At 44.7% G+C, this 144,179-nt stretch overlaps 1 protein-coding gene and 2 pseudogenes across 4 annotated transcripts; all 3 read right to left on the bottom strand.

Annotated features, from left to right (window-relative positions):
• Positions 1–22,690: 22,690 nt before the first annotated feature.
• On the bottom strand, positions 22,691–23,388 carry Gm8009 (predicted gene 8009; annotated as a pseudogene).
• On the bottom strand, positions 62,809–113,512 carry Gm19430 (annotated as a pseudogene).
• A 354-nt stretch (positions 113,513–113,866) lies between these two features.
• Plekhb2 (pleckstrin homology domain containing, family B (evectins) member 2) lies at positions 113,867–143,493 on the bottom strand. Of its 4 annotated transcripts, NM_001357425.1 has the most exons (9): positions 143,389–143,463; positions 141,116–141,227; positions 131,535–131,579; positions 130,294–130,446; positions 129,879–129,981; positions 128,940–128,979; positions 127,222–127,311; positions 124,047–124,152; positions 113,898–116,541 (listed from the first exon to the last, which is right to left on the bottom strand). In NM_001357425.1, the coding sequence occupies exons 3-9, from the start codon at positions 131,569–131,571 to the stop codon at positions 116,405–116,407; spliced, it is 666 nt and encodes a 221-aa protein (NP_001344354.1). In that variant the 5' UTR covers positions 131,572–131,579; positions 141,116–141,227; positions 143,389–143,463; the 3' UTR covers positions 113,898–116,404. The 4 variants fall into 4 exon arrangements, with proteins under 4 accessions (NP_663491.1, XP_006495961.1, NP_001344354.1 ...); NM_145516.2 differs by lacking the exon at positions 141,116–141,227 and having other exon boundaries at positions 113,867–116,541; positions 143,389–143,493; XM_006495898.3 differs by lacking the exons at positions 141,116–141,227; positions 143,389–143,463 and adding an exon at positions 141,475–142,375 and having other exon boundaries at positions 113,867–116,541.
• Between the last annotated feature and the right edge of the window lie 686 nt (positions 143,494–144,179).

The raw sequence follows: 144,179 nt of genomic DNA, 5'->3' as shown, positions 1-144,179 counted from the left end.
CAGCTGCAGGTGACCTCAGGTAGGCTCCGGAACAGCTAGGCAGCAGGTAGCAGCAGCAATGGCAGAACAATAGAGTGATCCAGGGAGGCAGGCTCCACCCCAGGTGATCTCCTTAGTGGCAACAAAGTCAAGCCTGGCTCAGCCTGCTTCAGGCTTATGGGAGGCTACAAGGCACATTAGACCATGCTCAGCTGCTTTCTTGTCTTCATTTTTATACCTGAGGCTATCATAAACATGGAGGTATAGATGCTTCTTCAACATAGTGATTCCAGCTCCTTCAAATATAGAACCAGAAGTGCATTCCTGGATTCCACATAGTTATTTTAGGTTTCTGAAGAGCCTCCATACTAGTTCCCAAAGTGACTGTCCCTTCTTCCAACTCTTCACTAGTACTTGTTATCTTCCATCTTTTTAACAGCAACAATTCTAATAATTCCTAATCGTCATATATTATATATAATTATACTACATACTATACAATTGTGGCATAGATGATATATAATCGTAGTTTTAATTCACATTAACTTAATGGAATGCACCTTCACATTAGTAAGAATGAGCATTTTTATAGATCTGCTCACATATCTTTCTTGAGAAGTCCTCTGCTCACTTTTTAGTTGGCTTAGCTACCATGCGTTGTGTAAGTTCCCTACAGTCCTTCCTTATGCTCAGCAGTCAAATTCTGACACAAGCCTTTTCACCAGTAGGTGCTGGAAGTGGTGAACAGCACTCAACCTTACCATTCATTTTGCTATATGTAAATAATTAGAATAACAATTTATCAAATGGCCATAAAAAGAAGTTAAACATAATTTCTAGTAATAGAAGGGAACAATCATAGCAATGTGCGGTGAGGAAAGCTTTTAAGGGCTGAAGAGAGAGATCCTTGGGTAAAGCACTTGTCCAGAGCCTATGCAGAACCAGAGAGAGCACCACATGAGATGGGAGTCCCATCATGAGAAACCCTGGAGGTTCACAGGACAGCCAGCTTGGAAGACGAAATGGCCAACAAGAGATCCTGCCTCGAGCAAGGTAGAAGGCAAGGATCAACATACATGCACACTCGCATGTGCACGTGTGCAGGGGCAGGGCAGCAGAGAAGGGGGAGGAAGAGGAAATGGAAGTAGAGGAAGAAGTTTGAATTTATTTTCTTAATCTATACAAGTATTTATACACTTTCCTTTTTAAAACTTTTTTATTTATGTTTCCAAGAACTCTTACCATGATAGGTAGGCCAGACAGCTCAGTCTCCGTACCTTTTCAGTTGGTTCTTGTGTATGGTGTGAGATCGGGGGCCAATGTCATCCTTTCACACGTGGATATTCAATATTCCCAGCAGCATTTACTGAGGATTATGTCTTTTCATTGCCTGGGTTTTTTGTTTTTGTTTTTTAGCATTTCTGTCAGAAATCAATTCACTACAAATAAGTTTTGGCTTATTACCAAACTCTATCGTGTTCCATTGATTGGTTCATGAATCTGTTTTAATGTCAGAAGCATACTGAGCTTTGAAGTTTGGTTTTTTTGGTGTGTGTGTGTGTGTGTGTGTGTGTGAAACAGGGTGCCATATAGGCCAGACTGGCCTTGAACTTTCTAGGTAGGCAAGGATGACCTTGAACAACCAACAGCCCTGTCTCCACCTCCCCAGTGTTGAGATTACAGGCATGAACTATCACACTCAGCTTTCTGTGGGGCTAGAGACTGAACCCAAGGCCTCGTGCACGCTAGGCAAAAACTTTGCCCACTGGGGCACACACATCCTTAACTGCTAAGCTGTTTTAATTACTACACTTTTGTGTGCATCTCAGAAATGAGACATTGTGAATCACCTAGATTTGTTGGTTTTGTCCAGAAATGCTTTGGCTATTCAGGGGACTTTGGTAGTTCTGTATGAATTTTAAGATTATTTTTCTATTTCTTTAGGGGGAAAAAAAGTCAATGATTTCTGACTATATCACCCTGTGCATGCTAGGTCTTACCTAAAAAGAAAATTTAAAGTATCGTTACTTTGGTATGGTTGATTGAATCTATAGATGACATCTAGTAAATATGGGCATTATACCACTACTCATTGTACAATCTATAAAAATAGCCTACATTTCTGATGTCCTTTATACCAGGTATACCAGGTCCTTAATTTTGTTCTTGTCTCTTTAATAGTCACGGTAAATATTTTTCAATGAATAAATGAATGAATTAACCAATCAACCCATCAATCTATCAAGCAACCACAGGAAGTACAGCCCACCCACCATCTGGTGAGACAGGGACAAAGCTGCACATACAGCTGTGAGCTCCCCACTCTTGACTGCAGGCTCAAACTAAGAAAAGGAAATTACCAGGACAGGAAGGGGTGCTCCTACTTAACCTTGGGCTATTTGTCTTTCCCCAAAACTTCACAAAAGCATCTCGAAAGCAGCTCATCTTCTTAGAGGATAAAGCAAAGATCATCTGGCATTCATAAAGTATCTCAGTTAATAGGTTCGTTTTAATGCCAGCTGATCTTCCTTCCACAGGGAGGCTCTTCTGCCAGCTCAGCAAGTCTCCATGAAGACATCACAGGGTGCGCTTTATGAAGACATAATAAAATACCGAGAGCAATGCTGTCCCGGCCCGAGAGCTGTGGCAAGTAATCTCATTTACTTTACAAACTCATTTTTAATGAACTTTTGGACACTGCAGAGCCACTTATGAGCATAATTCTCAGCTCACAGGGGAAGCTCTTGCCCAAGGCACAGCCCTGCAGATGCAGGTTGGGCATCCACACAGGCCCCATTCTGCAGACATCTCCACCCTCACAGACCAGGCTCAGCTTCCAGCTTTCTTGCTGTCTCAGATCACTGTGGCCTCTCTTCCTGACTGCCAGGCCCTTGACAGATTCAGTATATTTAGCTGGCTAATATGTGAGAGGCTCTAGGTTTGAGTGCTTATAGCTTCTTTCTTGTAGATTTTCCATCCTCAATTCCAACTTCTTGTGCTCTGGCCCCCAGACTTGCTGTGTCTTAACTACCCAGGGGACCTTACCTCTAAGCCATCATTCTGTCACCTACCACTCCACTATTGTCCCAACCTGAGTTCTGAGTTCTGGGATTACAGAGGAAAAAAAAAAAAAGTCTCACTGTCATGAGCAAACATAGTAAGTCAAAAACACACACCAAAAAAAAAAAAAAAAAAGTGCTTTTCCACAGCATCATAATTCATGGAATAATAAATCCATGTGGTACAGTGGTTTTGATAGCAGCAATTTGCCAGATGCTCTCACTTCCTTTGATAGGCCTAGCCAAGGTGAACAGAGATACTTTTAATCCACTTGTAATTACTACCACTAACTCTCAGATCACACACATTGAAAGGAAAACTGTCAGCTGAGGACCCCCAAGACCAAGTTCTCAGCACAAAGGAGATTTATTTGCCCCAGAAGGACAGAGGTACAAAGGACAGAGGGACAAAGACAGGAAAGAGATAGAGGCTGATGGAGAATGAGAAGGGAACAGGGGACGGGGAGGAAAGGGACAAGGGACAAGGAACGGGGTAAGGGGTATTTGTCTCAGAGTAGGACAAAGACTGTCCCTGGATAGAGACGAGACAGATGTGGCCCATAGGAAAATGGCGGTATACAAAGGTAAAAGGGAGCCGGGCATGGTGGCGCACACCTTTAATCCCAGCACTCGGGAGGCAGAGGCAGGCAGATTTCTGAGTTCAAGGCCAGCCTGGTCTACACAGTGAGTTCCAGGACAGCCAGGGCTATACAGAGAAACCCTGTCTCGAAAAGCAAAACAAAAACAAACAAACAAACAAACAAAACAAAGGTAAAAGGGGAAACCTCATGTTAGGATGAGGTGTTTAATTTTGATTGGGCATGTTAATTAGGTGGGCCTAAGGGAGCTTTTGATTGCTGGACTTCAATACTTTGGTAGCTGAACCTTGGTAGTCAGTTCAGCCTCAATAAGAGGAAGTGGCTGAATAAGAGAATAGGCCTTGCGGGCTAGATCTAAGGATGTGATGTGTTTTTAGCAAGGCAGAGGGAATGGGAGAGAGGGGCAAGGCCTGCTAGAGCCAGCATCACCATGCTTGAGCTGGCCAAGGTCCCTTCCCACATCACACAGTAAACTGTGATGCATAGATACATACATAGATAGATTAGATAGCTACCTAGATATATAATAGATATAGATGATAGATAGATTCATAGATACATTGTTATAGATGATAGATTAGATAGATACATACATACATACATACATACATACATATAGATGCATAAATATGTAGATAAAAGTAAGAGAGAGAGAGAGATAAATAAATAGATAATAGATAGATGCCATCAGTTATCCTCAAAACAGAGTCAAAAGCTTCTCATAAAATGGAGTTGTTCAAGGAAAGGTGCAGTCTAGGAAAAAAAAAAAAACAATTTTATATAATATGGCACAAGTCAGGTTAAAATAGTCTCACTTGACCACCCCCATCTTTCAGCTGAAACAATGAGTAGGGGCTACTGAGGGGCTGTGTGTGTCAGCCTCGCTCCGAGATGAACAAACCTCGAGGGAGGGTATTATTTCTGGATGTGTCAACGCGCAAAGACACACAGTGTTTAGAATATATAAAACACCAGGTGCAGCTGGCCACAAGATGGCTTTCCATGGAACTTTCCTGAGCACCCTGAGTCTCAGGGCACGTTGAACTACTCCTAGTGCCTGCCCAGGCCTCACACCAGATCCTGCCCGAAGTTTAGCTTAGTATGGGATAGTTACTAGACCTACCTGCTGCACCCAACTGCCATCAATAACAAAGACATCCCAGAGAGGCACCCAGTGCATAGGCATCCACCGTGCCAGCTCTAACACCTGGAATACACTGCCATGCTTCTGCTCTTTACCTGGTCCAGAAATCAGAAGATTCACTGGACTTCACGGGGTCCACTTGAGACCCCAGCCAGAATTGCAGAAGCAGCAATGACATAGCTCAGTATGCTTCCCCAAGTCCGGCCAGATGTAAGTTGTTCACACAAGCACATCCAGTCAGATCATCTAAATGCCCACAGCGCCCCTCACAGGTTCCATCAGGTTCAGCAGCCTCCCCAGCTCCCCAGCCCCTGGTCAGAACTCCAGCTGATGCACAGCCACTGAGATGTTGGTTGCCTTCTACCCTGCCGGGTCTAATCATTACACTTGTTATTACGGTTTATTTCTTATTTTTAGTTTTACTCCAAAAAGGGCAGACCGCTACTTGAGCCGGTCTGCAAACAAGAGTTAAATACTCAATAAATTGTAAAAAGGAATAAGTATGTTATAAAATGAATTCTAATAGGCTTCTTCTCTCCTAAAAGCAATTTAATGAAAGCAGTTGACTCTTCTGCTCCATTAATAATGTGCCCAATCACTTCTGCTTTGCAAGAAGCGACTCTGTAGCTGATATTATGGCAGGACACTTTTTTTTTTCAGGCAATTAGCCGTTTGCATTTGCTGACAGACTAATTTATGCACAAACGCTTTTTTAAAAGCAAAGGCGTTTTGCGTAAAATTGTGTTCCTTTGTAATCCATCTGCTGACAAGTTTCTGTGTTTCTCCGTCTATTTGCTAATGACTCCCTCTGCCTAGTATGACCAGGCATAGGAGTCAAAATAATTCTGGAGTGAAATGAATTCTAAAGGGTAATTAAGGACCCCGTGTGTGGCTAGTAAGGATGTCTCCATCAGGTGTGATGAATTCAGAAATCAGCTTTTGCCTGCTGCTGAGCAGAACATGAAAAATCCCCAGTACCCACATAAAATAAGCAGGGGTTGGGAGGTGGGGTGGAGAGTGGGGGTGGTGGTACTCCTGGGGGTGCTCCTGTAATTTTGACAGACATGTCTATGGGACCCACTGGGCGCCAGCCTAGCCTGCTCAGTGACAGTGAAAGACTCTCAAAAACTTCAGGGTAGCCAGGCAGTGGTGGCACACGCCTTTAATCCCAGCACTTGTGAGACAGAGGCAAGTGGATTTCTGAGTTCGAGGCCAGCCTGGTCTACAGAGTGAGTTCCTGGTCAGCCAGGGCTACACAGAGAAACCCTGTATCGAAAACAAACAAACAAAAAAACAAAAGTGATAATAATAATAACCTTCAGGGTAGACATTATTTGAGGAAACAAGCAAGCATTTTCTCCAACATCCACCTGCATGCACACATGAACGTGAACCTATGCACACAAGTGCATCTGTATAAATGCAAGCATGTACACACACATATACTGACATGTACAAGAAAGAAGGAAAACATGGTTATTAATTGCACTTCCGGATCTGCCAGTTCATGAACCATGCTTTGCACCTGGCCAGGCTGGTCTGGACTGGTCTGAGGAAGCATGCACCTGTAGTGACTCCAACTTAGCACCCCTGTAGCCTTGGGTGCCCACTAGAGAGGATCTGCAGACCCCTGTGTGGTACAAGCTGGGGCTTGCCTGGGGAGGTAGCCTAGTGCTGGCACTGTGTGGCTTTGAGGAATGCCCATTTCTGCTTGGCCAGGCGCCTTCTTTTCAGCCACCTAACTGATGTTTTTCACCATCCTCTCAGATGCCCTCACATCAACCCCAAGGTTGACCAGCATGGAACAAAAACATTCATGGAGAGTACATGCTCCTTGAAAGTCCACCATCATCCATTCCAAGTAAGATCCAGAAGGTCAGAGGTGGCAGCCCCCAGGGCTGGCTTATGCTTTCCAGGACAGCACTCTAGCTACACTTGCCACAGGAGCCAGCCCCTTGGTCCTTACAGGCTCTGGGCCAACACTATCAGCCAAACTTGGCAAGGTGAGAAACCTCCAGCCCCTCTATACTTTCTTACAAGAAAGAAAATATACAGTGCACACTCTGGGGAGTAACTGCCCACCTCTAGGACTAGTTTAATCTGTATTACCTGCATTATTTTACTATTTTTCTGTGAACTACTAAGGCTTTAAAGTTTTCCAAAATCTCAGTAGCACAGCATTTGGCTTTCTGTTCCTCTGTGTGTCTCTCTGTCTCTTTGTCTGTGTGTGTGTGTGTGTGTGTAAGAATTCACACAGCTCAACACTGATCTTGCCACATTTTCCTTGAGTAGCCCAAATAAACCAAACCTGGTGTTCTTTCCCATTCTGCCATGCCCCCCCCCCTTAATTGCTTCTGCACTTTACAAACCAAATTTACATGTCAGTCATTTAGGTTTGCCAGAGCTTCTCGTACCTTGTAAAGAACATCTCCTACCCTTGGGCTCAATGTCTTAACTTTTCTGCAAATACAGCTCTATCTGGACCAGAGGTCTGAACATCAAATGCTGCCATTTTAATACATACTGCTTTTAGAAGCCCCTGTCTTTGTTCTGTTGTCTTCCTGTCCCTGAAAACCTCAGCAGTAACCAGTGCTCCATTGGAGACTGGCTTCCCTAACATTCTCTCCGTCTATGCAACCTTTGTCTTAAGGAGGAATAGGTGGCTATCTTACTCAGTTTTTCTACCTCCACAACCCTTAGACAAATCCCACTGCCCCCATGTCCTACAGTCTGCGGGCTGTGACAGGATCTTTTTTCAGTGCATATGTTTTAGCCGTACACGCTCTGACAGCACACCTCCAACCATGCGGTAGCTCTTGCGGATCTCATCCACTTCCTTCAGTGTATTGATCACTAGGCTGTGTTCATTCAATTCCATCGCCAGCTCAGCTGCTTTGGATGCCAAGCCCCTCTGTCCTTGCTGAAGGAGATTAAAGCCAGCATTGACCAATTCGGCCAACCCTGCCCCCTTCCCAGTGCCACTCCTGCCGCCCTACCCACAGGACCACTTCAGTCCACCTTCTTTGCCACCTGCAAGTTTTCGGTTTCATTGCATATTTAAAAGTCTTTGTAAACTCAAGCCCCTTGGGTGCTGAGCATTCCCTGATTATCATGGCTTCTTGTATTGGACCGTTGCTAAGGACTCATCTGCATGTCAGATCATGGATTTTCCCTCCTCTGTTAAAGGTGGGACCTGCAAGTTGTCCTTTATCACTTCTACTGGGTTCTCTTCACTCTCCAACTCTCCTCATGAGTTTCTGGGCTCCAGAAAGGACTCATCAGCATGGATCTAATCTGTTTTCCTTTCAGTCCCCTAGGCAAGCCAACACCTCCATCTCATCCTTTCTTTAATTTGTTTTGCCCATGAAAACTGGAAGCTAAGGAGGGCACTAGCTGCAATGCTCCCCTCTCTGCCCCCTCCCTGCCCACTCCCCACATAGTTCCTCCCTTTCACAGGAAGGTTCACTGGGAGCAATCACCCTGGCCTAAGATGCGTGACACAAGCCATGCAAATGCTACAATAACTTGCTGCTGCTCCTGTCCCATGCATGCAACTTTAGGGGCAGCCATGTCTTCTCCTGTCTTTCAGCCATTATTAGCATGTTCCCAAACACACATGGCAGACCTCACTCATCAAGGAAGCACACAGCTCCATACCACATAGTTAATGACATCCATACTGGGATCTTCCAGTGGACTCTCCAATCTTCCAATGGCTCACCCTTAGTTACATAGGTCTACACATAGCACCAGCAAGAAAGTTTACCATCTCATACCACGTGGTCAAGTATGATTGTATCAAGGTTCCCCCTGCAGACACTCCATCATTACCAGAATCAACCTCAGTTGTCTCGGTGCCTACTGTAAGGCCAGTGTAACCTATTCTTCCGCATCCTCTCTCTGGTCCCATCATATCCTTCCCTGTGCAGGTGCCAAATGTGTTGTGTGACTTTTCCTGGCGAGATGTGTCTACTCACCACAGACGAGGGACTTACCAAAGAATGATTACAATGATCCTACCAAAGCTCAACTTGGAAAACCAATGCCTCTATCAGAGTGACTTACAGGAGTGCATTGCATACAGCCCACCCCAGCATGCACAAGAGTGAGCTGCAGCCATGGAACTCTCTGCATAACTTGCAGGCAGCTCATCTGCTCAGAGTCACCCACCCAACTGTTGTTCTTGCTTCTATAACACAGCACAGGGACCACAGGAACTTAGGGAGGAGCCTGGTAAACCTTTTACGTTTTGAGTGGCTTGAACCTTCCTCCAGGAGAGAAAGACTCAGTTCAGAGGAAATTGCTGTACCAGAGCTGTGTATCAGGTGCTGCCCAGAAGTGGAGACAGTTCAGTAAGTATGCATGTTGATCATTTTTAATCTGAGAGGCAGAGAGAGAGAGAGAGAATGGCTCAAGCTGTCATTGGGTCATTGGGGACACACTTGCGTCAGCTGACATAACAAGCTGTTCTATGGCTGCCTGGTGTCCTTTCTATGACAGCTCATGTGTGGTACAAAAAATTCTTGGTCCTGTCTCATAGCACAACACAGATTCGGTGCACATGTGTGTATTTACTACACCCACAGCCTTGCTGGAAGCCAAAGGCAGCAGGCAGCATTCAGAAAGAGCTGTGCTCAGCAACCTCACAGCATTGTTAGAGGAGATGCTGATGCTGGCATCAGGAGGCCCAGCATGGGCCAGATGAAGGAGGGGAGGGAGGGAATAAGCCAGTTACAGCCATAAATGACTTTCTCAGCATCATATAGGCAAGGGGATCCAGGCTCAGAAAGGCATTGCTGGACCTGGGATGATAGTTTCATCAATAAAGCATTTGCTGTGCAACATGAGGACATGAGTTCAAATCCCTGCAGAATCAAAACAAGCAAACACTAAGTGTGGTAGCATGTTCCTATAGTCCCTATGCTAGATAGGCAGAGACAGAAAAATCTCTGAGACTTTCTGACCAGCCAGCCTACTAACTAAATTAGTGAGCTCTGGGTTCAATAAAGGACCATATCAAAAGAAAGAAAGAAAGAAAGAAAGAAAGAAAGAAAGAAAGAAAGAAAGAAAGAAAGAAAGAAAGAAAGGAAGGAAGGAAGGAAGGAAGGAAGGAAGGAAGGAAGGAAGAGAGGAAAGAGAGGAAAGAGAGAAAGAAAGGAAAGAAAAGAACAATCAAAGAAGAGACCGGATACTAACCTCTCACTTCCACATATACATGTACAGAGAGAGAGAGAGGAATAAAATAGAAAATCCATGGAATTTGAATAGAAAAGGGACTGATGAAATGCAGGGGATTGTGGGCAATTCCTTCTGCAACCTCTTCAATCTCCATTGGCACCATACCCACTGCACAGAGGCAGACACTGAGGCTCTGTGGCAGAAAGTCAAGTTGGCACATATTACATAATGAGGTGTACAATTCGCCACATAATTACATAATTTGATGCACAATTAGGCATATAATCAGCCATCCGGCTGAGATTTGGCTGGTGTGTTTAAGTACAAATCCTTTAATCTTCCCATTACACCAGCTTGTCTGGACAGGTGCCAAAGGAGGTGTGCCAGGTGATCTGCTGAGCCAGGGTGGCTCAAGTCCCTGTAGATTCTGGCTCAGGCAACTGAGCCTGGGGTTAAACAAACAAACAAACAAACAAACAAAAAGCTGGAGGTTGCAGGGGTAGAAGGTCTTGTACAAGTACAAGGTCCTGAGTTTGATTCCCATGACACCACACACACACACACACACACACACAAAACTGGACACAATGACAAGTGTTTATAACCCCAGAGAAAGGGAAGACGAAACAGACAGATCATCTCTGGAGCTCACTGGACAGCCTCACTGAATTTGTAAGAAAAACAAAACAAAACGAAAACAAATGATGAACAAAAAACAAACAACAACAAAACCAACAACAACAAAAACCTAAGTGGGCAGGGCCCTAAGGAAGAGCCTACCTAAGGCCGCCACATACCTGCTTACACATTTGCCACCACATTCTCATACACATAAACATGCACACACGTTAAAGGTAGGGAGTCCTGCCACTAGAAAAGGTGCTTGTATGTATCAAGAGCCTACCTTCCATCTATCCACCTCCTCCTCCAAAAGAAAGAACAGCAACCCTCCCTAGACCTGCTCAGGAGCAGCATCTAGGGTACCAGAGCTTCTCTATCCATGCACTGATTCATCTGTTGCCTACTGAGGCAGAGACAGAGAAAAACCAGAGCTGAGCCAGCAGAAGGCCACACTGCAGTTGCAACAGGGGCTGATGCTTAGCCTACACAGAGAGGTGTCCTCTCTTCCTGGTGGAGGCATTCTAGAGCAGAAGTACAGAAAGAGCAGCTACCCACAGAGAGCTAAGAGTAATGTGACATGTCTAATACCATGTGGCCTTTTGAGGCAGACTGAGGCTCAGCAAAGGGACAGCTAATGGATGGGACAGCTGGACATTAGTCAGGCCCACTTTGGTCTGGATGCTCATGTTCCATGGCTGGGTGAACCCTGCAGACAGAGCTGGAGCTGGTCACAGTGATAACAAGAGCTGGGCTTCAGTTGTGCACCTACCATTAATCCACCCCGATACTGGGGTAGAGCAAGCCCTAGTTTCTCCACACCTAAAATAAAGCATGCTGAAACAGCTCTCTTCACACTGTATCGATAGAGCCCTGCAGCCTCACTGAGATGCCAAGGCAAAGGGATCAAGAAACAGCCCTTCTGCTGCACACCTTCAGTCACTGCTGCTTTCCACTGAGCTGCTTTTTCTTCTGCTGACATCACTGCTTGGCAAGATGAGATGCCCTGTGCATCCATGCTGGCTATTCAGATCTCCTAGAGCCCACAAGATCCACTGAACATTCTACAGACTGATGCATGCTTCTTCCCAGACAAGCCCTTCTGCTTGTCCACTCTTCTTCCCAGTCAGGCCAGGAAACTTGGGGTACCCTGATAAGGGGAACTTACTGAGAGGATCGAATATTTTGTGAATCAAATGAATATCTCTGGTATACAGTCACCCTTCAAATAACAGCTCCAGGACCTAGATCTACCCTAAACTAGACTTTGGTGTGTTCTTCAGTGAGAAACTCAAAAAAACAAGAGAGAGAGTAATTGAGGAAGGTACCTAATATGAACTTCTGGCTTCTATGTGAACATGCACACATATGCATATGTATCACATATACATGTGTACATGCATGTGCTCAAAGAACCTATGAGTTGAGCCAGGAGGTCATGGGTTCAATCCCTAGCACTTAAGGACAGTGAGGCTGTGTGGGACTCAGGAGCCTACAGACTGTGAGCTTTCCACAAGGTGCTTCTCATGCCCTCGAAGACCTTCCACCATGACCTCTGCCCAGGTACTGATGACCAACATCCCAGGGGAACACCCAGACCACAGATGGCACCTAGACAAATGGTGAGGTTTGGATACAAGTAAGGGCTGTGAGGAGAGCTGTGGGGACTGTCCAATCATTAGAACTCCAAATTCCTCAGCATTCCCCAGCCTATCAAATCCTCAGGGACAACCCTCTCCCAGAAGTGGTGCACTGTCATTGTAAGGCCACTCTGGTCTGCTCTTTCCCTGAGTCTTGAAGGTCTCTCAGATGAACATTGTTGGACATAGACTGAGAACACCTTTTCCTCAAACTCAATTGAAACTCATTGTGATCTGGCAGTTACATTTTTGAGAAATCATTACCAACTAAGATAAAGGACCAAGAACATACATAATACATACACACACACACACACACACACATAAACACATACAAACAGAGAGAGAGGGAGAGAAACACAGACACACAGAGAGGAACAAACACAAATACACAGAGACATACACACATACACACACACACACACACGCACACACATGCTAGCACTACAGCGAGTATGCCAAGGTTTGTGGCTTAGGTTTATATCTTTGCTTTGCTTTGGGTGATTATGGTTCACTTTGGTTTTGAGCCACTGAGCTGGCAACTGAAACAGAGGGGGAGATTTGGGTTGCATCTTCCTTCAAAGCAATTAGAAGCCCAAGTTCTGATGGTACAGCACTGAGCAGCCAGCATAAGGCAAGGAATTGGGTCTTCTTAGTTCTCATCAGCAAGACTAGAGTTACTGAATTGTTTGCATGAATTCACCCTTAAGCATGGCTCTTGAATCTCCCTAAATACCTTTCCTAAATACAACTGCCTTCAGAGGAACCACTGTCTGCAGAATCAGAGAGGGGGAAGAAGGAAGAGGAGGGGGGGTTATTACCAGATTGCAGATGAAGACAAAATGAGCCAGAGAATGAGAAGGAAGGAGTCAGAAGATTAGAACAAACTCCCAGAGTTAGTTTGAGGCCAACCAGAGCAATTCAGTAAGAAACTGGGAGAAGCTAGTTTGAATCAGTCAGCTTGGAGAGGAGTATGGGCTAGAACAGCTGAGCTGAACCAGCCAACCAAAGTTCAGTAAGAGCTAGAAAAGGTGAGCTTATTCAGCAGTAAACCTCTGAGATGACAATTATATCTGGTGAATAAAAGCAACATTGACACATCACCTGGTCTGCTCCACACAGCACCAACCCTCCTCACTCACCCACAGAGTTCAGCCAACCAAAAAAATCCCATGGCTAGCCAGCAGTGAACTGCCTTTGCTCACCCCAATATCTGAAAGCCATCTGCACTTGGTAAGACAAAGCTTAGAAGTCCTGAGATAAAGATAAAGGGTAAGGAGGCCGTGCAGACATAAAGCCACAGAAACAAACAGAGATGTCAAAAGAGGAAAAATAGGGGTTGTGCTTGAAGCCATTCTTAACATGTAAATGGCCCTGGGTTTGACACTCAGTAGAGGAGCAGGGAAAAGCATTAACAAGCTACTTCATCCAAACTAAAACATTCCTTCCTTTAGGGGTGAGAGAGACTAATAGACTCAGAAAGCTAACAGGAGCTAACAGAAGCACAACACTCAGATATCTCATGAATGTTAGAGACATTGGAAGCTCAGTCACTAGATTCACGTGGTTCCTGCCTAGGTTATCGGGTCAGTAAACAGCTGCTGGGAGCAGAAGGCTTTGGCAGAGCTATCTGCACGGTGGGCAGTGAACTCTCAGGATGCAGCTCTCATGAGTCATCTGTGGTGGGATGGACTTTGTGATGATGCAACTGTCCAGGAGTCACCTCTGCTCCTATGAGTAATCCCTGATTCTCTCATAAGTAACCCCCAAGGAACTTAATGAATTCACCAAGCTAGGTTTGAGTGAATCTGCCAGTGGTGTCCTATCTGCAATAAGTAAATGTTCACTCATGTTCCTGCCCCACCCCAACCCCAAAATAGTACAAACCACTGGAGCCCAAGCAAGGATCACCATCAAAGATGACTTAGGGAGAAGCAGTTGTATGGCCCATGCATCAGATGATAACACATGCAATTAAAGCCGAGACATTTGACATGGAAGAAATTGCTTGTGGATGGTCTCCATATAACCATCTGTCTCAGTCACTTCCTGTTGCTGTGATAAAATACCCTGGCAACAGTAACTTAAGCAAGGAGTGTCTCACAGTTCCAGGGTACAATCTGTCACAGTGGGGAAGCATGGCAGCAGGAACGGGAGCCACTGGTCATATTGTATCCACAGCCAGGAAGCAGAGTGTGAACATAGTTAGGCTACACAGCCTGCTCTCAGTGACCTACTTCCTTCAGTAAGCATCTACCCCTTAAAGGGGCCACAGCCTTCCAAATCAGCCCCACCAGCTGGGAACCAGGTGCTGAAACACATGAGCCTATAAAGAACATTTTATAGATAAAGCTTAATACCATTGTTTTCTATGCTCTGTAAAATGCCATGCTATAGGAACCATTGTCTGGCCTCTACTGTGGATGAGCAGATGTGTAACAATGGTAGAGCCATCTCAGAGTCGAGGATCCCTAATGGAAATGACTGGGATAACTTATCTCCCTGTATATGGTGTGAAGTGGAGTGTCTCCCTGATGAACGAGATCTACCTCAGGAGTATGGAAACTCCTCAAAGACGGTTGATGACTGAAGAATATATTGTAGTCCCTGGAAGGAGCAGGTATGGGAGAAGACAGTAATCAGGCTGTGGCATCTGTAGTATGGCCTTTACCGAGGGTGGGAAGACATGCTGTTACCCCAGAATGAACTGCCTTATGTAAGGGAGGAATTATAGAAAGAAAAAGACATGGTGGTGGCTATCCTCCATACTAGTCTGTTTTGGTGCACACTATAGGTGCACACAGAGATACTGAAAGACCACAGTGGGAAGACCCCCACTCAAGTCCCAAGATGGCGCGCACACCCAAGGAATCACGAGACACCATCTTGATGCAAACACACAACGTAGTTTAATGACGGAGCTCCAGGCCGACACGTGTCTCCTCAGGAGACAGAGAAATCGACCACGAGGTTCAGAAGCTAGGGGTTTATATACAAAAAAGTTGGGGGCAGGGGAAGAATTGGCGTGATTACACACAATTGGACAGTTTAAACATCAGCAAATTGCCTCTCCTATCTTTCTGGCTAGCCAGTTCCTGGAATGACTTAACAGCAACAGCCTTTGTTCTTTGCCCTTGGCCCAAAAAGCCCTCCTAACTAGCAAGCCGCAGGAGTCATGGACCTTGAATTTAATTTTCTTTCAATACATCCCCAAACAGAGAAATGCACACATAGAGAGACATGCAAATACATACATAGCTATAACCATATACAGGAACATGCATTCAGAGATATGAATACCAACACAGAGAGACACACAAACATATATGAAGACACAGTTATACTCATACACAGAGATGCACACACAAACAGACTCACCCACACACATTCTCACACACAGCTGTACAGGTAAAATATATTCAAGTTACTTAAGGAGCCATTCACACTAAACAAAGCATGCTATAAAATTAAAATAAGTGCTCTCACTTTGTTCTTCCTCATTTAAAAAATAGCATACTGGGAAAAAAGATTAGGTATGAAATTATGATGTTGTGTTTGTTTGTAGGAAAAATAACAGTTTCTCAGATATTATCAAGAATGAAATAACCCATGGTTGTGAACAACTTTAATCCTAGTACTCAGAACACAGAGACAGGAGGATCTCTGTGAGTTTGAGACTATTCTGGCAAACATAGTGAGTACCAAGTTAGCCAAGGCTATGAAGTAAAAACCTGTCTCAAAATTAATAATAGTAGTAATAATAATAATAATAAATGATTCTTAATTATAAACTTAATAAAACATGAGTGGGATTACATAGTAAAAATTACAAAATGCATATGGAAGAAATTAGGCTTAGATAGTTTAAAAATGTAGCATGTTCGTGGATTAAAAAGATTAATTAATTAATTTAAAGGATTAATTAATTAAGATGTCAATATTTAATGGATTTTTTTTTAGATGTTAATGCTTTCCCTATCAAAATTCTAGTAAGATATTTTTCTTGTCCAAGCACATCATCATAGTTGCAATGCATTAGGGGAAGGAGGAAATAAGGAACAGGAAGTGCGAGGAAGCTTCCTTTCAGGTGATTAGGCTTCGTACACAGCCACAGAACTCAAGGCACTGTGGGGCTGCAGGAGGAATTGTACTGTGATCAGTTACAAAAGGGGGGGAGAAGGGAGCTGGGAGATACCTCACTGACTAAAGTACTTAGTTCCCAGAAGGCACAGAGAAATTCCAGGAATGATGGAAAGAAACGGTGAGACCCACTTGTAATCCCAGCACTGGGGAAACAGAGGCAGGTAGATCCCTACGGCCCATCGGCCATCCAGTCTGGGCCTATTGGTGAGCTCCAGCTAAACAAGAGACCTGATTCCCAAAGGAGGTGATTACTCCTCCTGAGGACGATGCCTCAGCTTGTCTTCTGGCCTCTGTGTGCATGTGCACACACACCTACAGGCATGTACCCACAGGTGTATGAACATGTATACACACATGCATGTACACTACACATACATACACATACCAAAAAAAAAAAAAAAAAAACCCGCAGGCCCATGTACATAAAAGCCACACGGACACTTACCAATGGGCAAAGGCAGCAATGGGCAAAGGCAGCTTGACCATAAGGATAGTCTTTTCAGTTTACCACATGCTCAACACAGTTATGCACCCATAAATGTACATTTAAACCTGGCAATGTGCCAGGAAGATGGCTCTGCTGGTATAGTGCTTGTCTTGCAAGCATGGTGACCTAAATTTAATCTGCACAGCAGTGTAGCATTGAAAGCCTATCCATGGGGAGGGACAGACAGGTGGATCTCTGAGACTTGCTGATCAGCCCAGCACAGGAACTGTGGTAGATCATAACTGAGAACACTACCTCTGGCCTCCACATACACAGATACACATGCATGCACGCCTCCATACACACAAATATGCATATGCATGCACACACATAGCCATAAGAAATGATAATAATAAGGTAACACTATGTGCCTGTTGAGGCCCAGGAATGATGATAAAAACCAAATGCTAGGAAGGATGGCAAGAAACTGGAACATTCCTTATATAAAATGGTAAGACACTTTAAACATAGTTTAGTGGTTTCTTTTAAAGCTAAATGTGTAGTTACATATGGCTCAGAAAATTCACTTTGGGGAATTTATCCCAAAGGAATGAAAACTTGTGTTCAAGGAACAAGCCTGTCATCTCTCATTATCACAAAAGACGAAGAAAGCATGTTTTCCTCTTTGAGTGAATGGTTAATATCCAGCGTCCAAAACAGAGGCTAGAATGTGGGGGCAGGGAGTGGACAAATTAGCCATACATGGAACACATCCACACATGAGCACACATATAACACGTGTAACATGTGCACATATGCTACACATGCAATTCATGCTGTGCTGAGTGAAAAGGACACTCAAAAAAGGTCACACACTGCATGATTTCATGTATAGATTACTCTTCAAACAACAAAATTGCAGCAATAGAAACCAGGTTTAATAGTAGACAGTAGTTAAGGGTTTAGTGGATAGAAAATATAACAAGGTCTTTGCTGGGATGGCTTTGTATTAGGACAATGATGAAGATGCATGTGATGAAGTTGAATATAGCTCTGGACCATGTGCATCTACATCTGCAAGTGACCGCTTGTAACACTAGTGAGACTGGGAGGTCTGGGGGTGTGGCTCATTGGAAAAGAGCACTGGCTGCTCCTGCAGAAGACCTAGGTTCTGTTCCCAGCACCAGCACTCACATGGCAGCTCATGACTGTCTTTAACTCCAATTCCAGGAGACCTGACAGCTCTTCTGGCTTCTGCAGACACTGGGTATGCACATAGAAAAGTAGTGCAAACTGGATCAGGTCTGTGAATCATGCCTATGGTTCATGTGGAACTACACTTACACAAAACACACTCAGCCATCCTTCTGGGTTCACTGGAGGAGACCGAGGAGAAGACACACCAAGTCTCCCTACATTCCTATTTTACAAATCCCTGTGAATCTACAATTATTTTCAAATTAAAAAGTAGTTTTAATGCTGTTTTTGTCAGTGTTTGTGTATGTATGTGTGTAGTGTGTGTGTTCCCAGGAGTGCAGTTGCCCATTGTGCACTGATGTGTGTATGTGTCCCTGCAGAAGCTAGAGAAGAATCTCAGGTGTTCTTCTGCGGCTGGAGGCACCTTTTCTTTTTGAGACAGGGTCTATCGTTGGCTTGGAACTCACCACGCAGTCTAGGCTGGTTGGCTGGGAAGCCCCAGGCATCTGCCGGTCTCTGCCCCCAAGCCTTTGGGATACAACCACACACCTCCATTTCCAGAGCTTTTTATACAGGTGCTGGGGACTGAACCTGTTCTCGTGTTTTGAAGGCAAGCCTCTGCTTGCTGAGTTATCTTTGCAGACCCTCGGTATGTTATGTATGTGAGGATTTGTAAAATTTTATTCTTTGAGAATTTTGTGCATGTATACAAGTGCAGTGCAACCATACCCCTCTTTCCCCCTTCTGACTCTCTCTGGATTCCCCCAGCACATCCCGTTCCAGGATTTGTACTCTCATCTCTTTTCTTAAATAACCCAGAGCTCAATTAATTCTGTGTATGTGTGCATTAATGTGGGGACCATTCACTGGAGCATGTGCAATCTACTACTAGAAGCCACAGTCCCAGACAAGACTGATTCTCAGGCACCCAGCCACTATCAGCTACTAATAGCTGCTTGGGTAAGGGTGGGTCCTTGTCAGTTCCTTCCCCATCTGTGCTGAGATTTTGGAAGACTTGATCATGTGCAAGTAACTATAGCTGCTGTAAATTAGTGAAAGCAGCAGTTATGTCCTGGCCAGAAGACATTTGTACAATACCCCTCCCCATCTTTCAGCTCTTACAATAATAGCCCTCCCTCTCGGGGTTACGACCTACACAGCAATGAGGTTTTGACCAGTTTTACAGCACCAGACATGAATTCTCTTATATGGAACAGACCTCAGATCCAAGAAGAACATGATTGGTTACCTGGTAACAGCCCTAACACTATTGCACCTGTGGGCACATCTTGCCTGGCAGGTGGGTGTTGTATCTGGGGCTAGGCAAGTCCATTGGTATCTGTTCCCCTCCTCAGTAGCCTGCATAGCCCCTTCCATCCCGACGAAAGCTCCCGAGTAGAGGAGACATTTCTGGTCACTCTGAGATACATTTCTCCACGTCTTGCAGCTAGACTGTGTGGCGTTCTAAGCAATAGGGTCTCTGTGCTGTTATGCTAGGGAACCAAAGCAAACCGTTTGTGTTGTTTTGGAGACCTCGGCAGCCTCCCTGAATGAAAATCTTTTCCAAGAACAATTAAAAAAAATAATTGTTTTCTAAAGGCTCCATTAGCTAAATTCCAGTGTTCCTTATAGACACATCACTGAACCATTGCCGACTGGGTGAGAACAGTGCTCTGTGGCCTCACATGGGAGATGAGTCACATTGGAGTACCTGGAAGCCTGCTGTCTGGAGTCAGGATTCCTCTGACCTTTCTGATTGAATGCATGCCTCCCCTCAGTGGGCAGACTGGCCATGAGACCATGAAGCGTGCACCCAGACGCTGTTCTTTCACGCTCCTTTTCCCTTTTAGAGAGTGTCACGGGCCCTTAGGAAGGCTCTTAGCTTGTTTATTTGGTTTCCTGATTTTATTGTATTTCTTGGTGTGTGTGCATGTGTGCAAAGGTCAGAGAATAGCTTATGGGGGTCAGTACTTTCCTTCCACTATCTGGACGTGTGTCCCAGAGATTGAACTCAGGGCGTTCGTCTCGCCAGCCTTTAGCTTGTTTTAAAACATGGCCTCAAGTTTTAATGACTGAGACTGCAAAGGATGACTGTTCTTCCAGCAGCCATCTCCTGGAGGTCTGATCTGGAAGTGTGATCCCAGTTGATAGCTTCAGTAGTGACATTATTGAGGTATTACTGTGTGATCAAGCTCGAGCCAAAAAAGCTGGCTGAAAATTCACAAACTTTCTTCCAAGGATAGAAATGTCTTATCCCCTAGGGTTAGCTAATTCCATTATAATTAAACTAAGATAGAATCTTCCACACCTCCAAAAATAGAATCCAAACAGAACTGCCGGCTCCACAATGCTGCCCTGCTCTACCTACCTCCTGTGAGGTCAGGGTTCCCCACACATGCCCACTGGTCAATTCTGCCCTGCTCTACCTGCCTCCTGTGTGGTCAGAGTTCCCACACACATGCACACTGGTATGAGAGGCACCCATTAGTCCAAGAACATCAGAGCCATGTTCCTGTAGCTGAGTCTACATCTTCTTATAAACATGAATTTCAGGGGCTGGAGAGACAGCCCAGTGCTTAAGAGCACTAACTGCTCTTCCGGAGGTCCTGAGTTCAAATCCCAGCAACCACATGGTGGCTCACAACCATCTGTAATGAGATGTGGTGCCCTCTTCTGGAGTGTCTGAAGACATCTACTTACATAAAATAAATAAATACATCTTTTTTTAAAAAATCATGGATTTCAGTCCCTTTCTTCTCTAAAAATAATGATTCTCTGAATCTACTGAGATCACCTGTGTGGGGGATTCATCTTTAGTTTCCCATTGTACTAGCAAGATGCCTAGATTTAAAGGATGGTGCAATTTCCCCCAAATTACACAGAATCTAACCCAAATTAACTCAGATCTAAAGTGTGGGCTTTCTCGATCACTTCACTGCCACGCGCCTGCCACTGAGCTGGATGTAATGAAACAGAGAGAAAAACTGAATGTTTCTCCTTCAGGATGCAGCCGCTTAGATGCATGACAACATCAGAAGGGCCTTGAGCTATGCGAATACCCATTGGGTCATAAGGGCTGGAGGGGAAGAGAAGGGGGATGTGGGAGGACAGGTGCCACCATATCCTGGAAGAATGTGGTCAGTAGATAAGGTGGTTGTTATACTGTGGTAACAAAATTTGTGATTATTCATTTCATTTTATTTCTGTTTTATGTCACTTCCTAGAACAGGTATGCCTAAAGAAACAGGTTGGCAATTTAGAAAAGCTATGATTTTTATTACGTTATTTAGTATATTTTAGGAGCTGAGGAGATGGCTTAGTTCGTAAAGCCCTTGCTTTAAAAGCATGAAGAACTGAGTTTGATCTCCAGTACCCACATAAAAAGCCAGGTATAGGCACGTGGCTGTAATCTTGGCACTGAGGAGGCTGATTCAGGTGAGTTCTTGAAGCTAGCTTGACGGCCAGCCGAGGACTTGATGAACCCCAGGCTTGAGTGAGAGAACCTATTTCAAGATGCAAGGTAAACAGCCCCTAAGCAACAAAGCCTAAAGAATGACCTCTGGCCTCTGCATGCCTGTACATGTGCGCTCACACACACACACAGAGACATACACACAAATATGGACACATGAAAATGTGAACAGACACAAAATAAAATGATTATTCAGTAAATTTCACATACTTAGTGCTTGTTTGACACTGCCTGTGGAAAACATATGTACATTGGGGAAAAATCAAGGTTAGAATTTTAAATCCTGCTCCACACTTGAGTAACTGACCAGCCTGGTGCATGGCCAAGCTGTCTGTAATTACAGCAGACACGACTTACAGAAAGAATACATTTGATCTCCCACTCTTCATTTTTATCATAATTTTTTGGCTTTCGAAATTATAATTATGTCATTTTCCTCATCCCTTCCCCCCAACTACCACTTAGCCATCCTTTGCAGCCTACGCAGTCCATATAATGTTATATGGTCTCAGGGCTAACCATTTGGTATTTATTGGCTAACCACTGGTTTGCTCTTCCCTGGGGACTGATTCTTCCATTCTCAACATTCCTCAGTTGACCATAGTTCTTTGTCTAGGGTTGAGGCCTGTGAGATTTACTCCTTCCCAGTTAGCGTGTCTACTGTGTCCTTTTTGTTCAAGTCTTATTTAGGCAACCATGTTGGTGAGACTTCACCGGGGAAGCTTCTCTGACATTCCTAGGAGACAAAATCTCACAACAAACTCCCTGTTCATTTTGCTTCACAGTCTCTCCACTCCTTCCATCACAACATTCCTGAGCCTTATGTGTACAAGATGTGTTGTAGATATATCTGTCAGGACTGGGCTCCATATAGCCTCTTGTTCTTATACTTTGATTAGTTGTGTTTTGTAACAATGACCATTGTATCGTTGTAAAATGACAAATGTATCTTATAGTCATTTGTTTCCAAACAGGACTTTGGGGTGTCAGTACCCACAGTGTGTATTCTATGTCTTGTCCCTATGTCCCCAACCCCCTTGTGAGATGTGTCTTCTTCTTTTTTTAAAGCTAAAGCAGAAGTTTATTGACATCCATTAATATAGTATTTTACACATACACACCAAATATAGAGTCCTCAACATTCAATCTACTCTTCTCAAAATTGCTTCATGAAAAAATGGATTTCTTTGCTCTCTCCCAAGGAAGATACTTCTGCTATTTATGCTCCTGAAAATAATACATTTTATTCATAAAAACAATCCTTCAATCCTCTGCAGATCATGAAGATATACCAGCACAGAACCCTCTCCAAACGTAATGCTTCACAGCAGAGGTGTAGTGCAAGAGATACAGGAAATGGTGACTCCTCAGAGGCCGGATACACACCCTAGAGGAGGACACCAGAGAGTTGAGACCCCCAACTGGCTGGCCCTAGCTTCTGAGTGTGACCAGCTGTGACTGCATAGCCTCCAGGTCCTCTTCATCTTCTTCATCTTCTTCCTCTTCTCCCTCTTCTCCCTCTTCTCCCTCTTCAGAGGCAGCCATCGCTCCTGCAGGTTCAGGCTCAGGAAGGGCATCAGTTACCTTACTGGGTGCTTTGTCCAAGGCTCCTGCTGTGATTTCAAAGAGGATTCTGTTAATCTCCATCTCTGCTGCTTCTTCCATTTCTTCTTGATCATCCATGCTTTCAAATGTATCCTCTAACATCCTTTATGATTCCAACCTTCATCATCTCTTTGGACAGCTCCCACATGGTGGCCTGAATTTCTGGGATCTTCACAAGACTCTGCATTGCCTTCATCACTTCTGTGCTCTTCTGCAGAGAACCAGCTACTCTCAGGACCACAAGTTGGTTCTTCATGCCCATGAGCACAGAGTTCCTGTGTGCTTTGGATGCATAGAGCTTGCTCACAGCTTTCCTTGACCTGATCAGCCTGGTCTACAAAGTGAGTTCCAGGACAGCCAGGGCTATACAGAGAAACCCTGTCTCGAAAAACCAAAAAACAAACAAACAAACTAACAAAAAAAAACCTCAGTTACCTATTGCAGTTCCTCCCAGCCCTGCCCAGATGGCTGCCCGTGACCTACCAGGGCACAGGGAACAGAAAGTTGGAAGCGGTAAGAGGAATTCAGTTCATCATGGGACTGTTTGGAAAAACCCAGGAGAAGCCTCCCAAAGAGCTGGCTAATGAATGGTCACTGAAGATCAGAAAGGAAATGAGAGTTGTTGACAGGCAAATAAGAGATATCCAAAGAGAAGAAGAGAAAGTAAAACGGTCTGTGAAAGATGCATCCAAGAAGGGCCAAAAGGGAGTCTGTGTGGTTCTGGCCGAGATGTGTGTTCTCAAACACAGAGTTTAGCAAGCAGATCCTGGTGACCTCAATCAAAACAAAACCACTCCTCCACCTTAGTTAGAATCATTTCTACCACAGCTTGAATGTGATACCCCGCCCCCACCAAGGCCCAAGTGTTGGAACCTTAATCACTAAATGCATGCGTGGATGTGGTTAGAGGCAGCCCTTAGAAAGGTAATTTGGGTTAAATGAGCTCGTGAGGTAGGGTTCCTTTAAGGCACCTCTGTCTTCATAAGAGGGGAAAAGATGCCCAAGCAAACACATGGCTGTCTTGCTGGGTGACCACACAGCACAAAGCCTTCCTCTGTGGCAAGCCAACATTCATCCCTACTACTTGTACTTCTAGTCTCAGAGCTTCAAACCCTGTCAACTCCTCCTCTTTTCAATTAATTTTTGAGATTATGTTTTAATTACATTTCTCCCTTCCCTTTCCTCCCTCCAAACCATGCCATATATCTATCCCAGCTCTCCTTCAGATTCATGGCTGCTTCTTGTTTTCATCAATTTTTGTTATTGCATAGGTGTGTGTGTGTGTGTGTGTGTGTGTGTGTGTGTGTGTGTTCCTAAATATAACCTGTGCAGTCCATCTGGTATTACCTGTATGCATGTTATCAGGGACTGACATCTTACACTGGGCAATCAATGGCGTGCTCTTCCCTGGGTAGGACCACCTCTCCCGCTCCCAGCTTTACTCAGTTGCCTGTAGCTCTTTGTATAGGGTTGAGCTCTCATGGGCTTTCTCCACACAGTCTGTCGTGTTCTTTGGCATCCTTCTTGTTCAGCTCATGTTTGGCACCATATTGGTGAGGCCTTACAGGTATAGCTTCTGATGTTATTAGGAAACACAGTCTCACAGCAAACTCCCAGTCCTCTGGCTCTTATACTCTTTCTGCATTACTCTTTGGCAATGCTCCCTGGGCCTTAGGTGTGTGCGCGTTTTGTAGATGCATTCATTGAGACTGGATTCCATACCTGTGTTTTGATTGGTTGTGGTTTTATGTAGTGGTCTCCATCTGTTGAAAAGGAAAGTTTCTTTGATGGGCAGTGAAGTAAGACTACACTTACATCTGCAGATATGGAACTGGGAGCCTCCAATATGAAAAGGCATGTGACATTTGTCTTTCTGGGTCTGGGGTACCTCACTGGAGTTCCATCCATTTAACCTACAAAGTTGTACCATTTATAAATCACCCAGTCTGTGGTACTCAGTTACAGTAGCTGAAAATGGACAAAGATAAGCCATGTCACGTCAAATGGGCCAACATTGAGACATCATAGGCTTCTCTGAAAGTAAGAATTGTCCCCCTCAAGATGACATATATGACCAAAAAAAAAAGTCACTATCCCAAAGTCCCATCCTATGTCCTATCAATATGAAGTAGCTTTGAAGATGAGAAAACTCATCTTAACATGCATTATTCACATTTTATTAGAGTCCTGATGCCTAACTTCTCATAAGCTGTCCTCTTGATTTTGATCTTTCATTGGTTCTCTCTCTAGCTAATGACTAAAATAAGTCCTCTGAAATATATCTATATTCAAATTTAGAAAGATCTTGACTTAGCAAACCAGACATGAAGAAGCAAAGAAGCACCATGGGCTAATAAGGTCTCGTTGTCAAGTCAGGTGCTAAACTGGCAGCCAGGCAAGAGGCAAGTTGCTTCAACTCCCAGCTCTGAACCAAAATGCCGATAGAGGAGTGTGCCTGCTGTGATGTCATAGGAACTAAATGACGTGATGCACAAAGACATTTGGCTTAGTGAGTGAACCTCACACAGGGCATCTATTGCCATTCTAAGTGTTAATAATGTTATTAACGATGTCTAGAGTAGTCAGGCTACCCTTCCCTTGCTAGTAAAGACACCAGACTCAATTTTGAACTGAATAGAAGTAAATTAGGAGCCAAGGGTACTTCTGTGGGTACAGAAAACTAATTGGTAAGGTGATTAAAGTTGATGTGCAGAAAAGTGGAAGTAAAAAGCCCTAGGGTGAAAGACAGAAAGGAAGCTTCGCAAATGCCCTTAAAATGTTAAGATTTAACCTACCATATAAAATGGTGGAGGCACCAGGGCTTTGTTGAGGTCAATAAGAGAAAGCTATACCCTCCTGGTCAGATGAATGGGATCTGAGTTCAGCATCAGACACTGTGAGGAGACAGGACAACCTACCGAAGGCATTATGTACTATTGTCTCCTCCCTTCAGAGTCATCTGTGCCTGTCAATCACCTGGCCAGAAGACCACCGCTCACCTGAAGACTTACTAAGGAGAGGGAAGGAATAATTATCCACAAAACAGTCACTGCTGGTTTCTATCCTGAGAAATCTATTTTGCCTGCTAATCACCTTCCTAGAAATGGGCCACCAGAGTCTTCTGCCACTGGGGTGGGATTCTGCTGCATCAGCACCTCGCTCGGATTCATCCTTGGTGCCGTACCAGTTGTGCGTTCTTGCCTGTGCTGAGCAGTCTTCCTGCATGTGAAGGGACAGCCACCTGCTCATGTTCCACCTGGGGTGGATATTGTGGCTGTTTCTTGCTTTGAACTAGTCTGAGTAAAGCTTCTACGAGTGGACTTCTATTTTTACTTGTCTTGAGTAGGTACTTAGGACTGGAATGGCTCAAGATGAATTGCCAAGAGCATGTTGAGTGCAGAAAACAGTCAGGCTGCACCCACTGGCACTTCCTTCCCAAGGAGAAGACCATCTCTCCCCAGGGTCTGTTGCTCCTGTTTCTGTTGGAAACTTTCTCAAGAAGGAACTTACTAATGAAATCGGTTTATCCACTGAAGCAGCAGAACCACATGGTGGGGCTCAGGACAGTTTCCCTGAAGCCGAACTGTTAGAGCCAACACGAACAGGGAACTAGACAAGCAAGTGTTTCCCTATTGTCACCAGAATAGGCTATGAACACAGTTTAGTGCATTTTGATAGCATCAATTAGGAGCTTGTTAGGAGCTCTGAGAAAGGATATAATCACACCAACACAGAGATTAGCACACATTCTGGAGTAAATATTCCTTCCTAGAGGTGGAGCCCTCTCCCAGAATCAGCCCGGAGCCATAGTTTTGAGTCTTAGGGCTTCACCTGCTGGCAGATCTGTACCATCACAGGCTGTTGGTACTATCTGTGGTAGTTATAATGAAGAACACAACCCTTCAGAGAGGATCTAGTACCAGACTTTGCTCTGTTCCAAATGTCCTGCACTCAGGGTTAGGGGAACATCAGGAATCTGTCACCAGCCACCCAAAAGACACTTCCCAGAGAACTCAATAGTGGAGCTGAGCTTAAGGAAAGAAATATAGCAAAAAAGCAACCTTAGAAGTAGAAATACCTCCCACACAGACTTGTGTCCTCACAACAATGGTCCACAAACTTCCTGACAAAGTGTGACAAAGCCAGCTGAGAACAGAAATATACAGGACACGTTGGGGGGGGGGGGGGTGCAGGGCAGTCCCAAGTGGAGCCTGAGGGTCTTAGGAGGAAAAGGCCCTCATGTTGGAGATCAGACAAATATGACAGATGGGGCAAAGGAGAGTGGGATGGAGAGACTGAAAGGCAGAGACAGAGAGAAGGAGGTATTGAAATGTGTTTAACGTACAAGTCTATTAAGTGTGTATGGAAATGAATGCATACAGGGGTACACTAGATTGTGTTTCATGTCTGGAGAGACCTGTGTGAGTATAAATGTCCATGCCTAGGTGTGCATGCACAAGTCAGCTGACTCCCTGATAGAAATCATGGATAGGAGAACAGACCTTCTCCAAGTGCTGGTCTCTAACAGCTATTGGTTTCCTTCAGTGTTGCCATAGGCAGATGTGGAAGCATCCATAAGGGGCTTTCTTGTAGTGTCACTGCCCCTGTGCCAGGGTACCTTAGCAGTGGCTAGTGTGACAGCTCTCAACAAGAGGTCTCAGACTAGTGACACTGAAGTGGGCAGCTCTCTCTACTCCTCTGGCCACCAGAGCCTGCATATTCTCTCTCCCCTCTGGTTTCTCACAGGCTCTCATCAGCTCTCTGCTCTCTCGTCTTCTTTGGCTTCTGAGCTTCTTCCCACCTGCCCACTCTTGAACTCTTCAGCTGCCAGAAAGCAGGATGCTGGACTCATTGATGCTGCTGAGACACAACAGGTTACCTGCCCCTGACAGCCATGTTCAGGGACCAGCATTGCTTGAGGCACACCTGGCAGGGCCCACAGGAAATGGACTCTGTAATCATTCCCTGCTGCTAGGATTGCTGGCCATGGGATCTATCCATGGCCAGAAAAAGAGATCACAAAAGATCACTGTTCAATGGGCAACCCATTGCTGGATCTTCAGCTGTCAATCAGCAATTGCAGATGCTAAAACCTAGAACTTGGGAACCAGGTATGAGACAGAAGTCCTGAGATAAGAAACCAAGGCACAAGCCACAGGAAACCTGTCTGCTGCCACCACCACAGCTGCTACCATATTCTGTTGCCTCTGCTGCTACCTTCAGCATGAAGCTCAGTAACCACTCCCAAAGAAGGCAAGAAGAGCTGCTCAGAGGAAGCCATTATTGGATCAGATGATGAAACACCAGGAGAGAAAGCACAGGAAAGCATCTCCCAGCCTACTCGTGGTAGGTCTGAACTCCATGTTTATGTGAGCCGGGATGCTAATCCTGATTATCTACTCAACACCATCCATGAAGAAGGAACCTCAGGTGAGGAATTTCCTCTATCACACTGGTCTATAGCCATGTCTGTGAGGCATTTCTTCATGCTAATTGTTGTAAGAGGGCCCAACACATTCCTGGGGAGATAGGTCTAGGCTGTATAAGAAGAGTAAATGAGTAAGCCAGTAAGTGGTATTCTCTTATGGTCTCCTCTTTAGTTCCCACCTTGCACTCCTGCCCTGGCTTCCCTTGGTGATGGATTATAACTCTCAATGGCCTAGCAGTTGAGTTGTAATAGAAATCCTTTCCTTCCCAACTTGGCTTTTGTCAGTGTTTTATTATAGCAACAGAGAAGCAAACTAAAGCATAAGTCAATCTGTGTTCTTAGACCAATAGCAGCTATTTGTTTGAGCCAATCACAGCCTTACCTTTTAACAGCAATCACAGTCATTAAACCTTGATGTGTTTTGGGCCAATGAGAGCCTTGCCTCTTAGCACCGCTCATGGTAGTCTGTCTGTCAGGGGATGTTCTGCCTCTCTAATTTAGGTCAAAATGGTTACCAGGTCATCTAGAGTTCACTGAGGCCTGTGGTAGTAAAAACTCCGGCAGGAGCTATTCAAACAGCCCTGGCTAGGACTGTGTCTTCAGGAGCCAGAGCAAATGCTTAAGTCTGTGCACTACAGTCTCAGGGCACTGGAGAAGTCCCAGTCAAGATGGCTGAAGTAAGGCTGGAGACATGGCTCAGGGGTTAAAAGCACTTGCTACTCTTGTAGTAAATTTGAGTTTGTTTTCTAGCACCCACATTGGGCAGTTTACGACCACCTTTAACTCCAGCGGTAGGGAATCTGATACCCTATTCTGGCCTCTATGGATGCCTATGAGTGTGTAAGCACACACACATGTGCACACACACACACACACACACACACACACACACACATGCTGTAGTGGTTTGAATGAGAATGTCCCCCACAGGCTCCTATAGTTGAATACTTGAGTCCCAGTTGGTGGCACTGTTTGAGGAGGATATGGGTCGTTTAGGAGGTACAGCCTTGCTAGGAGTACATCACTGAGGTATGGGCGTTTAAGGTTTAAAAAGCCCTCTTCTTTTTCCTTCCTGTGTGATCAACCAACTTCCCGTTGCTGCTTCTGTGCCATACCTTCCCTGCCTTTGTGAACTCTTTCCCTCTAGCATAGCAGGCTAAAATAAACTTTGTCCCATTGCTTTACATCATATTTCATCACAGCAACATAAAAGTAACTAATTCACACAAATAATAAAGACAAATAATCTGTTTTGTTTTGTTTTCAGATGGCAGCTTGCTGGCTATTAGACTGTTCATTCTTCGGCTCAAGGCATCCAAAACACCAAAGAAAAGTTGGACATCTGTCAATTAAGGAGTAAAATTGCCCCATCCCACCCCCGCATCTTCTCTTTATTACAGGAAAATGAGCATTAGAAGCAGTTATAATTTTAACAGATTCTATCAATATATAACACTTGCATATTAGGAGAGGCAGCTTCCTCCAGCCTGTCTCGTGTGTGTGTGTGTGTGTGTGTGTGTGTGTGTGTGTGTGTTTCATACTGTGTGCCTGTGGTCTGAGTATGTGAGCGCACTTGGTCTATCTCCAGCTCATTGAGGACTGCCTGGCTCTTTCCCTACACATCAGGATAGCACTGGGACTTTGTACACAGCTCCCTGGGGTCATTTACACTTGTCTCATCCCCTTGTAGCCATGTAAGAGTTTTCATTTTCACCTTTCAGAGAAGGAAACGGGCGCAGGGATTGTAAAGGAAGTAAGGACAGAGAAGGAACTGTTCTCAGCTTTCCTCTCTCTCTCCAATCTCTGGCCATCGATCTGGGCTCAGTGTTTCAGGTCCAAGGTGCCCTTGGATGGGGACCTCAACCATTTTCTCAAAACTCCATGTGAAAAGATGCCACGTCCCCTTAGCCTCTCAGACTGTGTTCCCTCACATGTGCCCAGAGTATACACCCTCTGATTGAAGGGAGACAGCATACCATGGGTGCCTGACCCCCAAACCCACCATAAAGAAAACACAGCAGCCTCTGTGCTAGGTGAAGTCTCACACCCCCCCCCACACACACACACACACACCGCAGACTGAGGGAGCATGGCGCAAGGGACGCTCTTCTTAGGTACAACCCATGGGCACTGTCTGCTACTTGGGTTGCTTCTGCTTTGGAACACATCTCACCCACCGCACTCTGTGCATGTCTGATGCATTTTTGAAAGGCTTCTCACCGACCTGTCATGAATATGAAGGAGGCTTTTATCCTTCACCAACAGTGACAACTCCAGCTGATGCTACTACTATGTGAAAGACACACCACAGGAGGGGAGCAGCAGCATCAGGCCAGCCTGGAGCCGATAGAAACCTATAGACAAGACACAGCCACACCTAGCCACTAATAGTGGCAGTAAAAATAAGTAAATTTAAAAAAAAATTACCTTAAACCACTGGGAGAAAAGCGACAAGCAGATGCAAATGGCCGTTCTCCAGAAAACAAGCTTCAATTAGCATCCTGCCTCAGGGCAGACCTCTCAGCCCATTATGGAGCTCAGAGCTCAGAAGTCCAACCTCAGACTTCTGGCAGGGCTGGCAGGAAGCCTGTCTGCATCATCTTCTGTCAGATTCAGTTTCAGCCACACGGCTGGCTAGATCACAGGCTCCATCAGGGAAGTGAAAAAGCCAAAGGCCTTTCTCTTGTACCACTCGGTCCAGTGGGGACACAGATGGGGAGCCTCGTTTGTGCTCTCGTCTATGGATGAATCTTTTCAACAGATATTCGAGTGCCTGTCGTGTATCTGATTCTCTCAAAGACAAATATGCAGCGCTCGAGCAACTCACGTAGTAGTGAGAAGAGCTGCAGTAGGGAAGATGGTGATTATTAGTGAGAGATTGGCTGGGGGGGGGGGGGTTATTATATGGTGTGTCTGTCAGTCAAAAAGAACGGAATCTTATTTGCAACAATGTAAGCAAGCCTACAAGACTTTTAATATCAAATGAAATGGGCCAGTGCTGTGCTTTGAATGTGAACCGCTCCCTCGCACTCCGCCCCCACCACCACCCCCACCCCCACCCCCACCCCCAACCCCCATAGGCTCACAGGTTTGAATAATTGCTTACCAGCAGGTGGTGCTGTTTGGGGAAATTGCAGACCCTTTAGGAAGTGGAGCTTTGCTTAAGGAAGTGAGTCGCAGGCTGTGGGCCTTGAGGCTTTGTAGGCTGGCTCCATTTCCTGTTTGTTCTCTGCTTTCTCAGCGCTGATGCAGTATAACTAATGAGCATCCTGTTCCAAGCACGTGCTTTTCCCCGCTTGTATCGTGGTGAACTGCATCCCTCTGCAAATGTGACCAGAATAAACCCTTCCTCCCTTGAGTTTCTCACAGCAAGGAGAAAGCGTGAGACAACCAAACACAGAATGACAAACATCATATGGAGGTAGGACCAGAATGGAGATGGACATTGTAGGAGCTTCAGAATCAGCATATGAAAGAGAGGGGTGGCAGAGGAAGACTGGAGCTGACCCTCTTCCCCACCACAGGCCAAGTGTGCTAAAGCACAACATTGGTGAGAAAAGGCATGATAATCCCTGTTCGCGATTCCTCTAGGCCCTGCCCAACAGCTGCCTAGGAACAGCTTGCTAGCCACCTCCCAGGTGCTAACCAACCCCGCCTATAAGAAGTACTGTTTGGCGCTAGTGCGCCCCTTCTTCCCCTCCTCCTCTTCCCCTCTTCCTCCTCCTCTCTTCCTCCTCCTTCTCCTCCTTCTCTCTCTCTCTCTCTCTCTCTCTCTCCCTCCCTCCCTCCCTCCCTCCCTCCCTCCCTCCCTCCCCCTCTCCTTATTTCTCCCTCCCTCCCTTTCTCCCTTCCTCTATTTCTCCCTCCCTCTCTCCCTTTCCCTCTTTCTCTTTCTCACATGTTCCAGGCTGGCTTCATCTTCTCTTCCTCTCTCTGTCCTTTTCTGACCCCCTCCTTTCGCTGCCTCTGCCCTCTTTCCAGGATCCCTTTTTTTCCCCACTAATAAACCTTCTTCACACTAGGTCTATCACGTGGCTTAGTTGTTCAGGGAGACACTTTGGCCAGCCTACTAAAATAGTCCCTCCTGCCCCATTATACTGCTATTTTACAAAACACAGCGATTCCCAAATTACAAAGAAGGTAGGTGCTATGATGTGACCTACCACACTTGTGCCTAAGACCCATCTAACCTCAGACCTGCCCTGGTTCTCTAGCCAATGTCTGTTTTCAGGTGTGCCTTGCTCTTTCCTAATTAACGGGCTCATTTCTATCACTGTCCATGTGTCTCTAAGTCCAGTTCTTTCTTCTGGGACACAGGAACCTGGAAATGTCAGCAGGTGCCCTGTGGATGCTGCTCTATTCCTATACCATGATGGCATTCATATTGTGATCTTGTAGGAACAGAAAGTAGCATGACTGTTCCCAGAGACTTGGGGGGAGTGAGAGGGTGCTGGCTAGTGGTTACAGAGGAACTATTACTGAATAAGAATGGAGGAGGGTGCCCTTCTGCACCGCAGGATGTCTGTCCTCAACAATAATGTCTTCTGTGTTTCAAAATGGGTAGGAGATAACATTTGGAATGCTTTGCCACAAATAAGCAGTAAATGAGATGCTAGATATAACCCCATACAACCAATGCATATAAATGGCAGTGTGTTCATTTAAAGTATGCTTAAACTATAGAGAGTGGAAGTACCTCTTTCAAGGGTGCACGGAGTATGTCCTTCCAAAGTTGCTTAATGGGTTGGGGATGAAGACATCACTCCGTGGGTAGAGTGTTTACCAAGCACACACTGGACCTTAGGTTTGTTCCCAGCACCAAGTGTGATGACACGGGCCTGTAATTCCTGCACTGAGAAGGTAAAGGCAGGAGGATGGAAAGTTCAAGGTCATCCTCTCACTACATCTCAGGGTCAAGCCAGTCAGAGCTACCTGAAAGCTGCCTTTTTATGGGGCGAGGGATAAATGATGTCACTTGCCTCTAGAGGGCTCAACAAGCTGGAAAGAGCTTTGAGTTCCACTACCAGCACAAAAATGCATAGGTTTTCTTGGTACAGTGGACCCCTGAGATAGGGTGTGTGTGTCCTTTCCACACTGATGAAGTCAGACAGGCCTTTAGTCTGTTCTATCCGCAGAGTTTCCAACCCCACACCTGATGGCTCAGCCTCAGGACCCTGTTCACCACCCCTAAAAGAGAGGTCAGAATACATCGCCCAGTTGAAGCCCCAACATTGGCGGGCCTCGGGGTAAGCTATGAGATGTTCCACTTGCTAAAGTGACAGCAGACTATCCCTGCTGCTGCAAGTCCACACCCAGATGTTCTGACTGAGAAGAAGATGTGCCCAGACCATCCATAACCTGTCTCTGCTTTCCTTGTCTTTAAGTGTATTCTTTATATGATAAAATGCCACCTCCAAAGGGCTGGAGAGATGGCTCAGCAGTTAAGAACACTTGTGGCTCTTGCAAAGGACTGGAGTTTGGCTCCCAGCACTCACATAGTAGCTCACAACCATCCATGACTCCAGTTCCAGGATATCTGATGCCTTCTTCTGACCTCTGTGGGTGCCATACATACACACGGCATGCACACATATGTCCAAGTCAATCACTTGTAAAGGTAAAATAAGTGAACAATCTAAATGATAGTCTTTAAATGCTGTCCCCAAGTTTGGTGGTCACAAGTGACAGGTCACCTCCACAGCCACGTAGTTATCAGGGATGCAGCAAAAGAGAGTTTGGAGCTGAGAACACAGACACATAGGCTCCATGCTTTAGTGCAAGAAAGTGTCAATATATCCTAGTAATTCGGGTCATTCAAATGTCATGTGTAGGGCCATGATGTTCCCTGTGGTCTCCTCCATCAAGCTGCATTTCACAGTGCCTCCAGTCTGAGTGATGCCATCTGCTTATGAGCTCTCTATGGCTACAGAGTGCAAGCCTCCTCCAACAGTCAGCTGTAGGAAGAGCTGTTCTTCACACAGTCCCGTATGAGGTAAGAGGTGACCCCCCCCGACACTCTGCTAACCCACAAAACACTTTGTTCTGTCCTCCCCAGTGCTCAGGTTTACAGCATCTTCTACTCATGTTTATTTTTAAAAAGAGTTTCATGGGCCAAGGAAATGGCTCTGTCAGGAAAGGGTTTGCCATGAAAGCAAGAGACCCAGGTTTGGGCTCCCAGCACCCACATAAGAAGCTATATGTGATGGCATGTGCCTTCAGGCCAAGGTGCTGGGGATGCAGAAACAGGGGGATCCCTGAGGCTCACTGCCTGGCCAGCCTTGCTGAATCAGCAAGCTATCATGAGATGTCAGAGACCTTGTCTCAGCAGGAAGGAAGAGGTCAATAGAGAAAGACACCAAAAATTAACCTCTGACCTACACGTACATGAGCACCCATGTATGAACACACAGAAACATATACATATACCATACACATACTTTAAGTAGTCTGCAAGGAATATTGAGGTGATAATTCACTACATAAAAGCCCATTGCATCTGATAAAAGGCAGCTACCTACCTGTGTCTGTCTCCTGACAGGGCTGGCCAAGGATTCTCTAAGAAGCTTAGCAGGAGTATCCTTCTCCTAGAAGTTATGTATTATTAAATGAAAACTCAATGCCAGGCATAGGTTACCTCTCTACAAGGTAGTGGTCAAGAAGAACCCAGGAGTTCCAGGAACAACACATACTGTTGTCATTACCTTGGATTTCCCTCATAAGGCCCTATTGCTTAAGACACCAAACACTTTAGCTAGAAGACGAAGAGAAACCCATCTCAAAGTGACCAGAAAAATTCCTTCTTGATGGCTAGCTGGATGGTCTCTACAAGCAGGGTACATGCACACTCTATGACACAAAGGAAGGACCATAGAAGTCCATACCCAAGTTCCGTCTCCCCAAGTCCTTATCAGTATGTAGTCTTATCCTTTGTCTGGGTGGTGGGGAGTGATATTCAACTGAACATAAGGTAGTATCCAATTTTAACTTTTGTTTGTATTTATAGTATGTCTTCAAGAATTTCTTAGTCATTTGGACTTTCGCTCATGTGAGTTATAGCTTTCTCTTGGAGTCTTCCACTTTCTTTTTGTTTTGGAGAAGTTTGTATTAGCTTTGCTTAGTCCTGTTGACCTAGACATAAGCAGGCTCTTGGGGTTCATGAAACTCATAAGCAGCTAAAAGATCTCCCAACTACCACCCCCACCTCCACCCACAGGGTTCTAATAACAATCACTTGCAGGTTAAGCAGGGGGCTTTCCTGAGCATCAGATAATCTTGGGTAGGATTTGGGGGATACCAGCAGCCTTTGTAACCCAAATGAACTCATTGGCTCACCAACCAGGCCTTGAATGGAATTACTGCTTCACTCCATTGTTACCCTTCCTATACAATAGAGAGCAATAGATGGTGCAGGAAAAGCAACCACCACGGCACATCACCATTGACTCTCCTTGAAAAGAAAACCCTAAATACAGAGGGAACTGTGACACTGAACTCTATGTTTTAGGGTTATGGTTTCGATCACAATGTACAAGTAAATTGTTCAGTCTCCGTGGCTCCCTCTGGACTCCAGAGCAGAAACTACATTGGTCTTATACCCCAAGTGTCAATAACTTGTTATACTATTGCATGAATAAATGTTTGCAGAAATAACATGACCAGACTCCGCACGCTGTCAGAAGTCAATAAATAGAGGCTGATAATTTTAATGAGTGAATTTGTTTCCCCGGAGGGAAAGCTCAAGAGAAATGTAATGAAGCTGTCTTCTGAAAAGAGACAAAGCCAAAGACAGAGACATCAATACTGATGGAAAAGAAAGATGCCCCAGCTCTCTCATATCATACAGCTTTAGTTTTATTTTACATGGGAAGCCTTTGGGAGAGGTGTATCCAGGTGTCAGACTATGGAATGGCAATGTTTTTGTTTTAAGTATTACAGCTATGTGTGGTTGGTATGGAAACCACAGATGAGGTACCATGTCCATGAGATTCTCCCATGTGTAACACAATGAGGGCCTCTTGCTGAAATCCCTGTAGAAACTGTGGTCAGCAAAACAAAGAGTACGTGAGGAGTTATGTGAAAGCCTACAATCTGCAAGTCAAGTAGAAAGCAAAGAAAGAGTATCAGAACACGTGTAGAAAGAAAGAATGAATGGAGGTGACCAGGAATCTCTGTTGGGCATAAGACTTTAAGCAGAGGTCAGAGACAGGAGATGGGGTAAAGGTAGAACTGGTCAGCCAAAACCAGGGAAGTATGAAGAGGCTTTATGAAAATGCATTCAATTGTAAAGTAATTTTTAAAGTATTTTTTAATAAAACCGGGTTTGCATAGAGGTGTCCTGCATGGATAAACAACGCTTCTCCTAGAAGTTATGTATTATTAAATGAAAACTCAATGCCAGGCATAGGTTATCTCTCTACAAGGTAGTAGTGGTCAAGAAGAACCCAGGAGTTACCAAAACAACACCTACTATTGTCATTACCTTGGATTGCACCCATACATGATAGGGCCCTATTGCTTAAGACACCAAACACTTTAGCTAGAAAACAAAGAGAAATCCATCTCCAACTGACCAGAAAAATTCCTTCTTGATGGCTAGCTGGATGGTGCCGGACAGGTCATTCAGAGACAAAAGACATCAATGGCCTTCCCCTGCACTAGACCTTTTACACTATAATGCTGACCTTACAGGACAGATGTGCCCACTGGTACAATAAAGGCATGGCTGTTAGAGGGAACCAACTGCTTGCTGATTGGAAGATCTGCTTCATAGGAAAAAATTCATGTCTGCTGTTGTAAACCTGGTCAGAGTTCATGGCTGGAAAAGTCATAAGCCCGACTGGAAGACTTGCTGTTGTTTTGCTACGTAGTCATCTTGTCAGATTGCCTTCTAAATGTTTATGTTTATGCCCGTAGACCTGGGCTACTCTCAGCTTGGAAAGAGAAGCTCTTTACTGAAGCAAGTAGTGCGTGTTCCGTGACTCGAAGAGACTGTGAGGGTCCAGCCTCTTCCCTACCCCAACACTAACACCAAAAGGCTTAGAGGGGTAGGTAGAAAGAATGGGAGATAGAAGATAGGAAGGGGTTAAATGCTGTCTTCTGAACATGACATAGAGGTTGTACCCACAAATTCACAGCTGCTGTGGTTACTCTCACAAGATCAAGCCAGTTAAAATTCCAGCATGGGTCAGGGGAGGGACTTCCGAAGTCCCACCTCTAACTGAAGAGTTATCGACACTTGATGGCTTCTGGAAAAGGAAGAGTCATTTTTATTTGGAGGCCTAGAGCCACTGTAGGATGCCCACACTTCAGAGGTTCTATTGTTTAGGAAGGGCAGGGAATGAATAAGAATGGAATGAAGCAATAATTCAAGTCTTGGTTGGTTAACCAGTGAGTTCATTTGGGTTACAAAGGCTGCTGGTATCTCCCAAATCCTACCCAAGCCTGACTGACTGGTGAAGCTCCCTATATAACCTGCAAGTGAATGTGCGTATAGTACATGTGCGGATAAGTAGTACTGATTAGACACAGAACGTTATTGAAGAAATTAAGGATGTGATGGTGGGAGGAAAATGTGTTGGGGGAAAAAAAAGGAAGTTGAAGGGTAAAGAGTGAAATGAATATAATAAAGATACATTGTATAAATATATAAAATTGACAAAAAACAAATTAAAAATATTATTTAAGAGGAGAGTCTATGGTTATTGCTTCTGATTCAAGCAAATTATCCCATTAGCGTGCTCGTGTGTGTGTGTGTGTGTGTGTGTGTGTGTGTGTGTGTGTGTGCTCCAATCTCTGGGTTCCTTGTCATTTATGAGGTCTTAGATATTACACTTAAACTGTCTTGATGTCTAAACTACTTTAGAAGGAAGAAGAATTTGCATTTTTAACAGTTTCAGAAGGCAAGTGTCTAAATTCAAGTCTCCCTAAGCAGAAATGACAGCTTGTCACTGTCCTGGTGCTGTAAAGAGACCATGGCCAAGTCAACCCTTTGAAAAGAAAGCATTTAATCTGGAACTTGCTTATCACTTTAAGGCATTAGCCCATTATTGCTATGGTAGGGAGCATGGTGGCAGGCAAGAAGACATGGTGCTGGAGGAATAACTGAGAGCTACATTCTGATCCACAGGCAGCAAGCAGAGGGAGACACCAGGCCAAGTGTGGGCTTTAGATCCTTCAAAGCCTACCCCCTGTGTCATACTTCCTCTAACAAGGCCGTACCTCCTTGAACAAGGCTACACCTAATCCTTCTAATCCTCCTCAAAGAGTTCGCCAGCTGGTAACTAAGAATGTAAATATATGAGCACGTGAAGGAGGCTCTCATTTAAAACCCCACACCCTCCACCTTGTTATATGTAAGTTGCCCATTGCCAGGGAGAAACTTGATGTAGAAGTCATCAAAAGCCACCTTAGAAGAATGGACTCCCAACATGAGGAGCACCACTGAAGTCTAAGAAAATAGTGGGGGGGGGGGGGACCCAGATTCCAGGAACACAGACATTCAAATGTTTCTTAAACTGTTTCTAAGTGTACACAGCAAATGAGAAACACTATTCAAAAAACCTAAATGTTTTGGCCAGAAAGGCACATGAAGAAATTCCTCTTGTCTACAGTTCTGCTTGTACTTGCTGGCTAGTTTAGTTGCCCATAGTCAACAGCAGTCAAAAATAGGAAATAAAACATTCAAGAAACAGCCAGATGTGGGGGTACACACCTTTAACTGCCAGGGGCCTGCCCTGGCTTTTAGGGTTGAATGGTATTGGGTGGGTCACCGAATCAGACAAAGGCTAAAAGCTCATGGTCCCTGGCCTTACAGTCTTACTGTTTGTGCTTTAATAAGCACTGGTTTTCTTTCTCTTACTGTTTTGTGCTTTACTATTGTATGCTGGTTTCTTACTCTGTAAGTCTCTCTTACTATTGCATGCTAATAAGCACCGGTTTCTTTTCTCTCTTGCTCAAGGACCTCTCATTGGCCAGGTGAAAGGCTTGGAACTCATGGACTCTGTGAACAAGAGAGTAAAGAAAGGAAAATAATTAAAATATTTTACACAGGCAATATGCACAGACATGCACACACTCACACACACACACACACACACACGCATACACATACCCCACTGGTCAGGCCCGACCACCTGTCTCATCAACTCCACAAGTGTTCATGCAAACTTACATATACACACCTATACTTATGTGGACGGAGTAAACCCTCCATGAGCAAATTCTAATGAGTAAGAATCAATGCATAAAAATCTCACTCATTCTGGATGAAAAAGAAGCTCCAACCTTTATTGCTCAGAGAAAGAAAAAACTTCTACCTCTTTATTGCTGCTAGGAAGAGAAAACCCTGTGTCTCAATCATTCTTAGTTCTTATGCTTTCTTAAATAAATGATCACGTGGTTTCCCAAGCATCTTTACCTTCCAGAAGTTCACAGCAAATGTATGACACTAATCCAAATCATAAACTGATAAGGAGTTACAGCAGGAATGTTTATATGTGTTTCCATTAAGACTAGTATCTGACTAAATATTCATTATCTGTTACTAGCTCCATAAATTCATTAAAAGTTTAAAATAATAATTCTTAGGTCATAAGTTAGCCTGATTTTATCAAGAGCAAATCATCTCTCATGTGTCTCATTAGTTTGAAAGTTTTATATACACAGACTGTTGTGCCAGGGAAATGTTAATGATCCCCAAAAACACACCCAGGAGCTGATCTGATGCAACTCACAGCAGGGTCTTTATTCTATTCAAGCTAGCTGGGGCCCCACCAAAGCACCACCATCATGCAGGATGGTTTTTTTTGGGGGGGGGCGTGGGGGTGAATGTCTACGGGGCAAGGCTTTATAGTAAGCAGCAGCAAGCAGGGAATACATGTGCAAGCATCTAATTGGAAAGTTTCTGTGGCCTTTAACATAATTGGCTGGTGCTGGGAGTCATATCATAAACTTAACTTCTGCTCCCCTCTGCATTGGTGGTCGTTAGCCAGGGGGTGGGCTTGTAACCTATAGGTGCAGGTTTACTGGGGGAAATAACCTGATCTTGTTGGGGATTAGCCTAGAGACTGGAGCTAGGCTCAGGTTTTGTTGAGGGGTAACTTGGAAACATGCTAGATACCAGCCTGTTAGTGAGTTCAAACTTAGGTCAAGTTCTCTAAAATGGAGTCTGAATTTAAAAGCTTTGGTATCTCAAGACCAGTTAATATTTTATTTTCTGTCCTCCCACCTACAATAAATTATTCATTCCCAGTTTATGGCCTTCAGTTATCACATAGCAGTCTTAAAGCTAACCTAGGAGAGATGTTTTCCCCAATTGAGAATCTGTTCCAAGCTGGCTTTCCTATCCTAGTGCAATTAGCCCATGACACATGAAGGTTTACAGAGCCCTATTTGCAGCTTTTCAGATAACTGGAAATTACTTGCATAAATTTAGAAATTCCATAAAATCATTATCAGGAATTATAAAATCATCAATTTGTCTACACAGCATTGCTGCATGAGAGTATATCTTTATTGATCTACAGAAAATCTACCCAATAGGGTGGGCTAATGTGCAGGAATCATCTACATCTTGAGCTGAAGGCTGCTTGGAGGAGACTGGCATCCTTGAGCATCTAGGAAGAGGATCTCAAAGCCCAAACCCACAGTGACACACATCCTCCAACAAGATCATACCTTCTAATAGTTCCACTCCCTGGGCCAAGCCTATTCAAACCACCACAGTGAACCATCCCCTGTGTTATGAGACTGAGTCTCTCAGTAGCCTGGAGTTTGCCAAGTATGTTAGGATGGCTAGCCAGCATGTACCAAGGATCTGCCCATCTTCATCTTCTCCGCACTGGAATTACAAGTGTGGGTTACTACAGTCATCTTATTTTACATGAGTTCTAGAGTCCAAACTCAAGTCCTTGAGCTTGCAAAAGAAAAACAAACAAATATTTTACCAACTGAGCTATCTCTCCAAACTATGGTTTTTACATCTCAACTTCTCAGTTTCTCTCCAGAGAAATACTCTAGAATAGCTTTCTATGTTGTGTTATTTATGCATTCATCTCACTAAACTTGTTCATTAATTGAGTTATATTGTCACTGCCCTGTCTCTGAGAAAGAGAGAGAGAGAGAGAGAGACAGACAGACAGACAGACAGACAGACAGACAGTCAGAGACAGAGAGAGGTGCCTGTTTATATGTGCATACATATAGAAACGAAGGGACAACTGTACAGCTGTGGGTGTCATTCCTCCACCATTTTTGTAACAGGATCTCTAAATAATCTGGAACTCATCAAGTAGGCTAGGCTGACTAAACAGCCAGCCACAGTAATCCACCTGCCTCCATCTCTCCATTACTAGAATTATAAGTACACATCATTGCATGGGATTTAAAAAAAAAATTCTCAGACCTCTGTGTGTGTGTGTGTGTGTGTGTGTGTGTGTGTGTGTGTGTATGTGTGTGTAATACACATCATTGCATGGGATTTAAAAAAAATTCTCAGACCTGTGTGTGTGTGTGTGTGTGTGTGTGTGTGTGTAATTGAACTCAGGTTCTCCTGCTTGACAAACCAGCCATCATCATCTAAAGCCCCCAGTGAATGGTTTTCAAAGGATAAGGAAATCTTGCCTTCGTCAGATAAAGCACATAAGATAACAGTGTTACCCTTTTAATATATTACTGAGTTTATTTGGCTGAAACTGGGTTTATAATGTTTGCTTTTTTTTCTATCAAGTGATGTTGGTGAGTAGTTTCTTCATAGAACTTTTCCTAGCTGGGTGTCAGGGAAGTCCCTGTCATACTTAGGATTCTGGAGTGTACTTCCACTGCTGCTCTGCATGACTATAAACTACATATAAATTTCCCGCAAGCCTTTACTAATCTACAACCTACTAATGAAGTCATCTGAGCCAGGAGTTTCCTTTATGCCATCAATTCAGCATAGTGAAATTACACGGTTTGTCTGCCTCATCTTCAGTGATATTTTAGGAAATTTTTATGTTTAAGTGGCTGAAGGGCCAAGGACATAGGTTGGTTGGCAGAATGCTTGCCTAGCATGCATGAGGTCCTGAGATTAATTTCCAGCAACACATAGCACGGTGATACATGCCTGTCATCCCAGCACATGGGAGGTGGAGGCAGAAGGATCAGTTCAGAGTCACCCTTGATCATTTAGTAAGTTCAAGGCATGCTCAAGTTACATAAGACCCTGAATCAACAAAACCTTAAGCAGGATCTGGGCACCTTCCCTGCCAGAGGATAGGTGTCCGCCCGGCCCGGGAGGGTTTTGCCTGAGCATCTGCAGGAGACATCTTGGATCCCTGACTCCACCGAGACTAGTCTGCACAGGTGAGAGTGTGGACGACAGAAGCTAACAGCTTCTGGGACAGGTCCTGTTTTGGGCCTTCATCTTCTGCCAGGAGGCAAGTCTGAACACCAGATATCTATGCACCTTCCCTGAAAGAGGAAAGCCTGCCTGCAGAGAGTGCTCTGACCACTGAAACTCAGGAGAGAGCTAGTCTTCCCCGTCTGCTGGTAGAGAATAACAAAATCACAAGAGGAACAAGCTCTATCCAGAGACAACGATAACAAATGAGTCCAGAGTTTACCAGATGGTGAAAGGCAGATGTAAGAATCTTACTAACAAAAACCAAGACCACCCACCATCATCAGAACTCAGTACTCCCATCTCAGCCAGTCCAGGGCACCCCAACACACCCAAACACCTAGACCCAGATTAAAAGGCATATCTCATGATGATGGTAGAAGACATAAAGAAGGTCTTTAATAACTCACTTAAAGAAATACAGGAGAACACTGCTGAAGAGTTGCAAGTCCTTATAGAAAAACAAGAAAACACATCCAAACAGATGATGGAAATGAACAAAACCATACAAGACCTAAAAAGGGAAGTAGACACAATAAAGAAAACCCAAAGTGAGACAACACTGGAGATAGAAACCCTAGGAAAGAAATCTGGAAACATAGATGCGAGCATCAGCAACAGAATACAAGAGATGGAAGAGAGAATCTCAGGTGCAGAAGATTCCATAGAGAACATTGGCACAACAATCAAAGAAAATACAAAATGCAAAAAGATGCTAACTCAAAACATCCAGGAAATCCAGGACACAGTGAGAAGAACAAACCTACGGATAATAGGAGTAGATGAGAATGAAGATTTTCAATTCAAAGGGCCAGCAAATATCTTCAACAAAATTAGAGAAGAAAACTTCCCAAACCTAAAGAAAGAGATGCCCATGAACATACAAGAAGCCTAAAGAACTCCAAATACACTGGACCAGAAAAGAAATTCCTACCATCACATAATAATCAGAACAACAAATGCACTAAATAAAGATAGAACATTAAAAGCAGTAAGGGAAAAAGGTCATGTAACATAAAGGCAAGCCTATCAGAATTACACCAGACTTTTCACCAGAGACTATGAAAGCCAGAAGATCCTGGACAGATGTTATACAGACACTAAGAGAACACAAATGCCAGCTCAGGCTACTATTCCCAGCCAAACTTTCAATTACCGTAGATGGAGAAACCTAAGTATTCCACGACCGAACCAAACTCACACATTATCTTTCCACGAATCCAGCCCTTCAAAGGATAATAACAGAAAAAACCAATACAAGGACAGAAACCACGTCCTAGAAAAAGCAAGAAAGTAATCCTTGAACAAACCTAAAAAAAGACAGCCACAAGAATAGAATGCCAAAGTTAACAACAAAAATAGTAGGAAGCAACAATTACTTTTCCTTAATATTTCTTAATATCAATGGACTCAACTCCCCAATAAAAAGACATAGACTAACAAACTGGCAACACAAAGAGGACCCAACATTTTGCTGCTTACAAGGAACCCATCTCAGGGAAAAAGAGAGACACTACCTCAGAATGAAAGGCTGGAAAAAAATTTCCCAAGCAAATGGTCTGAAGAAACAACCTGGAGTAGCCATTCTAATATCTAATAAAATCGACTTCCAACCCAAAGTCATCAAAAAAGACAAGGAGGGGCACTTCATACTCATCAAAGGTAAAATCTTCCGAGAGGAACTCTCAATTCTGAATATCTATGCTCCAAATACAAGGGCAGCCACATTCATTAAAGAAACTTTAGTAAAGCTCAAAGCACACATTGCACCTCACACAATAATAGTGGGAGACTTCAACACACCACTTTTACCAATGGACAGATCATGGAAACAGAAACTAAACAGGGACACAGTGAAACTAACAAAAGTTATGAAACAAATGGATCTAACAGATACCTACAGAACATTTTATCCTAAAACAAAAGGATATACCTTCTTCTCAGCACCTCATTGTACCTTCTCCAAAATTGACCACAAAATTGGTGACAAAACAAGCCGCAACATATACAAAAATATTGAAATTGTCCCATGCATCCTATCAGATCACCATGCACTAAGGCTGATCTTCAATAACAAAATAAATAATAGAAAGCCAACATTCAAGTGGAAACGGAACAACACTCTTCTCAATGATACCTTGTTCAAGGAAGGAATAAAGAAAGAAATTAAGGACTTCTTAGAGTTCAACGAAAATGAAGCCACTTCATACCCAAACTTATGGGACACAATGAAAGCATTTCTAAGAGGAAAACTCATAGCTCTGAGTGCCTCCAAAAAGAAACTAGAGAGAGCATACATTAGCAGCTTGACAACACACCTAAAAGCTCTAGAACAAAAGGAAGCAAATTCACCAAAGAAGAGTAGACGGCAGGAAATAATCAAACTCAGGGGTGAAATCAACCAAGTGGAAACAAGAAGAACTATTCAGAGAATCAACCAATCAAGGAGCTGGTTCTTTGAGAAAATCAACAAGATAGACAAACCCTTAGCCAGACTCACTAGAGGGCACAGGGAAAGCATTCTAATTAACAAAATCAGAAATGAAAAGGGAGACATAACAACAGATCCTGAAGAAATCCAAAACACCATCAGATCCTTCTACAAAAGGCTATACTCAACAAAACTGGAGAACCTGGATGAAATGGAGAAGTTTCTAGACAGATACCAGGTACCAAAGTTGATTCAAGATCAGGTTAATGATCTAAACAGCCCGATATCCCCCAAAGAAATAGAAGCAGTCATTAATAGTCTCCCAACCAAAAAAAGCACAGGACCGGATGGGTTTAGTGCAGAGTTCTATCAGACCTTCAAAGAAGATCTAATCCCAGTTCTTCACAAACTATTCCACAAAATAGAAACAGAAGGTACTCTACCCAACTCATTCTATGAAGCCACAATTACTCTGATACCTAAACCACAAAAAGACCCCACAAAGATAGAGAACTTCAGACCAATATCCCTTATGAATATTGATGCAAAAATCCTCAATAAAGTTCTTGATAACCGAATCCAAGAACACATCAAAACAATCATCTATCCTGACCAAGTAGGTTTCATCCCAGGGTTGCAGGGATGGTTTAATATTCGAAAATCCATCAATGTAATCCATATATAAACAAACTCAAAGACAAAAACCACATGATCATCTTGTTAGATGCGTAGAAAGCATTTGACAAAATCCAACACCCATTCATGATAAAAGTCTTGGAAAGATCAGGAATTCAAGGCCCATACCTAAACATGATAAAACCAATCTACAACAAACCAGTAGCCAACATCAAAGTAAATGGTGAGAAGCTGGAAGCAATCCCACTAAAATCAGAGACTAGACAAGGCTGCCCACTTTCTCCCTACCTATTCAACACTGTACTTGAAGTCCTAGCCAGAGCAATTCCACAACAAAAGGCGATCAAGGGGATACAAATTGGAAAGGAAAAAGTCAAAATATCACTTTTTGCAGACGATATGATAGTATATATAAGTGACCCTAAAAATTCCACTAGAGAACTCCTGAGCCTGATAAACAGCTTCAATGAAGTAGCTGGATATAAAATTAACTCATACAAGTGAATGGCCTTTCTGTACACAAAGGATAAACAGGCTGAGAAAGAAATTAGGGAAACAACACCCTTCTCAATAGTCACAAATAATATAAAATACCTTGCATGACTCTAACTAAGGAAGTGAAAGATCTGTATGATAAGACCTTCAAGTCTCTGAAGAAAGAAATTAAAGAAGATCTCAGAAGATGGAAAGATCTCCCATGCTCATGGATTGGCAGGATCAATATAGAAAAAAAATGGCTATCTTGCCAAAAGCAATCTACAGATTCAATGCAATCCCCATCAAAATTCCAACTCAATTCTCCAACGAATTAGAAAGGGCAATCTGCAAATTCATCTGGAATAACAAAAAAACCCTGGATAGGAAAAACTCTTCTCAAGGATAAAAGACCCTCTGGGGGAATCACCAGGCCTGACCTAAAGCTGTGCTACAGAGCAATTGTGATAAAAACTACATGGTACTGGTATAGTGACAGACAAGTAGACCAATGGAATAGAATTGAAGACCCAGAAATGAACCCACACACCTATGGTCACTTGATCTTTGACAAGGGAGTAAAAACCATCCAGTGGAAAAAAGACAGCATTTTTTTAAAGATTTATTTATGTATTATATGTAAGTACACTGTAGTTGTCTTCAGATACACCAGAAGAGGGCATCAGATCTCATTACAGGTAGTTGTGAGCCACCTTGTGGTTGCTGGGATTTGAACTTCGGACCTTCGGAAGAGCAGTCGGGTGCCCTTACCCACTGAGCCATCTCACCAGCCCCCGACATTTTCAACAAATGGTGCTGGCACAACTGGTGGTTATCATGTAGAAGAATGCGAATTGATCCATTCCTATCTCCTTGTACTAAGGTCAAATCTAAGTAGATCATGGAACTCCACATAAAACCAGAGACACTGAAACTTATAGAGGAGAAAGTAGGGAAAAGCCTCGAAGATATGGGTACAGGGGAAAAATTCCTGAATAGAACAGCAATGGCTTGTGCTGTAAGATCAAGAATCGACAAATGGGACCTCATAAAATTGCAAAGCTTCTGCAAGGAAAATGACACCGTCAATAAGACAAAAAGGCCACCAACAGATTGGGAAAGGATCCTTAAATATCCTAAATCAGATAGGGGACTAATATCCAATATATATAAAGAACTCAAGAAGGTGGACTCCAGAAAATCAAATAGCCCCATTAAAAAATGGGGCTCAGAGCTAAACAAAGAATTCTCACCTGAGGAATACCGAATGGCTGAGAAGCACCTGAAAAAATGTTCAACATCCTTAATCATCAGGGAAATGCAAATCAAAACAACCCTGAGTTTCCACCTTACACCAGTCAGAATGGCTAAGATCAAAAATTCAGGTGACAGCAGATGCTGGTGAGGATGTGGAGAAAGAGGAACACTCCTCCATTGTTGGTGGGATTGCAAGCTTGTACAACCACTCTGGAAATCAGTCTGGCGGTTCCTCAGAAAATTGAACATAGTACTACCGGAGGATCCCACAATACCTCTCCTGGGAATGTATCCAGAAGATGCTCCAACCGGTAAGAAGGACACATGCTCCACTATGTTCATAGCAGCCTTATTTATAATAGCCAGAAGCTGGAAAGAACCCAGATGCCCCTCATGGATACAGAATGGATACAGAAAATGTGGTACATTTACACAATGGAGTACTACTCAGCTATTAAAAAGAATGAATTTATGAAATTCCTAGGCAAATGGATGGACCTGGAGGGCATCATCCTGAGTGAGGTAACCCAATCACAAAAGAACTCACACAATATGTACTCACTGATAAGTGGATATTAGCCCAGAAACTTAGAATATCCAAGATATAAGATACAATTTGCTAAATACATGAAACTCAAGAAGAATGAAAACCAAAGTGTGGACACTTTGCCCCTTCTTAGAATTGGGAACAAAACACCCATGGAAGGAATTACAGAGACACAGTTTGGAGCTGAGACGAAAGGATGGACCATCTAGAGACTGTCATATCCGGGGATCCATCCCATAATCAGCCTCCAAATGCTGACACCATTGCATATGCTAGCAAGATTTTGCTGAAAGGACCCTGATATAGCTTTCTCTTGTGAGACTATGCTGGGGCCTAGCAAACACAGAAGTGGATGCTCACAGTCAGCTATTGGATGGATCACAGGGTCCCCAATGGAGGAGCTAGAGAAAGTAACCAAGGAGCTAAAGGGATCTGCAACCCTATAGGTGGAACAACAATATGAACTACCCAGTACCCCCCAGAGCTCGTGTCTCTAGCTGCATATGTATCAGAAGATGGCCTAGTCGGCCATCAGTGGAAAGAGAGGCCCATTGGTCGTGCAAATTTTATCTGCCTCAGTACAGGGGAACACCAGGGCCAAGAATTGGGAGTGGGTGGCGAGCTGGTGGGGAACTTTTGGGATAGCATTGGAAATGTAAATGAAATAAATACCTAATAAAAAAACACAAAATTAAAAAAAAAAGAACATTGTCACCTACAGAGAGTCACCCCCTCCAAAAAGAAAGAAAGAACGAAAGAAAGAAAGAATGAATGAATGAACGAACGAACGAACGAAAGAAAGAAAGAAAGAAAGAAAGAAAGAAAGAGAGAAGGAAAAAAGAAAGGGGGAGATAATGTAATCATATACTAATCTTAAAAATAAAATAAAAAATATTATTTCAAAAAAAATTAACCTTAAGCTGGTGAATACACCCAGGTGAAGTTGCACATGGGCCCCTCTAGCTGTAGTCTGACATTGCCACTCCATTCATTTTTTTTTATTCAGGATAATTTATACTATCTTTGTCAAAAGTAGAAGCTGTAGAAACATAAGCATCACCCAAGAGTCATACAATAAGTACGGTTACACCATTTCCTACCTCCCAGAGCAGATACTGTCAGCTGACAACAGTACTGTGACAGACACATCTCTGATAGGCAGGAAATGCTTTCTCAGCTTGATGTCATCTCCCACCATGTCAGATATGAGCTTCAGGACTCCCTGGTAACTTAACTGCAGGAGGAAAATGTTCAGATCAAGTAGATGTGAGCATTCTAAGTTCACTTCTTAGAAGCCACATTCACCCCTGTGTGATGTCAAGCCCACATGGAGCTCTGTGAATCCAAGTGAACTAAGGGAGCAAATGGATGCAGACGCAGGCCTGCCCTGTGCAGGGCCGCAGGGCGTGTGGAAGGAAATTATCAGGGGAAGAGGAGCTGTCAGGACCTGCTTTACCACTGTTCCCCTTGCAATACCCCAAAGTCATCACAAGTCCTCGTGCCTCTAGCTCTTTTGGGCATTGCACATAAAAGGATTATCCAGACAGCTGGATATTCTATGCCAAAGGATCAGAACTTTATATTTCAAGCACAATAATCATAGCCGATCTCTCTCTCTCTCTCTCTCTCTCTCTCTCTCTCTCTCTCTCTCTCTCCCTCCCTCCCTCCCTCCCTCCCTCCCTCCCTCTCTCTCTCTCATCTCCAATATTTTGACAAGAGGCATAAATAAGCAACCGAAGCCACACACATTTACAAACAGAGTGAAGTATGTGATGTGTGTGGGTGCACATCACAGCCACAATGGGTGCTAGCCAAAGGAATCAGAGTGGTGCCAATAATGAAAGTCACTTCTCCTACCTCTGTAAACATGAGCTAGCCTCAGTCACTGTTAGTTGCCAGGAGCCCCCCTCCTTGTCTCTGTCCCCTGTCTGAAGGGTGACAGAAGAGTCTCTGACAACATTCACAAGGGAGCTACAGATCTAAATACAGGGACATGGGAAAGCTCTGAAAGCTTTCATCTTCACAAAATGTCACACACTTGGGGCCTTCTTGTCACAATCAGCAAAACCAGTCACTTCCTGAGTCCTGCTTCCCACCAGAGACCTCTGTCACCATCCTAGTAGACAGACCCCAGTAAATGGCACTGTATACTGACTAGAAAGACAGCCCCAGAGTGTCTTCTTTCTTGCTCTAGACAGGTCGCCCCAAAGGGATGGTCTAGAATTTCAGGAGACTCAGCAAATGCCGGCCAGGTGCTCTGAAGAGAAAGGAGCAGCTGGGAGCCTCCCGGGCATGGGTGCGTGGGAATGAGTTGGCTTTGGTGAAGACATCTCAAGAAACTTTGATGGATAGGAGAGGTCAAGAAATGGGAAGCTAGGGAGAAGGTTCAGTGGGCAGCAGTGTTTGGGGCTATCATGAGGACCCAAGTGTGAACCACAGGTGTAAGTGTAAGGTTATAGGCATGGCCACTTGCTTATAACCCCAGTGTTGGGGTTGGGCAGTAACAGGAAGACAACTGGGGCTCACTGGCTGCTAACTCAGCACCGGGTTCAGTAAGAGACCCTGTCTTGAGAGAGTGAAGGACAGAACACCATAAGTTCTGCTCTGGTCTCTGTGCATGAGTGTGCACACATGCACATATACCACACACACACACACACACACACACACACACACACACACACATAGTGAAATAAAATAATTTCGTAAGTAAAACTTAAATTTAAGTAAGTGAACTAATTTTCAAAATAAAACGGTTAGGTTGGGGAGGTGGCTCAGTGAATAAGGGGCTTACTGCCCTGGCATAAGAACCTGAGTTTGTATCCTCAGCACCCACATTAAAAGCGGCCATGGTGATGCAAGCCCAGTGCTTTAAGGAGCTGAAACAAGCAGCTCCCAGAAGTTTGCTCACTAGCCAGTTTAGCCTGATTGACCAGACCCAGGTTCAATGAGAGACTCTGTCTTAAAAAATAATGTGGAGAGCAATCAAGGACACCTGGTGGTGACCTCTGGCCTCCACACACAGATACACAGGTATACATACCTGCACACACATATATATTCCTGCATGCATATCTCTCTCTCTCTCTCTCTCTCTCTCTCTCTCTCTCTCTCTCTTTCTCTTCAGACACACACACACACATACACTGACATACACATGTTGACACACACGGATACACACACGTTAGTTCCCCTCCACCTCTCCCCATTCCAGAGATGGCCCCCATTCTCCAGGAGGAAAGGGGAATGAACCTCATATAGCCTGTTAGGAAAGGAGCCACAGAAACTTACAGATGTGACCCCATCCAGCCTTTCTCACAACTGCTCCTTACACCCCACAAATGCCACCACTGTCATCATCCCTACCTTACCATTCTAGCTTGCCTGTGTCCCTCGCCCATTCACAAGCCTATTTCCCTTAGCTAAGTGTTCCTCCCTGTCACCATTCATACCCTAATAACAGCACAATACCAGGAACACAGTGCTCCACTAAAGCAATTGAGCATGCTCAACCAGAGATGAGACATCAACCCCCAGGAACCACACCAAGGCTTGGGGAACATCCTGGAGGAAAGGGAGAATGTAGGAGCCAGGAGTTGGGGCAGAAAGAAAAGGCATATGAATTGCTGTCCTCTGGACAGTGTATCCTGTTACACACGTGATCTCACAGCAGTTATGATTAATTGCATGAGATTAAACCAGTTAAAATTTCCAGCATGGGGGGCTGGAGAGATAGCTTAGTAGTTAAGAGCACTGGCCACTCTTCCAAAGACCCTGAGTTCAATTCCCAGCAACCACATGGTGGCTCACAACCATCTGTTATAGGATCCAATGCCCTCTTCTTGTCCGTGTCTGTAGACAGTTACAGTGTACTCATATAAATAAAAATAAAAATAAATCTTTAAAATAAATTCCAGCATGGGTAGGCAAGGGGATATCAAGGTGCCACCCTTAGCAGATGAGCTATTGGTAGTTGATCCCTGCTGAGATAAGGGGTCACTTTCCTTTGGGTGACCATTGATAATTTGTCCATGTTCCAGTAGATGTCTACACACCCAATATCAATAATTAGACTCTGTGGATTAAATTCTAATTAATCAACTAATCGATTAATTCAAAAGAATCTTATTCAGGGAGACTTACTTAGCTCTCTCACCCTCACACCCAGGCTCCTGTAGTTTCCAGAGTGAGCATCTGACCGTACTATCCCTACTTCGGCCACATGTGGATCCCAGAGAACTTTGGGGATGACAAGAGCCTACTACACCTGGACTCTCCTGGATTTGCATCTTACTACCCGTTCCTTGACAGCTCAGATTTTACCATTTCAGTTCTGTAAAAATGTTCTAAAGAACATCCTGAAGATCTGGAGAAAAACAGCTGCCTGTACCATAGGTAAGAGAGTGGGGAGACACCCCAAAATCAAAAGGGATCATCCTCTCTCTTTGCCCTCACATCCATGGCACACAACTTTTTCTATGCAGCTTAGACATCAATTTGCTCTTATTGAGCACCTACGTACAACATGCAAGGATGAACCCAAGCAGGTGATCTGTAAGCTGAATCCTTGCAACTCACCATTTGAACTACAAGCTCTTGGGCAAGGGGAACTCCAGCTGGCCACAGGATAGAGTGGGGAAGGGTCCTGATGCATCCCTATGATGGGGTTTTGTGTAAGAAGAGGGCTCAGAGGACGGGGTGTCCTACAGGGACAACAGACATTTTTTCAAGGCACATAGGGAAGTATGTGTATTGATAAAAAACCAAACACTTCCTGATTCTCCTTCCTCCAAATGCTTCATGAAGTTTCTGTGATTGGAGAACCATGAATTTCTGTGATGTAAAGTTTCATTCAGGGTTTGGAGAAGAACATTCTGTCAATTTGAATCAGATACAAGCCTACAAAGAATCAGTAAATCCAAGAGCTGGTTCTTTGAAAAAAATAAACAAGATATACAGACTTTTGGCCCAATTTACCAAAATGGAGGAGCAGGAAAAGAAGGAAGAGAAAGAGGGAGGGAGGGGGGAGGGAGGGAGGGAGGGAAGAAAGAGAGAAAGAAAGAGAGAGAGAGAGAGAGAGAGAGAGAGAGAGAGAGAGAAAGAGAGAAAGAGAGAAAGTGAGAAAGCAAGCAAGCAAGCAAGAAAGAGAGAGAGAGAGAGAGAAAGGAAGGAAGGAAGGAAGGAAGGAAGGAAGGAAGGAAGGAAGGAAGGAAGGAAGGCAGGCAGGCAGGCAGGCAGGAAGGCAAAGAAAAAAAAAGAAAAAGAAAGAAAAAACCCAAATTAACAGACTCAGAGATGAACGTGGACTTAAGAAACTTAAAATAAGTAAGGAAGTACTTTAAAGATTCACACTCCATTTAGAAAACCTAAAATGAAGAATGAATTTCTGGGTTATTCTAAACCATCAAAGCTAAAGCAAGAAAAGATCAACAACTATCAAATAAGATCAAAACAGTGGTAAAAAAGTTTTCTGTCTTTAAAAAAAAAAAAAACTTGTGAACTGAATACAGTCACATATCTAAAGGCTCATCCACCATGACCAAGTTGACTTTATCTTAAACATTCAAAGATAGTTCAACATACATAAGTCAATAAATATAGCAATTCATACAAATGGACTTAAAGAAAAAAAATCCACATGATCACCTCAATAGATGCAGAAAAGCCTTTGACAGAATGTAACATGCACCCATGATACATGTTAGTGTGCAATTCTGCTAGGCAGATAGCAAACATTTTGAACGACTACTTTGTGTGCTTTTAGTTTCAACATATACAGCCAGTTTGCTAAAGACATGGAGCTAACTACATCTGCACCAGCCAGATAGCACAAGGACTCAGCTGACTCTCAAGGCTTCAGTTTTGAAGGCTGGGTGTCTTAGGGTTTCTATTGCTGAGACAGAGCACCATGGCCAACAAGCAAGTTGGGGAAAGGGGGGTTCATTCAGCTTACACATCCACATTGCTACCCATCACCAAAGGAAGTCAAGACTGGAACTCAAGCAGGGCTGGAATCTGGAGGCAGAAGCTGATGCAGAGGCCAGGGAGGGTGCTGCTTCTGGCTTGCTTCTCCTGGCTTGCTCAGACTGCTTTCTTATAGAACCCAGGACCACCAGCCCAGGAGTGGCTCCACCCACAATGGGCTGGCTCTCACCAATTGATCACTAATTGAGAGAATGCCATATAGCTGGATCTCATAGAGACATTTCCTCAACTGAGGCTCCTTCTCTGATAACTCTATCTTGAGTCAAGTTAACACACAAAACCAACCAATAAAATGGGTATTGCCAACTCACTGTGGCTTCATCTGTATTGATTGATAGTTTGTGTAGGTAAGCATCTTTTCAATTTTGGGGGGCTATTTGGATATTGCTTTGCTGGAGTTTCTAGTCAAGTTTTGTGTTTGTTTGTTTGTTTAATTGATTGCTTGCTTGTTTTGATTTCTCCCATCCCATTTTATATCTATCTTTTCTGAATGATTTTCAGGGTTTCCTTATAGGTATTAAAATATATTCACTTATTTTTATAGATGACTATTTCCTCCATTTTACTTAATTTTTTTAAAAAGTCCTTAATTTAAGAGCGTGGGGAAATGTTGTGGTCAATAAAGTGGGGACCTGAGCACCACATAAAAATCCAGGCTCAAAGGAGTGCATCAGTAACCTCAGCGCTGGGTACTCAGACAAAGGATCCCTGAGGCATACTATCTAGCCAGTCCAGCTGAATTAAACAACTCTGAGTTCAGTGAGAGACTCTGATTCAGATAGATAGATAGATAGATAGATAGATAGATAGATAGATAGATAGATAGATAGATAGATAGATATAGATACATAGATAGATAGATAGATAGATAGATAGATAGATAGATAGATAGATAGATAGATAGATAGATAATAGGAGAAACAATATAAAATGTTGACCTTGTCCTCCACTATCAAGTGCATGCACAAACATCGTCACATACCCACACACACACACACACACAAACTCACAATATTTAGGGTCTTGTTTCTGACACATAAAACTTGCACATGTTTAGGAATAGTGTAGTAGTTTCTTTCATACATGCAAACTTTGTGATAACACATGTGATTGGAATTTCCATCTCCCTTCACATTTATCATTTCTTCTTGAGTGGAGACCTCATACTCCTTTCTTCTAGTTCATTATCAAATATCCAATAAATAGCTATGAACTACAGTCTGGTTCTGCTATGCCATATACCACTGAAATTATCCTCGCTACTTGATTGTATTTATTACCCAGAATTCTACTTTCCCATTCTTCTCAATCTCTAGTGACCACTATTCTGGTCTCAACTACCCCAAAATCAACTGTTTGGGCTGTATGTATAAGTGAGAACATGCAGTATTTGTGATAAAAAGCTAAACTTTAATGTTGTCTAGTTTACCAAGCTATCCCTTTGCATCTACTACTTTGTGGGATTTTTTTTTATTTAAATAACTCTCAGGCACATCAACACACACCTGTAATCTTAGCACCCAAGATACTAAGAGGGAAAAATGACAGACTGAGCTATGTAACTAGTTCAAGCCCCCCACAGGGGCTACATCCTGAAGCCTGATCTCACAAACAAAACAAACCACAACAATAAAATAAATAGGTGGGTGGACCAAATGGCTCAGTGAATAAGGATGCTTGCCACTAAACCTGACAACCTGAGTTTAATTCCCAGGACACACATAGTAGAAGGAGAGAACCAACTCCTGCAAATTATCCTCTCAACACATAGGCCATGGCACATGTGTGCTGCCCTCCCACACCCCACCCCCACACAAATTATTAATTAATGTAATTTTAAAAGATTTTTTGATGAAAAAAATAGCCATAATTATTCTTCACTTTTCATCCCTGGTATTTATTAACCCAATGAGTTACCTGGCTATACCCAGCTTTAAGTCTATTGAGAAAAATGTCCTCTATATACCCAGAAGTATAGAGAGCTGGGTATAACAGAACAGGATTCCTGTTTAGCATACTCTGTTTCCAAGAGTCTGAAAGCTGGAAGAAGACAACAGGACTCAGAGTTTTGAGCCTCTCCAGAAAGCCAGCAAAGCCTCCCAGAGAAAGCAGCTGCTAGATGCACTGAACACCGGCCCCTACCCCACTCACTCACAAGCTTCATTGGTGGCTGCAGCAGCCAGCCCATTAGCCTCATCCTGGTCTTCCCAGACCTAGGAACACAGTATTTGTTAGAATGGAAAGTGCTTAAACTGTGTCACCACTTTCTTTTTCTTGTTTCAAAAGTTATAATTTTCCCTGGCAAAGCTTTGCAATGAGCAAGTCAGTGCTAAACTTATTACAAGAAAATTGCCCCGGTAATGATCTGGACTTTAAAAATCCATTTTCCATTTCTGAAATGAGAGCTCAATTTCTCCCACATTTTATTTGTTTCATGACCCAGATTGGAAACAGTATCAATTTTCTGCCAGCGTATTAAAACATAATTTTATTAACTAGTAATTGCAGTGAGACTTAGAAATCAGCAGCGAAATGCTTCTAGAGGATTGAAAAATATACATTTCCTACTTTCTTAATGAAAATTACAACTCTGTCTTTGCTATAGTTTCTCGTGTTCATACATTCTAATACACAGTTGCATCTTGGGAATTTTCTCATAGGCAACTTGAAGATTACACATTAGCCTCATAAACTATTAACTGGCCTTAGAATATGTATACCTGCCTACCATGTACAAGGTCTTGGTTTAACCTCCAGTACTACATAATAATAACTAATAAACAATTAGTTAAACTTGTATCAACTTATTTAAAATTTGACTTTGTATCTGGGGAGATACCAGAGCAAGAGGAGCTGAGTTTAGAATCCAAGCACTCAAGTAAAAAGCCAGAGTGATGGTGAACATACATAATCTCAACCCTGGGAGTGGAGACAGGAGGATCCCTAACACTCACTGGCCAGCCTAAACTTATGTGGACAGAGTTCAGTGAGAGATCCTGTCCACAATAAAAGGTGAAGATTGGTTAAGCAATAAGTAAAACATTTGACATCTGTAGTGAACTTTTGGGCTACTTTATTGGCTTCTTATATCTACCACCCTTCCCCACACCAATCCCTTCCAACCCCCCAACACTAGGTAGGCAAGTAAGAAGCTTAGAGGGGGAAAGGAACATCAACCTCAGTAGACTACTTCCTGCTGATTAGAGGCAAGTCCAATTCTCATTGTCAGGATATCTCCAACAAACACCAAAACTGCAAATAGCAAATGCAACAGCAGGAACCACCACCACCACCACCACCACCACCACCACCACCACCGGCATCAGCAGGAGGACCAGCAGCTGCCACCCCCTCTTGGGGATCTGGCATTTATATACTCTCTCAAAAGTCTCTAAAATTCCAAATGTAAACTATCTTCAGCTGGCAGAATCACTCCCCTGCCAGAGCACAAGACAAATCATAGTTGACTGCTGTGGACAATCTGAAACAACCTCATATCCCACAACTGGGATTAAAACAAAAACATATTCACATAACATAAGTACATATCATATAACATAACTTTAAAGAAACCAAAATTCTCACTACAGACATCAACCTCTGACCTCCACACACATGCACACATACATGAACATCTACCCACATATACACCACACACAGAAATACAATAAACAATGACTGACAGAATTTATAAACAAAATAGAGATGGCTGATGGAGACTGGTCAGAGCATCTCAGCTTGGGGAACAATGAGAAGTACAAAGTTCAAATCTACCTTGAAACATTAGATTCAAGCACCCGCCTCACAAATGTGTGAACTTGCAAAATCTCAATCTCCCTAGCCCTGTCTGCATGATCAGAGACTGAGATCTGAGTGATACATTTTTTATTTTACATGTTAAAGGGCCCAGCTCCAGAGAGTGTGTGCACATGAGTGCAGGCACCTACTAAAGCCAGAAGAGCATGCCAGAGTTATATGAGATTGTGAGCCACCTGATATGGGTTCTAGGAACCAAACTTCAGTTCTCTGCAAGAGTAGCAAATGTTCTCTCCAGCCACAGATACATTGACTTTTGACAATACAAGTGACCTGTTTGAAGAATGTTTGATAAATTCAAAGATTGATTGAAAGTACGTGAATCATAGAGATATGAAAACTAATGCCTTATAAAAAGTAGACATGCCATATAACTACATTTAGATCAGCAGTGGATGGACCAAATGATAGCAGTCAGTAAAATGCTTTCCTCTCAAGCATAGGAACCTGAGTTTGATTTTTCAGAACACATGTAAAAACATAAGAATAAAAATCCAACAGCAAAAATGAACAGACAAAACACAACAACAGCAACAACAACCAGGAATAATAGTTCACGCTTGTAATCCCAGCACCAGAGAGGTAGAGACAGTGGAGTCTGCTGGTTAGATAGTCTATAGGAATACTTGGGCCAAAGAGAGCCTGTCTCAGAAAGAAAGAAAGAAAGAAAGAAAGAAAGAAAGAGAGAGAGAGAGAGAGGGAGGGAGGGAGGGAGGGAGGGAGGGAGGGAGGGAGGGAGGGAGGGGGAGGGAGGGAGGGAGGGAGGGAGAGAGAGAGAGAGAGAGAGAGAAAGGAGAAAAGAGAGAACAATGAAGGAATGACAACCAAGGCTGTCTTCTGATTACTACATGCATACTCAAGCATACATGAATAAATTTACCTCCCACAGGCACCTACACACACACACACACACACACACGAACATACACATATGTAAAATAGTTATGTTTGTAATGGTTAATGTTTTATTATTAACTTGGCTGAACTAATATCACCTAGATTGGTAAGGCATGCTTTTGGGTGTGTCTATGACAATATTTCACAGAGGATTAAGATCTACTCTGAATGTAGGCAGTAGAAACCCATGAATGTCATCCTGAACAGGATAAAAGGGGGAAAGTGTATTATCTTTGTCTGTATGTGCACATTGCAATCATAGCAGGGTCCACATGTGGGGATGCTCACATCAGGGTGCATATGTGGGGGTGCTCCTGTTGAGATATACATGTGGGGGTGTATTTGTGGGGGAGCTCATATCAGGGTGCACATGTTGAGGTACACAAGTGAGGGTACACATGTTGGGGTGCACATGTGGGGGTGCTTATGTGGCAGTGCACATGTGGACATTCATACGTGGGGGTGCACATGAGGGAGTGCATTTATGCATACATGCATATGTACATATGGACACCGGAAGTCGCACTTGGTCATTATTCCTCAGATGCTATGCACTTTGTTTCTCATTAAGACAATATCTTTGCCAGGTGTGGTGGCACATGCCTTTAATCCCAGCTCTTGGGAGGCAGAGGCAAGTGGATTTCTGAGTTCGAGGCCAGCCTGGTCTACAGAGTGAGTTCCAGGACAGCCAGGGCTGCCCAGAGAAACCCTGTCTCAAAAGGGAAAAAGGGAAAAAAAAAAAGACAATATCCAATATCTTCGCTGGCCCAAGCACTTGCCAGTTACATTAGGCTTGCTGGGGAGCAAGCCCCAAGGGATCTACCTGTGTCCATGCCCCTTGCACTGGGATCACATGCCACCATGCCTAGATCCACTTTCACATGGATTCTGGGGGTGAATCTAGGGTCTTCCTGTTTGTGCAGTAAACATTTTAATGAATGATCCATCTTGCCAGCTTAAGAATATATATTTTCTTGAAGAAGTGTATTTGCACATCTGTGGCTTCAAATGTTTCTGACATCTACCATATTATTATCAGCTTTTGCCATTAAGCTGGCCTACCAAGATGAACAGAAAATATATAGGCTAAGAAACTTAAATTTCTATTGTCTTTCTTGCAAAAATGTCCTGAAACTTTGGGTTTATTTATTGCTTAAGTGGAATTGTAAATGTGTTTTTTAGGATTTATTTACCACTTAAAGTGGGTGTTCCAACATGATTTTGGCAATGGAGAACAGCCATCTTGTTAGGCTTTGACAAATAACAAAAATAAACACATAAGGTGTGTTGGTTTGAATATGCTTGACCCAGGGAGTGGCAGTATTAGGAGGTGTGGCCTTGTTGGAGGAAGTGTGTCACTGTAAGGGTGAGCTTTAAAGCTCCACCCAATATGGAAAAGACAGTCCTCTCCTAGCAGCCTTCAGATGAAGATGTAGAACTCTCAGCTCCTCCTGCACCATGCCTGCCTGGATGCTGCCAGGATAATGGATTGAACCTCTGAACCTGTAAGCCAGCTCCAATTAACTGTTGGCCTTATAAGAGTTGCCTTGGTCATGGTGTCTGTTCACAGCAGTAAAACCCTAACTAATATATAAGGGAACTAATTTAATTCTAAAAATTGGAGATACTGACCCCAACTGTGTGCTCCCAGGGATAGTACAGCTGAATGAAACCACTCATGAGGAAGCCCAACTTGTATATCTAGGAAATGTGAGATGTGCAAAGACTTCCTTATGAAGAAGCTCTTGTAAACCACAGAAGGATCCAAAGACTGATTTTCATCAAAAACCCTGACCCAAGACTTAGTGCTATAGAGAAGTAAGAATATACTCTGGCCACGAAGTTTTGTAGGTGTTGGTAAGTTTGGGGTTTTTTTGTTTGTTTGTTTTTTGGTTTTTTGGTTTGGTTTGTGTGTGTGTGTGTGTGTGTGTGTGTGTGTGTGTGTGTGTGTGTGTGTGTGTAATTTATTGGTCAGATTTATTACAGTAAATTCTCAACCCTCAAAACACCCTACACACAGACTGCAAACACAAATGATATCAACACAAGCTTCATGACTAGATGGGGCTAACCCACCCTACATATGATTTAATCTTCAAAGAAATGCCCACTTCGTATGGCTCCCTGGACCACACGGTTCTGATTCCTCTTCCTCTCCTATAGGTTCCATCTTGTCTACACGTCTCCATCTTCCTCTCTATCCTTGAGTGCTGGGGGCCACCCCAGCATGGGATATTCCTTCTCATGGGTTCTTATTGAGGCAGCGGCAGGGGAAGAGCTTAGTTGGAGGGTAGGTCTTTGTGGAGATATTTAGGGTTGCTGTATAATAAAACATTTACTTATCTAAGCCCAAGTTACTAAGCTGTTGTAGCTGAAATGCTTTCTGTGATCCTCTGAGGCCAGAAACTGCAGTTTCTGGCACCTAGTGCCACTTCTTCAAGCCACAAAGGATTAAGTAAATAGCCTTTGTTCTATCTCAGCAGGAACTGCTGGGCTCTAACTTTCAGCCTGCTAGTTAGAAGTCTCAGGAAGAGAAGACACTTAGAGAAGTGATTATAGAGTTTATTACTAAGTTGTAAAAAGTTCCCCATGAAAGCAAAAAGAAAGAAGAAAAAGCAAAAAATCCTGTGTGGGGAAAAGGAAAAATTCTCTAAGTGGGAAAAGGGAAAAGATTCTAGTCTAAGTGAGGAAAGGCAAAAAAGTCTCCTCTGTTGATCTTAGCTCACTCACCTCCTTGTCCTCAGTACTTATACATCTTTCAGAATACATGGACACATGTTACAAAATCACAAGTTCACACAAAAAATCAAATCATACATTGAAATAGAAGTTTACAACAGTGAATGTTTCCATGCATATCCATTAAGAGTAATTATCTGGCATCCATCACCTGTCTCAGCTCCACAGGGTCACTGAAGGTTTAAAACCATAACGAAGTTATTAGTGAAGTTTTGTATAGGTAAACCCAGTTGATACTTTATCTTCTGTCCCAACACCTATAATAAATCGTTAGTTCCCTTTTAACGACCTTTGGTTAATTTTTTTTTTCTTTGAGACTGGGTTTCTCTGTGCAGTCCTGGAACTCACTCTGTAGACCAGGCTGGCCTCGAACTCAGAAATCCGCCTGCCTCTGCCTCCCAAGTGCTGGGATTACAGGCGTGCACCACCATTGCCCGGCCTAGTTAATTGTTTTATAACCTCTTGGAATGTGCTCTGAGTATGAGAAAGTCTAGTTACCATCTAAGAGCAATTAACTGGTGACACTTGGGAGACTGACAGAGTTCTCATTGCAGCTTTGACTATCAGAAAAAGATCTAATAGCAGTCCTATTAATAAAAGAGCTTAATAATCACAGCTATGATTTTAGGAATTCTAATAAGATCATCACTAAGTCATCTATTTGTCTATATAGCATCACTACAAGATAGTACATCTTCGTGGATCTGCAGAGATCTGCTCCAAAGGGGTGTGCTCCTACTTAGTGATTGTTATTTATGTTTAATAATAATGAGAAAAGCATATTAGTAGCAGGAATCTTTCCTAAAATGAGTCCCTCACAGCCTTGCTTAATGAGGGTTCACGTGTCACAGATTATATAATAATCCAAGGCAGGCCACTTCAGGATGGTCGCCTGCTAGCTTGTCCCATTATGGCTCCTGACACCTGAGTCTCTCTTTATCCAGCCTCTAAAACTATCAGGCCGCCCTCTTTTTCCCACTGCCCAATCCCAGGCCTCCCTCTTTTCCCACTGCCCAATCCCAGGCTTTAGCCTCATTTTTCACCCGCCCTCGCCTCTGTGCAGTCAGCAGTCTTCAGCACACAGATTCCCAGAGGCTTCTGAAGGAGGCCTCCTGGTCCTCTGGCCTTAGAGCTGTTCAGGGGCGGGCAGTTTATAGGCCTCACCGGCGGTAGCCATAGCGCTTGAAGTGAAAGCGCTGGATTCCGTTGGTGAACTGGCAGCAGAAGTTATGGCGGTGTGAGTAGTCCCACTCGTGCCTGACGATCTTGAAGGCGATGTCCTCATAGGGTGGGCCAGCGTGGAAGCGCAGGACCGCAAAGTCCCGGTTGTCCGGGCAGGCCTCCAGGAAGTACTCCTGGCGCGCATACGGATGAGGTCCAGATAGAAGATGTTGAATTTTTAGCCCTGCACGATCTTGGGCAGAGGGTTGTCCGAGTCGTCTGGTTGTATTTGTCCCACTCGAAGCCCGTGTGCACGCGGTTGAAGAAGCGCGGCTTGTGAGGCCGGTACTTGTCGGCAGGTAGGCGCTGCCGCCCAGAAGCATCTCCAGGCTGAACTGCACCTTGTCCTGCTCCATACCCTCCCTCGCGCGCCAGAAGATGTCCTCAGCGCTCCCTCGCATCACCCAGAGCCCGAAGCTGCTGGCGAGACAGCTGCAGGCGCTGCAGGGCCTCGTGCGGCTCCAGCACGTGCGAGTCCACGGGCAGCCCATGTGCTGTGAGCAGCCGGGGGCTACAGCAGCCTAGCTCGTAGTCCGCCAGACTCTGCGGGATCAGGTCCTCCTCCAGCAGCACTGCCTCCCCATCTGCCTCCCCTGGTACTATGGCCCCCTCGGGTTCCACTGTGTCCACTGAAGTCCCCCGGATAGGAGGCCACGCCTCAAGTTCAGGGCTGTGGGTGGCCGTGAGCTCTTCTGGCTTGAGGATGGGAAAGAGAGGCTCGCTCTCCACACCCTGTTCCTGCTTCAGTTGGAACAGCTTCTGTCTAAGAGCATCTTGGTGGCGCTCACGGAGCCTGGCCCCGGCCATGTGTGCAGGCAACTGCTGCAGCAGACTCTCCCAGTAGCCCATGTCGAGGTTGGGGCCGCCAGCACGGACCTTACCCTCGATGGCCTGGAAGAGGACCCGCAGCTGGTTGTAAGTCTTTCCCTTGAACACTGACTGCACATCGGAGCTGACCGAGGCGTTGACCACCTCACGGCGCTCTCATGGGCCCTTGCCAGAGGCCTCCAGCTTGCGGAACTCAGCGAGTTCATCCTCTGTGATGGTCGTCATGCCCCGCCAGAAGTCCACGTTCTTGCCCGGCTCCAGTTCCATGGACACCTGGATGTCCTTGAGATGTCATCTTCGTTGGCAGCTCAAAGTCCTCCTCTGCACTGATGTAGTTGGCCAGCAGGTCGTTGGGCTTCACCCGCCCATCTTGGATTCGGATCTTGGAGCGAAGATTGGCCTGCTGCAAGTGGAAGCTGTCCTCCTGCCAGAACACTTTCAGGCTCCTCCCAGGCCTGAAAGTGTTCTGCCTCCTTCTCCCGCTGCAGTGACTCCAGGTCCTGATCCCACAGGGCTTTCTCCAGTTCCCACTCTAGCCGCAGCCGTTTGACCTTTTGCAGCTCCAGCCAGTTCTTCTCCCGGATCCTCTTGTTGTGCTCCTTCAGCTCCTTTTCTCCCAGGTGGCTGATGTCTTTCTTCTCCGAGTCCTTCTTCCAGATGAAGGTGCCCAGCAGGTTGTTGTCTCCAAAGGGGTTGTCGGTGTTGCTGTAGCCCATGTACTCCTCACCCCGGCCCATCTTCTGGCGCTTCTTGCGCTCCTTAGCTTCCTTCTTGGCCAGTCTTCCTGCACCCTTCTCCTCGGGTGTCTACAAGGCCTTGAGCAGCTCTTCTTGCTGCTTGTGCTCCTCATGAAGCCCCAGTCGTTCCTGCAGGCTGTGCTGCTGGCTCAGGGCCATGGCAGCTGCCCCGGGACTCCGGAAGCGTCTTAGGGAGTCCGAGCCAGGCGCTGATGACCAAGAGTGTCTGTGACCCTTCCAGGCCAGGAGCCCTGTGCCTGCTCCTCACCCGAGTCAGAGCATGAGAACTGGTCCTGTGAGTGCCACCGCCGAGGTGGCCGAAGGCTGCTCTGGTTTCGCCTCCTAGACTCTGCTGCCAGGGTCCTTTGGAATCTGACCTGCGCCCCTGGCTGCTCTGCTTGTCTTCCCACTGGTGCTCCTGTCCCACTGGTGTTCCTGTCGCCTTCAGCTGCTCTGCCTGTGGCCCTGGCTCCAACTGTGGCTCTGGCTCTGACTCCTACTTTGCTACTTCCATCCCCATCGAGAGTCAGGTCTCATTTGGTGGGCCAGCCAGGTGTTGATAAGTTAAACTCACAGTTGCATCATGGGACTGATGTACTATCTAGACATATTCTTCACCACTTACTTCATACAGCTCAGTTCATAAAACTTAGGAATTTGAGCTTTGCTCAGTGTTGTATTAACTTTTCTAGGGAAGACAAAGGTACTGCTTAACATCCTCAGATGGTCACCAACAACAGACCAAAGATCTTTGTGAGAGCAATGAATTTGTTGGGCTTTCTTATAGATCATGGGTGAAGGGTTATTTTTAGATGTGTAGGTAACTCCAGATAGTGCTATCACTGCAAAGCCCTACCCTGTTACGGATAGTGGCCTCATGGAAGTACATCACCGAATCTTGGTCTTAATAAACCTTCTACTGCTCATATAGTCTAGCATCTCTCAAGACACTTGCAGGTGGGGAGGGCGAGAGGGAGGAACAATGACCAGAATCTCAAATACAGTCCTGAGTTCCCTTTACTTCAGTAACCAGAGCAGAAATGACTGCATCAACACTACCATAGGCCTAGCTGCTGTTATCTTCATCTGTCCTAGTCAACCTGGCTACTGGGACCAGTTCCAAGATGGCATCCTGTTATGACCAGAAGAAGAAAGTGCCACATGCACAACACACTGAGAAAGGTAACTTATCTCATTCAGCAGAGAGAGAGAGAAAGAGAGAGAGAGAGAGAGGATAGATGCTCTCTCTAAATACGAGCATGAGCAAAACTCCAGCCCATAACAGCCAAGGTACCTTGCCTATGAGAAAGCCATGTACTTTTCTTCACTTGACCCATCCCCATTCGAAGCAATACTACAGTGGGTGCTGGCAAGCTTTTATCAAATCCCATGCCTTCATCGTTAAGCACATAATGAAGGAGCCTGAAAACCTTTGTGATTGTGTGCTATGTGACTGAACTCTACAGCTAATGAAGGAAAGGGTGCTATGTACCCAAATGCCTCCACCCACCGTCTGCCTGTCAGCAGACTTGGATCACTGTACTAGGGAGTTTATATTTGGGAATAACAGGGAGTCTTTCAAACTGGTCTGATGCCTCGCTTCTATGGAACAGGCATTGTGGGAGCAAGAAATAAAATACTAAGGTGTTAAGTCATGCCAGTAAGAAGGTAAAGTGTATAACAGATTTTAAAATTGAGCGAGCATGGGTAGCACCGCAGAATTTAATAGCAATACCGCATTGTTGATGAGACCACACACATCGGTCACAGAACATCAAAAAAATAATAATCAAGTCAGTATCTGTAGCAGTAAATTGTTAATCTGAGCTCCTGGAATGTGATCACACTTCTAGCCACCCACCAGAGTTCTCTGGATTCTCGAATGAAAGACGCACACATGTGAACACACACACACACCTGCTTAATTCTGATATGCCTTAACTAGCTCAATAGTTGGACCACCCCTGAACCTCCACATGGCTAACACACTCCCCTCCAATATTCCAGAGTTAATACTTGCTAAGTCTATATTTCACCTCTGCTACCCCAGACCCAGTCAAGGGCATGATCCCTGGGGCCACTTACCCTGATTCTTACATGATTCTTACAGACCTTAAGTCTGAACTTTCTGGTTCCCTGTCATGGCAAATGTCCCCTTCCCCTGTCCTGCATTTCCTCTCAGGAACCCTCAAAGTCCCACCTCTATTCCCCCGGCCCAGCCATTGGCCGTTGGCTCTTTATTGATCAGTCTAAAAACCAAGTGTTGGCAGGAGCCTGTAGTTCCCAGTAAGCACAACTCAAACCCCCAACAATTATTAATGAGGGAGATTTCTTCCTGCTGGCTACCCTTCATGGTTTTGCTATGCAGGCTGAGGAGAGGCAGAGGGGTCAGCAACCTTCTTTCTTGGCTGTGAACCCTGTGAGCTACAATAATCACCAGTGTGGATGGTGGTACAACAGTGGCACACGTGTTACAAAGGATGACCAACAACATTCTTATTGGCTTTAGGACCCATTCATTACACAGGAGGAAGCATACCTGGTACTGCAAATTTGGCTAAGAACCTATCTCTGGGGAGCTCACGGGCCCTAAGCTATTTCTCTCGTTCTGCTAACTGTAAATAGTGTTAAACTGCCCTCCAAATGTTGATCCCATGTCCCCATAGATTAGTGCAGCCCTCAGACCGCATCAGAGAAGTTTCTGAGCATCAGAGAGTGGTGAGCACACAAACTCACCACTGGTGAGCTGTGAGTGATGTGACCAGCTGCTCCAAACTCCTGCTGCCTCCATTTGCCCATCAGAGTGACTAAACCCTTTCTTTTTTTTTTTAAGTTGCTTTTGTTTGAGAGAGAGAGAGAAAGAAAGAAAGAAAGAAAGAAAGAAAGAAAGAAAGAAAGAAAGAAAGGAAAGAAAGGAAAGAAAGAAAGAAAGAGAAAGAAAGAAAGAAAGAAAGAAAGAAAGAAAGAAAGAAAGAAAGAAAGAAAAGAAAGGAAGAGGAAGAAAGACAAGGAAAGAAAGAAACAAAAAAGAAATGGGGGAAAGATAGCAATCACATTCTTTCTACTTAATTCCCTATGTATCCAACAGTGTCTTGTATGATTTTATGGAGGCAAAAGAAGAATGGCATTATCTTATGCTAATGCTGCTGGCTGTATCACTTCATCTCATGAATACCAAATTCCCAGTGACAAGCATGATTTCAAAACCTACTGGGTTCATATCTCTGCTGAAGCTGGTAAAATATTTATAGTCCTGAAAGTTATAGAACCATAATCCCAAAGTCAAAACTGGAAGAAAGATTTGAAATTTGAGCATCCACTTAATTTTCAGTTCATTAGAATTTAATCAGGAAAGAAAATTGAACACGCCTGAGACAGGGGAACATTTGGTTCCAATACAGATGCACTCACACATACACCTGCACGCACACACCTCTCCATCCGACATTTCATTACTACAGTACCCTCAGAGTGATGGACTGCCGCCCATTCATCTATCAATGTGTAGGCCTCAGCATCACTATTATGGTATCTAAGATCCTCCTTGTTTCACATTTTAAAATTACCTGTGGTAACCAGGTATAATGGATGACTTTATTCCCAGAAGTTGGGAGTCAGAGGCAACAGATTTCTGTGAGTTCGAGGCCAGTCTGGTCTACATAGCAAGCTCCAGGACAGCCAGGGCTACACAATGAAATTATCTCCAAAAATAATTGCTTGTTGGTGTGTTTTTCTACTGTGTCTTTTATCTAATAAGTTTGAAGCTAGAAAAAGAGAAAGAAACAGAGAGGCGAGAGAGCCAGAGAGAGGCTTCGAGGATGTTGTTATGGTTATGTCACACTGGGGAAAGAGAACGAGAATCATCTCAGGCTGGATTTATTCCTTGGTGGAAAGGGAGCAGCTAAAAATCGCACACTAATGAGAAGGCTCCTTGTTGCTTTTCTTGGTTTTATGTTATTAAACTCCATTTCCTGAGGTGAGGTAAAAGCAAATAAAGTTAGAAATCAACACATCCCCTGGAATAATTGAGCTTGTGAACCCAGCACTCGGGAAGCCCAAGGCAGGCTAAGTTTCTGAGAGTTCAAGGCCAGCCTGAGCTCTGATGTTTGGGTTCTATCAAACCATTTAGATACAAGACCTCTCATCGAGCTGGCTGTAGCAGTGCACACCTTTAATCCCAGCACTTGGAGACAGAGGCAGGCACAACGCTGTGAGTTTGAGGCCAGCCTGGTCTGCATAAAGAGACTCAGAATAACCAGAACTACATAGTGAGACCCTGTCTCAGGAGGAAAAGAAAAGAAAGATCTCTCATTTTCCCCTCAAAGATTAAGAAACCATAGTGAATTTATGAGATAAAAGAATGGCCCCTCCAAACTTCACTTATGTTTACAGGGTATCATGGAGCCTAGGCAGGTCTCCAACTCACCTTGTAGCCTAGGATGACCTTGAACTTCGACCCTCCTGCCTCCTCCATCTCCCAGGTGGTGAAATTACAGGCCTGTGCCACTGCCACCATACCAGGTTTATGTGGTTGGTGCTGGGAACTAAACCTAGTGCTTGCTCAATTTTGTTCATGTTAGGAAAGCAATCCACCAACTGCGATACATCCCCAGACTTTCTCTTTACTTCTGAGATGCCCTGTTTTCTCTCAAGAGGTTTGGGTTTCCTGCTCCCAGAAGTGTCCCTTCCCCACGAGTCCCACAAGCTTTATGAGTGCACTCCCCCCACGGATCAACGTCAGCTCAGAAGTTCATCCAGCCTGAAGGGAATCCCAACCCAGGCTGTGCTCATTTCTTTCTGTGGACTTGGCACAAGCTTGAATCTAGGGCGAGGGGATCTCAACTGGAGTATTTTTAATTTCACAAACAAATTTTAAAGGTTCTGACTGGACTCACGATGTCCAGCTTAACAATACCCCAAACCTCAGGTGCTTTTTCTCCCCCACTACCCAGGCCAGATTTAGGGGTGTGGTCCACAACACTCCCTTTATACCCCAGTTCTTTCTTCATCCTGAGACACCAACATCCACCCACTTGTGTACTTTAACTCACATGTGCCCAGATGGGAAAAGCTGACCCTCTCTTCCTGGACAGCCGCTCTGCACACATGCTAAGGCGTTTTCCTGAACGCACCCTTTCTCCCCTTTTGCCTTCTAGCGCCAAACGCTTCCTGAGTACTTCCTCACCTGTCTCTGTTGAAGACTTTAAGTGTGAAGAAAATCACCAATCAAATACGTCCTTGTGTACCAACCGGGCCCACGATTATAAACAATCTGTCCTTTCCTGTCACACTTCTGCGTCTACAGAGTCATCTCTCTTTAAGTGGCACCGCTCCGTGCTTTTCTGGTTCTCTAGTCACAGGCTCTATGTATTGTGTGTGAGCAGGTAGAAGGCCCAGCTTCACACGGGAGGAGCGTGTGTCTCCTCTTGTCTGGAGCTACACTTTCTGAGTCACGGTACTTTTGAGAAAAGACCTTTCAGCAAATTATCACCTCTTACCTGCTCAAAGGGCAAATTCACCATCTGCCGAAGCTCATTCCACATACCCTATCCTCAATGCAAAATTTCCGAGAAAAAAAAGAAATTAAAACCTAAAGGTATATACCCATTCATAAATCATGAGACAATTGGCTTATTTAGAAAAAAAAAAAAAAAAAAAAGAACTGAGATCAAAAGACACAGCTATTCTATAGTAGACAACGGTTGGCACTCTTCACATGGTAAATGGTCTCCTGCAGGTCATTCCATTTGTGTGAGTAGTTCACCATCAGACTGACTATGAGTTCTGTCTTTGTCATTCCTTACCTTCTACAATGACACAGGAAGTATCCAGCAATCTTGTAGTTCCATCTCTGCCCTCTGTCCCCTTACCCCTTCCTTATGCTTCGTTCATTTCCCTAAATCACCAACTTCATAATAGAAACTATAAGGTCACTATTCGCTAATAAATATAGCTTCTATTGGCTTGATTTGCTGGAATACCATACTCTCTCTGATTTAGCGGTGGGCTGAGGGTGTAGGGAATACTTAAGAAAACAACGGGGCTAGGAAATGGCTCGGTTCCTGTGGCAGTTTGAACAAGAATGGCTTCCATAGGCTCATGTCTTTATGTGCTTGGTCAGTTTAGGAAGGATTAGGAGGTGTGGCATTGTTGGAGAAAGTGTGTGTGTCACTGGGGGTGAGTTTTGAGGTTTCAAAAGCCTACAACATTCCTAGTTACTTCTCTCTCTCACTTTCTCTCTCCCTACCCCTCTCCCCACTCTGTCTCCCTCCTCTCCTCTCCCCCTCGCCCTGTCCTTCTCCTCTCATTCCTCCCCTTCTTCTCCCTCTCCCTCATCTCCCCCTCCCCCTTCCCTCCTTCCCTGCCCCTTCTCTCCCTGCCCCTTCCCCTCTCCATGCCTACCTGCCTGCTGCTATGGCCCCTGTCATTTGGACACAGACTCTAATCCTCTAGAGTTGCGATCCCCAAATCAGGTGTCTTCTTTTATAAGTTGCCTTCATCTCAGTGCCTTGTCACAGAGATAGAAATGTAACTCAAACCATTGGTGAGTGTTTGCCTTGAAAGCCCATGGTCTGCATTTGATCCCCAGAACCCACATGAAAAAGCCAGACATTGTAACACAAACTTGTAATCCCAGTCCTGGGAAGGCAGAGGCGGGCGGCTAGGGCTTGCTGGCCAGCTTAGCTCATTTAATGAGATTCTGGCGTGGCAGATCCTGTCTTTTTTATTATTATTATTAGATGTTTTCTTCATTTACATTTTAAATGCTATCCCGAAAGTCCCCTATACCCTCCCCCCGCCCTGCTCTCCTACCCACCCACTCTCACTTCTTGGCCCTGGTGTTCCCCTGTACTGGGGCATATAAAGTTTGCAAGACCAAGGGGCCTCTCTTCCCAATGATGACCGACTAGGCCATCTTCTGATACATATGCAGCTAGAGACACGAGCTCCGGGGGGTACTGGTTAGTTCATATTGTTGTTCCACCTATAGGGTTGCAGACCCTTTCAGCTCTTGGATACTTTCTCTAGCTCCTCCATTGTGGGCCCTGTGTTCCATCCTATAGATGACTGTGAGCATCCACTTCTGTATTTGCCAGGCACTGGCAAAGCCTCACAGGAGACAGCTATATCAGGGTCCTTTCAGCAAAATCTTGCTGATGTATGCAATAGTGTCTGCGTTTGGTGGCAGATTATGGGATGGACCCCTGGGTGGGGCAGTCTCTGGATGGTCCATCTTTTCATCTTAGGAAAAGAATGCTCCTGAAGAATCACACCAGAAGTTGTCCGCTGGCCTCTACCTGCATGGGTACACATGCACACACAAAGGAGATGATGGGTGTGAATTGCTTGTTTTAGAAAACTTTGGGATAGTTGTACAAAGATTTTGCTATGTGTTGAGAGGGCAGTGGCTTTAGACCTGTGCATGTGGCTTACTCAATGGCTCCTAAGGATGCCCAAGTGCTAAAGATCACAGCCAGGGGGATATTTAGTTACACCCATCACCACTGCAAGGACTTAGCCCCAGGCTCCAGCCAAGGTGGTGTATCAGAGTTCAGGACATAAGCAGTAGTCCTTATTTTTATAACTTAAACTACATGTATATATTCTATCTGCATCTATATGTATGTCCATACAAATGCACAGATTTTAAAATCAGGCATCTAACATTCAATAAAATCAACTGTGGTCACAGGCCTTATGATACATAAAACAAATTTGCATGGACGAGACACAGAATGTTATGGACACAGATAACAAACAGCTATAGCACATAAACATTATGCTAACATACCGAAATAACATGATCACATTTAATCACTGAGGGAAAAAGGGTACCGTGAAACTTTCATACACAGGCCTTTGGCAAGACTCTCAATAAAAGGAGGTTTGTGCAGCTGGAGCAGATTCTGTTTTCCCTCCCTGAAAGAGCATCTTATCCATAGCTGCCAGGCTGCGGGAGACGTGGCAGACAGGGTGGGAAGCTAGAGCAAGCTCAGACAGGGAAATGGCACCCCTGCAGGCTGGAGAAGTTTGGACTTCTACAGATTGAATATAACTTTAAATATATATATATATATATATACATATATATATATATATATCAGGAAGCAGCAATGAGAAGCCCCTAGTATGCTCAGTGCATCATCCCAGTGAATGGAGACAGGCTTGTCATCTTAGAGAGGCTGAGAATTTGGTATTTGCTTTGATCTAGAAGCCAGACTAGAGGAGTTGCTCGTGGAGGATTGTAATTCTCCCTAGAGATCCGTGCAGGCAGTCTCTGGGCCAGGCACCCACCCATATGGAGGATAATGCTCACTCCAGTGTTAGGCTGCCTGGGGTCAAAAGAAGCAAGAAACAAATGGAAATGGGGAGATTGGGAGCCTGGAGAGATGGTATAGTGGTTAAGAGCACTCGCTGCTCCTGAAGAAGACCTGGGTTCAAATCCCGGCACCCAGATGGTAGCTCATGCTATCTGTAACTCCAGTTCAGAGAATCCAGAACTCTCCTCCAAACCTCCACAGGCATCAGGCATGTGCATGGTACACATACCTATGTGCAGGCAAAACATTCACACACATAACATTCAAAGGAGAAATATGCAGAGACAATGAGGACAGGTTAAGTGTACCTTTGACCCTTCATCTAAGAAGCACTTTATTTATTTTTTCAACAGATAGAGGCTATTTCAAGAATCCACAACTTGTCAAAATGTAAAGAATTAGTGACTGTGGTCACATCTCCAATTACATCTAAATTTTCCAAAATTTTACCTATGTATCATGTGTGTGCATGTCTGAATAACAGTAATGTTCGTATTTATTAGAAGTCTTTACAAGTACCTACTTACATGCTAAGATATTCAATTACATCCCTAAAACCTACTGAAATAGTATCTTTGGGTCTATTAAATGTTTTTTTTTAATCTTAAAATCCTATTTTTTATATAAAATATAGTTCATTCGGAGTCATAAGATAAAAGTTTTATTAGGGTTTAAAAGATAACATTGGCCACAAAGATTTTAATTAAAAATAGCTTATTTTTAAAATTGTTAATTTCTTTTGTTTGATAGTCACCAGTAACCAAAAACTGATAAGATGTAAAATTGCTATGTATCAGTTGGGATACTTCTATGTGCCGTTTCCTTTGAATGGTAAAGATAATAGCAGATAAAACACCAGCAAAAAATACCTTTCATAATCGAGGCAACCTCACCCTATACATAACAGATGGCTGTATTATTGTAGTGGTTTGAATAAGAATGGAGCCATAGGCTCCTAGGTTTTCATACTTGGACCCCATTGATGGAACTGTTTGGTAAGCATTAGACAGTGGGGCCTTGGAGGAGGTGTGTCAGTGGGAGTGTGCTTTGAATCTTCAGGAGACTCTAGCCATTTCCAGCATCTCATTTGGCCTCCTGCCTGCAGGAGATATGAGCTCTCAGGTGTTCCTGCCACTGTGCCTTTTCTCCACCCTCATGGACTCTAAGGCTTGGAAACCATAGCCCACTGAGATGTCTCCCTGTATGAGTTGCCCTGTGAATGGTGTTTTATCACAGCAATAGAAAATGACTGTGACATGTATTAAGTCCTATGACAGTAATAACTAGTGTCTTACCTTCCTAAGCTAAATTTTGACTTACTGTCAGAACATTCAGAGGTAAAAATGAGGCTGGAGAGAAGGCTCAGCCAGTAAAGGTTAGGCTCACAGCCAAGCAAATGAGAAAGAAGAACATTTCCTCCCTACCTGCTCTCCTCATTAAACACAAGCTTTCCAAAGTTCTTACCTTGTCCAATTTAAACTAAAGAAAACAACGTCCTTTAAAAATCAAGCTGCTGGTGTTATTAACGCGTTCTCACGCCCGGCCAGGAAGAACACCACAGACCAGAATCTTCTGCGGCAAAACTTTATTGCTTACATCTTCAGGAGCAAGAGTGTAAGAAGCAAGAGAGAGAGAAAACGAAACCCCGTCCCTATTAAGGAGAATTATCCTTCGCCTAGGACGTGTCACTCCCTGATTGGCTGCAGCCCATCGGCCGAGTTGACGTCACGGGGAAGGCAGAGCACATGGAGTGGAGAACCACCCTCGGCACATGCGCAGATTATTTGTTTACCACTTAGAACACAGCTGTCAGCGCCATCTTGTAACGGCGAATGTGGGCGCGGCTCCCAACATCTCCCCCTTTCCTTTTAATAAGAGCAAATAGGCCACCCATATTAATGAGAGTGGAGATAGAGGTCAAATCCCCAGTGTGTAGGTAAAGGAGCCATGTACAGGATTAGCTCTTAGGCTCACAGGCTTTTACCCAGAGCAACCCTGACCTGCTCCCGTGTCGTTTTGCCTGGAGAGAAGGACACTTGGACACTCAACCTTCTTGAAAGATGACATGTCTCCCTAGAATAGGCTCATATATGCCGCAGAGCCTTTCTACTGCAGTGCTTAGCCGTGCAACTCTCTCGGGCTGCTGAAGCACACTCACTCTATCCCGTGCAATGAGACTAGCCTCGTGAGATGTAAGAGCTGAGTGGCCAGCGACCTATTGCCTAAGCATAGATATATCAGGGGAAGCTCCATGTTCTAGTCCTGCAAGCGCCTGGGCAATAACCACCTTGTCTCTCCTAGTTTGGGCCTTAAGCTTACAGACCAATCAAAGAAGCAACACTAATCCACAGCAAAGTGTATCTCCAAATAATATTAATCCCACCCATTCTTTAAAGAAAGAAAATGCTGAGGAGATCCAATTGGGTAATCCTTTGGTCAGGGACAGGTCCAAGCGCGTGGAGTTGACCTGAAGTCTCAATTCCCGAAGGATCTGTTCAAATTCAGCCATCCAATTCTGTAACATATACTGAAAAAGACTTTTTGACAAATTAGCTGCCCTAGTAAATTTAACATACTGAATGGAAATAACACACAATCCCGGAAACTTTTGTTCACATCCCTGCTGAGTTATTTGTCATAATACATCTAGTTGTATCTGGACAAGATCTATGAGTTGATTAACCAGCATGAGACCTCCCTGTATCTTGACATTAGCTGAGGCCTGTTTATCTATGACTGTAGTCACTGAGGCTGACAAAGTGTTAATGGTGTCAGTCGTCTGGACCTGTCCAGACAGAGCCAAGGCTGTCTGAATCAAGGCTAAACCCAGTTCCTAGTTAGTGGTAAAAAGGCAGGAGAATACTTGAGCATTATACATCACCGTCATTGGGAGTGGAAATGTCGACATTATCCCCCAACGCTGCTCTCTCTTTATTATTGACGCCCTGGACATCACCAAGACGAGGGACATCAGTATTCCCTTGGTCAGTCTGGATTTTTCGGGTGAGTCTTTCTGGTATCCAAAATGGGTTGTCTTCATTCTGTGGGAAAACACAGACCGCTCCCCTGGATCTTATCAAAATAGGATCCGGGCCATACCATTTATTATCAAGGACATTTTTCCATTTAACCATCTCATTGGGCCTATCTGGCTCTGTACAATGACGTTCAGCCGCAGTATGGCCATGAGCATCAATATTTAAAAAATTGAGTGTAAAGAGTGCCAAAGACACAGACACTCTTGGTGCTCGGGGTAAAATCTCTTCAATTCCCCTCTTCTGTTTTATAAGATAGGTTTTGAGGGTGCGATGCGCACGCTCAACAATACCCTGTCCTTGAGGGTTGTATGGAAGTCCAGTCAGGTGGGTTACGTCCATCTGACGGCAGAACTGCTGGAATTTTTGAGATGTATAAGCTGGTCCATTATCAGTCTTAAGGAGTTTGGGTTTCCCCCAAGCACTCCATGCCTCAAGGCAATGTTGAATCACATGTGAGGCTTTTTCTCCGGTTAACGGAGAGGCAAACATGATGCCAGAACATGTGTCAATGGACACATGGAGATATTGAAGTTTTCCAAAGGAAGAAACATGTGTAACATCCATTTGCCAGACCTGTAGAGGTCGAATACCGCGTGGGTTAATTCCCACATGAGGAACTGGCAAGAACTCACAGCAGCTTTGACATTGAGTAACAATGTCACGGGCTTCTTTTCTTGTCAAGGAGAAATGACTGCGTAATGTTTCAGCCGTCACATGAAAATTGTTATGAAAATTTCTTGCAGCCTCTACCGGGGATGATAGGGCAGCAGCCACCACTTTAGTGGCCTTATCTGCCAAATCATTTCCCAGAGCCATGGGGCCAGGTAGGCCTGAATGGGCTCTAACATGAGTAATATAAACAGGAAATCTTCTAGATAACAAAACTAATTGTATTTGCTGAAAAATATTGGCAACTCTACTGGAAGGCTTAATCACTCCAGCCACTTCTAAAAGATTTACTGCATTAACCACATAACAGGAATCTGACACAATATTAAGGGGTTCTAAAAAGGTTTTTAAAACTTCTAAAACCACTAAACATTCTACCACTTGAGGTGAATTTTCATTATATTGTTTGGATACCACTTTACCATTAGCCACATAGGCACCTATGCCAGTTTTTGATCCATCAGTATATACCACAATCCCATTTTTAAGTGGGTTTCTTCTAAACATGTAAATATTGATTTCTCTCAAAGGAGGAAATATGCGTGACATCCATTTGTCAGACCTGTAATGGCCTGACGCCACGAGGGTTTACCCCTACGTGAGTAGATAAAATTTGACAACAATCTAAAGGCATTATTAAGTAATCAGAATCATTTCTAGTAGAACCAATCCCTCTGGCAGCTCTAGGAATATCAGAGGAAGAAAAAACAGCCATGTAGGCTTGGCAAAATTATTAGTTGAGCTATTCTGTCTCTTTGTGATATAGAAAAGACAACTTGAGGACAAGAACAGAGAACCTGAAGTTCCCCTTTACAATCCTGATCTACAACTCCAGGGTGGACAATAAGACCTTGTAGGCTGCAAGAGCCTGCCTCTGTCATTATTGTCCAGTGGCTTCACCTGCTCGGGAGAGCGCCTTCCAGGCCCTAATAGCCTTTTCATCTGATTCAGAACTACTAAGAACTGGCTTCTCTAATTGATCTTTTTTCTTTTCTTTTTCCTTCTCCTTCCTTCTAATCTCTCCCCAGGTATTCTTACCTGACCTAAACTTTTCCTCAGGTTCAAGACCCTTGGAAAGGCCTGTATACTTATTTTGTGAACCATATTTTTTCTTTGCTCCTATTCTCTCTCCCCGCTTTACTTCTGATAGATTGTCCTGAACTTCATCCAGAATCCGCCCTGCCTTAACCACTTGATAACATGTGAAAAGGAACAAAAGGGCTTCTAACACTAGAGAAAGTTCAAGGCCAAACATACCTTATAAAGCTATTTTCCACTTTACTTCTGATAGACTGTCTTGAATTTCCTTAGAAAGTTCAAGGCCAGGCGTACCTCGTAAAGCTATACTTACGGGTTACCGCCGTTCCCCAGCTGAAAAGTTCTGAATTCATGCAGTTGAATCCTTCTTAACAGTCTGCTTTACGGGAACCTTTATTACCGCGACCCGCAGTTCTGGTTCTGGAATGAGGGATCTTCCTTGCGCCGGTGAAGCTCCCGTCCCGAGTTTCCTCCCGGGTTTTTTCTTCCCGGATTTTTTCTCGTCCCGGAATTTCTCGTCCCGGATTTCAGCACCAATTCTTAATAGCGTTCTCACGCCCGGCCAGGAAGAACACCACAGACCAGAATCTTCTGCGGCAAAACTTTATTGCTTACATCTTCAGGAGCAAGAGTGTAAGAAGCAAGAGAGAGAGAAAACGAAACCCCGTCCCTATTAAGGAGAATTATCCTTCGCCTAGGACGTGTCACTCCCTGATTGGCTGCAGCCCATCGGCCGAGTTGACGTCACGGGGAAGGCAGAGCACATGGAGTGGAGAACCACCCTCGGCACATGCGCAGATTATTTGTTTACCACTTAGAACACAGCTGTCAGCGCCATCTTGTAACGGCGAATGTGGGCGCGGCTCCCAACATGCTGGTGCCTGCTCAGCCTGTTCATCAGTGATCTACTTAGGCTGAAATCAAAGGTCTTTTACCTAATATCAAAGTTGTCTCTAAAAATACAGATTTTGAATTTAAAAATCACTAAAGTTATTAAAATGTAATCAGACTGTCTTAGTTAGGGTTTTACTGCTGTGAACAGACACCATGACCAATGCAAGTCTTAAAAAGGACAACATTTAATTGGGGTTGGCTTATAGGTTCAGAGGTTCAGTCTATTGTCATCAAGGCAGGAACATAGCAATGTCCAGGCAGGCATTGTATAGGAGGAGCTGAGAGTTCTACATCTTCATCTGGAGGCTGCTTGTAGAATACTGGCTTCCAGTCAGCTAGAATAAGAGTCTTAAAGCCTAAACCCACAGTGACACATCTACTCCAACAAGGCCACATCTTCTAATAGTGCCAATCCCTGGGCTCAGCATATACAAACCATCACACTGATCAACAGTGTAACCCAAAACTAACAAATGATACAAGAATCTGGTTTATTTTTAATTTTTTCTTTATGACTATGTGTGTATATTGTTTATATATGCTTGTGTTTTTACATTGTACATATTGGCAAAATAAGTACATGGTCTTTTTAATTAAAACTTTCAAGTTAGACCAAATTTCTTCTAATTCATAATATAGCCAATTTGGTTATAAATTAGTTATGGTGGAGTTCTTGTCCCTATGTGGGACTCCACCACCCACGGTCAAGGCTCAGGAACATTGCAGGGGCAGGAACAGCATGCAAAGATGAAGGAAGAAGGAGGACCATGTGATGATGTTCTCCATCATGGAAGCCATGCTGTTATACTGTTATATATGACATGGCTGTTATACTCTTGGACTCGTGACATACATGATTACCTGCATAGGATTGGGCCTGTTATAGAAATGTAAGGTTATCATGGGGACCTTGCTCTTCCCTGAGGACTTATTTGCTGAGAAAATAAAGCAGGTGGATGTGGGAAGGGTGTTTTCTTCAGTGGTGTAGCCTCTGGGCAGATGCTTATAGCATTTGAAAGGTAAATGAAGAAAATACCTAATTTAAAAAAAAAAGAAAGAAACTCTAATGAAACTGGCAGAGTGAGCAAGAAAGAAAATAGGCATGAAAGCAGGAAGGGGGCAAGCTGGGAAGAAAGAGGAGTTAGTAAGAGGGAGGGAGGGTTGAGAAAGGATGGGGGAGTGTGGTTGAATGGACCCCATAGACTCATATATCTGAATGCTTCATTAACCAGGGAATACACTATTTCAAAGGTTTACGAGGTGTGGTATTGCTAGAGGAAGTATGTCACTTAGGATAGGCTCTGAGGTATCAAAGAACCAAACTAGCCCCAGTGTCTTTCTCTTCCTGTTGCCTGCAAATCCAGATGTAAAACTCTCAGCTATTGTTCTCTACCATGATAAAAATGAACTAAACCTCTGAAACTGTAAGCAAGCCCTAATTTAATACTTTTTTTATAAGAGTTACCGTGGTCATGGTGGCTCTTCACAACAGAGCGCTGGCTGAGACAGGGAGATGGATAGAAATCCATGATGTACATGTCCGGAAATGTGATAATGAAATCATTATTATGTATATTAACATATACTAATAAAACTAATTTTTTTAAAAAAGGAGCCCATCCTTGGATAAAGCTATAAGCTGGGTTGAACTCATGTGATGTGCATATGTCACAGAAACAGAACAGTGGTAGACCAGAGCACAACTTTTATCTATGACCAAACATGTTTGATAAAGTCAGGATTAAGCAGAATTTAGTATGCTTTTCTCCCACAAGAGATCTTGAATTCTTCACTCACGGGACAGGAACATGATATTGCCCCTCCAGTCATGAGACTCCTGGAAAGAGCCATTCTAAGAGAGGTTTTTCCACAGAGGGTGCACGAAGCTTAGATGTCCCAGAACACTCAAGTCCCAATGTCCAAAGGACACCCAAGACACCAGGACAGACAACCAAGAGGAAGACATGCATGACTATGCATGAACCCCTGGGGGCTCATAGAGAGATTCATAGTACTGGGCAGCATCAAGCTCAATTCCATTCCCTCAGTTTGGGTCAGAAGGAAGAGGAAAGTGGCCTCACTCAGGTTCACATGCACCTGATTAATCTTAAACTAGCATTAAAGAGGCAGGCACGCCTGTGGGGATTAGGCCTTATGTGCAGCTCTGCCCAGCCCTCTTGCGGGGGTATCCAAATCTTTTCACATCATGGCACAACATTGGCAAAGTTCACACTTGAGTACCTTGCCATCATGTTACCAAAGAAAAGAAGCAGAAGCAGAAGCAGAAGCAGAAGCAGCAGAAGCAGAAGCAGAAGAAGAAGAAGCAGAAGAAGAAGCAGAAGAAGCAGAAGAAGCAGAAGAAGAAGCAGAAGAAGAAGCAGAAGAAGGAGCAGAAGAAGAAGCAGAAGAAGAAACAGAAGCAGAAGCAGCAGAAGCAGCAGAAGCAGCAGCAGCAGCAGAAGAAGAAGAAGAAGAAGAAGAAGAAGAAGAAGAAGAAGAAGAAGAAGAAGAAGAAGAAGAAGAAGAAAGCCAGGCAGTGATGGTGCACACCTTTAATCCCAGCACTTGGGGGGTAGAGGCAGTCAGATCTCTGTTAGTTCAAGGCCAACCTGGTCTACAGAGTGAGTTCCAGGACAGCCAGGATTACACAGAGAAACTCTGTATCAAAAACAAAACAAACAAACAAAAATGTCATATAGAAAAACTCAAAATGCTTTCAGTAAGCTTACTGGGTTGTATTGGATCACTTTCCGGGATGCAAGGGCTCGTGAGCATTTGGGTTAGACAAGCCTGCAAGGTTTTTGTTATCTGTTAGGGAATTGAGCAGGTAAATCCGTGTTCCTGGGATCAAGGCAGTCATACTCCAGGTGGGGGCAGTCAAGAGACAATTCACGCAGCAGTCAGGTGGCCCTCTACCCAAAGCTCTGCCTTTTCAGTCTTGCTCATAGAGCACCTGCCACCAGGAACATGTGGGCTCAATTACAGCCACTGGGACCTTTCTTCTGCCAGTGCTGTCACTGCAGCCCCTGAGGGCCTATTCATCATCTGGATTGCCTGTGAAGCCCAGTCTCTGACTCCCAAACAACCCACAATCCATGCCATGGATGGCCATCAGTCCCTTTGGGGATCATGGGAAATTGGAAAGTGGGTGTTCACAGTGGCCATAATTATGTAAAACAGCACTCAATTGCAGTCAATCTGTTGTATTTAAAAAGTAGAAGAAGGAGGTTAGAGAGATGGCTCAGTGGTTAAGAGTACCCGTTGTTCAAGCAGAGGACCTGGGTTCAGTTCCCAGCACTGACAGAGATTCACAGCCATCCAGAGCTCCAGTTCCAAGGGATCCACTACTTGCTTCTGATGTGAGGAGGCATCAGGAGTACATGAGGTGCGTGTGTATCCATGCAGGCAAAACACTCATGGCCGTAAACTAAAAGAAGTACATCTAAAGTAAAATGTTTTTATTTTATTGTTTTATTTAAATGAGAAATAAGATTTAAATAAGAAAAAATAATTAGAAAATGCTCAGTGTCCACTAGTAAGAATTCCACTAGAATACCAATCCTCTCAAGGAGCAATAGCATTCCTGTGGGCGTTTCGTCTCTGACAGCATAGAGGAAAGACCTTTACCCTGTGCTGGGGAGATGTCTGTGTTTGTAAACAACTTACCTTGCAAGCACCCCAATCCACCTTACAATCCACGAAAAAATAATAGCAAAAGCAGCCAGAAACAAGAGGATCCCAGCCTGCTTGGCAAGTTCTAACCTGGTGAGAAACTCAAGAATGCAGGCAGCGGTAGCCTGGCATGCTCTGGAGGCAGAGGACTAGTGAATCTGAGTTCAAGGCCAGCCTGGTCTACAGAGTGAGTTCCAGGACAGCTGAGTCTACATAGAGAACCCCTGTCTCAGAAGAAGAAAAGAGGGGAAGGAGGCAAAGGAAAAACACGTGAGATTTTCCTCTGGCCTTCACACATTCCACACATAAGTGCATACCTGCACACATGTGTGCACACATACACACAAACATGCACAGATACACACACAACAGCAGAGCCTTAGCCAGGAAAAACATCAGACTCTGAACAGGAGTCTTGAGCTCACAGAAAATATAGAGTTTATTTTTTAAGGCATATGTGGGGAATGTGTAGAGTTTATATAGTTATAATTCACGGACACCTGTGCGTATCGTTTTAACTGACGGACAAGAGCTATATTTCCCAGCGGCCTTGTTTAATGGTCCTAATTACTTTTTGTCTCCTTTACTGAGGAGACAATTTAATTTTCTCTTGGCAATGAGACATTATCTGAAAATTAGTTCAAACAAGTTCAACGAAACCAGACTCATATTTTAACCTCTTATTAATTATATTCCAAAAGAAGTAAAATTGTCTGCCTGAAGCATTTCCAAATTCCTTTCAGTAGAGGTTTTTGAAGCTTGATTGAAATTACTTGACAGAGTGAGCCCAAAGAAGGTAGCCTGATATTTACTGCTTCGGTGCCTAGGGAAACTGCAAGCATCCCACGATTAAACTGCTTGAAAAGTCCTAACTACTCTGCACAGACACTTAAGAGAAATTGAATTAGGCCCTGGCTGGTCATCAATTTTAAAAAGTACTAACAGCTAAAAAAGAAAAAAAAATTGTCCATGTGCCTACCTTCCAAAGATCTGTCTAATTTCATGTTTTTCTGCCTTTTAAAGATACTGGGGCTATGAGAGGGAACTGGAAAGATAGCTCAGTACATCAAAGTGCTTGCTGTGCAGGTGAGTAGACCTGAGTTCGAATCCCAAGCACCCACATGAAAACAGTACCTGTAAGTCCAGTGTTGTGGGCCACAGAGATAGGAGGATTGCTGGGACTTTCTGGATACCAGGCTATATTCAAGTTTGGTGAGAAACTGTCTCAGGGGAATAATGTGGAGAACAATAGGAGAGGCCAGTGTGTTTCTCTAGCCTCAGTGTGTGCACAGGGGCACACATACCCTATACCTACATACATCACACACACACACACACACACACACACACACACACACAAATGCACTAAAAGAAGAAGAGGTGGAAGAGGAAGAAGAGGAGGAAGAAAAGAGAGGAGAAGGAGGAAGAAGCAGAGGAAGAATGAGGAAAAGGAAGAGGGAGAAGAGGGGGTGGTAAGCATTCTTATGTGATGTGAATTGGATGCATTCCATGAGAGGGTCTATCTCCAAAAGAGAAAGCATCAGCACAGGCCACTGAGTGGCTTGCCAAACCAAGTGCCCTTCCAAGGACAGGCTCAAAGGTGAAGCACACACCAGCACTTCCCCACCTCTGTCTGTAATTACTACCTTCTTCCCAGTTTGGACATGAGCCACAAACACCACCATCAACACAGGGACACACCCAAGGCAGTACTGCAGGTGTGACCACAGCTCAGTCATCACCCTTACAGAGCCATGGCAGGGACAGGCTCTGCTTTCTGACATCCAGGAGAGCAGGAGAGCCACAAGGAAACAACAATCTCCCCAGGACCTATCAGACCAGGGGCATAGTTGAAATACAATGCAGTCAAGTCAGTCTGCTGCCTTTGGAAGGATTCGAAGGAGCCTCAGTTCCAGAATCCCATTTCAACTGGTTAGGGCTCACCTTCTCTCCGTTCTGGAGGCAACATCCAATTCTACCCCAGGAACTGAAGCAAGTTATGACCAATCCTCAGCTTGGAAGGGGCTAGTGGTTAAAGACTTGGCTTTCTCCTCCACACACACATACCCAAGTCCTCCAGCAGCCTTAGGAAGAAATATGTAATCCAGGGACACACCACTGGGGACTCAGAGCAAGGGACAGAGGCCTTATTCACACTGAAGGATGCCAGAGGGAAATTCACAAAAGAAGAGCCAGTCCCACTCCCCAAGGGCTCCCTCTTCAGCTGGGTCACTACCCCTACTGGTGTCCCCCCCCCCCACCTCCCTCACAATGACTTGGAACCCAAACTAGAAGCAGACAGTGCAGGAAACAGAATACATCTGTGTTTCTCCACAGATGTATTCCTAAGGGCAAGCACAGCACCCCGCTGACATAGGGCTTCACCTACTGCAATGCTTAGGAAATGGATTCCTTTCCAAAAGCATTTTCTTATTTCCTTTCTCATCTGTCTCTTGCCTCCTGGAGAAGGATGCCTCACTTATGCCTTGGAGAGAAATTAAGCCAGAGCCTGCCCCCCCCCCCCAAAAAAGGATTTTTCCCGGAGCTGATCCTGTGCCACAGCACTACATACCCAAATACTACCAGGAGAGAGCTAGCCTCACAGGAGTACAGACAACCCTGTTAGTGCAGGGAAAACAACCACCACTGCTGCTCAGAGGGACCCTCCTGGAAACCTCAGGACACAAGAACCAAGGAGTGGCCTGGGACAGGAGCCTCCCAGTTTCCTTCTGTCCCCAGGGCCGATTCTGTGCCACAGGGCTCCCTCCATACCCAAATACTGCCAGGAGAGAGCTGGTCTCCCAGGGGTGCCAACACACATGCAAGCACAAGTAAGACCACCACTTCTCTTCAAATTCCTGGCCCGAGAAGGACTCTCCCATAGTCATCGGGACACAGGAACAAAGGAATAGTTGGGGACAGGACCCTTCTGGTTTCTGTCTGCACCCTAGAGCTAACCCTGTACCTGAGCAATCCATACATAAATTCCTTCCAGCGAGAACTGGTGACAAGAGGAACTAGCCACAGTCAGAGAGAGTAAGACCAGCTAACACCAGAGATAACCAGATGGTGAAAGGCAAGGGCAGAAACACAAGCAACAGAAACAAAAGCTACTTGGCATCATTAGAACCCAGTTCTCCCATGACAGCAAGCTCTGGTTACCCCAACACAACAGAAAAGCAAGACTCTAATTTAAAATCACATCTCATGATAATGATAGAGGACTTTGAGAAGGACATAAATAACTCTCTTTAAAAATGCAAGAGAACACGGGTAAACAGGTATAAGCCCTTAAAGAGGAAACACAGAAATCCCTTAAAGAATTACAACAACCAAACAGGTGAAGGAACTGAAGAAAACCATCCAGGATCTAAAAGTGGAAATACAAACAGGAAAGAAATCACAAGGGAAACAACATTAGAGTTAGAAAACCTAGGAAAGAGATCAGGAGTCATAGATGTAAGCATGACCAACAGAATACAAGAGATAGAAGAGAGAATCTCAGGTGTGAAAGATATGATAGAAAATATTGACACAACAGTTAAAGAAAATGCAAAAAGCTCTTAACCCAAAACATCCAGGAAATCCAGGACACAATTAGGAGACCAAACCTAAGGATAATAGGTATAGAAGAGAGTGAAGGTTCCCAACTTAAAGGGCCAGTAAATATCTTCAACAAAGTTATAGAAGGAAACTTCCCTAACCTAAAGAAAGAAATGCCCATGAACATACAAGAAGCCTACAGAACCCCAAATAGATTGGACCAGAAAAGAAAATTCTCCCATCACATAATAGTCAAAACACCAAATGCACAAACAAAGAAAGAATATTAAAAGCAATAAGGGAAAAAGTCAAGTAACATATAAAAGCAGACCTATAAAAACTACTACAGACTTCTCACCAGAGACTATGAAAGCTAGAAGATCCTGGGAAGATCTCATACAGACCCTAACAGAACACAAATGTCAGCCCAGATTACTATACCCATCAAAACTCTCAATCACCATAGTTGGAGAAAACAAGATATTCCATGACAAAACCAAGTTTACAAAATACCTTTCTACAAATTCAGCCCTACAAAGGATAATAAATAGATGGAAATGGCCAACACAAAGAGGAAAATCACACCCTAGAAAAAGCAAGAAAGGCATCTTCTTTCAACAAACCCAAAAGAAGATAGCCACACAAACATAAAAATAACATCAAAAATAACAGGAAGCAGCAATCACTATAACTTAATATCTCTTAATATCAGTGGACTTAATTCCCCAATAAAAAGACAGAGAGTAACAGACTGGATACATAAACAGGACCCAGCATTTTGCTGCATACAAAATTACCTCAGAGTAAAGGACTGGAAAACAATTTTCCAAGCAAATGGTCCCAAGAAACAAACTGGAGGAGCCACTCTAATATCAGATAAAATTGACTTTCAACCAAAAGTTATCAAAAAAAAAAAAAGATAAGGAAAGACACTTCTTACTCATCAAGGGTAAAATTTACCAAGATGAACTCTCAATTCTGAACATCTGTGCTCCAAATGCAAGGGCACCCACATTCATAAAAGAAACTTTACTAAATTACAAAGCACATATTGCACTGCACACAATAATAGTGGGCGACTTCAACACCACAATCTCATCAATGGACAGATCATGGAAACAAACTAAACAGAGACACAGTGAAACTAACAGAAGTTATGGACCAAAGAGATTTAACATATATCTATAGAACATTTCATCTTAAATCAAAAGACTATACCTTCTTCTCAGCACCTCATGGTACCTTTTCCAAAAGTGACCATATGATCAGTCACAAAACAGACCTCAACAGATACAAGAAGATTGAAATAATCTCATGCCTCCTATCGATCACCACAGACTAAGACTGGTCTTCAATAATAAAAAAAACAACAGAAAGCCCACATAGGCATGGAAGTTGAACAACACTCTACTCAATGATAACTTGGTCAAGGAAGAAATAAAGAAAGTAATTAAAGGCATTTTAGAATTTAAGGAAAATGAAGACACAACATACCCAAACTTATGAAACACAATGAAAGCAATGCTAAGAGGAAAACTCATAGCTCTGTATGCCTCCAAAAAGAAACTAGAGAGAGCATACACTAGCAAGACACCTGAAAACTCTAGAACAAAAAGAAGCAAATACACCCAAGAGGAGTAGACTGCAGAAAATAGTCAAACTCAGGGCTGAAATCAACCAGCAGAAACAAAAATAACTATACAAAGAATCAACAAAATCAGAAGCTAGTTCTTTGAGAAAATCAGCAAGAAAGATAAGCCCTTAGCCACACTAACCAGAAGGCAGAGAAACAGTATCCAAATTAACAAAATCAGAAATGAAAAGGGAGATATAACAACAGAAACTGAGGAAATTTAAAAAATTATCAGATCCTAATACAAAAGCATATACTCAACAAAACTGGAAAATCTGGATGAAATGGACAATTTCCTAGATAGATACTAAATAGCAAAATTAAATCAGGATCAGATAAACCATCTAAACATAACCCCTAAAGAAATAGAAGCAGTCATTAAAAGTCTCCCAACCAAAAAAAAAAAAAAAAAAAAAAAAAGCCCAGGACCAGGGTTTAGTGCAGAATTCTCTCAGAATTTCAAAGAAGACCTAATACCAATACTCTTCAAACTATTCCATAAAATAGAAACAGAAGTAATACTACCTAATTCATTCTATGAACCCACAGTTTTGCTGATACTAAAACCACACAAATACTCAACAAAGAAAGAGAACTTCAGACCAATATCCCTTATGAATATTGATACAAAAATAGTCAATAAAATTCTCACAAACCGAATTCAAGAACACATAAAAATGACCACTCACCACAATCAAGTAGGCTTCATCCCAGGGATGCAGGGATGGTTCAATATATGGAAATCCATCAATGTAATCTACTACATAAACAAACTGAAAGAAAAAAACAACACATGATCATTTCATTAGATGCTAAAAAAGCATTAGACAAAATTCAACATCCCTTCATGTTAAAAAGTCTTGGAAGAATCAGGAATTCAAGGTCCATACCTAAACATAGAAAAAGCAATATACAGCAAACCAGTAGCCAACATCAAACTAAATATAGAGAAACTTAAAGCAATCCCACTAAAATCAGGGACTAGACAAGGCTGCCCTCTCTCTCGCCCTGTCTATTCAATATAGTACTTGAAGTTCTAGCTAGAGCAATTAGACAGCAAAATGAGGTCAAAGTGATACAATTGGAAAGGAAGAAGTTAAAATATCACTATTTGCGGATGATATGATAGTATACTTAAGTGACCCCCAAAACTCCACCAGAGAACTCATAAACCTGATTAACAATTTCAGCAAAGTGGCCTGATATAAAATTAACTCAAACAAATCAGTAGCCTTCCTCTACTCAAAGAATAAACAGGCTGAGAAAGAAATTAGGGAAACAACACCCTTCACAATAGTCATAAACAATATAAAGTATCTTTGTGTGACTTTAACCAAACAAGTGAAAGATCTGTATGACAAGAACTTCAAGTCCCTGAAGAAAGAAAGAAGATCTCAGAAGATGGAAAGATCTCCCATGCTCGTGGATTGGCAAGATTAATATAGAAAAAATGGCCATCTTGCTGAATGCAATATACAGATTCAATGCAATCCCCATCAAAATTCCAACTCAATTCTTTATAGAGTTAGGAAGAGCAATTTGCAAATTCATTTGGAATAACAAAAAAAAAAAAAAACAGGATAGCAAAAACTATTCTCAACAATAAAATAACTTCTGGGGGAATCACCATCCCTGACCTCAAACTGTACTATAAAGCAATAGTGATAAAAACCAAAAAAACCAAACAAACAAAAAAAAAAACTGCATGGTATTGGTACAGAGACAAGCAGGAAGATCAATAGAATAGAATTGAAGACCCAAAAATGAACCCACATACCTACAGTCACTTGATCTTTGACAAAGGAGCTAAAACCATCCAGTGGGGGGGGGGGGAAAGACAGCATTTTCAACAAACAGTGTTGGCTCAACTGGCAGTCAACATGTAGAAGAATGCAAATTGATCTATTCTTATCTCCCAGTACAAAGCTCAAGTCCAAGTGGAACAAGGACTTCCACGTAAAACCAGATACACTGATTCTAATAGAAAAGAAAGTGGAGGGCTGGAGAGATGGCTCAGCGGGTAAGAGCACTGACTGTTCTTCCAAAGGTCATGAGTTCAAATCCCAGCAACCATATGGTGGCTCACAACCATCTTTAATAAGATCTGACGCCCTCTTCTGGTGCGTCTGAAGAGACAGTTACAGTGTACTTAGATATAATAATAAATAAATCTTTTTTAAAAAAAAAAGAAAAGAAAAGAAAGTGGGGAAAAGTCTCTAACACATGGGCACAGGGGAAAAGTTTCTGAACAGAAAACCAATGGCTTATGCTCTAAGATCAAGAATTGAAATGAGACCTCATAAAATTGCAAAGCTTCTCTAAGGCAAAGGACATGGTCAATAGGACAAAACGGCAACCAACAGATTGGGAAAAGATCTTTACCAATCCTACATCCGATAGAAGGCTAATATTCAACATAAACAAAGAACTCAAGAAGTTAGACTCCAGAGAACCAAATAACCCTATTAAAAAATGGGAAACAGAGCTAAACAGAGAATTCTCAACTGAGGAAACTCAAGTGGCTGCAATACACCTAAAGAAATGTTCAACATCCTTAGTCATCAGGGAAATACAAATCAAAACAATCCTGAGATTCTACCTCACACCAGTCAGAATGGCTAAGATGAAAAACTCAGGTGACAGCAGATGCTGGCGAGGATGTGGAAAAAGAGGAACACTCCTCCATTGCTGATGGAATTGCAAGCTGGTACAACCACTCTGGAAATCAGTTTGGTGGTTCCTCGGAAAATGGGACTATCTGAGGACCCAGCTATACCACTCCTGGGCATATACCCAGAAGATGCTCCAACTTGCAATAAATACATGCTGGATCCACTGTGTTCATAGCAGCCTTATTTATAACAACCAGAAGCTGGAAAGAACCCAGATGTCCCTCAACAGAGGAATAGATACAGAAAATGTGGGACATTTATACAATGGAATACTACTCAGCTATTAAAAACAACGACTTTATGAAATTCTCAAGCAAATGGATGGAACTTGAAAATATCATCCTGAGTGAGATGACTCAGTCACAAAGGAACAAACACAGTATGTACTCATTGATAAGTGGATATTCGCCCAAAAGTTAGGAATAACCAAGATTCAATTCACAGACCATATGAAGCCTAAGAAGGAAGACCAAAATGTGAATGCTTCAGTGCTTTTTAGAAGGGTGTCCCAGCTCAGCCACCATTGGTGTTCCACGTCAGCCTTCATGACATCTGGCTAAGCAAAGGTTGGAGCAGATGAAAGGAAAAGAGAGCGTGTTCGGGGGAACCAGCCAATGAAATATGTTTGAGGACATGCAGCAGTGAATCAGGATGCTCAAAATGTAGACCAACCTTGCTCCCTCAGTTACCAACTTTGAGTTTATACCAACACTCCACACCTCCCTACACATGCCTCACACCTCCATACACCTGCTGCATCCTAGCAATCGGGACACAACCTTCCTTGTTCAATAGAAACACCCTTGTGCAAAAACACAAAAGCACCTGGGCAAACTGGATCCCAGAGACACATTCTCATTTGCACCTCAATGACATCTGCTTTGGAGCCACCAGATGTTGGACAGACGTCAACATTGGCTTCCCCTTGCTAAAACAATGGCACACCAGGACCTACCAGAGCTTTTGGTGGCTGTGCTCAGCTTCCTGTGAGCTCTGGGGCTGCAGGCTAGGAGTCAGCTGCAGTCCCTGCCAAGCCCAGGCATGCGTGGGAGCACTGCACTTGGGTGGGTCAATCTCAGGGTAGCTGAAGCTCAAAGGCTCCTGACTGGGCTCGCTGAGGTGGAAGTGGAAGCAGATGATGGTTGATGAGGGGTGGAAAGATATTTCCTTTCACATGTTCTGGATTAACTACCCTACTGATCTCATTGGGTTGATTTTAATAGGGAGGTAAGAACATGGAAGGAGAAGGACATGAGAGGGAGGGAGAGAGGAACATGGCAGATATGGGCAGACTATGATCAAAATACATTGTAGATCATTATACATTATAGTCCCTGGCCTTTTCCCACAATCCATCCACATGAGTGCACGTGTGTAAACCTGAGAAGCTAAGATCTGCATGGGAAGAGCATGCAGTGTTTTCTCTTTCTGGACCTGGGTTACCTCGATTAATACAGTATTTTGCAGCTCTATCTATTCTTCCTTACAAAAGTACTCTAAATGAAATTGCAGTGAGGACTTTGTGCAAGGCTGTGGGTTTGTCAGAGTCTCCGGCAGTGATTCCTAAAGTGTTTCACATGGGACAGCCCTTCCTTCGTGTCCTTGGTCTGACTCCATTTTGTCAAGAGACGACACCAGTGACTTCTCTGGCTTCTTTTGATCTTCAGGCATGGGCTTGCTGTGTTACCCAAGCCAGTCTTAAATTTCTGGGCTCAAGGGATCCTTCCTCCCCCAGACATCCTTCAAATGCCAGGAAAACAGGCCCATGCCATCATTGCTGACCACCGATTCTTTTCTGATGTGACAGCTCTCACAGGAGAAAATAGACACCAAGTGACCCAGCATGCTTTTTCTGCTCGTCCCAGGGGCTGCCTAAGCAACATGAGCAGGTCCTGTCTCTTACTCTGCCAAAGCCCAGGGCCCACAGAGCAGCTCTGGCCTGCCCTGGGAACTGCTCATGATTGTAGAATCCCACCCAGCCTCCACACCAGCCCCAGTCGTGATGCCTGAATGAGCTCCCCAGACATTCTGGAACATGGACACACACAGTCTGAATCCACATGAGAGAGAGTGGCCTGCAGCTAGGTCTCTGCTCTCTTGGCTCCTTCATAGCTAGGATAGCGCTTTTCTGAAAGTTGCACAGGACTGCTGCAGGGGATCCCACCCAGGGGAACCCTGATGCTCCTGAACCTCTCAGCATCCCTAAACTGCCTCTCCTTAGTACCCAAGGACATGGCAAAAAGACATTCCATAAGATGATAGGACTGTGTTTGGTAACACAGACACAGAAGATGAACTTTGAAGAGAAGAGAGCTATCAACACCTAAGTGTCTTTGCTCTAGTGCCTTTAAAAATGTACTTCAGAAGGAGTGGGGTGGAAAGCTGGGATTATAGCTCAGTCAGTGAAGTGGTTAAAAAACAAGCATGGGAAGGTTTTGTTGTTGTTGTTGTTGTTGTTGTTGTTGTTGTTACTGTGGTGGTGGTTGTTATTGTTGTTTAGAGACAGGGTTTCTCTGTGTAACCTTGGTCATCCTGGAACTCACTCTATAAACCAGGCTAGCCTCAAACTCAGAGATCTGCCTGCCTCTGCATTCCAAGTGCTGGGTTTGAAGGCTACCACCATCATCCAACACATGAGGACTTTTGTGTTCCAGAACCCACATTAAAAAGTCAAGCATAGTGATGCACACTTATAATCTCAGCACTGGAGAGGCAGATCCTAACACTTGTTGGCTAGCCAAGTATTCCAGGCTAGTGAGAGACTCTGTCTAAAAAAAAAAGAAAAGAAAAGAAAAGAAAAGAAAAAGCCTGTGGCTTCCTGAAGAACAGCAGCCTAGGTTGCTGCACACACAGGTAAACACATGCATACACCCACACACATGGGTATACACATGTACACCTCCACACATGTATGTATGCACACACACATATACACACATTCACACATACATGTATACACACATATGCACACACAGATACACATCTGTACAAACTATATTCCATAAAAGCAGAGGCACGATAAATAAAACTGAGTCCTCGTTAGAGGATGGAGGATTTGGGGGAGAGTCATTCGTGTTTTCACAAAAAGGGTCTGTTTGAAGCCAGGCTCTGTTCCAAGGAAAGACACTGTACGGCATTCAAGAGTTGTTCTGATAGAGGACATCAAGCTGCGAAGATGTTGGAGTCCCGAGAAGAGCTGGAGGAAGGTAGAGAGAGGGGAATGGATATGACCAAAATATATTGTATACATGCTGAAATTTTCAAAGAGTAAATGTATCATTTATCTCATCCTGGAGATGCCCCCACCTTCTCACCCCCGTCCATTGCAGATTTCCATTCATTCTCATGGCCATCTGGCCGTCTCTCCTGTCCTTCCCCACACCTGACAGTGAATCCCCCATACCCTCTCTTTCCCAGTTCCCTTCCTCCACCTGCCTCTTATGACTATTTTGTTCCCCCTTCTATGTGAGATTCAAGCATCCTTGCTTGGGCCTTCTTCCTTCTTATTTAGCTTCTTTGGGTCTGTGGAGTATTTTATGGCTAATATACACTTATAAGTGAGTACATACCATGCATGTCCTTTTGGGACTGGGTTACCTCACTCAGGATGATATTCTCAAGTTCTATCCATTTGCCTCCAAAATTCATGATGTCTTGGTTTTTAATACCAGGCCTCCCCACTCTTACATAGAAAATGTACAGCTTGACATTCATGTGGATCCCAAACAACTGGAACTGGGGCTATCCCAAAAGCTGTTGCCTGTATGTGGAATATGTTCTTCTTGCTGGGCTGCCTTGTCTGGCCTCAGTGGGAGAGGAAGCGCCTATCCCTGCAGAGGCTTGAAGCGCCAGGGTGGGGAAAACCAGAGGAGCCCCACCCATCTCAGAGGAGAAGAGGAAAGAGAGGGGGGAAATTGTGGGAGGAGTGACTGGGATGGGAGCAGTGAGTAGAATGTAAAGTGAATAAATAAGAAAATTATTTATATGTATATGATGATTTGTATATGCTCAGCTCAGGGAGTGGTACTATTAAAAGGTGTGGCCTTGTTGGAGTAGGTGTGTCACTGTGTGTGTGGGCTTTGTCCTAGCTTCCTGGAAGACAGTATTCTGCTATCAGCCTTCAGATGAAGATGTAGATTCTCAGCTCCTCCTGCACTATGCCTGCCTGGATGCTCCCATGCTTCCTGTCTTGATGATAATGGACTGAACCTCTTACCCTTAAGCCAGCCCCAATTAAATGTTGTCCTTATAAGAGTTGCCTTGGTCATGGTGTCTGTTGACAGCAGTAAAACCCCAACTAAGACAAGATAGATAGATAGATAGATAGATAGATAGATAGATAGATAGATAGATAGATAGAATTGATAACCTGACAGACATTAAACTCACCTAACAAAAGATCTTCTAGGAATGTCTGTGGAGAGTTTATTGTTATTTCATTCATTAATGTGGGAAGACTTGCCCACTGTGGATGTCACCATTCCCAGGCTGAGAGCCTGGACCATGTAAATGTAAGAGGAAGTGAGCAGCAGCATGCATTCATCTTTCTGTTTCCTGACTGGAGCTGTGAAGCGATCAGCAACTTCGGGCACCCACCTTGACTGCCCTGTCATGACTGACTGTACTCTTGCACTGTGAACCGAACTAAACCCTGGAGAAAAGGATTTTATCACACAACCAAAAAGTAAGACAAATGCCATTTTATCAGAAGATATTTACTGTGGGGCCTGCTGCATGCTAAGCAAGCACTTTGCTACAAAGCTGTTGCTCTCTAGCCCCTGTGAATCATTTTATTTCAGAAGTCTGACTGCCAGAAATTTCCAAGTTCAGCAGTCAGTAATTGCAGAAAGTCTATCAGTGGGAAAGTTGATTATATCAGGTGACACAAAGCACATCCTAGAACCACAGTGCTCCTAGGAGCCTTACCTTCTGAGAGGCTGAGGTCGGACAGACCCTCCCCTAGAGGCCTGATCCTGTTACTGAGACTTGACTAAGTGTGAGAAGACACCTCATAGACCTTAAAAAATAGCATGCGTCAATGATCCATAATAATACAGTGTGTCTGGTTTTTTTTTCCATTTCATAGAATAAGGCTGGACCATCACTGGAACATTACCTTTGACATATATTGGATGTATCTTCAGATCATATCATGAGAAGCAATACAGAACAATATACTACAGTGTAATAAGTGGAACAGGGCTGGGGGCATAGTTTAGCCAATGAAATGCTCACCTTGCTTGTATCCTCGGGACTGGTGGATCCCTGGAGCTCATCAGCCAGTCAGATGTCAAACAGGTGAGCTCCAGGCTAATGAGTCTCTCTCTGTCTCTGTCTCTGTCTCTGTCTCTGTCTCACTCTCTCTCATGTACACACACATACATGCATGAATGAGGTGGATAGCATCTGTTGGACTATCCACATATTCATGCAGGCACACATGCATGCATAACACCCCCAACATACATTGTGATGGTTTGTATATGCTTGGCATGTGGGTGGGGAGACACTATTAAGAGGTGTGGCCTTGTTGGAATAGGTGTGTCACTGTGGGCGTCGGGTTTAAGACCTCTTTCCTAGTTGCCTAGAAGTGAGTCTTTCACTAGCAGCCTGCAGATGAAGACGTAGAACTCTCAGTTCTGCCTGCACCATGCCTGCCTGGATGCTGCCATGCTCCCACCTTGATGATAACGGACTGAACCTCTGAACCTGTAAGCCAGGCCCAATTAAATGTTGTCTTTATAAGAGTTGCCTTGGTCATGGTGTCTGTTCACAGCAGTAAAACCCTAACTAAGATACACACACACACCTGCATACATATGAGCCTCTCTCTGTGTCTCTGTCTCTGCCCCCTCCTCTCACAGACACACACACACACAAACACACACACACACATATACACACAGATACACACAAAGAGACACATGCTACAAATGGAGTGGATAGCATCTGAAGGACTAACCCCACATTCATGCAGTCACATGTGCATTGGGCACCCACACACACACACGCATACACACACCTGCATACACATGAACCTCTCTCTGTGTATCTCTGTGTCTTTCTGTCTCTCTCTGTCTCTCTGTCTCTCTGTCCCTGTCTCTGTCTCTCTCTCTCTCTCTCTCTCTCTTCTACACACACACACACACAGGACAGTGCAACACAATATCATATTAGACACATGTTGCCTGTCTTAGTTCCTTTTCTTGTTGCTGTGATAAAAATACTAGCAAAACCACCAATCTCTCCAATGATTCTATATTCTATTAAGTTGACAACACCATCATAGTGATTCGATGCACAATATTTTCATTTTATGATAGTGTAAATGTGATATACATAACCACAAGACTCCAATTTTTGAATTCTCAACTCTCTAGGGGATTGTGACATGTGGTCACAAGACTTGGTGAGCCACTGGGTGGCAGCAATGAGCCATAGTTCCCAACCAGCCCAGTTGTCACCAAAGGAAAACAATCTACACATGACTGTGTGCTGTGAAGCTGAGCTGGGGTGCCTACGAGGTTGGTGACTTAGATGAATTTCCAATTCTCGTGGATTCGCCAATGGGGACAATACAGTAGACTAAGTAGAGTGAAGTACTTTCCTTGCAAGCAAGAGATTTTTAGTTCAATCACAAAAATCACATTTAATAGCCAGGCAGGGGTTGAAGAGATGGCTCAATGGTTAAGAGCACTCACTGCTCTGCCAGAGGACCTGAGTTCAGTTCCCAGTGCCCATGTTGAATGTCTCACAACTGCCTATAACTATAGCTCCAGGAAATCCAATGCCTCTGGTTTCTACAGGCACCTACACTCATATGTGCTGGCCATATGCACACACACACATGCATGCACTCCCACATACACATGCACACATATACATACACCTAAAAGAAAACCACAATATAATGTAGGACCATACAAAGCAATATGGAACAGCAAAGCACTGTGTGATGTAGTCTACGAGGACGTGAAATTCAGTTCCTCACCATGCTATAGGGCATAACACCACCCATCACTACACGGCTCAGCACAGCATGATACATACTTGCCAGTATTTGGGTGGACAGGATATGAATTCAAATTCTGTCCTTGAGGAAGCCTTCTTAGTATCTTCGGTCTTCGGTTTATTCACGTAGAAAACGGGAACAGCAGGAGGAATCACTTCCACAGTTTATGGCCAACATTGTGCAGAAGCAGGCATGCAAAGCTCCAGCCCCACCTTGTGTCAGCACAGTGCAGCATAGCTCTGTACTTCTGGGCCTGATGCCTGGGTGTGCCCAGGGTGACACCGGCTCTGTACCTGAACTTCCAGATGCCTCTCACACTAGGTCACCAGGCCAGTGCTCACTCTCTTCCTATCCCTGCTTCCCCTCTGTGCTGATGTGTCTTGGAGGTGCCTAGCCATTAGCATGTAGCCTGGACTTTTTCCTGCTGTGTTAGCCAAGTTGTTCTAAAGAAGCCGAACCGACAAAAGACATATACAGTATAAAGGGGACTCGTTGGATTGACTTACACAATGGGTCCTGGGTAGTCCAGCAATGGCCAACTGCATGCTGCAGAGGATGAGAACTCCGTGGTTGCCCAGTCCATGAGGCTAGGGCATGGTCTCAACTTAGTGCTGAAGACGGGGAGGATTTCTAGAGAGCTGCTGGTCTCCAAGATGACATCAGAAAGCCAAGTAGACTGAGTTCTAGTGTCAGTGAGCACAAGCAGCAGCTGCTTGACGGCAGCAATGTAGATGCATTCACCCGCAAGGCAGGTCACCAGCAAGGCAGGCAAACGAATGCTGCTTTCCCTCAGCAGCATTCTGCAGAGGGAAGGTACTGCCTACAGGCATGCCCATTCCATCTAGCCTTTGAAACACAGGCTGAGTCTCCTCCTTCTGCCCCTCCTGCAGATTTTCAACCGTCCACACCCCCTGCCCCAAATGAGCTCAGGTCAAAAATGGGTTGCAGCCTTTGATGGGGTCCCCTGTGTCCCTCTATCCCTAGCCACCTTCTCTCCCTGATCCCTGGATTCCTTTTTTCAAGGGGAGACTTAAAAGAAAGCCTATATAAACAGGTAAGAGAGCTTATATAAACAACGAGGGGACCCCCGGTGCTCAGTAAAGGATACCCTCTTCCCATTTATGTGCCCATGATGCTGTTAACAACTAGCTGCAGAGCTGGAGTGTGCTATCTAGGACACCATGCATCTCACAGAGAGAGTCTTCCCCATCCCCTTCTTTAATCCTGCCCCCAAATGGCCTCACAGACTCACCCGCAGCAATGTCTCTTAGTTGGTTCTGGATCCAATCATGATGACAACCAGTATTAGCCATCACGCCTGTCACACCAAGAGCTGTGCAGCCTGAGCCTCTTCTACACCTGCCCCAGAAGCCTCCCTGTCCTACGGCTGTGGCGAGCTTGCTCCTCAAACTCAGCACCGAGCCTCCCCAGCCTGCACTAAGTTCCGTTTCTCACCCTGTAGTGTTAGGCTGGTACCGTCTGCCACAGCTAGAAGGACTTTTCAGAGGGAGGCCTCCATCCTTCAACAGTATTTATGAGGTTGTCACCAAGTAATGCACAAATATTCACAAGATAAAGGGCCTCACAGTGAGCCATGGAGATGACAGCTTGAGCTACGCAGAGAAATCCTTCCGACACAGTGATCAAACCAAAACAACTTTTCCACATTTATGCACGGTGGCATCTCAAAAGTCATCCATTAGAAGAATCTTTATGCCACTGCCAGCTCCAGGAGAGACACCCACCATCAGGCTTTGGGCAATGCACTCCAGGCTCTTATCCTAGGGCAGGGATGGCTAAGTGAAGCACCTGGCTCACAGGGCACAGTGTTGCATGGCCAGGACCACTAACTGGGGCTGTGGCCACACCCGGAATGGCAGGTTCCTGGAGCACCTGGGACTTCACAGATGTTTCTGCCACCCCTGGCCTTTGAACCAAGAGGCTGAGTCTCTGCCCTCTGATTCCATAGCTAGATCATCAGCTCTTTCCTCCCCCTTCCCCAAATGAGCTCAGGTCAAAAACTGAGTTACAGCCTTTGGTGGCACCTACATTGTCCCTTTATCCCTAAACAGTGCCCCCTCCCAGTGCATTCATTTCTCAAAGGAAATCTTAAAAGAAAATATATATAAACAAGTAAAGGGAACTACTATAAGCAGCCCTGCATGGGGATCCCTGGCACTCTGCAGAGGACACCCTCTTCTCACGTATGTTCACGTGCTGCTGTTAACAGATAGCTACAGAGCTAGAGTGTGCTATCTAAGACACCTTGCATATCACAACATGATAAGACCCATCCCAGAACATAAGAAAGTCCCTTATGGGATGCGCTTGTGGAGTCGCCTCATGTGAACCACAAAATAAACAGCTCCCATTCATTCCTCAAACTCTGGATGACGTCCAGACTGCCCTTCCACAGATCTACATCTGTGGGCAGAGCCCCGGCCTGGCCCCAACCTCTGCCAAAGAGAGAGATGTTGGCCCGGTTCACAAGTTCACCAAGCCAGATGGGCTCTTGAGTCTTTCTGGCTCCACTGGACAGACTAGCTCCCCCAACTGGCTCAAAGAGGTATTTTCTTAGCAAAGATTACAAGTGCAGAATGCGGCCACCAAGCTCTGCTCAGCATTCTTCTCTCTCTTGCTTATTATGAAAGCCTTGCTTACCTATGACCAGCAAGGACAGGCAGCCAAAAGAACATGGAGACAGTGCAATCACAGAGTGGAGATTTCTAAGCCCTGGGGGTTACTGGTACCCAGGCACCTCCCACAACCAACAGGTTCTTCACTCAACTCATTAGCTTGCCCTGCTCCCCATGTCTGGCTTGGTCTGAGCTAGGGCAGAGAAGCAATTACAGAGGGAGATGGGGGAATGAAACAGCAGGGCGGCTCGGTGCTAGATAGCATCATCCAACTTGTCCCTCCAAGAGAAAGAAAGCAGAGAAGGGACCAGCCGAGGAAAGGGGGAAGAGGTAGGTGCTCTAGCACCAAGCCATTCCTCACGCCCCATCTCTCCTCCATCTTTGCAAGTGTTTGTCTGCCACAACTGAGACTAGACCAGTGGGCAGGGGTGGGGAGGGGCATGTGTTGGATGAAGACTCTGGTGGGAAAACCTAGGAGATAAGAAAGAAGGGAGGAAGCAGAGGGAGGAGGAAGGAGAGAAAGTTAGGGGGAGGAGGAATGGGGATGAGATGGAAAGGCAGAAGCAGGAGTCTATAGATACACCAGGTCAGGGGGCAAGGGGCACTGCAGTCCAAATGCTATAAAGACTGTACACAGGCACCCATAGACAGCCTCCTTAGTTCACAGTGGGTCCCACACCCAGCACAGGGATATGGACTGGAGTATTCCTGTTCTTAACCACACACTGTTGCTGAGCAAGCTCCCACCCAGGCCTAGCTTACAGCAGCCGCTTACAAAACATCTGGGGAGGAAATGAGGGTGTCAGCAGATGAGAGGTGAGGTAGATGGGTACATGGGTAGATGGACGGATAAATTGATAAATGAATATCCTAAGACATAAAGTGAAGAAGTCCTTGATTTACTTCTGGTCACAACTTCTATCTAGTTCAGTGCAAAAGACTGGTGTTCAGGTCTTCCATTCACGGCTACAGTAGATCATCGGCCCTTTTATACTCTTTGAGTGCCCTAGGTACCGTGCCTGCAGACCCCATCTGGCCAGCAAGCAGAAAGAAAACTCAAGTCCATGTAGGCAGCCTACATGGATGTGGAAGGGGTGTGCCTGGATGTGGAAGGGGTGTGCCTAGAAAGGTCAGCCTGGTTTCTGCATGGCCACATCTAGCCAGAGCCCTGAGATGCAGCTGTCCAAGCTCCCATAGGAGACCTTCCAGTACAAAGGGCAAAGCCTGCCATGATAGCTGCACATCTCAGGCATCCGCACCGGTGACAAGATTGATAGTTTAGGTAGAAGTGAAAGAATGCTTAGATGCCGGCAGTCAGCAGCAGGCAGCAGGAGATCTAGGGCAGGGAGGATAGATAAGCCCACCAGGGGATTCATACTCTCTAACAGGCACATATTTTGTAGGACATGTACTCTGTGAAGCATGTATTCTCTGCGGACGCAGGTTCACACTGGACTTGTCTTCTCGGCTGTAAACTTCTCTGAGCGGTTGCCTTGGATTAAGCATTACATTAGCCTTCACCTCTCCCTGCTATCCCCCACCCCGCCAGATGCTGTGGTCATGTACTTCATAAAAGGTGCTTCTGGAACTGGGGAGGATACCCAGTGGGGAACAGAGAGAGCTTGTTTCTTCTTTCTCTAAAACTCTTCTTATCTCTGTACTCCACTGAACAAGCCGCTGCCTCCTCCGGCTAGTGACCACGTTCCCTGACAGCCTCTATGTCCTACATAGCACATAGCAATGAAAACAACCAGATCTAGGCCATTCGCAAACTGGCACAGGCCAACCTCAGACTGGCAGTAAAAAAAACCTCACTGTCCACCCATCTTAGGGTCTGCCTCAACACCGGTGTGACAGAAAATGGCGAGAAGAGACCCTGAGTCTTAGGACTTCGCATGCCCTCCTTTTGCTGAACACCTCATCCACCAGATACCTAAAACGTCCGCAATAGACAGGCTGTTTTTTGAGGGTGGGGAGGGGTGCACAATTCAGGTAAGGAGCACGAATGCAGGGAGGTGCTCACCCTTTATGCCTCTCCTTGTGTGCTAAGCCTCCAGCTCAGCCCTCGCCACTTATCAGGTTTAGCTGAGGCTGGGTGACAAGAAGAGACTTTTCCTGGGGCCACCCTGACACCCAGTGGCGGCTCCCAGTAGCAGCAGCTGACTGGAAGAACAGTAAATGCAGAAAATTCTATGCTACAGGAGAGAGAAGCCTTCCCGAAACCAGTTTCTCCAACTTAACTTGCAATGGAACTGTGCGGAGGGCTGGCTTGGATTCAAATCCAATGGGTTCTCAGGGATTTCAGGGCTATGGGGCTGGCATCCCTGGGAACCGCGGGCCAACAAGGGCAATGGAGAGGCTAGAGGAGAAAAATCTGTATGCCTGCAGGATGCCTGGGAGGTGAGATTAGTTCACATAGAGGAGGAAACTGAGGTGAGAGGCCCAAGCTGCTTGCCCCGGTCTAGAAAAGCAACGGAGAATTGAATTCAGTTCCCCAGAAAGTACGCCTGCCCCACTGTGGGCCTTCCAGCAGATTCCACTGTAGCTTTCACAGGTGAATGGTGGCACCTTCTTTTTATTTTTTATTAGGTATTTTCTTTATTTACATTTCAAATGTTATCCTCTTTGCTAGTTTCCCCTCCAAAAATCCCCTATCCCCTCCCCGCTCCCCCTGCTCCCCAACCCACCCACTCCCATCCCTGGTCCTGGCATTCCCCTACACTGGGGCATAGAGCCTTCACAGGACCAAGGGCCTCTCCTCCCATTGATGAACGACTAGGCCATCCTTTGCTACATATATAGCTAGAGCCACAAATTCTACCATGTGTTTTCTTTGATTGGTGATATAGTTCCAAGGAGCTCTGGGGGTACTGGTTAGTTCATATTGATGTCCCTCCTATGGGGCTTCAGTCCCCTTCAGCTCCCTGGGTATTTCTCTGGCTCCTTCATTAGGGACCTTGTGCTGCGTCCGATGGATGACTGTGAACATCCACTTCTGTATTTGCCAGGCACTGGCAGAGTCTCTCAGGAGACAGCTATATCAGGCTCCTGTCAGTAGGCTCTTGTTGGCATCTGCCTAGTGACTGGATTTGGTGGTTGTTTATGGAGTGGATCCCAGGGTGGGGCAGTCTCTGGATGGTCGTTCCTTCAGGCTCTGCTCCGAACTTTGTCTCTACAACTCCTTCCATGGGTATTTTGTTCCTCATTCTAAGAAAGAACAAAGTATCCACTCTTCGGTCTTCCTTCTTCTTGGGTTTCATGTGTTTTGCAAATTTAATCTTGGGTATTCTAAGTCTCTGGGCTTATATCCACTTATCAGTGAGTGCATATCATGTGAGTTCTTTTGTGATTGGGTTACCTCACTCAGGATGATACCCTCCAGATACATCCATTTGCCTAAGAATTTCATAAATTCATTCGTTTTAATAGCTGAGTAGTACTCCATTGTGTAAATGTACCACATTTTCTGTATCCATTCTTCTGTTGAGGGACATCTGGGTTCTTTCCAGCTTCTGGCTATTATAAATAAGGCTGCTATGAACATAGTGGAACAAGTGTCCTTATGACAAATTGGAACATCTTCTGGATATATGCCCAGGAGAGGTATTGCTGGATATTCCGGTCATGCTATGACCAGTTTTCTAAGGAACCACCAAACTGATTTCCAGAGTGGTTGTATCAGCTTGCAACCCCACCAGCAATGGAGGAGTGTCCCTCTTTCTCCACATTCTCACCAGCATCTGGTGTCATGTGAATTTTTGATCTAAGCCATTCTGACTGGTGTGAGGTGGAATCTCAGGGTTGTTTTGCTTTGTATTTCTCTGATAATTAAGGATGCTGAATTTTTTTTTCAGGGGCTTCTCAGCCATTCAGTATTTCTCAATTGAAAATTCTTTGTTTAGCTCTGTACCCCATTTTAATAGGGTTATTTGATTTTCTGGAGTCCAGCTTCTTGAGTTCTTTGTATATATTGAATATTAGTCCCCTATCAGATTTAGGATTGGTAAAAATTCTTTCCCAATCTGTTGGTGGCCTTTTTGTCTTATTGACAGTGTCTTTTGCCTTACAAAACCTTTGCAATTTTATGAGGTCCCATTTGTCAATTCTCAATATTATAGCACAAACCATTGCTCTTCTGTTCAGAAAAATTTCTCCTGTTCCCATATCTTCGAGGCTTTTCCCCACTTTCTCCTCTATAAGTTTCAGTGTCTCTGGTTTTATGTGGAGTTCTTTGATCCACTTAGAATTGAGCTTTGTACAAGGAGATAATAAAGGATCAATTCGCATTCTTCTACATGAAAACCGCCAGTTGTGCTAGCAGCATTTGTTGAAAATGTTGCCTTTTTCCCACTGGATGGTTTTAGCTCCCTTGTCAAAGATCAAGTGACCATAGGTGTGTGGGTTCATTTCTGGGTCTTCAATTCTATTCCATTGATCTACCTGTCTGTCACTGTACCAGTACTGTCTTAGTCAGGGTTTCTATTCCTGCACAAACATCATGACCAAGAAACAAGTTGGGAATGAAAGGGTTTATTTGGCTTACACTTCCATACTGCTGTTCATCACCAAGGAAGTCAGGACTGGAACTCAAACAGGTCAGGAAGCAGGAGCTGATGCAGAGGCCATGAAGGGATGTTCCTTACTGGCTTGCTTCCCCTGGCTTGCTCAACCTGCTCTCTTATAGAACCAAGATTACCAGCCCAGATATAGTCCCATCCACAAGGGGCCTTTCCCCCTTGATCACTAATTGAGGAAATGCCTTACAGTTGGCTCTCATGGAGGCATTTCCTCAACTGAAGCTCCTTTTTCTGTGATAACTCCAGCTGTGTCAAGTTGACACAAAACTAGCCAGTACAGTACCATGCAGTTTTTTATCACAATTGCTCTATAGTATAGCTTGAGGTTAGGCATGGTGATTCCCCCAGAGGTTCTTTTATTTTGAGAATAGTTTTTGCTATCCTAGGTTTTTTTGTTATTCCAGATGAATTTGCAAATTGCCCTTTCTAACTCTGTGAAGAAATGAGTTGGAAATTTGATGGGGATTGTATTGAATCTGTAGATTGCTTTCAGCAAGATAGCGATTTTTACTATATTAATCCTGCCAATCCATGAGCATTGGAGATCTTTTCATCTTCTGAGACCTTCTTCAATTTCTTTCTTCAGAGACTTGAAGTTCTTTTTTTTGGGGGGGGGGGTGTGTTTGTTTTGTTTTGTTTTGTTTTTTCAAGACAGGGTTTCTCTGTGTAGCCCTGGCTGTCCTGGAACTCACTTTGTAGACCAGGCTGGCCTCAGACTTAGAAATCTGCCTGCCTCTGCCTCCCAAGTGCTGGGATTAAAGGCATGTGCCATCACCAAGAGGTTGAAGTTCTTATCATACAGATCTTTCACTTCCTTAGTTAGAGTCACACCAAGGTATTTTATATTATTTGTGACTATTGTGAAGGGTGTTGTTTCTCTAATTTCTTTCTCAGCCTGTTTATCCTTTGTGTAGAGAAAGGCCACTGATTTGTTTGAGTTAATTTTATATCCAGCTACTTTACTGAAGCTTTTTATCGGGTTTAGGAGTTCTCTGGTGGAATTTTTAGGGACACTTATATATAACAACATATCACCTGCAAATAGTTATATTTTGACTTCTTCCTTTACAATTTGTATCCCCTTGATTTCCTTTTGATGTGTAATTGCTCTGACTAGGACTTCAAGTACTATATTGAATAGGTAGGGAGAAAGTGGGCAGTCTTGTCTAGTCCCTGATTTTAGTAGAATTGCTTCAAGTTTCTCTCCATTTAGTTTGATGTTGGCTACTGGTTTGCTGTATATTTCTTTTATTACATTTAGGTATGGGCCTTGATTTCCTGATCATTCCAAGACTTTTATCATGAATGGGTGTTGGATTTTTGTCAAATGCTTTCTCAGCATCTAATGAGATAGATGATCATGTGGTTTTTGTCTTTGAGTTTGTTTATATAGTGGATTCCATTGATGGATTACCACATATTAAACCATTTCTGCATCCCTGGGATAAAGCATACTTGATCATGATGGATGATCGTTTTGATGCGTTCTTGGATTCGGTTTGCGAGGATTTTATTGAGTATTTTTGCATTGATATTCATAAGGGAAATTGGTCTGAAGTTCTCTTTCTTTGTTGGGTCTTTCTGTGGTTTAGGTATCAAAGTAATTGTGGCTTCATAGAATGAATTGGGTAGGGTACCTTCTGTTTTTATTTTGTGAAATAGTTTGAGAAGGATTGGAATTAGGTCTTCTTTGAAGGTCTGATAGAATTCTGAACACATCTGGTCCTGGGCTTTTTTTGGTTGGGAGACTATTAATGATTGCTTCTATTTCTTTAGGGGATATGGGGCTGTTTAAATTATTAATCTGACCTTGATTTAACTTTGGTACTTGGTATCTGTCTAGAAAATTGTCCATTTCATCCAGGTTTTCCAGTTTTGTTGAGTATAGCCTTTTGTAGTAGAATCTGATGATGTTGTGGATTTCCTCAGGTTCAGTTGTTATGTCTCCTTTTTCATTTCTGATTTTGTTAATTAGGATACTGTCTCTGTGCCCTCTAGTTAGTCTGGCTAAGGGTTTATCTATCTTCTTGATTTTCTCAAAAAAACAGCTCCTGATTTGGTTGATTCTTTGAACAGTTCTTTTTGTTTCTACTTAGTTGATTTCAGCCCTGAGTTTGATTATTTCCTGCCGTCTACTCCTCTTGGGTAAATTTGCTTCCTTTTGTTCTAGAGCTTTTAGGTGTGTTGTCAAGCTGCTAGAGTGTGCTCTCTCTAGTTTCTTTTTGGCTGCATTCAGAACTATGAGTTTTCCTCTTAGGACTGCTTTCATTGTGTCCCATAAGTTTGGGTATGTTGTGGCTTCACTTTCATTAAACTCCAAAGTCTTTAATTTCTTTCTTTCTTTCTTTCTTTCTTTCTTTCTTTCTTTCTTTCTTTCTTTCTTTCTTTCTTTCTTTCTTTCTTTCTTTCTTTCTTTCTTTCTTCCTTGACCAGGGTATCATTGAGTAGAGTGTTATTCAGCTTCCACGTCAACGTTGGCTTTCTATTATTTATGTTGTTATTGAAGATCAGCCTTAGTCAATGGTGATCTGATAGAATGCATGGGATAATTTCAATATTTTTATATCTGTTGAGGCCTCTTTTGTGACCAATTATATGTCAGTTTTGGAGAGGGTACCGTGAGGTGCTGAGAAGAAGGTATATCCTTTTGTTTTAGGATAAAATGTTCTGTAGGTATCTGTCAAATCCATTTGTTTCGTAACTTCTGTTAGTTTCAATGTGTCTGTGTTTAGTTTCTGTTTCCAGGATCTGTCCATTGATGAGAGTAGGGTGTTGAAGTCTCCCACTATTATTGTGTGAGGTGCAAAGTGTGCTTTGAGCTTTACTAAAGTTTCCTTAATGAATGTGGATGCCCTTGCATTTGGAGCATAGATATTCAGAATTGAGAGTTCATCTTGGAAGATTTTACCTTTGATGAGTATGAAGTGCCCTCCTTGTCTGTTTTGATAACTTTGGGTTGGAAGTTGATTTTATTTGATATTAGAATGGTTACTCCAGCTTGTTTCTTTGGTCTATTTGCTTGGAAAATTGTTTTCGAGTCTTTTACTCTGAGGTAGTGTCTGTCTTTGTCCCTGAGGTGGGTTTCCTGTAAGCAGCAAAAGGTTGGGTCCTGTTTAAGTAGGCAGTCTGTTAGTCTATGTCTTTTTATTGGGGAATTGAGTCCATTGATATTAAGAGATATTAAGGAAAAGTAATTGTTGCTTCCTTTTATTTTTGTTGTTAGAGTTGGCATTCTTTTCTTGTGGCAGTCTTCTTTTTGGTTCGTTGAGGGATTACTTTCTTGCTTTTTCTAGGGCATGATTTCTGTCCTTGTATTGTTTTTTTTTTTTTTCTGTTATTATCCTTTGAAGGGCTGGATTCTTGGAAAGATAATGTGTGAATTTGGTTTTGTCGTGGAATACTTTGGTTTCTCCATCTATGGTAATTGAGAGTTTTGCTGGGTATAGTAGCCTGAGCTGGCATTTGTGTTCTCTTAGGGTCTATATAACATCTGTCCAGGATCTTCTGGCTTTCATAGTCTATGGTGAGAAGTCTGGTGTAATTTTGATAGGTCTGCCTTTATATGTTACTTGACTTTTTTCCCTTACCGCTTTTAATAGTCTATCCTTATTTAGTGCATTTGTTGTTCTGATTATTATGTGTTGGGAGGAATTTCTTTTCTGGTCCAGTCTATTTGGAGTTCTGTAGGCTTCTTCTATGTTCATGGGCATCTCTTTCTTTAGGTTAGGGAAGTTTTCTTCTATAATTTTGTTCAAGATATTTACTGGCCCTTTAAGTTGAAAATCTTCATTCTCATCTACTCCTATTATTTTTAGGTTTGGTCTTCTCAGTGTGTCCTGGATTTTCTGGATGTTTTGAGTTAGGATCCTTTTTCATTTGCATTTTCTTTAATTGTTGTGTCCATGTTTTCTATGGAATCTTCTGCACCTGAGATTCTTTCTTCCATCTCTTATATTCTGTTGCTGATGCTCGCATCTATGACTCCTGATTTCTTTCCTAGGGTTTCTATCTCCAGAGTTGTCTCCCTTTGTGATTTCTTTATTGTTTCTACTTCCATTTTTTGGATCCTGGATGGTTTTGTTCAATTCCATCACCTGTTTGGTTGTGTTTTCCTGTAATTCTTTTAGGGATTTTTGTGTTTCCTCTTTAAGGGCTTCTAGCTGTTTACCTGTGTTTTCCTGTATTTCTTTAAGGAAGTTATTTATTTTCTTCTTAAAGTCCTCCATCATCATCATGAGAAGAGACTTTAGATCCATATCTTGCTTTTCTGGTGTGATGGTGTATCCAGGACTTGCTATGGTGGGAGAGTTTGGTTCTCATGATGCCAAGTAACTTTGGTTTCTGTTGCTTCTGTTCTTACGATTGCCTCCTATCATCTGATTATCTCAAGTGCTTGCTGCACTCAATATATATGATTGGAGCCTGTCCTTCCTATAATCCTGGATGATTCTGGACTTCTCAGAGTCCAGCTCTCTCTGTGATCCTGTGATTCCGGACTCCTGTGAACCTGAGATTCTGGGTGTGTCATTGTTCTTGGCAGTCAAGCTTTCTCTGAGACCCTGAGATCCTGGTGTGACCAAGCTTCTGTTATCCTGGGATCCTGGAATCCTAAAATCCGGAGCCTGTTACAGTGCCTAGAAGTGGTGTCTCCTCTGGGGACTGTGGGGCTGTCTGCTGAAACCAAGGCATCGACCAGAAGGAACCTGAGCCACTGGTCAGGCAGGGCTCCTATGTCCTTGCTCCTGCTGTCACAGGCCTGTCACAATTGGTTTGGAATTGATGTTGTGATCCACTCACCAGTGATCCTAAGATCTCGTGGAGAGTCCTCTGAGGACTGTGGGACCATTTGCCAAGTTCATGCCCAAGGTGACCTATAGCTGGCACCCACTGGAAGGAACTTCAGCCCCTGGTCAGGTGGGTTTTCTGCTTCACTGCTGCTGGCACAGGCCTGGCAAGATTGTTTTGGAACTGATGTTGTGCCCTGCTCACCAGTGATCCTAAGATCGCATGGAGAGTCCTCTGGGGACCGTGGAACTGTCCGCTGAGTTTGCACCCAAGGTAACAACGGTGGCAGCTTCTTAAGAAGCACTGAGCAGCCCCCATAGCAGCCTAGTCATCATATCTCCCCACAGGTATTCAAGGCTCAACTATCCCCTGCCCTAGAAACACCTAAGGTGCCCACATGGTGTGCAGGGCTGCTTAAGGACACTCCTGCCCCATGGTCCACTAGTGATGACTGTGATCTCTGACCTTTGCTGTTCCTCACTGAGCTGCCAGCTTTCCTGGGGGCTAGGGTGTGGAGACTCTGTTGGAGTCTCACTGGATGGAACTCTTTGTCTCAGTGGGAAAGAGAACAAGGTGGAGAGTGGAGGATTATAAACATCAAAATTAGCATATGAAAGAAACCAATTGCAGGAGATAACCCTACCCCCCCCCCCCCACCTCTGTGCAGGAATCACTTCCACCACCACAACCATCACCATTCCAGGCTGTGAGTAACAAAAAGATGCATGCATGGAAAAAAATGCATAGTGTGTGATAGAATACTTGCTTTGCATGCACAAAACCCTAAGTTTAATCTACTAGTAGTGAAAAAGAAAGAAAGAGAGAGAGAGAGAAAGAGAGAGAGAGAGAGAGAGAGAGAGAGAGAGAGAGAGAGAGGAAGGAAAGAAGGAAGGAAGGAAGGAAGGAAGGAAGGAAGGAAGGAAGAGGGAAAGAGGGAAAGGGGGAAAGAGAGAAAGAGAGAAAAAGAAAAAGAGAGAGAGAAAAAGATCGATCTTTGGAGCCTGGATCTGCCTTCAGCTCTAATCAATTCCAAGCTTGGAACTACTTCCCTTTCTGCTATTAATTGTGTATCTGTCCAAATCACTGTTCAAAGACACAAGAACCTGGACACTTTAGCAGATCCACTTTGAATTCAGATCTACACCAGTAATAGTAACACCAAAGCCGTGCAAGGCCAGTGCTAGGCACCCACTTCCTTCCCAATGGCTGAATGATCATCCCTAGGAGAGTTGGGAGGTCATGGTTGGCAGGCAAGGGTCTATTGGATCCATCCAATGTCTCAGTCCTGTGTGGAGCTGGAGGAAAGGGGGAAAGGCAGCCCAGGAGAGGACAGCCATTCTCTACCTCAACGTATGAGGGGCAGGGAACACTGCCTGGACTGGGCAGAGGAAGATATGAGTCTGAAACACTAGGCAGGGCCTGGATTGGGAGCAGAAAGCAAAGAAGTGCCCAGGGGAGGGGATGAAAATGAACCCCACCCCAAGCCCAGACTCTCAGGACACTCTGATGTTGTACCTTTTGGGAGTGGGTATCTGCCGGTATTAGTGCATGTAGAGGACAATCTCAAGTGTCATTCTCAGGGGCAAATGAATTCAAATATATGCCTGCCTTTGTAATCACAGACAATAAGCTAACTCGGGTGGGATTCTGTCTTGAGATCACCAATCCCACCACACCTGATCCCAAACTAGCTGTCTCAGGCTGACCTTGAACTCAGAAATCTGCCTGTCTTTATAAGCACAAACAAGAAACATAGCTAGGTAGTACTATGTCCAATTTTCTGAGGAACCGCCAGGCTGATTTCTAGAGTGGGTGTACAAGCTTGCAATCCCACCAACAATGGAAGAGTGTCCCTCTTTCTCCACATCCTCGCCAGCATCTGCTGTCCCCTGAACTTTTGATCTTAGCCATTCTGACTGGTGTAAGGTGGAAACTCAGGGTTGTTTTGATTTGCATTTCCCTGATGATTAAGGATGCTGAACATTTTTTTCAGGTGCTTCTCCGCCATTTTCGGTATTCCTCAGGTGAGACTTCTTTGTTTAGCTCTGAGCCCCATTTTTAATGGGGTTATTTGATTTTCTGGAGTCCACCTTCTTGAGTTCTTTATATATATATTGGATATTAGTCCCCTATCTGATTTAGGATAGGTAAAGATCCTTTTCCAATCTGTTGGTGGCCTTTTTGTCTTATTGACAGTATCTTTTGCCTTACAGAAGCTTTGCAGTTTTATGAGGTCCCATTGGTCAATTCTCGATCTTACAGCACAAGCCATTGCTGTTCTATTCAGGAATTTTTCCCCTGTGCCCATATCTTCGAGGCTTTTCCCCACTTTCTCCTCTATAAGTTTCAGTTTCTCTGGTTTTATGTGGAGTTCCTTGATCCACTTAGATTTGACCTTAGTACAAGGAGATAGGAATGGATCAATTCACATTCTTCTACATGATAACCACCAGTTGTGCCAGCACCATTTGTTGAAAATGCTGTCTTTTTCCACTGGATGGTTTTAGCTCCCTTGTCAAAGATCAAGTGACCATAGGTGTGTGGGTTCATTTCTGGGTCTTCAATTCTATTCCATTGGTCTACTTGTCTGTCTGAAGGGATCTGCAATCCTATAGGTGGAACAACAATATGAACTAACCAGTACCCCGGATCTCTTGTCTCTAGCGGCATATGTGTCAAAAGATGACCTAGTCGGCCATCACTGGAAAGAGAGGCCCATTGGTCATGCAAATTTTATATGCCCCGTACAGGAGAACACCAGGGCCAAAAAGTGGGAGTGGGTGGGTAGGGGAGTGGGGGGGAGGGTATGGGAGACTTTTGGGATGCATTGGAAATGTAAATGAGGAAAATACCTAATAAAAAAAAATATATATATATATATAAAGAAACATAGCTAGGTGAGATCTTGCCCTCTGATCACCACCACCAAATTTCTCTATCTCCTTCATTGCTATCTTTCTGACAAGCTGGCTCATAGTGCAGCTGCCTTTGTTCTCTAGACCTGTGAAGCTCCTTATATAATACATATTGTAGCCTTATATTTTGCATAACTGAGAAATTATATAATTTTGAACTCATGTTTTCAGAGTTCTTTTTCACAGCCTTAAGGGCTGTCCTGAAGGTCTCAGCATTTACCATTTTTGCTCAGGTCATAGACACACCCTTGTCTCCCAGACTTGTGCTGTCATAGAGTGATTAACCTTGGCAGAGAAGACATTTCACAAAGGAGGAACACCGAGTAAAATATGTATTTTTTATACAAGCAAGCCTCACACCCAGTGAATAGTCAGCCTTTGAGCCTCAGACTCAATAGCTGTAACTTTAACCAACCCTCACTTGCAGCTACTATAAGAATTAGTGAGTTGGGAACTGAAGAGATGGCTCAGTGGTTAAGAACACATAATGCTCTTGTATAAGACCTGAGTTTAAGTCCTGCATGGTATCAGGCAGCTCACAACTGGTTGTAACTCCAGCTCCAGGAAATCCAACTCCGCTGTCCTGTGCAGACACCCTTGTACAGACATGCACATAATGAAAATAATAGTACCCAAGGCATGGTGGCACACAGACATAATTGCAGCGCTCAGGCAGGTGGGTCTCTGTGAGTTCAAGTCCAGCCTGATCTACACAGCAAGTTCCAGACAGGCCAGTCAGGCCCTATCTGAAATATAAACTGAAATAAAAGTAAGCCTTAAAAGAATTGGCGAGTTTCTTCTTCTGAAGTGACAGCACATCTCTAACAACTATAGTCCTGAATAAGTGGAACTCTTGACTGCTGATAACAGAAAAAGCTAATGTGTTTCTATTTTTTTCCCTCCCTATATGTCCCAAACTGGCTTCAAATTTATAATGTTCTTGCTTCCACCTCCACAGGGCTCAGAGGCAAGCATCCCCATGCTTCCACCTCCACAGGGCTCAGAGGCATGCAGCCCCATGCTTCCACCTCCACAGGGCTCAGAGGCATGCAGCCCCATGCTTCCACCTCCACGGGGCTCAGAGGCATGCAGCCCCATGCTTCCACCTCCACGGGGCTCAGAGGCATGCATCCCCATGCTTCCACCTCCACGGGGCTCAGAGGCATGCAGCCCCATGCTTCCACCTCCACGGGGCTCAGAGGCATGCAGCCCCATGCTTCCACCTCCACGGGGCTCAGAGGCATGCGGCCCCATGCTTCCACCTCCACGGGGCTCAGAGGCATGAAGCCCCATGCTTCCACCTCCATGGGGCTCAGAGGCATGCGGCCCCATGCTTCCACCTCCACGGGGCTCAGAGGCATGCAGCCCCATGCTTCCTCCTCCACAGGGCTCAGAGGCATGCAGCCCCATGCTTCCACCTCCACAGGGCTCAGAGGCATGCAGCCCCATGCTTCCTCCTCCACAGGGCTCAGAGGCATGCAGCCCCATGCTTCCTCCTCCACAGGGCTCAGAGGCATGCAGCCCCATGCTTCCTCCTCCACAGGGCTCAGAGGCATGCAGCCCCATGCTTCCACCTCCACGGGGCTCAGAGGCATGCAGCCCCATGCTTCCACCTCCACGGGGCTCAGAGGCATGCAGCCCCATGCTTCCACCTCCACGGGGCTCAGAGGCATGCAGCCCTAGGTTCAGTTCATTCAAGGTGATTTACATGAGTGGGCATGTGCCCTTGCTTGAAGACCAGAGGCTTATGTCAGGCCTCTTCCTCTATCACCCTCCGCCTTATCTTTAGAGACAAGAGTCTGTTGATGGATCCAGAGCTCACTGATTGGCTAGAAGACTAGCACTCTGGGGGCTGGCCCTTCTCCAAGCTCCAAGTTCTACGACTACAGATGTCTGTAGCCACATCTAGCTTCCATTCGGGTGCCAAGGGTCTGATGTCGGATCCTCATGCTTTTGTGACAGGCAACTTAACTACTGCTCCAGCCACCTCAAAATAATTTAAACATACGACAGAAGTCACAATGAGACACGGTTTAAGGTTAGTGATCATTTAATATTTTAACAAGTTCACTTATAAACATACTGTATGCACAGACAGGGAGAAAACGGGCTCGGTAGATGCAACAGAATAACAGAAGCAATCACAAAGAAGACTGTCTGCATCCTCTGCCTTTCATCTTTCATCTACGTAGACTGGAAGGCAAAATGAGAGGGTGCATGGGGTCAACAACAGATGTAGAAAATAAATCTGAACCATTCTGTCTCAAACGCAGGAACTTGCTACACTCCAGAAGGCTACTGTGGGCACTAATGACCTAAGCCAGGCCTTCTTGGCAAGGGACGATCTGAGGGAGCCTCAGGCCTTCCATATGAAAGGTTCTTAAATCAAAGAACTAGGAGAGCAATGACATCAGCCACGATGCAGTGTCAGCAGCCAGCCTCTTCCAGCCCTGCATCATCATTTAAGTCTCAGTGGAGGAGACATGTTCCTCAATGCTGGACAAGTCGTTCCCTCTAACTCAAGAATCGCAGGACTCACTGAGGTACAAGTGACGCCGCAAAAGCCATCGAAAGGGTGGCGTCTATGAGGATCAGGGCTGAGGAACTGAGATGCCCAAGAATGTATTCCATTCTGGGTATATAATCAAGTCAAACTGGTGACAGGAATGATCAGGCTCAACTATGGCTGCCTGGTACAGCTAGCCCCATTGGGGCCAGGAGACAGGCAGGGCACACCCATGGGACAGTAGGAGACAATTCTGTTTCAAAAGTACTTCAGGGATGTGACTCAGTACTCTATGGCTTTAGGAATGCCAGTAACTAACTCTAAAATTAAAATCACTGTGAAACACTAACCACTGGTTTTAGTGTTTTGTAAGTAAAGCACGGAGCTTTAGCAATGGTGACACTGTGAGCAAATGGCAGTCATACAGCACAGGATGTAAAATCAGCATCATGCTTATTAAAGCGACACTGAACGGCGTCCGTACCATGTTGTCACATATCCCATCTATCAGAGATGACAGAAAAACAAATGTCAGCTGGAAATGGGCAGGTGTCAACAGGTCCCCAAGGAGTATCGAGAAAGCACTATGGGCACCACCTCATCTACTTGGCAACTGTCTCACATGGAGATCTGTTGAAGACTTGATCTGACCAAGAAAGAGCTACCCAGCAGCACGGCGGCAAGGCAGCACGCATGCACTGGGCTGAGCAAAGTCAGAATGAATGCTTCCTGGGAGCACCCTGGAGAAACAAGACTATGCAAAGTAGAGGGCGGGGGGCCTTCACTGTGCCATCCCACCTTTGTGCCGGGGTACTGTTTGAAACTAAAATATGCCAGTCACAAAGCTGGATTTGGGAGCTTTAAAACATGAAAGAACATAAATTTTAAATGCGTGGAACATGTATTCTCTAATTTTAGAAATACAAATTTTCGTTAGAAAGCCAGATTGTGAGCTTCTCAGAGTGCCACACATTTGGGGACCAGAAATGTTTTAAGCTCTTCTGAGGTGAGCGGGTCTGGACTGAGAACACGGCTGGATCCCCATAACATGAGGGATTAGAACAAATCCCTGAGATGCTCTACCCAATCCCATTTCTCACTCAAAACCTGAGACTCTGGACAGCCACGGGGCCTCCCTTCCACTGCTGAGGAAAAGCCTCCCCAGGACCACGCAGTGTGGGCCCCAGGAGGCCTGAGGCAGGAACATTCAAACAAGGCTCTCCTCAATTCCCCTCACCATACTTTCTTTACAAGTAGAAAAATAGTCTCTATAGGCTCTCTGCAGCCTGAGCTGGCAATCAATATACCTAAAACAAACACTGAGAGCAGGTCGCTGGGCAGCTCCCTGCATGCCTCCACCCACCGGCACTCGAATCAATTCCTAACTCCAGACTAATGCCAATCATCCCCAGGAAAAGCAAACAGAAGAATAACAAGAAAATAAAACTGGGCAGATTACTGGAGCGTAATTTTTAAAGGGAGGGGGTGGCCCTCTGCATCCTGAGCAGCCAATCCTGCTGGTGATACCTAGGAGCTTCAAGGGGTACCTAAGTGCTCCAAGAGGTACGTTACAGGGTCCTCACACCATAGTCTTGCAGGAGCCACCAGCCCACAGCTCCTAGGGTAACACGCAGCAGGGGTCTAGAAGAGAATCCACAGTTAAAGAAGCTGTGACTCTCCTCACCACACTTGCACACATCTTCCTCCATCAGCAGTATTAGTATTGGCATAGCAAGGAAAGCCATCCCTTAATTCAACACTGCACCTAACTGGACGGAAATTGCCCATTTAACTGGGTGTGTTTACATAAAGCCATCCAAAAGTCCCTAAGAAAGACTTGGTGCAAGCTAGTACCCGGAAGGACTCAGGCTCTCACTCACAGCATACCTCGGGCTTTCTTTGTGGTACCATGCAGGTCAGTCACAATTATTAGATTACCACCTTCAAAAGAACTATTTAAATTATTATGAAAGACACTTGTCACAAACAGAAATGCCCTGCAAATCAAATTACTGCACACAGGACTAACAGAAGCTATGCACAGAAAATGTTGAAGGCTCTAGAAGACCCAGAACAGAGAGCCCAGGGCCATGCCGGTGGCTGCCCCGGCGAGCATGCCCAGAGCCAGGTCACTGTCATTGTCTCGGTACCGCTCGCGGATGATGACTTGGTTGGCAGGCTGTTGTCCATAAACTCCTAAAAACCAAGAGGAGAGAGATCTTTTAAGATGTAATTTGGAAGTCTGACATTTACTGAAAAGATGGTGCCCTTAACATAGGCACTGTATCCAATCTCCACGTGGCCCCTTTGTTTGTTCACTAGTTGGCTTTCAAGGTCCTTCAGGAAAGTGTTAATAGATGGCTTCAGTGAGTTCAACCCAACCCTTTCCAAGGCCCACCACACATTACACAAGAAAAACGCTGTTGCAATTTATAAAAGACAATACATGGGGGACTGGAGGCATGGCTTAGTATTAAGAGCGCTTGTCGCTCTTACAGAGGACCTGGCACCCACGTGTAATCCCACAAGCATCAGTAACTATAGCTTCAGCGATCCAATGCCCTCTTCTGGTTTCTGCAGGTACCCAGTGTGCACTTGGTGCGCGCGCACACACACAGCCAAACACCCAGGCATGTTAGATGCCCGTAAGGCCTGGCATGGTGACGCATACCTTTAATCCCAGCCACTGGGAGACAGTGAGAGGGGGACCTCTGTGAGTTCCAGGCCAGGGATACCTAGTGAGAGTCTGTCTTAAAGACAAGAGGGTGGTACAAGCTTGCAGAGAGGAAGTTGATCATCCTTCCAGAGAACTTTATTAGAGGAGTGTGGTGGTTTGGATGAGAATGCCCCCATAGGTTCACATGTTTAAATACTTGGTCCCCAGGTGGGTGAAATGTTTGGGAAGAATTAGAAGGTGTGACCTTACTGGAGATGTGTTACCAGGGGTGGGATTTAAACCATTCCCAGTTAGTGCTCTCTCCCTTATTCCCTCCCTCCCTTCACCCCTGCCCCACCCCACCCCCGACCTCCTATTTGCAGATAGGGCCATACGTTCTCAGCTATTGTTCCAGGATCATGCCTGTCTGGGCCCTTCCATGACAGTCAGGGACTCACCTTCTGTAACTGTAAGCCCCAATAAACTCTTTCTTCTATAAGTTGCCTTGGTCATAGTGTTTCATCACAGTAATAGACAAATAACTAAGACAAATATGACCTCACGATCACAGAGAAGAATGCCTTTGGTTCCCTCCCGTTTCTTACTCGGAGGTTTCCAGAGAGATGGAGGGGATCCATACACTGTGACCTAGGCTACCCTCCAGAAGCCGGAGAGACGCCAATAAGGAAGAAAAAAAATGGAAAGCTGCCTTGGAATTCGGAGGGAGGCAGACCCACATCTGACGAGGAGAGGAACGCACTTGACTGTAGAAGAGCTGCTGAGGGACCTGCCTGACTCCATCTTAAGATTAAAAGCCATCTTGTTACAAGGTCAAAACAAGTTCATTCCTGTTTACTACAAAACTTAGATTTGAGCAGGTCTTGACCCATTTTCTGGAATTTGACATGCTCCACACGCTATACCCTAACCTGCATCCTGATAGAATGTCCTGCCAATAATTTTGAAATATTCAGCCAACTTCCTACTTAAGCAAAATTCCTCTGGAAATCTCTCAACCCTTGAAAATGCCCTAGTCTTGCAGGTGTTTGGGTTTGTTTGTTTGTTTGTTAGCTATATAAACCTCATTGTCTTCTATGTTTGATGCTATTTTCTCAAACCCTGCTTTAGGGAGATAGCCTTGTGTGACAAAACAATAAATAAATCTTATGTAATATGACCAAAGAATTTGGTAATGATCTTTACTCTAGCTCCACGCGATTAACTCTGCAGTTACACCTCAGGCTGCTTATCTTACTCTGGAGAGGGCTGCAGGATAGGGTTTCTGGAACAGAGAGTAAGGAAGACAGCAAGAGGAAACTAGGACCTTACAAACACTGGTCTCTAAGAACTCACAGATTGGCCAGGGTCCTCTCTCTGCTTGCCCAGTCCAAACCCTATAACACTGCAAAGTTCAGAGCACAGAGAAAGCTACAGAGGCCCACCTCGGGTTTCCATGGCAGCCCTCCACTACATGCTTGCTGGGATGAGACAGATGGGGAAGAGTGTGGGAAATCAGGGGAAGTCTGCTTGAAGATGAAGCGGCACCAAGCAACCATGGTGGCTCACCCCTGTCATCTTAGCATGTGGGGGCTTACGGCAGCCACACTGGCTTCTCACCATCTGAAGTTTCCTTCCTGTGAAGTACAAAGTGGGGAGACGTATTCCCAAATCCCCTTCCGTGTCACCACACTGCATTTCCTCAGTTGTGACAAAGATGCGAAGATGTCACCAGAAGGAAAACACCATCATGAGAAAAATCACTCTTGATCCGTAAAATGGGTGTCTTGGCCATTTTCTTTTTGGTTGGTTGGGTTTTTGTTTTGTTTTGTTTCGTTTTGTTTCGTTTTGTTTGTTTGCTGAGACAGCCTGTGTATTCCCACTGGTCTGGAAGTCACCATGTACACCAGACTGCTCTGAAACTCGGGGACCCAGGTGCCTCTGCCTCTGAAGTGCTGAGATTGAAGGTGAGCAGCCCACATCCAGCTTGTTAACTTTGTACTTAGGTTAGTCTACAAAGTAACGAGTTTCACTATGTACCCCACTCACACAGCGTTTGAGGGCATCTCTTCCCCACCGGCTGGAACACACTACTGAAGTTCTAAGGTCAAGACAGGTCTCTCTTGAGGATTTAATTTGGGGGGAGTGGTCACTGCCATGACTTTGTTACAGACTTTTAGACTTCAGTCATGCCCAAACTAAAATATTAAAAACAGACTTCTCACTCACGGTATGAGCTAGATACATCTTCCTTACCATACCTCTGGCTCAAAAAAACACAGTCAGTTCTTCAACTGATGCACACTAAAGGAGAAGCCCACTGAGGCTATCTGGGAGCTTCAAATGTTCCAACATCAAAGGTGTAGTCAAAAAGTTTCAAGAATATGGTGTGCATACACTTGGCGCTGAGGCACTGACAGACACCAACGCCATGTCCTTAATCTACACTCAAGAACGGCATCTCCCTAGGTTTTTTTTTTTTTTTTTTTTTTTTTTTGCAGAATGAATCATAAAAGTTCCAAGAAACCCAGAAGAGCACCTGGGAAAAATCTTCTTATCCAAATTGCTAAAATGTGCTGCATGCAGCTACAAATGTGCCCACCTGTGCCGTAGCTTGGAGAATTCTGAGCTATACTTCCTCCCATGGTGCCACAGCCAGCCTGTGCCTCCTGCACTTCCTCTGCCCACCGCCCCACCTCTGCCTCCTCACCGGTCGCCTTCCCTGTTTCCGCCTCTGCCTCTACTTCCTTCTCCATCTCCTCCTCCACCAGTACTAACAGCTGTTCTGCTCAAATAACACAGTCCCATTAAAGCACACCAGGATGGACCATTAGCAAGAGTGGCCCATACATGTAATAGCAAGAGATCTACTGGAGGAGACATTAAGGAAGCCTAGGAGATTAATGAGAGGAAGAAGCAGATTAAACCATCAGCAAAGGAAGACTCACCAGTCCCTGGCTCTGACTCGTAATGAGTCCCTGCGAAGCCTAATGCCAAAGTGTTATCAGCAACTGTCGAACTGTCTTAATTATGCCCGGCAGAAAGAAGCTAGACATCTGCAGAGACAACTTGAGAGTGTTAGTACAGAGAGGATGGATCTGAGGAGATGCCTCTGTGCTTCAGAGTGCACACTGGCTCTTGTAAAGGACCCGAGTCCAGTTTCCAGTATTCAGGTTGATGGGTTCATAACTGCCTGTAACTCCAACTCTGGGGGGTTCGAAACCTCAGGCCTCCTCAGCCATGTGCACATTATCCACAGGTGTACAAACAATTTAACATAATTTAATTTTTAAAGCAAGAGAGAAGGGAGGCCTGGGGGAGAACTCTTCTCACAAGAAACCATGGAAACGGCAAGTGAGTTTCTTGCAGGCTTAAGGAATTTCAGCTGCCACACTATAGACACTCACCTGAAACTCTGTCACTTTAAAACTTTAATATTTATTTATTTATTTGTGGGTGTTGGGCATGCTCCATTGAACCATCTCACCAAACCCATCTCTGCACTTTTTGCAAACACCCATGATGAACAAAAGGCCAACCCTGCCTGATGTCCTGTGGTGATCCATGTGATATACAAATAAGGTCAGTCTTAATGTAGCAGATTACCATCTTAGTTTCTCTGTCACTGTGATAAATCACCATGACCAGTACAACTTAGAGAAGGACAGGCTCATTTGGGTTTATGGATCCAGAGAGATTAGAGTCTGTGCCATCACAGAAAGAAAAACATGACAATATGAACGAGGAACAGCGGAGAGTTCACATCTCAAAATAAGAGCAGGCAATATTCTCAATATCAGATGCAGATATTGTTGCCCACTGAAACCTATCAAGCTGGGCCTCCGCAGACCACATCGCTCTCAGCACTGTCTTCCAAGAACCTACTGGGATGGCCTATTAAGCTCTGCTTATAACATCCAACCACATGTCTAGGTCAAAGTTTCGGTCTTCCAAAAAACAAACAAACAAAAACAAAACAACATATAGTCAGGTCTGTCACAGCAATAGCCCACTCCCTGCCTTAGTTACCATTCTATTGCTGTGATAAAAAAAACAAAAAACAAAAAACACCATAGCTAAGACAACTTATGGAAAGGAGTTAATTTGGGCTTACAGTTCCAGAGGGTTAAGAGCCCATTATCACCACAAGAAGAAACCAAGGCAGCAAGCACCAGGCATGGCAGCTGATCAGCGAGAGCTCACATGCCCAACCATGAGCAGGAAACAGAGAGCTATCAGGAAATGGTCCAAAGCTTTTGAAACCTCAAAGCTTGCCCTGAGTAATACACCTCCTCTAGCAAGGCCACACCCCCTAAACCTCCCCAAACAGTGCTACCACCTAGGGTCCAAGTATTCAAAGGCCTAAGAATATGTGTGGGGGATATTGAATTCAAACCACCTCAACTATGTATAGAGAGACTAATGCATTTCTATTTGAAGAAGCAAAGAACACAAGGTGACTACACATACTTCGATACAAAGTTTCTAGATCATTTCCAGTTCTGAGATGGTAAGAGAACCAAGAGATAAGAGCATAAGTTCAAAGCAGTTATTGGAACAGAATGACCCACTTTCGATTAGAAAGGCTGTGCAGACAGGAGTAGCTGACTTGAGCTTGCACTGCACAAGTGTAGTTATAACACTAAGAAAACAGCCTGGTTTCTGTTCACCCCGTGCTTCAGCGGCAACCAACAAGATCCTGTACTTCAGCTTGTAAGGTTCAAGCGTTCACTACCACACGGCCCAGCACAGTAGCTCACACAAACAATCCCAGCACTTAGGGGGCTGGGAGGAGGAACTCAAGCCGAGAACCAATCTGGGATGCGCAGGAAGACCCTGTCTCAAAGCAAACAACTATCAAGTATTCATAAAGTAGACTTTCTTTTTCTTCTTCTTCCATTTGTTGTTTATTCTGTGCCAAGCCAGCCTCAGCTGAAGAAATCCTTGAACTTCTGATTCTCTTGACTGTGCCACTTGGGTTTTATGCCACGCTGCGGGTTTGTTCAGGCTACATGGGATTCTCCCACCTGAGCCATAGCCTCAGGACTCAATTCCAAAGAAATAAAGCAGACCATCCCCTAGCTGAGAACACTCGCTTTGCACAGGACTCTGAAGCACGGGCCCAACAGAACCTTAACAGCGGGCTGTCCTTCAGGCTGTCCTCTGACGTCCCCACACGAGCTGTGGCACACATGCGCCCACACACGCATACACAACACATGCACAGGAAATAAATACAAATGTAGTGCTATTAAATCAAAAGGACTTTAGCTACATAAAGATATGTAAATGTCCAAAAGCCATTTTTAATACCTTGCATGGATGTTCCTATCCTTCCATTTGGCTCACTGCTTTTGTTCTTATTTGTTTGTTTGTTGCTTTCTTGTTTGTTTTTTTAATGCTGATCACTGAATGCAGAGCCTCACATACACCAAGCACTAAACTTCACCCTCAGACTTGATATTCTTTACTCTTTGTATTTGTTGTTCACATGCACAGAGCTAAGTGAATGTTCCAAAGACTTCAATGTGGGCCTTTTATTTTCTGCAGTGTCCGGCCAAGGATTCTCTAAGGTCCCTAGCAGGTTTCCCATGGATCTTGGTCCCACCTCAGAATCCCATATACCAACAGCAGTAAAAATCACATCTCACTAGATTTTAAACTTTCTTGCTAGTCTAAAATTGTCAAGTTTAGGGCTGGAGACATGGCTCAGCGGTTAAGAGCACTGACTGCTCTTCCAGAGGTCCTGAGTTCAATTCCCAGCAACCACATGGTAGCTCACAACCATCTATAATGGGATCTCTTCTGGTGTGTCCGAAGACAGTGACAGTATACTCATATATGTAAAATAAATAAATCTTAAGAAAAATAAAGCATTTAAATAAAATTGTCATGTTTAGTAAATAAGAATAGAGACACACCATTGGTTTGAATTTCATATAACAAATAACTTTTTAAGTATAACTATGTCCCATTAAACAACAACTAATTATTTTGGGAGCTATAGAAAGAATCTGAGAGGCCATGTGTGGCAGACGCACCCTTTGCCACTGAGCCCCAGGGAACCTCTTGTCTCCACATCCCCAGTGCTGGGACACAGGTGCACATTGCCATGCCTGGCTTTTATATGGCTCTTACATGGCGCTGGATCCCATCTCAGTGCGCATGTGTAACCTCCGGTGCGCACGCTCACACAGCAAGCACTTCACCTGCGGAACCATCTCCCCAGCTCCTTAGTCTTACTGTAGATTTGTACTGTGCCACCAGAATGCCTTCTAAGTTGTGTGGTTTCATTACACTATTCCTTACTTATCATGAGCTGCTAGTGTTTCAGACTGACTGGCAAGGGGGCTGGAGAGACGGCTCAGCAGTGAGATCACCTGCTGCTCCTCCAGAGAGCCCTGCTTCAGTTCCCAGCACCCACAAGTCAACTCAACCATGTATAACTCCAGTTCCAGGCACCAAATGCCCTATTCTGGCCCCGACAGGCACATGCACTTATGTGCACACATCTACAGACAGGTACACACAGGGAAAACTAAATCTTTTTAAAAATGTTTAAATTGAGTGACATACGGGAAATGTAAGCAACTAAGGTATATTTGGTTACATTTTAAATAAAGATTACTAAAACCTTTAAATAATCAAAGACTGGGCTGGAGAGATAATTTAGTGGGGCCAATCTGACAACCCAAGTTCAAACTCTGGGACCCACACAGTGTTAGGAGACAACTGATTTCCTTGAATTGCCCTCTGGCCTTCCCTCATGGGCTGTGACATACATGTACCCACACACATATGTGTAACAAGTGCACACAAAATCAATAAAAATGTAATCGTTTTTAAATAAAAATCACTCTAGCACTGTAAAGATATGTGAAAACCCAAAAGACTATTTGAAGAAAAATACACAAAGCTCAGAGCGGCAAAGTGATTTGGGGTCTCCAGTGAGAGCGTGCAGCTCATTTAACTTCCAACTGGAAAGGAGGCCTCCTCCTCCTCGCCCCGCTGTACGCAGAGACCGGGAGCGGCAGCCAGCGTGCATTACCTGCATACGGGTACTGGTATGGCACTGCATATGCCTGCCCGTTGGCGGCATAGACAACTTGAGTTCCTGCGGGGTATGCGCCGCTGTATGGACCATAGCCGTAGACCTGGAAGGAGACAAAGTCCCATGAGAAACACAGTTTTGAGGGAGGGGCTGGTGAGTTGGCTCAGTGGGTAAAGGCACTTGTCACCTAGCCTGATGACATGCTGTGTCCCCTGAAACTCACATTGTAGAAGGGATGAGTTGAGTTCTAAAAACTGTCCTTTGTTAGCAATAATGAAATCAACATACTTAAGTGAGCAGGGGTGCTGGGGGAGGGAAGGGGAGACGAGAGATGATGTGATGATACATACATGCATACATATATACATACATGTATACATACATACATACATGGGTGGCACCTGACCTCCACAGGTGTGCAATGGCGTATCCTAAATTGGTTAGTGGAGACACTGGTAACTCAGAAATCCCAATGAGTACAGATAGAAAAGGGGGAGGGACCAGGGAAAGTTTGCTCTCTCTGCCCAAAGAGCCAATAACTCCTCTACTCTACACAAACACTAAGAGCCCACTGCAGGAACACCCTATTCCCATCCCCAAAGGTCAGAGGTGGAAGCCCTAACCAGCATGCGCTACAACAGCCTCAACTACAACTACAACAGCTACAGCAAGCCTCCCCTGACCCCCTAGAGTACAGCCAGAAAAGGATGCACGTGGAGGATCTGGTGTAGACCAGATAACAAGGCACTCACTCTACCATGCAGCAGACCGAGGAGTGAGCCACAGAGTCCATCACTGCCGAGCAGAGGCAATCTGCCCTCCCCACCCCTAAGAACCACTAAAGGCCTTGTGGGGGTGGGTCAGCTGGCCGGACACCATGCACCTGTCAGTGGAAGTCGAGCAGTAATGGGCAGTCCTCTCTTCCCAACAAAGTGCTCTAAGGAGACTCAGAGAAAATCTAAACTCCTGAGCTGGAGCCCGGCCCCCGCTGTGGGCTGAGAATCTGGACTCCACCTGGCAAGATCCGAGTCTCTCCATGTTTAAAATGTCAGGGTTTTGACCAATAATCACTTTTAGCACGAACAGCCAAGATCGCAAACAAAATGACACAGAAGAAGGCCCACACTGAGACTGTAGAGATGTCAGATGTGGGCTGGAGTGCAGCTCATTGGGCGGAGCTTGCTAGGCATGCAAGAAAGGCTAGGTTCCAACCCAGCACCTAGGGTGAAAGATGCTAGAATTATCTAGAAAGGACTTGTGTATTGGGCTCTGGTGTATATATGTTGTGCAATGTATGGTGCAGGGGCAAATGTACATGTATAGAAGGTATACACGCCCATGCATGCATGCAGAGGCCAAAAGAGGACACTGGGTGTGCTCGCCCAATCTCTCACTCCCTCTACTCCCACACCTTATTCCCTTGAGATAGCGTCTCTTACGGAAAAGATTTTTTTTCCTGCCACAGTCTACTAGTTCTTTAGAACTTTCTATGTAGGCAAGGCTGACCTCAAACTCATAAAAATCCACATGCTTCTGCCTTCTGAGAACTGAGTCTAAAGGTGCGCACCACCACACTCAGCTCGGGAAAGAACTTTTTCAAGACAGGGTTGCTCTGTATAGCCCTGGCTGTCCTGGAACTCGAAATATAGACCAGGCTGGCCTCGAACTCATGGTGAGCTGCCTGATTCTGCCTCCTGACTGCTGGGATTAAAGGGGTACGCCATCACACTTGGCCCTCTAGAAAGGATTTTAAAGTAATTATTATAAAAATCTTTCAGTTAATAATTAGGAAATGAACATACTTAAATGAAAAAAATTAAAAACTCTACCCAAAATAATAAAAAAAAACATATAAGAAAAACTCAGTATAATACATACTATATATTAATATACAAAGAATACAAGTTCTGGAACTAGCCAGGGTGTGGCGCTGCACACTTGTAACTCCAGATTTTGGGAAGCTAAGAGAAAGTGATCAAGCCTTTACAGCACCCACATGGCTCACAGGGCTCACAACTGCCCTTAACTCAAGTTGCAGGGTATCTGGTGCCCTCTTCTGGCCTCGGGGTGTACTGCATGCATGAGGTGCTCACAGATACCTGAAGGCAAAACACTCATACACACAAAATAAAGTGTATCTTTTAAAAACAGACAGTTACATACAACCATTTGAAAATAATGGGATAATTATAAATCCAACGAACGTGTACTAAATTTTTATGCTGAAAACTGTAAAATGTTGACAAAACAAAAATAAAATAAAGAAAGCCAGGAATAAAAGCAGAGTGACAAACAGAGAAGTCCACGAGGCTCAGAGCAGCAAACACGCCTTCTCTCTAAGCGTGATGCATTGGCTTACAGCAGCTTTGTCAGAAACCTTGCAAGGCTTTGCAGTTAATACAGATAAACGGATCCAGGGCTGGCCAGATGGCTCGTTGGATAAAGGTGCTTACCGCCAAGTCTGCTGGCCTGAGTTTAATCTGCAGGACTCACAGAATGGAAGGAGAGAACCAACTCTCAAGTTGCCCTCTGACCTCTACCTGTGTGCTACAGATGCAGGCACTACATATACACACACACACACACATATACACACATATACCATATATATATATATATATATATATATATATATATATATACATACATACATACACACACACACACATATATATATATACACACACACATATATACATACATATATATATATACACATATATACATACATATATATATATATTATATATATGGTTTTTTGCTTAATTTGAGATAGACTCTCTAGATTAAGCTGGCCTCCTGTGCAGCCATGAAAGATCTGCATCTCCTAATTGCCCTGCTCCTGCATCCCAAGCACTGATCAGGAGTCCAGGTTTGTGTAGCTACCCCCAGTTTATACAGTGCTGGGGACCAAAACCTCCAGCTTGCTAGGCAAACACTCCATCAACTGACCACATCACCAGCTCCAAGAGCTGATCTGTTTCATCTAAGCAAAGAGGAATACTATGATAAAAAGGGAAGCCTTGGAGTGTATTTCTAATTTCCCTGAGACTGACTTAAGATTAAGATCAAAACTACAACCAGAAACAGAAGAAAAGAGACCAACAGAAATGGGAAAGCAGCAGAGAGCCCCGGCTTCCCTCATGTGTATGCTCTGCTCAAACCTCCCTACCTCAGGGGTTGGTGTAGCATAGGCTGCGTAGGGAGGCGGGGACGCGGCCACTGCAGTCTCTTCAGACAGGATTGCTGAACCAACGTAAGCCTGTGGGAGACAAGAGAGCTAGGACCAAGAGCACATTCACTCAGCAAAGAAAAGATCACAAAGACCCTGCTGGAGCAGGGGCAGCCTCCAGCCTCCTAAAACACCCTGAGTTCAGCAGCCAGTCCCGGCTCAGCCCCAAGCCAGAGCGGGGCACTCTTGGCCCGGGAAGGTACCTGAAGCTCGACTGCCTATAGACCAAGGGCTACTACCCTTATCAGTCCATCTGGTCACAATCACAAGTGCACAGATGCTCTTCTGTAGTCTAAAACCTGTGTGTGCCCCAGTGGAAAGGTAAAAAGTAACTTTTAAAAATCCACACGTAGATTGCACTGGGATTTTGCTAACTGCATGGCTCACTGATGTGAAATTCCAGGGCAGGGGCTGTTGGTCAAAGAAGGGGGCACGGAGTGAGCTCTGAGGTAAAGTAGCTCTGGCCAACAAAAGCTGCGACCACTGAGCTTTCGACTCTGTTTCCCACCTGTGCAAATTCTTCTGTAAGCCTCTTGTACTTTCCTATATTTTTCTGTATATATACTGGAAAAATTAGAGTCCCACCTAAGAATGAAAATGTCAACCACAACGATCTTGGGCACGAGGAGGCACTGCCAGGGATACTACAGGATTTATGGTTTCTTAGTATTAGGGATACAGGCAAGGCCAAGGTCGCCATAGCTTTTGAAGCTGAGGGCTAAAGTCTTTTTGGTTGTTTGCGGGGGGCGGGGGGTTGTTTGCTTGCTTGCTTGGTGGGTTAGCTGGTTGGTTTTTCTGGTTTTTCGAGACAAGGTTTCTCTGTGTAATAGCCCTGGCTGTCCTGTACTTGCTTTGTAGACCAGACTGGCTTTGAACTCACAGAGATCCACTTTTGCCTCCCAATGCTGGGATTAAAGCCACCATGCCCGGAGGCTGAGATCTTATGGGTGAAGTGGGCACCGTGGTTCTCTTTGAACTTTTACTTCAAATAAGAGAAGAAATCAAGATGCCGGAAACCTGGAGGAAGGTGAACACCGCCAGGTAACACTGGAACTGCGACGGCTGGCTGAGGAGGGTGTTGTCTTAGTTAACTTTCTCACTAGTCTGACTAAATAACCTGATGGAAGAAACTCAGAGGAGAAGGAGTTTGGTCTGGTTTGCAATTCTAGAGGGACACAGTCCATCATGGTGGTGAAGGCGCGGCAGCAGGTGGAAGAGTGGCAGCGGGCAGAGGAGGCAAGGTAGAAGTAGCAGGAAGGAGCTGGTCATATTACATCCAGGATCAGGACTGAGTAGAAGTCAAGTCAGGCTCAAGACAAATCCTCGGTGACCCCTGGTGACGCCCTGCCTTCCAGCGAGGCTCCACCTAAAGGTTCTGTAACTTCCCTAAACTATTCCAACAGCAGGGAGCCAAGCGCTAAAGCACGTGAGTCTATGGGGGCTGTTTCATATCAGACCACAATAGGTGCCTCTTACCATATCCAGCATGATCACTGTCAACGAGAGGCACCCTGCCCTGTTCTGCTCAGGAAGACAGGAGACCCTCCCCCTCATCCCCACCCAGCCCTTCCATTTCCCTCTTCCAGCCTCCTATTCTCCAGTTTGCTACACAGACCCACGATGTACCAACTGGGCTGGAATACCCATGGGCAGCTTACTGTGTTTGTTCTGGAATCCTGCAGTGTAAACTTCCATGCCCTGGAAAAAATGAAAAAACAGAGTACTCTGAAGTAATCCAACATTCCAACGATTCTTAAGTTCAGATAAGCCTCGGCAGTCCCGGAAAGGCTTCTGTGTAGAGAGGGACGGCTAGGCCCTAATCGCAGCACTTAGGAGGTATATACAGGAGGACTCCCATGAGCGTAGATAGATAGCTGCATAAACAATCCTCCCTTTCTCTTCACTTGATGGCTGCAGAAGGCAATCCAGATTTGTTTCCTCATCTTTCCTCAGAGGTCTCTGTTCCCATGGATTGAACTTTGTGCCTTCAAGAGACACACTGAACTTGGGGTCCTCTGCACTGATAAGTGTGGCTCACCAAGAAACAGGGTCTTTGCACATGAAATCAAATGAAAATGGGGTCAAACTTTAAGATCCTCAGTCCACCATGCTGGGTATGGGCAAGATGAGGAGAGGCCAGTAAGGGTCCCACAGACCCAGGGAGGCCTGCAAAGGAGCTGATTGCACTTCTGACCACTTCTAAAAAGTTCAGCTGTGTAGCACTAGAGTGTATGATGCAGCACTCCTATGGAGAGATGAGGACTAGAGACAGGAGACTCTCTGGAAGTCATGGGGAAACATAATGAAAAAAATCAATAAGACCCTGTCTCAAAAGCAAGATGCAAGGCGAGGACCAACGCAAACATTGTCTCCTGACCTCCACCCTTGCCACGGCATGTATATACATTGTGGACACACACAAGTACACACACACACAAGAAAGAAAGAAACTAGATCCAAGAAAAGCCCCTGTTGCGCTTCTCCCAGAGCCCCAGGCTGGAGGGAGGCTGTCCTCCCACTCTCTTCCCTTCCTAACAAAGGGAAATTAGAGTAGAAAACACTCTGTGAATTAAACACATAATCAAATGAGCACTCACAGGCAATCGTCTGTGCTCTCTGCACAGAGACTGATGGTCTTCCCGTCTCGGCAAACGATCTGCAGCAGACAGTCTCTGGGCTTCCCATCTGGAGGCTGGATGTCTAGGAGAGAGAGGCAGAATGGAGGAGTAATCTGTGGGTTGACTTTTTGTCTGTTTTGGTTTTGGTTTTTCCTCCTTATGCATTCTTAGACCTAACAACCCAGGAGTGAAGAGCAAGACTGTACATCACTGCACGGGAAACAGCCCGGGACCTAACTCCAGTGTGGGGAAGGGCGCAAGATCTATTTATCGTGATGTTCAGGATCTGAACGCCCAAGCCCCACTGTGGCTGCCCTGTCTGGACAGTGTCCAGTTGGACAGTGGGAGCAGACTCATTAAGGAAGGTGGGGTGGTGGTCCTGGGCACAGCTTACCCCGGCACTCATGCCCCGTGCGGATATTGATGCAGTCCACGGGCATGTGGACCTTATCCTCTATGCTCTGCCGAGTCTGATCATCGTAGTAGATCAGGTGACCGTCTGACCACAGGTCGAACCAATTCTTCTTCCAGCGTTTCAGAATGGTGCCTGGGGGACACACAGAGAGAGTTGGCTTTGGGTTACAATGACAAAGGCTGTTGCCCGTGCGCAGCAGGCACAGAAGAAACCATCTACCAGCCTAGAATCAATGGAAGCAATCCACCGAGCTGGCAGTATAAACAGTCAGGGCCTGTACCCCTCCAAGGGAGCACAGAGGAAGAGAGAGGGGAACACATGTGAAAGCCAAAGGGAGAAGAGCCCTGCCATCTGGATACAATCTTGCCACTGTACTCAGGAGCTCCCCAGCTGTGGACACCCGCACAAGGCCCACACAAGATCAGGCCTTGCAACACTCCATCACAGATAGGAAAACAATACTGACAAATAATAACTTCAAAAAAAAATCTCACCTTCCAAGACCATGACAGTGCTTGAGGAAAAACCAGAAGCCAGCCAAAGGACTGGCAAGGGACTTGTCCTTGGGTCTGAGCAAGATGCCTCATCAACCCTATCCACATAAAACTCAAGAGAAGGTGGCCCTGGCGTCTGGGGCTACCTTCCGAGACACCAGGTAAGGCCATTCTTATCACTCTAGGCTAAGACTACCCACAGACCTAGGGAGCGGAGCACAGCATAGCTCCCGGTGGGGAAGAAGTAGCCGGCTCTCCCTGCTCACCAGCTCATTATTCCAGTGGCAGCCTAGGAAACGAACAGCCAGTTCACGGTAGCCATGTCCGGGAGTCATGCTCAAGAACTGAGTTTTCTCTGGAGACAAAGATTTGCTAAACTCGTGCACCCACCAAGGCAGGTCTCCCCACTGACCCTTCTCGGGCTCCAGATAGGACATGCCATTTCCTACACACACAGGCCAAAGACCAGGAAGCCAAGCGTGCTCAGACCCAGCCACCTCAATAAATACCCCGTTAGTAATAAAGCACGGGGGCGGGGGGGGGGGGCAGAGCCCTCCCTGCTTCCTGGTTCCTATTAGCTCCATGGTTTCTATTAGCTCCATGGTTTCTTGAGGACCGTCACAGAGCCCTAAAGATTCCCAGAGGAGATGCACGGCAACAGTAGTAACCAGACGTGACCATTGGCAGACATGATCTGTTTTAGGGTTCTCAGATGTCTCTACTCACTCTGCCGAAGTAACCATCCACTCTTCACGAACGCCATCTCTCCAGCTGCAGGAGAGAGAGCAGACAGGGTCAGGATCAAGAGTCAGGAAAAGAACGGTTCATCTGGCTCTTTTCAACCCCTCCCCTCTCCCCTCTTCCCTCCCCACTCTTCCCTTCTCCCCTTCTCCCCTCTCCCCTCTCCTGAGGGAGCTGAGGAACAACCCAAAGCCGTGTGACCTCACACTACCTGATATTTATCAAAGCCTTCTCCACGGGTCTATACCACCCACCCTTCCTCCCACCTCCTGAGTCCCAACAGGCTCAGGGCAGCTCCAGAAATACTAAGGCTTGACTCCGCTACGGACTTGAGCCTTCTCACGACACATCCAAGTGTCCTAAAGACCTGGAGTCCAGCTGCCTCGGCCCAACGCTGATATGTTCCACAGACTCACAAGTCTAGTCATCCCTCACTGTTATCAGATGAGTAGCTAGTTCAAGGCAGAAAACCTTGGGCCTTCAAGAAAAACACTGAGAGATTTAATTCCATAAAATAGATGACCCAATCCTTCCTGCTTCTCAGAGGCCCCAGGTGTTGTTCTGGGTGGCAGTTTACGACCACCTGGAACTCCAGTTTCAGGGGATCTGACCCCCTCTTCTCTCCTCCACAGCCACTGCATGCACATGGTGCACTTAAAACACACACACACACACACACACACACACAACAAAACACTCATACAGCTAAAATGAAAACAAAAACTAAAAACCGCCCTGGGCCAGTGAGGTTTAGTAACAGGTAATGGCAATTCCTAGCACCCACACGCCAGAGGAAAACTGACTCCGAGGAGTTGTTCTCTAACCCCCAACATGTGCACCACAGCACAAGTGTGTCCCTCCACAGTAATAATAGGCATAACTTTAAAAACAAAGGATATCTGTATAGGTGAAGGAGTGTCAAAAGACTAATGACAAATGAGGAAGACCATTAACAGATGGCAGCAATGACGTCTCACACACACACACACACACTCTCTCTCTCTCTCTCTCTCTCTCACACACACACACACACACACACACACACACACACACACACACACAGAGCCATAAAACAAACAAGAACAAACTCTTAAAATACCCAGTTTGGGTCAGGAAGAGGGTTCAGTAGGCAACAGGGCCTGCGGCAAAGCCTGAAGTCAGTAGTATGATCTCTAAGACACAGAGGGAGGCAAGAGAAATCCAACTCCCTCAGGTTGTCCTCTGACCTTGGCATGCATGTCAGGGTGTGTGTGTGCACATACACGATCAATCATCAATCAATCTGTAAATTTAAATGTAAATTAGATATAAAAAATTAAAGAAGATAGTCAGTTCCTTCTCAACTCAGAAGACAAAACTCAGATGCAGAGTTCGCAGTTTTCCCCATCGGCCTGGCAAACTTCAATGCCTAGCCAGGAGGAAGTGTTGCAGTGTAGAAGGCCTGGCAGGATAAAGAGATTCCAAAATGACTTGGAGTCCCTCCCTTTGGCCATCAGACTGTGAAACAAGACACCATGCGGAATTGAGATTTTCCCAGGGATCTCATTCTGGAAAGGACAGGCCGATGCCTGGTAGAGCCAGAAGGGGAACTACTCTGGAAAGAGAATCTCCACGGTCTGACAGCGAATCAGACCACCCTGAGACTGGTCAGTGCCGGCTGAGACAACCCCTTGACCAGGAAAGCTATGCATATGTCTAGTCCTCTACTTAAACCTAAACTTCACGTTGGGACGGAGAAGACAGCCTGGTGGGAGTTGGAGGCTGTGATTGGATCTCTTCATCTCTCTTTTTCAAAGTAGCACACAATCACAAGCTGAATCCACAAAACCAGCCTCCATCTTTTTTTCCAAGAGATTGTGAACAGAGACATACCCACCCACCGCTACTGGCTGCCATCTTGTGACGGGATGGGGGAGGAGCTCAAAGGCAGCTGACCCTGAAGACAGCTGTGTTTACCAACTGGGCTAATCCCAAAACCCATCTGTGATGTGGTTAATCCCGATGGTCAATCAGCTTGATGGGACCTAGAATCACCTGCCTCAAGACCTCCAGGCATGTCTGAATTTGCAGATTAGATTACCTAAAGTGGAACAGCCCACCCTACAAGTGGGTGTCACTGTCCTGCAGGAAAGGGGAAGGGGGAAAGGAGAAAGGGGAAAGGAAAGGAGAAGAAAAAGTCCTACTAGTGAAGGCTGGACGGTGCTTAAGCGTTAAAGTTTAGACTGCGGCCCCGCTAGAAAATGCATCTTAGTTTGTTTCCTGCTACTGTGATAAACACACTGACCAAAAGCAACTTGGTGAGGAAAGGGCTTTTTTGGCTTACACATGCAGGATCACAGTCCCTTGAAGGAAGCCAAGGCAGGAACCTGGAGGTACGAACTGAAGCAGAAGCCTCAGGAGAATGCTACTTACTGGCTTGCTTCTCTTGCTTGAGAGCCGGGCCCTCCATAACAATCATAAGCAAGTCAATGACTTGCCCATAGGCCCACAGACTTGCCCATAGGCCCACAGACTTGCCCATAGGCCCACAGACTTGCCCATAGGCCCACAGACTTGCCCATAGGCCCACAGACTTGCCCATAGGCCCACAGACTTGCCCAAAGGCCCACAGACTTGCCTATAGGCCTCTCTCATGAAAGCAGCGTGTTGATAGGGATGCATGTTGGATTTACTACTTATGATGTTAGGTATGCATGCTAGGACAAAAGGCTAGGCTTACAACCGAAAGGACCAGACTTCTGCCTGACTTCCGATGGAGGGCTCGGGAGTCCTGGGACTAGAAAAGCTAGGAGCAGGCTTGAAGGCAGCTTGAACATGAGCTGCTAAGGTAACAGCCCTGGGGATCTGACCCTGGTGTTCACAAGCTGAGGACTGTGCCAGGGCTTGTCAGGCAGGCTCTCACTTACACAGTGTCTACAAGGAAGGTCAGAAGAAGCCCTGTCAATGGGTACACCCCATGACACCTTACAGCTCTCCACCCAGGTCAGAGGACAGTCGGCCAGCTGCTGGGCGTATCTCCGGAGGCAGTGGAGCTGGGGTGTGAGGCCATGTGACTCAGGGCAGAATAAGGAAGTAAACAGCCGTTTTGTCTTCTGGTCTCCTGGGCAGTGCCCCTCCACACACAACCTCTGTTTCCAGGTTTCTATCAGGCCAAAAGCAGCATGGGGCACAGCCCAGGCCCTCCACCCCAGAGAAAACAACACAACCGAATCCTGAACTCCACTCCTGATCACAACGCTTTGAGAACAATGGTCTCTGGAGAAATGGAGTTTTTCGGGGAGTCTCATGCTGGCAGGAAAAGGTTGAAGCCTGATTCTGCCACAGGGGAGGCAAGTCTCCCAGAGAGATTCCACTCGGAGCTGGATGGTGTTCTACCAATGATGAGCCAATGCTGCAGACCTGGACCAGAACTGCTGGGCTATGCACAAATGCTTCCTAACCTTCTATTTAAACCTGAACCTTGGGGCTGTAATCTGGTTTATGTGTATACAGTGTATGTGCCTGTGCACACTCAATAAATAAAAACATTTTAAATGATTAAATTTTAAGACAATTCCTTTTGGTTTCAAGAGAGGGTCTCTTCATTTTTATTTCCGTGTAGGTGTGCCTGTAGTCTGCCACATGTGTGCAGATGCCTGAGAAGGCGTGAAAAGGGCCACAGATCCCCTGGAATGGGAGTTGCAGGTGGCTGTGAGCTGCCCACTGCGGATGCTGGGAACCAAACTTAGGGCTTCTTAGGGGCAGCGCCATGCTCTTGACTGTGCTGCCTCGAATTAAATAAAAATGAAAAGAAAAATTTTTTTGGAGGAAGGTTCAAACAGGATTTCTTTATGTAGCTAGAGTTGTTCTGTAACTTGCTCTATAGACCAGAATCAGGCTGGCCTCAAACTCAGAAATTCACCTCCTTTCACCTCCTGAGTGCAGGATTAAAGTCATGTGCCACACTGCCTTGCTTAAATAGATATTTTAAAAGGAAAAACAATTCTGCTAAAAACAAAGGTTATATAACTTTCAGCATCAATAAATAACAAATAAATAAAATAAATAAATACCCAGCTTACGTGATTTTGGAAAAACCACGGAGAAAGAACAAAGAAGTAGCGGTGGGATAATGTTTCCCGGAACAACAGGCTCCTAGATTCCTTAGAACTTTTAAAGGCTCCTAGGGGCCGAAGGCAGGCACGGCAGTTGGCAGTACACACAGCCTTGCAGAGTTCAGTTCCTAGCATCCATGGCTGCCTGCTCAAGCACTTACAACTTCAGTTCCAAGAGATCCTACACCTTCTTCTGGATCCATGGGCGCTGCACACACGTGCATGCTTTGCTGTTGTTTGTTGTTGCTGCTGTCATTAAACTACTCAGACTAGTTGGGCCTGGTGGGCATGTGCCTTTAATCCCAGGGTCCTACCACCTATAGGCAGGTGGATCTCTGGAAGTTCGAGGATTACTCTATCTACATAGTGAATTCCAGGCCAGCCAGGGCTGATAGGGAGACAGTATCACAAAAACAAACAGATAAATCCTCAGTAAAATAGATGACTAAAACCCTCTGATGTACAGAGGAAAAAAAAAATAAAAAGGTCTAAGGCATCTTCATCAACGATGCAAGAAGCCAGGGCTGGAGAGATGGCTCAGAGGTTAAGAACACTGGCTGTTCTTCCAGTGGACCCAGGTTTGAGTCCCACCACCCACACAGCATCTATGTGTCTGTAACTCCATTCCCAGAGAATTGGATACCTTTTCTGGGCTCTGCAGGCATTTTGTACATGCAATGCACAGACATCCTAAGCACCCTTACACATAAGAATAAAGGATAAAAAAAGTAAATGTTATTTTTAAAAATACAATGCTAGAAATTATGGGGCAATGAAGCTTCAATGTGATAAGGGAAATGGATTCTACGCCCAAATTCCATTATTATCCAAGGAAATAAAAGATATGGACATGCGTGTGTTCCAAGGACCCTGCGTCCATAGTCTAACAAAGATGAAAGGACTCTGGCCAGCTCCAGTGTAGTGGGCATGGCTCTGGCAGGCCTTGCCCTTCTCCCCCATTCCCTCTTCCTTGCTAAAAACTGTTATATTCCTAAAGCTGGCCCTCAAGGTCTATTCCCTTATTGATCCACTTCCTCCTCCTGAGGCTGAACTGACTTCCGAGGTCCATCTATCAAAAGCACTTTAGTTCAGCAATCAAAAGCCCCCATTGGCTCAACTAAGTAACATGGCCAATTAAAATTAAACACTTCATCCTAACACGGGGTTTCCCCCTTTACCTTTATAAACTGCCATTTTCCTATGTGCCACATCTGTCTCCCCTCTATCCAATCCTTTGTCCCATTTCATGACAAATGTCCCTGCCCTCTCTCCTTTGTTCTTCTCTATCTCCTGTCTTTGTCTCTTGTTTCTCACCCTCTGTCCCTCTGATGCAAGTCAGTCTCCTTGGTGCTGAGAACTTGGCCTTGGGGTTCCTGATCGGATACCCAGTCTCTGCAGAAAATATCTGATCGAAATGAGAACAAATCTAGCATGGCAAACAGATCTTTCCAACCTGGAGCAGAGAACAAGAGGACACCCTTCAGACCTGAGAGGATGCAGTCAACACAGAGAAGGGCCCTCTAGAGAGAAAAGGGAACTTCTAGTCACCAGAGGGTTCTAGACTTCAGGAAGCAGACTGATGGCTGGTACTCCCAGGGAGCACAAGACCACCGGGGAGGACGGCTCAAACGCAGAACTTTCCACATCCTGGGACCAGTCCCCAAAGCACAAGGCCACACACCACATCAACAGAAATGTTATCTCATATCTATATCAGTATCTATAGAGATAGACATAGAAATATATGTAAATCCTGTATCAAATACGATATTAAAAAGGTGAAAATAGTTGACCCTAGTAAGAGAAGAGTGAGAGTTGGGGCAAGAAACCTGTGCTTTTACTCTAAGGCCTAAAGTCATGTTGGGCTTTTCAACGTATGTACACACATTATTTCAATAAACAGGAACATGAAATAGTGAACTGCTGTTCCCAGAACGAAAACAGAAACAACAAAATTTAAAAACAAACAAAACAAAACAAAACAAAACAAAAACCAACCCACAGAATTAAGTGAAAGATTCCACATGGCTGGTGTACTAATTAAAACTCCCTTCTTGTGGAGAGTTGGAATGTGACAGATCCAGAGACAAATTACCTTGAGCTATCTTTAACTCCCCTCCGATGCCCACTAGGGCATCTGACCAAACATTCTTTCAAAAAATGCAAACCTTCGTGTCATATTGACTTAGCAGACAGCTAAATCCCTGCTTTTCCCCACGTGCTAGTAACCTAACTGATGTTACACCCACGTGCCCAGACCTAACCTAAGACTTTGTTCTGTTTGTTCAGTTGGAACTTGTCTTCCAGAGAAAAGTGAATCCGTGTTCTGGGGCCATGGTCGTCACCCGTATTCGTCTAAGAACAAACCACATATGATTTGAGGCAAGAGCTAGGTTTCCCACTGGTGCATCCAAATTCCCTTCAAATGCACTGTCTTAGCTGAGGTTTAAACCCAACTTACTTAAATTTCTATCACTGTGACCAAAACAACTTGGGGAGGAGTTATCTCACTCACAGTTCCGCATCACAGGCCATCATCTTCCTGGACTCTGACCAGGCCACATGAGGCCAGGCATCAATTTCTCTCCCATGACCCCTTCAGCCCCTGAGCTCCAACTGCAACCGAAGTTGCACCTTTACTAATGGCCTCTCCTGACTTCTCACCATCAAAACAGGAACTCCAGTCAGGAACCAGAGCAGAGACAACAACGTGGTGGGAGAGGGGGAGGGGGAGGGGGGAGACACGCTGCTTGCCATCTTGGTCCTCCTGGCTGGCTCAGCCTGCTTTCTTACTCAACACAGAACCACCTGCCCAGGGGCAGCACAGCCCACATCAATCAGTGATCAAGATAATCACCTTCAGATTATTTACAGAAAATTATTTACAGAAGATTATTTACAGGAAATCTGACCGAGGCACTTTCTCAATTGAGGTTTCTCTTCTAAGGTGTGTCAAGTTTTCAAAACAAAACAAACAAACCAAAAAAAAAAAAAAAAAAAACAACCCACCATCATAACTGGCCCCCTGTCAACCTGACACACAAATGTAACACTATTAAACAATAAACTTCCCTTTTTCGTTTGTCCTCAAGGTCTCATTTTAATAACAACAGTGAATATTAAAGCATCTCAACTTTAAAAAGTTCCGACAGTCACTAAAAAAGTCAACACTTAAAAGTCCGACATTTCTTACAATATTCAAAGGCTCTCTTAAAAACTAAGTCTCTCTACCATTCCATGGTCTCTCAACTGTGGGCTCCTGGTGAGACTCCCTCCGTTTATGTTTGGATCCTGTAATGTGACATACAAGTGACAAAGGCAGCAAATGATAATGATGCAAAGGGATAAACTATAAATCGTGGAACACAGCATGCCACCACGTCCCCAAACTGAAATCTTTCTGTTCTTCCAGAGTCGGTCATGTGTCCTGGGTACTCTTCCCACCCCCATGGTGAGTGGATTCGTTATTTTCCTAACTGCTCTGGCAGAATAATTGACCAAAGCCATTTGCTGAAGAAAGGGTTTATTCCAGATCACAGGGACATCGTAGCTGTGAAGACAGGCAGCCCCTGGTCACCTTGCACCTGTAGTCAGGAAGCAGAGAGAGGCATGCGCTGATGTTCGGCTGGGTTTCTCCTCTGACTCAGTCTAGAACCCCAGTCTGTTGTGGGGTGCCACCCACATTTAGAGGAGATTTTTTCACCTCAACTAACCCAATCCAGAAAGCCCCTCACAGGCAAGCACAGAGGCCTGTATTCTAGACCATCCTAGAGCTTGTCAAGTTGATTGACAGTCAGTGTTAATGATCACAGAATCTGTTTAACATTGACTCTTCCGGCCCTTTAACCTGCTGGAGAAATAGCTACCTTGGGTTGAATATTTGTCAAGTCCCCTCTCCAAAAACGCTTGTATATTATTTCAGTCAATTTTCCAAAATTTCATCAAGTTGATGGTATATTTTCATTTTATAGTTAAAACATAATAATAATAATAATAATCATAATAAAAAGGCTTGGAAATCTCAAGTAAGTTACCCAAGGTGACCAACTGAACGAGGATTTGAACCCAGGTCTTTTGGGTCCAAAGTCTATACTTAGAAACATTAGCCTTTATTAAGTTTTAAAATATATGACCACGCTTCCTGACTTTCAGTTCCTATAATACAGTCACTAAAATTCCCCCCTTCCTATTTGAAAGCAAAGAGAATTATCAGAAAATAAAGACAGATTTCATCTAGGTTGGCCTTTTTGGTTTTGGCTTTGTTTCACCAACTTGACACAAGCTTAGAGCTACATGGGAAAAGGAACTTCCATTGAGAAAGTCTCCATCCATTTGTTCACAGGCAAGCCTGGAGGGCATTTTCTTGATTAATAACTGATGTGGGAAGGCCCAGGCCACTGTGGGCATGGCTACCCCTGAGCCTGGGCTGCATAAGAAATATCAATCTAATTGCATCTTTCCTCTCTCGGCTCGCACTGTCCAGTTTTGGGTCAGTTGCTGACACTAATCAAATCATTCTTTAATTTGTCTGCCATCCACTAATGCAGAAGAAAAGGCTGGAGAAAAAGACAGAAAGAAGTTGCATATGAATGTCAGCTAAAAGCAAGGTCAAGCTCTCGGGGAGTCAAGGAGAACCCACCCCTCTCCCGCCCCTTCACGCTGTCGCTAGCTAGTGGTACAGGAGCAAATTTCTGTGCAGCTACTCTGACAGGAGACAGAACAAAGCTGCCAAAGGTATGTGCTGCTTGTATAGGGTGTGCTTAAAAACAAAAACAAAACACAAAAAAAAAACCAAAAAAACAAGCAAACCTGCTCAGATTTCTCACACACACACACACACACACACACACACACACACGTTAAGACAGCTCATAAAACCATCTCTCGCATACAAACAAAACACTCCAAGTGTTCTTTTCAGCTCTGATCCAGCTCTCTTGCCTCCTGGCTCCTGAGCCCTGCAGGCCTCAGGGAAACTCTGCTGGTTTTTCTTTACCCATCTCAACAGCACAACCGCTTACTGTTTCAAACAGCTTTATGCTGGAAAGTTCCTGACAAGTTTGAAGCCATATTAAGCATTACCTATACACAGCAGCAGCAGCAGCAGGATGCCACCACCGCCCATATGATACAGAACCTACAGATATGACTCATTACTGACCAGATCGAATGCAAAAGCACAGGAAGGGAAGATATGAGCATTACAGTCTAGCTACTCTATATTTTAAGGGTACAGGACACATTTGTAATCCGTGTCATAGAAAGCAATCTGCACACACACACACCCTTTCAAGGTATGCAGTTCTGATTTAACCCTTCGGTCCAGGCGACACAGAGAGGCACGAAGGACTCAGCATCCTTAAGATGAGACTGCCATAGAGCAGTTCGGGCAATAAGGAGAGGTGACAGACACCATAGACCTCAGGGACTGTGTCTGGCATGGTAAACTGCCTTTGGCTGCAGCTGACTTACAAGAGGGCGATCAAAGGTGCGAATCTGCCTCCCTCTCGGATCACTGACTCTCTGCATAAACTATCACTTAAAGGTTCAGGTTCCAGCTAGAAAGATAGGAGATAGAAAGGGGCTGGGGCAGACAGACAGACAGACATAATGAGAGAGAGAAACTGGTTTCATAAATTCAGTTTTTATTATCAGGAGATTGACTTACAAAAAGAAAAAGTGCTTACACCCTTAATTTACTGAACAGCTACTGTGTGTCTGACAGGAAAACACCATAACCCAGTTTTGGTTCCTGCCCTGAGGAAGATAGGTGGGAGATCTCTCACACAGAGAACAAACACCACAGACACCAGATAAACCCAGGCAAGTACCTGCTGAGCTAGAGGGTCTCTTCCCAAGCTACCTGTCAAAGCAGCCTAAGAAAGGAGGGCTTTCTTCACTCCAAAAGGCAAGCCCACAGCACAGGCTGGTGGATTCCAGCCATGTTTGGTCAATACTCCAGCTAACACTCCCTGCCCTAAGTAAGTAGGCAATAAATCCCAGTCGCCACCCTACCACTTCCTGCAAAGTGGGACAAGTCACTTCCTGCATGGGTCGCTTCAACCTATCCTAGTCAAATGAGATGCACGAGGGGGGTGGGAGGTTGGAGGAATTAGTCACTGTGTTCTGAACGAGCCACGTAGTCTCGCTAGAATCTGTGAGCTTCCCACCTTTCTAAAACACTGGCAATCACTCCACTCCTTTATGAAGACTCTCTGTAAGCCACTCTGCACCTGAGAGTTGGACACAACAAATTCTGCTTACCCCAAATAAAAACCCCTGACCTCCCAAAGTCTCAATCTAACTATTGTTATTGCATAACAATAAAATGTAACCAAAAGGAGTCAGGGCTTGTACAATCAAACACGGAAAACTAAAGGCACTATAATACAGACCATGAAAGTGCAGAGGAGCAGGAGGCCCAGCGGAGCAGGGCAACCCCAGGAAGAAGAAAGCCCTGGGGTCTCAGTAAAGCAGTAGCGGTACTTTGTGAAGTCACAGGAGCTATCAGAAAGGCCAAACTGCTCCCATCCTCAGAAGAGCCCCCACCACCTTATCCAGACATAGGTGGAGAAGGGGAGGGAGGGTAAGGGCTAAGCAGCTCTACGGGAAGATACCATTTAGGACAGGGGGCACCTGGGAAGGGATGCGTAGGACTGGGGAGGATACATCAAGAAGTGGGCATTTGGGCCGGGCGGTGGTGGTGCACGCCTTTAATCCCAGCACTTGGGAGGCAGAGGCAGGCGGATTTCTGAGTTTGAGGCCAGCCTGGTCTACAAAGTGAGTTCCAGGACAGCCAAGGCTATACAGAGAAACCCTGTCTCAAAAAAAAAAAAAAAAAAAAAAAAAATGGGCTTTTGGTGAACCCGGAAAAGACCCTGAGGAAAGGGCAGGGGTACAAGACAGACCTGGTCACTGGGTCAGGAGAAGAAAAGATTATGGTGGGGAACACTGAAGAATCCCTGCAGAGACCCAGGGGGAAATGGAGGGGAGCTAGGCTAGACAGGACCCTAAGGAAGACTATGAAGGGCTGGGAGGATAGATCAGGAAGTGGGGAAGAGACAGACTTGGAGGAGGGAGTACAACCAGAATGTGGGACACTAGCGACAGGGGAGGAGTCAGGAGCTGGAGGGGAATACAATCAGGATGGGGACGCTAAGTAAGGAGGAACGTAGTAGCTGGGGGGCCGATGGGGGGAGGATACAATCAGGATGGGGACACTGGGAAGGGGTAGGAGGTGGGAAAGGAAGAGAACAGTCAGGGTAGGGACACTGAAGAGACAGGAGGGGAGGGGGGGATACAATTAAGATTGAGGACATGGGGGAGTGGGGAGGAGGCAGGGAGAGGCTGGAGTAATATAATGAGGATGGATACTGGGGAAAAGGCAGGAGCTAGTGTGAGGTGGAGTGTATCATCAGAACAGCAGACGTTAGGGACGAGGGAGGGGTGTGGGTCAGAATGGAGACACTCTGGAAAAGGAAGAGGGCAAGAGCTGGGGGGGGGGGGGGAGGCGAGGAACATTAGAGAAGGGGGAAGGAACAGGGGCTGGGGGGGGTGGTGTCACCGAGGAAGTGGGCGCGGCCAGCAAGGTTAGAGCTCCCCAGAGCCAGGCTTTGAGAGGGGGTATTGGCGAAGCGGGTTACCCCCGGAGGGGCGTGAGCGGGGCCGAATGGGGTACCTCCGACCGGGGAGGTCCGGGGAAGGGGTCGCACGCGGGCGCAGGGGGGCTCCGCGGGCACAGTCACCTGCGAATGTTCAGGCCGCCAAGACAGGGATCAGGCTGAGAGCGCAAGGTCGCCGGCTTCTCCTGCTTCTCCGCTGGACGCGCGAGTCCTGGTCCTGCGTCACCGCCTCGAGCCATGCGCATGCGCGCAAGGCAGGTGCCACCCGGGTGCAGGGCCGAAGCCAAGGCGTTGCTCTCAACCTGGGCTGTTATCTGCTCAAAGGTGGTTCTAAGTTTCTTGATCTTGGCCTCTAAACACAGAGCTTCGTAGAGAAAAGCGTGACAGCGGGAATGGGGGCAAGCCAAGGGCAAACTGAACCTGGGACCTCTCAGAGCCAGAAATGAAGACCTGCAGGCTTAAAAACCAGGAAGATGGAGATGTCAAAACTGAAACAGCAATCAAGGAACAAAACTGGAAGTCTTAGCAATAACTCACATAGAAATGTTATAGCTTAGAATATAAAATATAAGGATAAAAAAATAAATGAGGAAGGAGCCGGGGGGTGTTAGTAGGACTGTAATCTCAGTACTGGGGAGGCTTAGTCAGGAGGATAATAACTTTGAGGGCAGCTTGGGCTACATAACATGGCAGTACACAGCTGTAATCTCAGCATTTGAAAGATGTGGTAAGAAGATATAAAGGAAGGCCAAGATTATCTTTAGCTAGGTAGTGAGCTCAAGGTCAGTCTAAGGAAAAAAAAATACTCTTTTAATTATAGTGCCTTGTGTATCCCAGGTTTTTTCTAGGTTCTTGGTGTCTCAAACAATGACTTGCACAACACAGAATAAAGGTTGTCAAAGGGTACATTTATT

This window comes from Mus musculus, chromosome 1 (genome assembly GCF_000001635.26).
Source record: "Mus musculus strain C57BL/6J chromosome 1, GRCm38.p6 C57BL/6J".
In the NCBI taxonomy this organism is placed as follows: domain Eukaryota; kingdom Metazoa; phylum Chordata; class Mammalia; order Rodentia; family Muridae; genus Mus; species Mus musculus.
The sequence above is the reverse complement of the archived record's forward strand: the minus strand, read 5'-3'. Positions and strand labels throughout refer to the sequence as shown.

What these genes read in the sequence shown, in the direction of transcription:
- Plekhb2 (NM_145516.2), bottom strand. Translation starts at nt 131,571, where the DNA reads ATGGCGTTCGTGAAGAGTGGATGGTTACTTCGGCAGA. An exon ending in AGGATTCCAGAACAAACACA is followed by an intron (nt 127,312 to 128,939) that starts GTAAGCTGCCCA and finishes TGTCTCCCACAG; the next exon opens with GCTTACGTTGGTTCAGCAAT. An exon ending in ATACCAGTACCCGTATGCAG is followed by an intron (nt 116,542 to 124,046) that starts GTAATGCACGCT and finishes CTTGGTTTTTAG; the next exon opens with GAGTTTATGGACAACAGCCT.